The 144,179-nt window shown below is 41.9% G+C and overlaps 1 protein-coding gene across 1 annotated transcript; it reads right to left on the bottom strand.

The window, feature by feature from the left end:
- Nucleotides 1–34,027: 34,027 nt before the first annotated feature.
- On the bottom strand, nt 34,028–125,547 carry LOC124746738. Its single transcript, XM_047248947.1, has 29 exons — nt 125,428–125,547; nt 119,838–120,066; nt 119,368–119,487; nt 110,176–110,363; nt 109,858–110,086; nt 106,600–106,695; nt 103,775–103,962; nt 103,457–103,685; nt 100,200–100,295; nt 97,375–97,562; nt 97,057–97,285; nt 93,800–93,895; nt 90,975–91,162; nt 90,657–90,885; nt 87,400–87,495; nt 84,575–84,762; nt 84,257–84,485; nt 81,000–81,095; nt 78,174–78,361; nt 77,856–78,084; nt 74,599–74,694; nt 71,770–71,957; nt 71,452–71,680; nt 59,196–59,383; nt 58,878–59,106; nt 58,384–58,479; nt 51,495–51,682; nt 51,177–51,405; nt 34,028–34,260 (listed from the first exon to the last, which is right to left on the bottom strand). The coding sequence occupies exons 1-29, from the start codon at nt 125,545–125,547 to the stop codon at nt 34,028–34,030; spliced, it is 5,127 nt and encodes a 1,708-aa protein (XP_047104903.1).
- Between the last annotated feature and the right edge of the window lie 18,632 nt (nt 125,548–144,179).

Genomic DNA, 144,179 nt, shown 5'->3' with positions numbered 1-144,179 from the left:
AGTGGTCGAATCTTTTCTTGAACAATTCATCGAGCGCCTACAGATTTTGGTCGGCACACAGTTCCATTCAACACGCTGTAGCTTGTAAAATACTTTCACAATCAAAACATTCTTTCGCAGACATAATTTACATACATCAGTGAAACACATTATGGAGAAAATACATGTTTTCATAGGTGTGGAACAGAATCTTCCCTTAATATATCATCACACTATTAGGAACTGGAGAGATACTGGAACGTCATTACATACCAGACACAAAGACGATATGATGCACTTGTTATCTAGAAAACGACAGTGAATGCTGACTGAACTGAAGGTGGTAGTTAAGGAAAAGATTTAGTTAAGAGTAAGTAGAGTGGAGACAAAAATCTTTTATGGTCGACATCACCATTTATTTGAATTCATAAAATGTCTTATGAAAGGGGAGAATCATTTGGTTGCAGTTTGATGGACAAGATCGGTGATATCAAACAAAAATTAATCTTACGGAAAAATCAGCTTTAAAGTTAGTGACATGGAACATCTCCTGGAACTCAAAGCAGTAATTTGTGGACCTAACATGACTGATTACGTTTCAGTAAATGAAGTATTTCATCATGATTTCTCAAAGAGATACCAAGAAATTGTACAACTGATGTACCGCATTATTTTCAACTTGAGTTGAAAGACGTACAATTTAACATCTGAGGTCATCAGTCCCCTAGAACTTAGAACTACTTAAACCTAACTACCCTAAGGACATCACACACATCCATGCCCGAGGCAGGATTCGAACCTGCGGCCGTAGCAGGCGCGCAGTTCCGGACTGAAGCGCCTAGAATCACTCGGCCACAGCGACCGGATATTCCAGTCAACGTTGTCAAAATCTTTCTCCAAGTAGGTTAATGTAGGTTTGTCTTTCCTCTATCTTCTAAAATAAGTCGTAGGGTCAGTATTGCCTTGCGTTCAAAAAATGGCTCTGAGCACTATGGGACTCAACATCTTAGGTCATAAGTCCCATAGAACTTAGAACTACTTAAACCTAACTAACCTAAGGACACCACACACACCCATGCCCGAGGCAGGATTCGAACCTGCGACCGTAGCAGTCCCGCGGTTCCGGACTGCAGCGCCAGAATTGCCTTGCGTATTCCAACATTTCTACGAAATCCAAACTGATCTTCCCAGAGTTCGGCTTCTACCAGTTTTTCCATTCGTCTGTAAAGAATTCGTGTCAGTATTTTGCAGCCATGACTTGTTAAAATGATAGTTCGGTAATTTTCACACCTGTCGACACCTGCGTTCTTTGGGATTGGAATTATTGTATTATTCTTGAAGTCTGAGGGTAGAATCTATGAGACTGGAAACAGACTATGAGACTTCCAGAAAAAATATTATCCGTACAATCCCGAAGATACAAGCTGGTGACAATAAGCGTATGCAAAAGAATGGAGACAGAAGTTGAGGATCTATCAGATGACGATCATTTTGGCGTCAGGAAAGGTGAAGGGACAAGAGAGGTAGGCTTGACAATGGACGCAAGGCTTAAGAAAATTCAAGACGCGTTCATAGGATTTGTCGACCTAGAAAAAATTCGTCAATTTAAAATAATGCAAAATGTACGAAATTCTCCGGAAAGTAAATGTAAACTACAGAGAAAAAGGATAATATACGATATGCACAAAAACTGTGAGGGAAAATGAGACACCAAGAAAGAGGTACTCTGATTATAGAAAGAAATGTTCAGAAGAGATATTAAAATTTAGGATGAAGGAATGTCAATGATGAAATTCGTTAATGATGTTGCTATCCTCATTGAAAGTGACGAAGCACTACAGGACCTGTTGAATGGAATGAACAGTCTAATGAGAACAGAGTGTGGACTGAGAGTAAACCGAAGAAAGATGAAATCAATACCAGTAGCAGAAATGAGTGATAAACTTAACATTAAAATTGGGTAAGACAAAGTACACGTAGTGGTGGAATTCTGATACTTTGAAAGCAAAATAAGATATGATGGATGAAGTAAGAATAACATGAAAAGAAAGCTAACACACATAAAACGACATTCCTGGCCGCAAGCTATTTATTAGTATTAAACATCGCTCTTAAATCGATGGAGAAATTTTTGAGAATGTACTTTTGAAGCGAATCATTTTTTGGAAGTGTATCGTGTAAAGCGGAAAACCGAAAAAGAAGGGAACCGAAGCTCTTATGATGTGGAACTATAGAACAATGCTGAAAGTAAATTAGATTGATAAATTAAGAAGTCTCGTGAGGAGGTTATGTGTTGATGATACGACGAAGTGTCGCGGAAAGTTGTTCAATGAGGGCCGGCCGGTGTGGTCGAGCGGTTCTAGGCGCTTCAGTCTGGAATCACGCGACTGCTACGGTCGCAGGTTCGAATACTGCCTCGGGCATGGATGTGTGTGATGCCCTTAGGTTAGTTAGGTTTAAGTAGTTCTAAGTTCTAGGGGACTGATGACCTCAGATGTTAAGTCCCATAGTGCTCAGGGCCATATGAACCTTTTGTTCAATGAGGTGCTTCCCCCAACGACAACGCCTAAGTTGATCGTCCTCATTACACAGTCAAACATGATGATCTTCTCGGCTATCAACTGTAACTTAGCTTCTATTCTTGGGTATTTTACCCGATGACTTTCTCCTCTTTCCTTCGATAAAGAAACAATTGCTTGGCAGGCGTTTCCAGAACACGACAAGGTAATATCCGTAGTGGAACATTTCCTGAACGGCCATTATTCACGTTTCTACAAACACGGTCTCTGCCAAGTCATCCATCGCCAGGAGAAATGTGTCACAATGAAGCACGGATATTGCGACGTGACAGAATAAAATACGTTTATGTTGCTAACTCTTGTTGATCTCGGAAGAGACCAACCTTATTCGTCTCTACAGAAAATAACACGAGAGTGAAAGAGAAACCAAAAATTGTTACATTCGCAAAATAGCTGTTCAACAAATTCCTAGCTCCAAATCCAGCTGATCTAGATAGTGGTTTCCACATAAAGTCACTATTTACTGTCCATTTGATATATGATGCAAGTTCTGCACCTGCACTAAAATGCCATCTAGAGAGCATCTTTTATATTGTTACGAATGAGCTTACCAACGTAAAGGCTACTGGCGTCATTTTTTAAAATTTGTTTGTTACACTTTTGCAGCTATCATATAATCTACTTACGCATTGTAGAATATACACAAATAACCTCTCTCTTGCATCTTGGAAATATACGAGTAGTAAGCCAACTCCCACTAATTTCTTAATCAGAAACTTCCCGCAAAAGTCTAGAAGGTTTTTTCCTGTTCACCGCTTTCTCTCAAATCAGAATATTTCCAGGTGACAAACATAAACTTATTTTTTCACGAGGACCTGCATTGTCTGAGACTTTCCCGCTGGAAAATTTCAGACGCGAAGGAACAATATCGTAAAAACACGCTTCGCAATTCTTACGGCTATTGGCGAAAAATATTTACGCTGTAATGCTTCAGTTGCTGCCTTGTCGAGCGTAATTTAATTAGAGGCTTACGTCTTCGTAGGGTGTTAAAGCGACAACGGTAGCTCACGTCGACGTGAGTGGGGCACTCAGCTAATTGAAAAAACGTTGCCCGCTCAGGAAACTAGGCTGACAGGCTGTTGCGACACCTACTCAATCAACAGACGTGCCGATAAAAACCTCTGCCGTTGTCCTACATAACAGCGGACACGTGGATAGAACGAGCATGTAGACGCTAAGGCTATAACTACTTTTACTTACAAGGGAAGAGTCCTTACAAGCGAACAATGTTAATGAAACTTGGCGGGTGCGAAGAGGGAGCAAAAGAATGCAATACGTATTTTTTGTTTGTGCCTTATCTCAGTTTCAAGGCGTGAAACACGCCCCGAAACGTAATTTGGCATGTTAGGTTTGGAGTGTATATCTTCGAAACGATGATATATGAAAAAGTTTCTCATATAAAAGTTGATACGTAATTAACGTTCTTGAAAACTGTGTAATTTTTGCATTGAATTTTTTTTATTTACTGTTTCACATATATGTATTTTGTTAATTGAAAATAATAAGTAACTCATAATTGTTATACAACATCCTTAGAAAAATGACAGTCTGTCAATAAATGCTTAAAACATAACGTTTTCTTACATCATGCCAATAAAATGAACGAATTTTTTCCACATAATGTACAGAACAAAGAACACAATATGAAACGTAATTCAGCAAGCTTTTAGATTGTCATGAATGGTCCTCGAAATATCTTGATTTGTATCAGGCATATTTCAGTACGTTGGTACACCATTAGGAAAAGAATTGATTATATATTTATGACAGCAGCTTAATTGTATTGTTTCTCAAGAGGAGATTGACACCAAGATCAACAGAACTAGGGCCGGCCGGGGTGACCGAGCGGTTCTAGGTGCTACAATCTGGAATCGCGGGACCACTACGGTCGCGGGTTAGAATCCTGCCTCGGGCATGGATGTGTGTGATGTCCTTAGGTTAGTTAGGTTTAAGTAGTTCTAGGGGACTGATAACCTCAGAAGTTAAGTCCCATAGTGCTCAGAGCCATTTGAACCAACCATCAACAGAACTATATCTGAAAATCTTCTCACAAAGTTCGTCCAACATCGAAAGCCGTATATATAACACGTGTGTACCTTTACCATTGAGTCCTCTGGGATCACCAGATCAACAATTTCTTACCCCCAGGTGTGGTGACCAAAACGATATTTCTACACTAATAATCCACATTTTCGTTATTTTGAATAAACTGATGGTAGTTGTGTACCGAGAATGCAAGAATCTCATTTTGAAGACCCAAATGTCCTTGTGACAGCATCGAAATCTGGTAAACAAATGTCCGACCAGGTCAAAATACATGTGAAAGATGGTTTCTTTCCCAGTGGTGGAGAAAAATCAGTGTTATTGTTACGTTGTTATGGTTGTCAATGTGAAAGAACCATATATCATTATTGTAATTATTTAGTGTCATAATAATGAGTTACTTACCATTTTCAGCTAAGAAAACACGCGTGTGTAAAATAGTAAACTTAAAAAAATTGAAAAATGTAAAATAATAATTTAAAACATAAAACAAATATAAGTAAAATAAATAACTATCCTATCAATGAATGTTTAGAAATTTTAATTAGGCATGTTGAAAATATTCTGACAGCGTATTTTCTGAAAATGGTATTTCGGAAACACGCTTTATTACAAATGGTTTCATGTACACTCCTGGAAATGGAAAAAAGAACACATTGACACCGGTGTGTCAGACCCACCATACTTGCTCCGGACACTGCGAGAGGGCTGTACAAGCAATGATCACACGCACGGCACAGCGGACACACCAGGAACCGCGGTGTTGGCCGTCGAATGGCGCTAGCTGCGCAGCATTTGTGCACCGCCGCCGTCAGTGTCAGCCAGTTTGCCGTGGCATACGGAGCTCCATCGCAGTCTTTAACACTGGTAGCATGCCGCGACAGCGTGGACGTGAACCGTATGTGCAGTTGACGGACTTTGAGCGAGGGCGTATAGTGGGCATGCGGGAGGCCGGGTGGACGTACCGCCGAATTGCTCAACACGTGGGGCGTGAGGTCTCCACAGTACATCGATGTTGTCACCAGTGGTCGGCGGAAGGTGCACGTGCCCATCGACCTGGGACCGGACCGCAGCGACGCACGGATGCACGCCAAGACCGTAGGATCCTACGCAGTGCCGTAAGGGACCGCACCGCCACTTCCCAGCAAATTAGGGACACTGTTGCTCCTGGGGTATCGGCGAGGACCATTCGCAACCGTCTCCAGGAAGCTGGGCTACGGTCCCGCACACCGTTAGGCCGTCTTCCGCTCACGCCCCAACATCGTGCAGCCCGCCTCCAGTGGTGTCGCGACAGGCGTGAATGGAGGGACGAATGGAGACGTGTCGTCTTCAGCGATGAGAGTCGCTTCTGCCTTGGTGCCAATGATGGTCGTATGCGTGTTTGGCGCCGTGCAGGTGAGCGCCACAATCAGGACTGCATACGACCGAGGCACACAGGGCCAACACCCGGCATCATGGTGTGGGGAGCGATCTCCTACACTGGCCGTACACCACCGGTGATCGTCGAGGGGACACTGAATAGTGCACGGTACATCCAAACCGTCATCGAACCCATCGTTCTACCATTCCTAGACCGGCAAGGGAACTTGCTGTTCCAACAGGACAATGCACGTCCGCATGTATCCCGTGCCACCCAACGTGCTCTAGAAGGTGTAAGTCAACTACCCTGGCCAGCAAGATCTCCGGATCTGTCCCCCATTGAGCATGTTTGGGACTGGATGAAGCGTCGTCTCACGCGGTCTGCACGTCCAGCACGAACGCTGGTCCAACTGAGGCGCCAGGTGGAAATGGCATGGCAAGCCGTTCCACAGGACTACATCCAGCATCTCTACGATCGTCTCCATGGGAGAATAGCAGCCTGCATTGCTGCGAAAGGTGGATATACACTGCACTAGTGCCGACATTGTGCATGCTCTGTTGCCTGTGTCTATGTGCCTGTGGTTCTGTCAGTGTGATCATGTGATGTATCTGACCCCAGGAATGTGTCAATAAAGTTTCCCCTTCCTGGGACAATGAATTCACGGTGTTCTTATTTCAATTTCCAGGAGTGTAGTTTGAAAGCTTCTCTAATTTATGTTGTAGCAAAAGTTGTCATTTTTCAAAATTAGTTGATGGTGATGGAGTATTTTGCAAACTTTCAGTGCACTCCGTCTTCAGGCCACAAGTGGCCCATCGGGACCATCCGACCGCCGTATCATCCTCAGTTGAGGATGCGGATAGGAGGGGTGTGTGGTCAGCACACCGCTCTCCCGGTCGGTATGATGGTTTTCTTTGACCGGAGCCGCTACTATTCGGTCGAGTAGCTCCTCAGTTGGCATCACGAGGCTCAAAATTTCAAGCTATTAAAAAATTCTGTTACGCAGTTTTCAAGAACGTTAATCATATATCAACTTTTATACGTGAAGCATTTTATGTATTTCATCGTTTCGAAGATATTGCCTCCAAACCTAATATGCTAAATTACCTTTCAGGGTGTGTTTTACCCCTTGAAAGTGAAATTTGGCCCTAACAAATAAATACGTAGGTACTGCATTATTTTGCAACCTCTATACACTCGCGAAATTTCATTAAGAACGTTTACTGGAACTTGAGAATGTTCGCTTGTTAGTAAAACACTGTGTCTCGCAATACTTCTGGTAACACTGAAAACCCTAACCTTTCGGCTCAAAGTTATGCATTTGGTTTAGAATCCTAAACTTAGTACTATAGCATGAGGAATTAATGGTTGGAAATGAATGTTTAGTTTTCTTATATTGACTCAGTTACGTTGCACCTTATATCAACGACTTTAGCTTATAGAAGCTATTCAAATTGACGAGTGCCTCTCTCAGTGCATAAGTTACGTTATCATTCATTGATAGAACTAAATTCTGGCTTCATACTCATTCGCCCCCTTTTCTTGCACATGATGTTTATGATAGGGGTGTTACTACTACAGCTCTGCCAGCAATCTCCACATTACGCTATCTGATCAAAAGTATCCGGACAGCTACTAGTGAACATTAATGGACACGTATTGGCTTCTGCTGAGGACACATTCAATGAGGTGTCTGAATTTCTTGTGGAGGAATAGCAGCTATTCTTCCTTACGAGTCGAAACCAGAAGGTAGTAGTGTTGAACGCTAGGATTTGGAGCAAAGTCGACGTTCCAACCCATCCCAAAAGCGTTCCCTTGGATTCCGGCGGAATTCTGGGCACACCAGACCATATTCGCTGCTTTATGTCATGCTAATACAGTCATCGTCTCCGTTTTGTTCTTCTACTGTGCATAGAACACAATGCTGTCAAATGTGTCCATATCCTTTCGTATTTGGCGTTTCTTCCTAGTCACGAAGAACTCCCCATACCATAACACCATCTCCTCTGTACGCCACGGTTGGCACTACACATGAGTGCAGGTAATTTTATCCAAGTATTCACCAAACACAAACCCTTCCGCAGAACTGCCACAGGATATAGGTCACTTTATCACTTCAAATCACACATTTCCAGTCATCCACGGTCCAGAGGCCTCGATCTTTACACCAACTCAGGCGTCGCTCAGCACTGACTATTTGAGACGTGTGGCCTATGAGGACCGGCTCGACCATTTCGCCCCATTCTTTAGAATTCGCTACCCATCGTCATTGCGCTGGCTGGTCTGTTGGTAGCACTTTTTAACCACGAGTGATTCCTCTCACTGATTTCGTGCTACATTTTACAATTACCCTCCGCTATGCTCGACGGACCCTGTCCATCAGTACATCAGGTCTGTCCAGTCTTGGTTTAACTGTGGTTGAACCCTCGCGTTTCCACTTCACAGTCGCATCACCACCGGGCGACTTGGACAGCCTCAAATGGTTCAAATGGCTCTGAGCACCATAGGACTTAACATCTGAGATCATCAGCCCCCTAGAACTTAGAACTACTTAAACCTAACTAACCTAAGGACATCACACACATCTACGCCCGAGGCAGGATTCGAACCTGCGACCGTAGCGGTCTCGCGGTTCCAGACTGACGTGCCTAGAATCACTCGGCCACAACGGCCGGCGGGCAGCCTTAGAAAGGCTGAAATACTCCTGATGGATTAGTTACTGAGGTAGCATCCAGTGAATACTCCACGTTGGGAACGAGCGAGGTGGCGCAGTAGTGAAAACTCTGGACTCGCATTCGGGAGAACGACTGTTCAATCCCGCGTCCGGCCATCCTGATTTGTGTTTTCCGTGATTTCCCTAAATCGCTTCAGGCAAATGCTGGGATGGTTCCTTTGAAAGGGCACGGCTGACTTCCATCCCCATCCTTCCCAAATCCGAACAGACCGATGACCTCGCTGTTTGGTCTCTTCCCCAGACTCAACCCAACCAACCCTCCACGTTGGGGATAACTCAGCTCTACTGACCGTTCTATTTCGCTCCACTGCTATTTCTTCTGTACAGACAATACAAAACTCCCCTGCCCCTCCTTTAATCTGGGGCAGTTTCGCATTACCAAAGTGTGTCTAACAGTTTTGGTGGAATAGTGTACATGTTCAGAAGTGTCCATCCATTAGGACGTATTCCTTTCTTTTCTTTTCTTTTTTTTTACCCATTCAGCCACTTACGATGATACAAATGTAAGGACAGCCCAACAACATTCTCCGTCAGGAGAAAATATCCGACTTAGCCGCAAATGGAACTCAGGCCCCTTTGGTTAGAAGTCCGCCACGCTGACATAGGCAAGTTGACGGGTGCGTATAGAGGAGTTTTCGCCCACATGACACAACGGCATGTACTCAACTTCCCCCCTGAGGACTGTTTCATCGAGAATCTTGGGCTGTGCTCTCTGTGGCTTGAATGACCCTGTTTCTTGAAACTTCCAATCAATGGCGGTAAACTTCTTATTGTTAGGACCTTCTGAGAAAATTTTCTATGTATAAATGTTCAGCTCTCCAATCACTACATCGGGCTTCACTGTACTTAAATTACATGTCTTAAAATATCCTTAAAGAGTAATCCTAAATCTTCGATAACTGGTCATAAACGGGGCTTCAAGCATCCTTGGTCGGAACAATGGGATCGATGAGATTGTCAAAAAGTTCAGTACGCGTCACATGACGTAATGTCAGAGGACTTCCACACTGGGTACATGGTTGAGTAGAAAGCGCTTTTATGGTACAGGTGTATGCAGTCACCAACGCATGTCGAATGATTGACAATCTTCGCCATTCAGATTCACTATGCAATTCTTTGAAAAGTGTTCAACTCATTTCGCACCTGAACTGATTTCACTTCCAGATTTTCTGCAGTTTTATGATAATCTACAATTTTTAAACCCACATCACGTGATTACGTGCGTGATTTCACTCGCTTTTTCTAATACGCTACTGAGTATGAATCTTCACTTCATGCAGTTGTCGAAAAAGGACAACAAACGCGAATGTGTTTGATTAATTTGACTCGCCTCCACCCCATGAACCATGGACCTTGCCGTTGGTGAGGAGGCTTGCGTGCCTCAGCGATGCAGATAGCCGTACCGTAGGTGCAACCACAACGGAGGGGTATCTGTTGAGAGGCCAGACAAACGTGTGGTTCCTGAAGAGGGGCAGCAGCCTTTTCAGTAGTTGCAAGGGCAACAGTCTGGATGATTGACTGATCTGGCCTTGTAACAATAACCAAAACGGCCTTGCTGTGCTGGTACTGCGAACGGCTGAAAGCAAGGGGAAACTACAGCCGTAATTTTTCCCGAGGGCATGCAGCTTTACTGTATGATTACATGATGATGGCGTCCTCTTGGGTTAAATATTCCGGAGGTAAAATAGTCCCCCATTCGGATCTCCGGGCGGGGACTACTCAAGAGGATGTCGTTATCAGGAGAAAGAAAACTGGCGTTCTACGGATCGGAGCGTGGAATGTCAGATCCCTTAATCGGGCAGGTAGGTTAGAAAATTTAAAAAGGGAAATGGATAGGTTGAAGTTAGATATAGTGGGAATTAGTGAAGTTCGGTGGCAGGAGGAACAAGACTTCTGGTCAGGTGACTACAGGGTTATAAACACAAAATCAAATAGGGGTAATGCAGGAGTAGGTTTAATAATGAATAGGAAAATAGGAATGCGGGTAAGCTACTACAAACAGCATAGTGAACGCATTATTGTGGCCAAGATAGATACGAAGCCCACGCCTACTACAGTAGTACAAGTTTATATGCCAACTAGCTCTGCAGATGACGAAGAAATTGAAGAAATGTATGATGAAATAAAAGAAATTATTCAGATTGTGAAGGGAGACGAAAATTTAATAGTCATGGGTGACTGGAATTCGAGTGTAGGAAAAGGGAGAGAAGGAAACATAGTAGGTGAATATGGATTGGGGGACAGAAATGAAAGAGGAAGCCGCCTGGTAGAATTTTGCACAGAGCACAACATAATCATAACTAACACTTGGTTTAAGAATCATGAAAGAAGGTTGTATACATGGAAGAACCCTGGAGATACTAAAAGGTATCAGATAGATTATATAATGGTAAGACAGAGATTTAGGAACCAGGTTTTAAATTGTAAGACATTTCCAGGGGCAGATGTGGACTCTGACCACAATCTATTGGTTATGACCTGTAGATTAAAACTGAAGAAACTGCAAAAAGGTGGGAATTTAAGGAGATGGGACCTGGATAAACTAAAAGAACCAGAGGTTGTACAGAGATTCAAGGGAGAGCATAAGGGAGCAATTGACAGGAATGAATGGGGGAAATAAATACAGTAGAAGAAGAATGGGTAGCTTTGAGGGATGAAGTAGTGAAGGCAGCAGAGGATCAAGTAGGTAAAAAGACGAGGGCTAGTAGAAATCCTTGGGTAACAGAAGAAATATTGAATTTAATTGATGAAAGGAGAAAATATAAAAATGCAGTAAGTGAAACAGGCAAAAAGGAATACAAACGTCTCAAAAATGAGATCGACAGGAAGTGCAAAATGGCTAAGCAGGGATGGCTAGAGGACAAATGTAAGGATGTAGAGGCCTATCTCACTAGGGGTAAGATAGATACCGCCTACAGGAAAATTAAAGAGACCTTTGGAGATAAGAGAACGACTTGTATGAATATCAAGAGCTCAGATGGAAACCCAGTTCTAAGCAAAGAAGGGAAAGCAGAAAGGTGGAAGGAGTATATAGAGGTTCTATACAAGGGCGATGTACTTGAGGACAATATTATGGAAATGGAAGAGGATGTAGATGAAGATGAAATGGGAGATATGATACTGCGTGAAGAGTTTGACAGAGCACTGAAAGACCTGAGTCGAAACAAGGCTCCCGGAGTAGACAATATTCCATTGGAACTACTGACGGCCGTGGGAGAGCCAGTCCTGACAAAACTCTACCATCTGGTGAGCAAGATGTATGAAACAGGCGAAATACCCTCAGACTTCAAGAAGAATATAATAATTCCAATCCCAAAGAAAGCAGGTGTTGACAGATGTGAAAATTACCGAACTATCAGCTTAATAAGTCACAGCTGCAAAATAGTAACACGAATTCTTTACAGACGAATGGAAAAACTAGTAGAAGCCGACCTCGGGGAAGATCAGTTTGGATTCCGTAGAAACACTGGAACACGTGAGGCAATACTGACCTTACGACTTATCTTAGAAGAAAGATTAAGGAAAGGCAAACCTACGTTTCTAGCATTTGCAGACTTAGAGAAAGCTTTTGACAATGTTGACTGGAATACTCTCTTTCAAATTCTGAAGGTGGCAGGGGTAAACTACAGGGAGCGAAAGGCTATTTACAATTTGTACAGAAACCAGATGGCAGTTATAAGAGTCGAGGGACATGAAAGGGAAGCAGTGGTTGGGAAGGGAGTAAGACAGGGTTGTAGCCTCTCCCCGATGTTGTTCAATCTGTATATTGAGCAAGCAGTAAAGGAAACAAAAGAAAAATTCGGAGTAGGTATTAAAATTCATGGAGAAGAAATAAAAACTTTGAGGTTCGCCGATGACATTGTAATTCTGTCAGAGACAGCAAAGGACTTGGAAGAGCAGTTGAATGGAATGGACAGTGTCTTGAAAGGAGGATATAAGATGAACATCAACAAAAGCAAAACAAGGATAATGGAATGTAGTCTAATTAATTCGGGTGATGCTGAGGGAATTAGATTAGGAAATGAGGCACTTAAAGTAGTAAAGGAGTTTTGCTATTTGGGGAGCAAAATAACTGATGATGGTCGAAGTAGAGAGGATATAAAATGTAGGCTGGCAATGGCAAGGAAAGCGTTTCTGAAGAAGAGAAATTTGTTAACATCCAGTATAGATTTAAGTGTCAGGAAGTCATTTCTGAAAGTATTCGTATGGAGTGTAGCCATGTATGGAAGTGAAACATGGACGATAAATAGTTTGGACAAGAAGAGAATAGAAGCTTTCGAAATGTGGTGCTACAGAAGAATGCTGAAGATTAGATGGGTAGATCACATAACTAATGAGGAAGTATTGAATAGGATTGGGGAGAAGAGAAGTTTGTGGCACAACTTGACCAGAAGAAGGGATCGGTTGGTAGGACATGTTCTGAGGCATCAAGGGATCACCAATTTAGTATTGGAGGGCAGCGTGGAGGGTAAAAATCGTAGAGGGAGACCAAGAGATGAATACACTAAGCAGATTCAGAATGATGTAGGTTGCAGTAAGTACTGGGAGATGAAAAAGCTTGCACAGGATAGAGTAGCATGGAGAGCTGCATCAAACCAGTCTCAGGACTGAAGACCACAACAACAACAACAACAATTTGACCCGTCAGCTAATGACTGCATGTGCTTGAATTTTGTTATATACATTTTAGTTGGATTTCCCAGTATGTCCATAATTTTCTTTGAATATACACACATCAAAAAATGTTTTGCGTCACGCCGGTTCCCCGAACTCTTGGTTATACGTTGACTGTGGGTATTGTATCGCAGACACCGTCCCTTTGGCTCCTCAGAGATGTCACGAAACCCGCCCAATGATGTAAACACCATGCATGAGCAGGGCATATTAGACGGAGGGGATCCGACAGCCGATCAGTTCCAGTCATTCCACCAGGACGGAGGTACACGGCTCGTGTTGTCTGTAGTTCAACCATGCCTAGACGGTCAATTCCGCGGTTCGATCGCGTCCGCATTGTTACTTTGTGCCAGGAAGGGATCTCACCAAGGGAAGTGTCGAGGCGTCTCGGAGTGAACCAGAGCAATGTTGTACGGATATGGAGGAGATAGAGAGAGACAGGAACTGTCGATGACATGCCTCGCTCAGGCCGCCCAAGGGGGGCTACTACTGCAGAGGATGACCGCTACCTACTGATTATGGCTCGAAGAAACCCTGACAGTAACGCCATCATGTTGAATAGTACTTTCCGTGCAGCCACAGGGCGTCGTGTTACGACTCAAATTGTGTGCAATAGGCTGCATGTTGCTCAACTTCGCTCCCGACGTCCATGGGGACGTCCATCTTTCCAACCACGACACCATGCAGCGCAGTACAGATGCACCCAACAACATGCCCAACGGACCGCACAGGACTGCCATCAAGTTCTCTTCACCGATAATTGTCGCATACGCCTTCAACCAGATAATTGTCGGAGACGTGGTTGGAGGCACACCGGTCAAGCTGAACGCCTTAGAGACACTGTGCAGCGAGTTTCAGCGAGGTGGAGTTTCCCTGCCGTTCTGGGATGCCATTATGTGGGGCTGACATACGCCGCTGGTGGTCATGGAAGGCGCCGTAACGGCTGTACGATACGTGAATGCCATCCTCTGATCAATAGTGCAACCATATGTGCAGCATATTGGCGAGGCATTCGTCTTCATTGACGACAATTTGCTCCTCCATCGTCCACATCTTGTGAATGACTTATTTCAGGTCAACGATATCGCTCGACTAGAGTGGCCAGCATGTTCTCCAGACATGAACCTTATCAGACATGCCTGGGATAGATTTCAAAAGGGCTGTTTACGGATAACGTGACCCACCAACCACTCTAAGGGAGCTACGCCGAATCACCGTTGAGGAGTGGGACAATCTGTACCAACAGTGCCTTGATGAACTGGTGGATAGTACGCTACGACGAATACAGGCGCGCACCAATGCAAGAGGACGTGCTACTGGGTATTAGAGGGGCCGGTGTGTACAGCAGTCTGTACCACCACTTCTGAAGGTCTCGCTGTACATGTAATGTATGGTTTTCATGAGCAATAAAAAGGGCAGAAATGATATTTATGTTGATCTCTGTTCCAATCTTCTGTACAGGTTGCAGAACTGTCGGAAGCTGGGTGATGTAAAACTTCTATTGTTGTGTTTGCTTTTACAGCGTTAGCCACATATTACTGTTTCCCTATTTTTCTTATTTCATCACCTTTTTTTCATTTGAAGATCTATCTTCAGTTATCAGGTAGGTAAATCACAACATGGTGATGCAGCTATCGCTGAACAGAGTCGAAGATAGACTTGTTGGGCAACCATTTGATTTAATGTAATCAAAACAATACCTCATTCACATGAATTTCCCTCAGATGAAACAACAAGTTTATTGTTACGAGCCACTTAACAGTCATAATATCCTGGTTGTTTCATTGGATAAAATGAATTTTTCTATTAGATTATTGGACAGAACCAACATTTTAGTTGGGCAGAAAATAACTTTCAGGTTTGTATAAAATGTGTCCATACTAAAAGGGAGATGCTAGACTCAACTGATCTCTAAGGCATATATATTTGATTTATTACAGTTTACTATTGGCTTTCACCCCTTATTCATAGGAATGATTTTGATTATACAGAATGGTGTGAGTGAACCAGAAAACACGATAAAGTGTATACATACACGTTGCATGTGATAGTGAGCTCAGATCTGAGTACACACATGCACCGTGCACATGATCAACTGGTTACTGGTAGAAGAAGGAAGAAAAGAAGGAACAGACAAATTTCAACGCGTAAGAAAAGAGTTTGTCTGAAGACGCAAAATGCAAAGCCATAGAGAAGGAAAAGAAGATACTGCATGCAGGAAAATGAGAGGAACCATCGGAGAAAAGAGAAGCGCTCAGATGGCACGCCACGATAAATGAAAAGACAAGAGGAAGTGGATGAAGATGAGATGAAGGCAGCTATACGGCAAGGATAATTGGTAGTACACTGAGAGATCCCAATCGATGACATTTTCTCATTACTGTAATCATCCTTGAGAACTAAGCATGACCAGACTGTTCCTCCTCGTAGCGAGATATTCAAGACCCACATGGCTCTTCGTATGTAATGTGGAATCTGTCTCTCAAAGCACAACAATTTTCCTTCCAGTTGGCAAGTGTTCCATATTGTCTTGTGGTTGAAGCTCTCTTTCTGTCCATGTTGCTACCAAAGATACAGTGTGCTTGACTAATGTGGATACAAACGAAATGGGAGAGTAGAAGGCAATGAAACAATCATCCTAATAAACTTTGGTGCGGGAACCACTGATTTTCCCGACAAGACGTATTACGATTGGGAATATGAATATCTTGGATCCAAACTGTAGGTATGCACTAGAGGACAAAAACATTACAACAAGAGTTCCTCATGGCGTGCGAAGGCAGGCTTCAGTATGCCTCCTCATTGATGCGTGTACTCGTTCAAAAATCCCAGGCGTGTTTGAACTGCATTGACAACCACCCATAATGCATCCAGGAGTTCATCGACCTATCAACCGGGTTGGAACACACTAAAGCTTTTAAATATCGCTACACAAGAAAATAACAAAGGTTTCAAGTCGGGGGACCCCATACGCCTCGGTGTTGGCGAGGCACGACCGATGCGCCTGTTGTCGAAATACGGTTTTCCAGTGCTTAGGAACTCGGAATGACGATAAAATCAAACGAAGACAGTGTATCACTTTGTAAATTATTCCTCATTTCTCGTGTTTTGGAGTAAACATCGCCTTATACCTTAAGAATATTGTAACATTGGAATGCCTGCATTTTTGCGTACGTCCTATTGGGGAAACCATTGGTTTCCGGACCTGTGTTCGTTATCGTCAATCAAACTGCTTTTTATTCAGCAGTGAATATTTGGGGCAAACTGGCGGTGTTGCATGCTAGTCCTCTCTCCCATCAGCATAATTTTTTATGGAAGACTTTGAGGACATGGTGCTATATCGGCAGAACTTAAACCAAAAGTCTTTTGGCGATATGTACATCATACTTCTGTCGGGTGGCCTCACTGTGAAAAAGAATTGTCATGATGTTTTACGGAATCTGAATTCAGTCCGTTAAAACATGTAACTTGCGAGAAGGGCGGCTGCTTGTCGTATCTCGACGTCCAGGTCAGTCGGAAAGTGGATGGATCATTGAAGCATTACGTTTACCATAATCCCACCCATATGGACCCAGATTTTCTGCTGTCACCCCCCTTCACAAGCTATGGACGTACTTCGAACTCTGGCAGAATGTCACTTCTTGAGTCTGATAGAGACAACCCCGCAAAAGATCTGGAACTCCTACTGCCTGTGTTCAAAGACAATGGACGTTCTCCGCGTCAAATTAGTATAACTTTAAGGAGTAAGGAACGTGACCACTTACAAGATCAAGAGGAGAAGCAGCTGTTCAAGTACAATGTGTTCCTTCCATACATCGGCAATATTTCGTCGAAATTATGCACAATCCCAAGTAAACATTATCTTAAAGTTGTCTTCTGCCCATCTAGAAAGACTTGTGCTCTTTTCGCTTCGGTAAAGGACGATCTGGTATTGCGGAAGGCTGGAGTCTCCAGAATATCTCGCCAGTGTGTGCCCGCATCTCGTGGTCGTGCGGTAGCGTTCTCGCTTCCCACGCCCGGGTTCCCGGGTTCGATTCCCGGCGGGGTCAGGGATTTTCTCTGCCTCGTGATGGCTGGGTGTTGTGTGATGTCCTTAGGTTAGTTAGGTTTAAGTAGTTCTAAGTTCTAGGGGACTGATGATCATAGATGTTAAGTCCCATAGTGCTCAGAGCCATTTGACCCATTTCGCCAGTGTGGCGGAGTCTGCATTGGTTAGACAACACACACAGTACGTGAAACGTGCGTTGAACATGATTGCCACACTCGCCTTTCGTAGCCCGTAAGTCAGCCACAGCCGAGCATTATATCTCCACATGACATCTTGTGATTAGTCTGTCACGGAAATCTTGGCTCCATGAGATCCTTCTTGGATTGAGCTATTAAGGAACTGTGGAAATACATTTAGCGGATGACCTTCTTCATCGCGAGGACGGCTTTTGAAATGGATAAGGCGAGGAAGTCGGTGATTTCTTTAATTCATACTAATATTTTAAATGCGAAAGTAACTCTGTCTGTTCTCTGTTAGGCCTTCATGACTAAACAGCTGTTCCGATTTTGATGAAATGTGGTATGGTGATAGCCTGAACGATGAAAAAGAACTGAGGCTACTTTAGAAAGTGTGTAGTATAACATATTTATTGATTGAAGAAAATAACTTGATCTTTGAAAAAGCTGTTTGCTCGTTGACTCTTAAACTTATTTGAGAAAATACTTTATTGTTTGATATGTTCTACATAATACGATTCAGCGTAATGGATACAATGGTTATACTATCCTCAGCATGTTTAGTCCACACTTTCATACTAGTATCAGTCATTGGCCCGTCTCATTTTAGCCACTGAGCGCTACGCGTCTGTTATAGCTTCTGAAACGCTTGAAGACTCACAGCAACGGCGTCATTTAAATGCTGTACTACGACGGGATGGAACTCAGCTAATTTCCAAAAAGCGTTGGGATAAATTCTAGTCTCCGTTTACGCTTGTCAGTTTTGGGCAATGACGACGTACCAAAGGCAAGGACGCTCATAGGGGCAGTCTTTGAAAGCTGTGGATAATATTCCTAACCAAATGAAGGTAGCATATGATAAAATTAGAAACACAATTCATGCAATTATTTATTTTGACACGAATTATATCGAAACAAATTGAGGATAACTCAAATAAATAAGAACAATATAATAGTGAAGTACCCCCGTGTGAAACAAATTATCGTCGTAATTTATGCGAGTAAAAAAAGCACAGACAACCATTGAATTCCGAAACAGTATAGCGTGTGGTAAAATCGAAAGATTATAAAAAAGCGTTAATCTATACTAATTATTATTGAATCTAACGGAAATACCGCAGGGATGTGTGGGGTCGGGATGGGAAGAAACTAAAATGTAACACAATAACGAAAAAGTGAAATAAGTAATAATCTATATGAAATAGTAACATGAAATATGGATAACCCAACACAGAAATCCTAAAAAAAGCTACTGCACAAATAACAAACATTCACAGAAAGTAACAAATATTGCAATCGACAACTAGGACTGGTGTATATAATTTAGTTCTAGTTACCGATTCCAATATTCGTTACTTTTCGCAACCGTTCAGAGAACAATTAGAAGTGCAGCAATCCTATTACATTTCAATGCACACACATGTTGCAATAACAATCTAAATAATGAACCATGGAATAGTTTGATCCCCCGCTTTCCCGTGGTGGGTCAGGTACATTCAATAATTATAATAAAAAAATTAACGCTATTTCGCAATATTATGACTTCATCATGCGCTATGCTGTAATGGATTTAAAAGTTCCCTGCGCTTTTCTTATTCGCATAAATTACGATAGTAATTTCTTTCAGACATATACATTTCTCTTTTTCTGTTTTTATTTGTTTTCGTTACTGTCAGTTCTTTTTGATATAGTTCGTGCCTAAGTAATAAATCACGTGGACTGTGACTAGAACTTTATCGTATGCTGCATTCGTTTGTTTACGAGTATGTCATTGTTTAGAGCCGACGCGTGGAATCGGACAGTAGACTTGCCCCCGCAAGCATTACATACAGAAGCCACGGGCTGCCTCCAACCGATATACATCGAACGCGCGACATTCGAGACGGCAAATCTGGATATTGCTTTCTACGCTGACAACGGAACGTCGTATAACGTTGTCTATAGTGAAAACTCACTCCGGTGTAGTATCGAGTTCAAATAATCTCACGTGGCAGAAGTTAATCCTGCGATTGTGTAGTTTATACAATTGTTTGCATGTTTGTTGGGAGTATGGGTTGTTGCTAAACCACGATATGAGGAACTGCTTCAGTTGTTATCGGAAGACGTGTGTGACGTTCTCTATAAAGTCAGCCGATGTAGATAGTATTGCACAAAATTCGAGCAAAGGACTTCCATCAGGAAGAACGCATGGTTTGATATCTCCAAACCGAACATCGAGAAGAGTGTCATTATAGTGTTGTGCTGAGGAAAAGAACACACGTTAGAAGCATCTTCGTCGTAAACTTACACGTGTCGGTGAATACTATTGGAAGCTGCTACGGTTTCTGTCGTGAGATGTGCTACATTATCGTCACGAATAGAAGCGTCGCTGTCGGTGGTGGGAACAAGCTTGTAGAAGCTGGTGAAACTCATATCGCTAGTCGCAAATACGGGAGAGGTCATCTTTTAAAAAACGAAACAGAACATATATGGGTTTTTTGGAAGCACTGAAACGGACACTTACGGGAAAAGAAAACATTAGTGCCTCTTATAAAGCACTCCATTTTTCCAAGCAAGAAAATTGTAACAGACGTCTGGAGTCTCATAAAACTTTGAAAAAAGAAGGAAACATCACGAATTTTGAAGCATTCCGTTGAATTTGTGCCTTCCGACGACCCATCGGTCAACACCCGGAATACTGAGTGGCCGTGGACATCTTTGAAATCCTCAACTAACAGAAGGGGACTACCAAAAGATCGAGACGAAGTACATATTCTCCAGTATCTTTACTGCCACAATTTACGGTTGTCTGGCGAAACGGTTCATTGTGAGGCACTGCCGTTATTTGTGAGAGACATATCAAGAGTATATCCTGGCAATGGAAAAAAAAATAATTGCTTCCGGCTGCCTATACCACCCGCGGAATTGTCCATCCTAAAGATGTGGCTGACGAGTAAAGTAGTGTTTACTTACAAGTTTCCTCCATAAACAACTTTAAGTTACAAAAGGCTCGTCATAAGTCGTTCTCTTGTTAACGCTGTGAACAGTATCCATATTTGCCGCCTCGAAAGTGGCACGTTCGATGTATATCGTTCGGAAGCAGGCCGCGATTTCGATATACAACGCTTCTTGGAAATTACCGGAACTCCTACTGGGACTTCCGGTAGGTGACACGACCTTGGTTCGCTGCCATTCCACTAGCAGCGCTGCAAGTTTATCAATTCTTCATCATCTCAGTTTCTTATTGGGTGATTTAAAGTCTTCCATATCTCTTTTGGTTTTCTTCAAAACAGAATCTGGTTTCATAGCATTGTCTCCCTAATTACGATTTGGTGTGTGTGTTTTGCACTTCTTGATTTGCATTGTACTTATATTCCTCGAAACTGCTTGTTTTTTTACTTCATCCGTAATGTTGTGTCGAATAAACGATCCCGTATTTGTTACTGTTTCATATAAAACAGAAGCTGGTTTCATAGCATAGTATTCTGTGGACATTTTTTCCCACCTATGAACCCAAGTATGAACTGCCCGATTTAAATGCGTAGTATGTATATTGTCTGTATTCTACTTTATTTTGGCTCGCATCCGTTTGTCGTACTTTCTCTCAGTTAATGAAGTACTACTTTTTAGAATAATTGGGATTTAGATTTATTGTACACATCAAAAGAAGTTTTCCATCACCTCTGTTCCGAGAGTCCCGCAACCTGTACAAAAAATTGGAACAGAGATCAACATAAACATCATTTCCGCTCTTTTTATTGCTCATGAAAACCACACATTACATGTTGTACCACCATACAGCGAGACCTTCAGAGGTGGTGGTACAGATTGCTGTACACACCAGCACATCTAATACCCAGTAGCACGTCCTCTTGCATGGATACATGCCTATATTTGTCGTGGCATACTACCCACAAGTTCATCAAGGCACTGTTTGTCCAGATTGTCCCACTCCTCAACGGCGATTCGGCGTAGTGGTTGGTGGATCATGTCGTCCATAAAGAGCCCTTTTCCATCTGTCCCAGGCATATTCAATAGGGCCCGTGTCTAGAGAACATGTTGTTATCGCCAATCTGCTGCCCATATGGTTGCACTGACGGTCAGAGGATGGCATTCACGTATCGCACAGCCGTGAAGGCGCCTTCCACGACCATAAGCTGCGTACGTCGGCCCCACATAACGCCACCCCAACACTGCAGGGAACATCCACCTCACTGCATTCACTGGACAGTGCAGCCTGACCGGGTTGCCTCCAAACACATTTCCGACGATTGTCTGGTTGAAGGCATATGCGACTCACATCGGTGAAGAAAATGTGACACCAATCCTGAGAGGTCCTTCCTGCATGTTGTTGAGTCGAAGATGGACCTCGCCATGGACGTCGGGAGTTAAGTTGCGCATAATGCAGCTTATTGCGCACAGTTCGAGCCGTAACACGACGTCCTGTGGCTGCAAGATAAGCATTATTCGAGATGGTGGCGTTGCCGTAAGGGTTTCTCCGAGCCATAATCTGCAGGTAGTGGTCATCCACTGCAGTAGTAGCCCTCGGGAGGCCTGAGCGAGGCATGTCATCGACAGTTCCTGTCCCTCTGTATCTCCTCCATGTCCGAACATCGCTTTAGTTCACTCCGAGACGCCTGGACACATCACTTGTTGAGAGCCCTTCCTCCTGGCACAAAATAACAATGCGGACGCGATCGAACCGCGGTATTAACCGACTAGGCATGGTTGAAATACAGACAACACGAGCCGTGTACCTCCTTCCTGGTGGGATGACTAGAATTGATCGGCTGTCGGACCCCCTCCGTCTAGTAGGCGCTGCTCATGCATGGTTGTTTACATCTTTGGGCGGGTTTAGTGACATCTCTGAACAGTCAAAGGGACTATGTCTGTGATACAATATCCGCAGTCAACGTTTATTTTCAGGAGTTCCTAGAACTGGGGTGATGCAAAACTTTTTATGATGTGTGTACATGTTGTTACGGAATAAGTATGTATTTCTGAGATGAATGGTGCTGCTTCTTGCCAATGAGGATGCTTTGTAATATTGGTGACAGAATACGTAATTATTGTGCCAGGTATTACCCTGCATCATACTTTTTTACACTGAAATTTATATTTAGACATGAGATCGTGTGGTTTAGTGTGATTGTTGTTCTACCGTACTTAGTGCTACTGCGTTTAGTAAACTCTTGTTATACATAATTCATTAGTAGAGCCAATGATGTAAGCATGAGGACGTGTAGTATTTGCTTTCAAATTTTGATTGAAGTGGTAGACAATTGTAGAAAACTGATTTCTGCTAAAATATGTTGTTTGCAGTACTTCTTAATAAGGTATGAACACATTTGTCTAACTACTGTGACAGTTTTAGAATTTGCAAGCAATAAAGCCTTAATTACTAAGGCTACGGAGCATACTCAGTAGCAAGGAGCAACACCATTCAAAGCAGAAATATATACTCATTTCACCCCAAGATGAAATAAAGTTGAATATAAATTCTGTCAAAATCTGCTAACATCTTCATCAAGTGAGAGAAACTACGAATGACGGAAGTGAAATAAAATAAAGTAGAATGCGAATAATATACTTAGAACACATTTAAACTGAGTAGCTCACACACGGATTCGTAGGCAGGAAAGAATGTCCGCAAAACGTTATGTGACGAAACCAGCTTCTGTCTTATACGAAACAAAAACAAATATGGAATCTTTGCTCCAGACAATACTAAAGATGCATGCAAAAATAAAGGAGAGTACAAACAACGTATTGACCCTACAATTCAAAGAGTGTAATAGACACAAGAACTCATTATGAAGAACACAGTTCGATGAAACCAACTTCCGTGATATGTCTTGTTATATGATTTTTATGTTTTGACACGTCCAAAGGGGCAATATGCCCGCATTATAATGACCACACAATCGAAATTGCAATGTTAGTTTTTGCAATACAGTCAAAAGGTGACCACGATATCATTCACAGAATTTTACATGACCGTGAACCCCAGGTGCTAGAAGTTAATCTCTGTTTTTGATTAACATTTCTCGAATACATTATTTTTGAAGGTCACAAAAACGTTTTCAAGAGCACATCTGCCTGCAGACAGCGAAGCCCATCCATGAAGTACAAAGGAAAAATGTTATCCTCTAATACTTATATTTCGCAAAACAAGAGTATGGATTTTCGCGCCAAATTTTTCCTGTATTCGAACTTCACTGCCAGGCCAGTAGGAGCGCTACTGTCATTCTTTGTTTTCGCTATCGTAACACAGGCCTTGCGCTTCTTATAATCTGGTGTTCTGCCCGTCGTGCTTTTCATGTAGAACATGAGAGGCTTTTAGTGTGGCCGCATTTGATTATGATATGCGAGTGCAGTCGCAAGTACCAGCTGACCTTGTGGCACGTACAAATATCATAAAATTTGCACTGCAACGAAATACAAATTATTTGTTTACTTTCATCGCTCGTTTAGAGTTTTTAAAATAATTTTAGAAAGTCTACATTTTATTTTCGTACCGTCACCATCACTCATCATAAGAAAAGTACCGATATGCTTCAACAACCCGCTGCCATGTTGTTAGCGATGCTGACCCTCAATGACCAGGGCCTGGGTTTGATTCCCAGCTTGATTGGACCTGGGAGTGTGTATTGGTCTCATCATCATTTTATCATTATCGCCACTAACGTCGCCGAAGTGATGTCAAACAACAAGTTTGCACCAAGTGACCGAACATCCCAAACAGCGTCTCTTAGCCAATAAAGCCATAGGCACATTTCATTTCATGCTACTGATCTGTGAAGGAAGCTGTGGGTAACGGTAGCATACAGTGGTTATACAATCCTCAACGTGTTGAATCCATACTTCCATACTATATCACTGAATGCGGAAGTAACATTGTAGATTACAATTTTACGACTAAACCGCTGAACCGATTCCGAAGGTGGTTCGATGAAGCCTCTGCCAGGCACTTAAATGTGATTTTCAGAGTATCCATGCAGATGTGGATGTAGATGATGAAATGTGGTATGAAAATCAATCGTAAGGAAGAACACAGTCCACTTCAGGAAAAGGAAACATCTTTTTTTTTTACATCATCGAACATAAACCATGACAAAAATTATTGTATTTGCATGAGTGAAGGCTAATATGATCATTCACTGCAGAGCACTTTTCGCCCGACTTTGCGCGAGACTTCGCTTGATGCGACGAGCAAAAAGAGTAACAAGGCTAGGGGACGCTACATTGGTTGTGTGCGGCAGATGGGAATTTGGACTGAGGGTGTGGCATGCCTGGGTAGGCCTTGCAGTTGTGTCTGACGACTGTGCCATGGTAGTGTAGATGGTTAACGCGTCTGCCTAGTAATCAGGAGAGCCCAGTTTGAATGCTGGCCTTGGTACAAATCTTCATTTGTCGTCAATGAATTCTTTCACTTTCCGAATGTAGAAGAGATCGGAATTTCTTTCTGAACACATATTTCTTGCCTAATGTATATGTTCTGTAATATATAAATGCCCACTCCCCTCTGCACGAACTGTTCAGTAATAACGATGCGCATGCTGTATTGTCGTACATTGAGGCAGCTGGGGGCGGGGCACACATCGTCACTTATCTTCAACTTTTGTAGTCCTGTCTTCCTCAGTTGCGTGTAATATTACGGTATATCGATAATTTTTACTTATGGACCGTCTGACAGCAACTGAATAAAATACAATTTTAGAGCCATACGCGTTTCGCCTTTCTTTCCTGCAAGGCATCGTCAGTGGCCTGGAATATGTACATATGTTAGCTACTTAATTTACATTTTTGTCACTGTGCCTATAGGTTATAAACAGTTCTGGTGGTTGGTATTTCCTATTAAGTAGTAATGTTTTGAACTGTACTTACAGGTTGCGTGCACAGTTTCTTACATATTACACTCCAGTTGCATTTTGGTGTTGTTCTTCTTCTTATGAACGCCAATTTGCGGTTTTTTCTCCACATTCCACAGCACTATGAACTGAACGCTCGTTTTAATGCAATGTTTGGGTTTCTGTTGCTGACTGTCAAATGTTTTTGCCAAAGATCGAATGTTATTGGCAAACTTATGACTGTAATTATTGAAGTATCTGTGATCTGTTCGTGTAAGCATTTGTGTGTGCATTTGTGTATTTGGTGTGATATTAGTTTTTTTGTGCTGTGTGTGAGTGTGTGTGTGTGTGTGTGTGTGTGTGTGTGTGTGTGTGTGTGCGTCCAGATGGTGTGGGGAAGAGTTTTTATGTTTTATGTTATCATTTACTTTATTAAGTGTAGTAGGGAGCTTGTGCTGATGTGTGTTTGTTCATTTATCATATGTTTGTTTTCTGCTATGGCTTTCTGGATGTGGAAGTTTTCTTGCGTTTGTATAAGATGTTTGTCATGGTTGCTTATTCTCATTATTTTTATTTCTTGTTCCATGTTCGTAGGATGATGGTTATAGTGTTTTAAATGCTTTGCAAATGTGGAATGGTTTGTTTCATACTTCCAACATCTGATATGTTCTTTGTATCTTGTTTCAAAATTCCTGCATGTCATGCCTATGTATACTGCATCACAACTTTGACATTCAAGTTTATATATTCCTGACTGTTGGAATTTGTCCCTCTTGGTAGCTGGCTGGCTTAGGTGTGATCAGAGGGTTTGCCCTGTCTCATTGGGATGTTTGCAACTCTGTGTGTTAGTTTATGTGTGTAGGTCATGGTGTACCATCTGGTTCTTTTCTGTGTGGTGTTGTCATTGTGTGTGTTTGTTGAGTGTGTTTGTAAGTTTTCAGCTTCTGAGTTCTTTTGTATTCTGGAAATGTTGTGTTTGTTTTGTATTTGTGTTTTTATTTTTTGATTGAGCCTGTGTACCACATGTGTGTCATACCCGTTGTTCCTAGCTATTTGTATGATTGTAGTCATTTCTTGTTAATAGTTTCTCTTGCTGAGTGGGATGCTGTTTAATCTATGTAACATGTGTCTTAGTGCTGCAAGTTTCTGGCTGTGGGGGTGGTTGGATGTGGTATGTATTATTGTGTCTGTGGCTGTTGGATTTCTAAAGATGTTAAATGCATGTTTGCCATTTTCTTTTTTAATTGTAATGTCAAGAAACTTTATTTGATTTTCTTTTTCTCTTCAAGTGTGAATTTTATGTTCTGATGACCTTTGTTTATATCTGAATGGAGTTCATCTGTTTTTTCACTTGGCTCATCTACCAGACAAATAATGTCATCCACGTATCTGTACCAATATATGATTTTGAAACTTTCATTTGTGGTTATCTTTTCAAATATCTGATTTTCGGAAAGGAAATATAGGCGAAACGCGTATGGCACTAAAATTGTGTTTTATTCCGTTGCTGTCAGACGGTCCAATATCGTCACTTATGCTTATCCGAACAGGCAAACACCTGAGCGCAACTGATCTTATTGCACATACGATAGCTTACTTACTCCCCATCAGTCATCATAACGAAACTGCAGACACATGAGTGCAGCTTTGGGTACAACTAGTATTTTCAGAAAGATAACGTTTAATGCTTCATAAAGCGTCTAACGAGAATTAACTTCATTAATTTGAGATATGAATTTTCACTCCAGGGGCTGGAATTCCGCCACAGAGATAACATGAAGTATCACGATTACACAAGCGTCTGCGCGCCATAGATGGAGCAATATTCGAAGATGGCGCTAAAGTTGATAGGGCGTTCGTATAGCGCATGTGTCGACGCGACTATTTTTAGTATAACCTCACCAATGTCCACCAGCAAACCCCAGCGTACACCTACCTCTACATCTACATCTACATCAATACTGCGCAAGCCACCTACCGGTGTGTCGCGGAGGGTACATTGAGTACGTTTATCGGTTCTCCCTTTTATTCCAGTCTCGTATTGTTCGTGGAAAGAAAGATTGTCGGTATGCCTCTGTGTGGGCTCTAATCTCTCTGATTTTATCCTCATGGTCTCTTCACGAGATATACGTAGGAAGGAGCAATATACTGCTTGACTCCTCGGTGAAGGTAGGTTCTCGAAACTTCAACAAAAGCCCGTACCGAGCTACTGAGCGTCTCTCCTGCAGAAACTTCCACTGGAGTTTATCATCTCTGTAACGCTTTCGCGATTACTAAATGGTCTTGCAACGAAGCGCACTGCTCTCCGTTGGATCTTCTCTATCTCTTCTATCAACCCTATCTGGTACGGATCCCACACTGGTGAGCAGTATTCAAGCAGTGGGCGAACAAGTGTACTGTAACCTACTTCCTTTGTTTTCGGACCCCATTTTGTGAGGATTCTTCCAATGAATCTGTCTGGCATCTGCTTTACCGACGATTAATTTTATATGGTCAGTCCATTTTAAATCACTCGTAATGCCTACTCCCAGGTAATTTATGGAATTAACTGCTTCCATCTGCTGTCCTGCTATATCGTAGCTAAATGATAAAGGATCTTTCTTTCTGTGTATTCGCAGCACATTACACTTGTCTACATTGAGATTCAATTGCCATGCCCTGCACCATGCGTCAATTCGTTGCAGATCCTCCTGCATTTCAGTATAATTTTCCATTGTTACAATCTCTTGATGTACTACAGCATCATCATCATACGCAAAAAGTCTCAGTGAACTTCCGATGTTATCCACAAGGTCATATATATATATATATATATATATATATATATATATATATATATATATATATATTGTGAATAGCAACGGTCCTACGACACTCCCCTGCGGCACACCTGAAATCACTCTTACTTCGGAAGACTTCTCTCCACTGAGAATGACGTGCTGCGTTCTGTTATCTAGGAACTCTTCAATCCAATCACACAATTGGTCTGATAGTCCATATGCTCTTACTTTTTTCGTTAAACGACTGTGGGGAACTGTATCGAACGCCTTGCGGAAGTCAAGAAACACGGCGTCTACCTGGGAACCCGTGTCTATGGCCCTCCGAGTCTCGTGGACGAATAGCGAGAACTGTGTTTCACACAATCGTCTTTTTCGAAACCCATGCTGATTGCTACAGAGTAGATTTAGATTTCTAACGTCATTATACTCGAACATAATACGTATTCCAAAATTCTGCAACTGATCTACATTACAGATATAGGTCTATAGTTCTGCACATCTATTCGACGTCCCTTCTTGAAAACGGGAATAACCTGTGCCCTTTTCAAGTCTTTTGGAACGCTACGCTCTTCTAGAGACCTACGGTACACCGCTGCAAGAAAGGGGGGGGGGGGGTGGGGGCAAGTTCCTTCGCATACTCTGTGCATATAAATACTCCGCAAGCCACCATATGGTACATGGCGGAAGGTATCTTGTACCACAACCTGAGTGGTCGTCACGAAGGGTACACCAGCTGCCTTTCGTTCTCATGCGCGAAGCACTGTGATTTGCCCGTCTCAAAGCTTTGTTGCCACATACATACTGTTAACAGTGCAGTAAGCCAACGCCAGCTGAATGTTCAGAGTTTCCATGTGATATCGTGTTATCGTGTGTTTTGAGTCTTCTGTGGAACGGTGCATTGACGTGTGTTTGGTAGTGAGTGAAATGCAGAAACGAGGGCCTACATATATTGCTACTCCAGATGGTGTACATGAAGGACGAAAAGACAATCTAAAACAATCCAAATTTGTCGTACCGAATGTGCTGAAGCTTTTTACTCCTTTGGCCAACAGTGGAGAAGCCACGAACAATACAAATTTTGTGCAAGTTCGTAAAACGACAACAACGCCTTGCGGTATTTCCGAATCGACCGTGTTCCGTATTAACAGCGCAGTAACATCGCCAGAATCTCTAGACGTGAGCACGTATTTTGATTCTCCAAGAAAACAATATGAATGAAAACAGAAACCTATGGAATTTGACGATTTTGCCAAGAAGTTAGTGCATAGAACTGTACTTAGTTACTGCGATAGAGAAGAGTATCTGATGGCTAGATAAACGCAGGGTGATCTCCGTTAACCAATTAATTATTCTGGCTCACAGACTTCCCTTCTTTGTCTTCTCCATGTACTGTTTCTTGATTCAGAAAGTGTAATGACTGATGAAAATTTTTAATGAATTAGGAGACATTGCAACAGCAAGAACAAAGTTCTGTATGCAATGCACTTACTGCTTGCCGAGGACAATATTATTGCAATATATTCATATAAAACTTAGATTTCGCAAAACCATACGCACAAATACATTTTGCTCGACTTCAGCGCAAATATTGGCCTGATTTTGGTGGTGAGTACAGTGACGAAAAGTCAGCAAAAACTGCTAATAAAAATTATAGAGAAGTAGGGAACATCATCGCTCGTGTTATGGGGAGCCGTCGCGGTGGCATGCAAGTACTCGCGCTCTGTCGTGCATGGAGTCTCTCGTAAATAAAATGCATTCATATCTGACACGATACAGTAATGATGTCTCACATGTTACCAAAACTAATTTTCTAGTTTTCTTAACAACTTTCTTGCTTGACGTTTCTACAATATCCAGCAGAATAAAAATTCACCAGTGACATTTTTCGTCACGCAATCGGAATAGTTTGACACCTCTTACGATAGTGTTTTTATCTCGGATTACTTTTATGTTTCCACAACAAAATTTATATCACATGCTACCATACACCTTGAAAATGTTCGTAGATTCATTTTAGTCAAAATATGTCGGAGGTTTTGTTTTTTCCACAGTTCAAAGTAAAAAAAAAATGTTTTCCTTCGAAATTTCTTCTTATGTTATTTTTTTCATAACAGCTGACAAGAGTTTTCTTTTGGAAAGTACGCCATCAAATTCTAAACTAAAAATACAGATGACTAATATTTTTTGCTGAATTTTTACTAATATTCGAAATTTTCAACAACTGGCAATGCTGTAAGATAGTGAGATGACCTTGAGGCGCCTATTTTCGTGACAGCCGCTATAGTCATTTCTTTTCCAATTCCATTCGCAAATGGGGCGACGGAAAAACGACTGTATATATGACTCCGTATGAGTCCTAATTCCTCTGTTTTACCTTCGTCGGCCTTATGCGAGATGTACGTAGGAGGCAGCATAATCTTTTTGCAGTCAGCTTCAAATTCTGGTTCCGTAATGTTTTTCAGTAGTGTTTCGTGAAAGAAATGTCGCTTCTGGCCAGAAATTCCCATATGAGTTCACGTATTATCTCCACAGTACTTAAGTGTTGATCGAACTTGACGGTAACAAATATAGCAGCCCGCTTCAAGATTGCTGTGATTTCTTCCTTTAGCCCGACCTGTTGGGGACCCTAAAAAATCGAGCAGTACTCAAGAATAGCTCACACTGGTGTTCTACAACTGGACTCCTTTATGGATGAGCTACACTTTCCTAAAATTCTCCAGATAAAATGAAACTGAACATTCGCTTTCACCACCAGTGCCCTTATGTGCTAGTTCCGTTTCAAACTGCTTAGTAACACTACACCCAAATATTTAATTGAAGTCACTCTGTCAAGGAGTGCACTACAAGTGCTGTATTCTAACATTATGGGATTGATTTTCCTACACATCTGCATTAACTTACATTTCTCTACATTTAGGGGAAACTGCCACTCGTCTCACCTACTAGAAATTTTGTCTAAATCATGTATTCTCCTACAATCACTCAACGATGACATCTTCCTGTACGCCGCAGCATTGTCAGCAAACAACTGTAGACTGATATTCACCCTGTTCTTTCGGATCATTTATGTCTGTAGAAAATAACAGCATTCCCTGGGGCACACTTGAAGCTACCTTTATCTCTGACGTACACTCATTGTTGAGGACAACGTACTGGGTCGTCTTTGAGCCATTCATATATCTGGGATCCTAATACGTATTCTCGGACCTTCACTGTCTGAAGTGGGATACTATGTCAAACGCTTTCTGGAAATCTAGGAGTATGGAAGCTGCCTGTTGCTCTTCACTGTGGTTTGCAGGATATAGTTTGAAAAAAGGGCAACCCGAGTTTCGCACGAGCAATGCTTTCTACATCCGTGCTGATTTGTAGACTGAAGCTTGACTGTCTTAAGTGAAATCTTTCAAATAAAGACGGGTGAATGATTGTCGGCGACATCCGGCTTCAATCCCGAAACTTCATGGAATACTCACACTGCCAGGAATGCATCAGGAATCACAAGTCCAGTTTTTTCCGAAAAAGGGAAATATGTCAACATCGTGTACAAGATGCAGCGAGGAACTTTATAATGAGGTCAGAACAGGGTGTGGGATGACAAATCTAGTAAAATTTTTCAGGTAATCATAGGTCGGAAATGCACCGTTGTGGATAGCCTATGAGAGACAAATGTGAAGGAGAATGTGCATTTAAAATATTTGATCTCAGTCTGTAACTGTTATGCTAAACAGCGCAGTTACTAATCATATTATCTGAAGATAATGGTTCAGCTCAAGAGTCAGGAGTAGGCTTGTTACATTAGACGAGAATTGTATTAGATGTTTACTGGGTAAGAGGTGACTGTTGAACAAGCCATGCTAAAAGTACCGTAATGCCATTGATTTGACAAGATGTTAAGCTGTACTGCATGAAGAAAACTGCAGTAAGATAGTCGAAACGTGGTACAGAAAGGTGCAATGTCATTAATAGTAAAATATAAAGGCCACATTTTCTACCCTGTTTGGTGCAGATAGAACACAGTTTATGTTCATTCGGACTAACGATGACACGGAGACTGGTGGAACAAACAGGATGTTCCTGTTTCGACGATGTCGAATTTTACAAAGTGGAGGGCTCGCCAGAAGCAAAATCCAGCTCGTAGCGAAAGTCGACGTAAGTGTGCACAAACAGTCCAGGGAGCGATCCGAATCGAAAAAAGGAAACAGATCCAAGATCAGTCACTCTACTATCAGTGGCGTGTGTTGAGGCTTAAGAGAATAGCGAAATCTGCGGGTATGAGGTCTAAGTAACTCTCATCTTTCCTTCATATGGATACTTGAGCTGGGCTGGGAATCCGAACCTCTGTGAGATCCTAAACATAAGTTTCAATGTATGCTAATATGCAGAAAGCATGAAAAAACATTATTGTAACAAGTATAGTAGATGATAGTAGACTCAGACAAGATCAAAAAGAAAACATAAATTAAATTTCAGACACTCTTTTTTTTTTTGTCGAATCACGTTTTCCATGTTACATGCTCGAAATTCCTGGCACCAATATCACTACAAAGTTGAGATCGTCGAATAATTAATTGGTGTACCTTCTCTAACACGACAGCAGTCTAATTGGACACAGCTACACTGCTACACACATCCAAAAGCGATCGCTGAGCGGACAGACTTTCACCCACTCGTCTCTGATTGGCTATCGTTTCATGGCCATAGCTCAACGATGGCGAGTTCCTGAACATGATCTGACCGTATTACACGGCTGTTTTTCTCCTCCCTGAATACGTATTAGTGATGGTTACTCTTTTCTGAAAGTTCCCATGTGTAGTGTATGTAACCTTATGAGGAAATGCGGATTAGCCGAGCCGTCTAAGGCGCTGCAGTCATGGACTGTGCAGCTGGTCCTGGCGGAGGTTCGAGTCCTCCCTCGGGCATGGGTGTGTCTGTTTGTCCATAGGATAATATAGCTTAAGTAATGTGTAAGCTTAGGGACTGATGACCTTAGCAGTTAAGTCCCATAAGATTTCACACACATTTGAACATAAGGAAATGAAACATGAGCCGAAAACGGCGCAGAGTACAATTGAAAAGAAACGCTCGAAATGTGATATTACAGATGAACCTTGAAGGTTAGATGTGTAGACTGAGTAATTTATGTTTATGAACTGGAGCGAATTGGGGAGATAATACTTTAATGGCGGATCATGACTAAATGTAGGGATAAACTGAGAGTACATATCCCAAAATATAAAGAAGTAGTAGAGAGAAATCAAGACCAGAGTACAGGAAGCAGGTTCACGCAGTTGCAACGTGCCGTAATTGTAACAGATATGGAAAGACTTACGCTGGCCGGGGTGGCCGAGCGGTTCTAGGCGCTACAGTCTGCAACCGCGTGACCGCTACGGTCGCAGGTTCGAATCCTGCCCCGGGCATGGGTGTGTGTGATGTCCTTAGGTTAGTTAAGTTTAAGTAGTTCTAAGTTCTAGGGGACTGATGACCTCAGAAGTTACGCCCCATAGTGCTCAGAGCCATTTGAACCTTTGAAAAGAGTTACACAGCATACACAGTAACAGTGTGAAGAGTAACGTGGAACTGGTCTGCGTACTTACGAGCGCAACAGGTGCAATAAAGCTTCACAAATATTATTCAAAATTTATATATACAAAACATCTGTACAAGTTAATAAAGGAATATTTTCATTGTATCTTAAATAAATAGTGAATGAGAATAACGGAGCCGACCACCATTGGTCCATGGTGTGTGGAACGATCTAACAAATGAGAAGTTGGCTCGTTCTGCGCCGGGCGCACAGTGTGTTGGCGAGAGCAGTCCGCCAGCAGTGGTCATCACAGGGAGAAGAGCAGTGCGATGGCGGCGGCCAACATGAGTGCGATCGCAGGCCCCAGCGCAGCGGCGCCACCGTCGCCGTTGCTGCCGTTGTCGACTTTGCAGCCCGCAGGGTCCTGAGGCGTGTCTGTGTACCTGCTGCGGGGCAGGCCCAGTTCCTCCAGCTTGGCGTTCACCTGCTGCACCAGCTCCTCGGACATCTCGCTTGTCCGTGAGAGCACCCACGAGGTCTCTGCAAAAGCGAACACGGCAGTGTCACTACAATAAGTTTAAAAATGTTGCTCATCTGATGTATATAATTCACAGTGGTAGAGTCGTGGCTTAACTGTGCTACCTATGGACAGAGAAGCGTAGTTCCCTTATGCCAACCATGCAGAGAATGGTGTGTATTGTCTATATATCTCACAAGGAGACGGCACGACCGTGGGGTCGGGGATTTTTCCGAAATTGTGTGTGGTGAAAGAGGACCCCTAACACCTCAAGTGGTTAAAATATTAGGACACTACTTGGAAAATACTGGGAACAATCGATCCAACGTTTCTTAGGTGCCTTAAGAGTATAAAATGTTAATGCATTGTCGACCCGTCGTCTGGCCTACATGGTTAGCGCTTGTATCCTTACGTCAGAGGTCTTGGGTTCGATTTCTCCTGCGGCACTGTTTTTTTCTTCTGTTGCTTGCAAAATTGCAGCGCATTGTTACAGAAGAATCGTGAAATTAATTCCCGGGAAGACTGTATAAAAATTCATTCTATAATTCACCGTCAATTATTGTCACCAATATTACGAGACATGATTCAATATTCCTGGTTTGCCTCAAAATTATCAAAAACTCAAAACATTTTCGTAAATGTTAATGGGGCATGTTTTTGTACAGATTTATTGAAAACGCCCTGTGATTGAAAAATATCCGCCTTTATATGTTGCGCAGGATGTCGCAAAAATTATAGGTTTGTTTGTTTTTACGATAATTACCACTGTGGTTCTTGTTTTAATTATTATATGTATAAAAACTAAATGTTTCCCAGTCGACTTTGTTATTCTGATTAAAAACCCAATGTTTCCGCTCATATAATTTACAATTAAAAATGGAAAACCCACCGCCATGAATTGTGTTGTTGGACAAAAAGAAAATAATTTTTATTCAATAATGTAACTAATTTGTCAAAGATAATGTAGGTATGCAAAACTTTCTGAATCATTGGTGGAATATCAAAAGAAAATGAAAGAGATGAAAAAAAAGTGCCAGAGGAGGAATCGAACCCGAGACCTCTGGCGTAAGACTCCGAGGCCTAAACATCTACGTCAGACGGCGCTCGGCAATGGAGTAACATTTTATACTCATAAGGCACCTAAGAAACTTTGGATCGATTTTTCCCGGGATTTTCCGGGTAGTGCGTCCTAATATTTTCACCACGTGAGGTGTTAGGGGTCCTCTTTCACCACACACAATTTCGGACAAATCCCCGACCCCCCACGGTCGTGCCGTCATCTTGTCAGTGACAAACACACAATGGAGAATTGGGGTACCCTTATGGAGCGAGTGGTATGTACTATATAAAAAGCCCATAGAGTAGAAATATCTCTGGAGTGAGCATTGCGTCCTGCGCATGTTGTCAACATTAAACTGGAATTGTCACGTGATCTAGGGACATAACACCAAAACATTCTACAATACCTTTCGAATGGAGGCATTCGCACAGGTCGTCAACGGAACGTCACGTCATTTCACGGTACGTCAAGGTTTCTCGGGAAGAAAATTTTAACGGTACCAGTCTGTTAATATCTTAAGTTAACCTATTTCCGCCGCGCTCATTCTCCTTATAATAGCGTATTTTGTACTGTTGTATCTTCATAAATGTTTATTTTATAATAGCGCTTTGTTTTAGTGACAAATTGGAGATGTTACATGACGACTGGGATATTTTTTCCACTTTCTTACACAACCGAGGTTGTATATCTCAAGGCGAAAAGTTATTTAGGTTTTACGATGACACAACGGCGCTGACGCCCACAATGTATATGTATAAGAACATAAGTGAAATGGAAATGAAGCCCCATGCTTCTTTACAGAACGTAGGGGAACGATGCGGGAGACCCGCACCGCCTTACTAGGCAAGGGTCTAATGGAGGTGGTTTGCCGTTGCCTTCCTCCGACCGTAATGGGAATGATTGATGATGATGAAGACGACACAACAACACCCAGCCATCTCGAGGCAGGAAAAATTCCTGACCCCGCCGGGAATCGAGCCCGGGACCCTGTGCTCGGGAAGCGAGAACGCTACCGCGAGACCACGAGGGGCGGACAATAACATAAGTAGTCGAAGCAAATTCCACCATATGACATTTTAAGCAAAAAAGTCAGCTTTAATGAAGGAGTAAAACACAGTTGTTTATGACGATATTAATTACGTAAGAAAAAACATAATGGATAAGTTTAACAGGCTTCATTAATTTGTTTGAAGCTTTCTTTGATGTGTACGAATGTACATATTTTCCCTAGCAAATAATTGTCGATGTTTTGAAACGTTGTCTCACTTCTCAGTAATTTACCAAACATAATTGATCAAGAACATAGGTTATAAAGTTTGCTTCGGCCATTGACAAATTTTGTCGTTGTTAGCTCCTCAGTTCTGATACATACTCTAACATTTTATGCATATTAGGGATGGTGACTCAAAACCCCAATTTCGCCGTTCAGTACTGTGTTAAGCGACTTGACGAGATGTGACATGAACGAAATTCTAAACACATGCTGACGTGAAGCTTCTGTGACGTCATGCTCGTTCATTTTTCTCTTCAAAGCTAAGAGTCCAATTTATTTCAAATATCAGACGTAAACTGCTATAGTGCCTGCAGAACGTCTATACTAAATCCACAGCACTTACGAAGGTAATCTGTCTTTACTAGCGATATGACAACATTCAAAATTTATAGGACAGATGTCGGACAAATCTACGACGTCCCGAGATCACGTGACCATTGTGGCAACGTATGTTGACAACACAAAATCAATTCTGCGCTTCTGAATGCTCACTCCAGAGATATTTCTACTCTATGAAAAAGCCCAGTGAATCACGGCATGTAAACATTGGTAAGTACAGTGTATATGGTCAGTAAGGCACATTAGAGAGAGAGCTGTGAGGATCCTCAAACATAATGAAAGTAGTATGTTGAGGGTAAGCTCACTAAGTCACACAAGATGGAGCAGTAGAGGACCTCTGCCACGGGTGGTCTATGAATCTGTGTAAGGCGTGGCAGTTAGTAAAATGGGAGCCCCACACTGACAGTGGCATGAACAATCTGTAAATATCTCTAAGGGCACACCAGTTGGAGTAATGGGGAACCCCCATCCCAAAAGTGGTAAGTACAGCCAGTGCCCCATAAAGGTACACCAGTTAATGAAGCAGAATGACATACTGATAGTGGAATGTATAGATTATAAACCTCATTAAGGCACACTAGATGGAGCAATGGGGAACCTCCATGCTGAGAGTTGTATGCACAGTCTACAAACGTCATTAAGATACACCAGATAATAGAAAGATGGGTGGGGAGAGAGGTGAATGGCAGCACATACTAAGACTGATATGTAAAAACTACAAACCTCATTAAGACTCACCAATAGGGTACCCTATGCCGAGAGTGGTACCCGTAACTCACAGTATAAGCTCAAAAATACATATGAGATGGTGCAAGGGGGGAGCCCATAGTGATAGTGGTACATACCGTCTATAAACCTCAGCAGGACAAACGAGATGGAGAAACTGATGACATCTATGCCGAGAGCGGCACTACATTCTGTAAAAATCACTAAGGCATGTCAGTTGATGAAGCAGGGCCCACAAACTGAGAGTAATATGTACAGTACACATACTCAATAAGACACATGGATGAATAAATGGGGCACCCTCATTCCTAGAGTGGTATGTATTATCTACAAGACTTGGTATGGCACATTAGAGTGACTACTTAGTTAGAGACTGAAAGAAATTGTCACTGCTATTACTTGAGCATATGCAATTTTCTCTCGCCAGTCGAGCTTGTCACTACATTTCGTCTGACCTGATATTACGTTTTGACGTTATTTTTTGGTCTGCATGTCTATCGTAAGCCGTTATCTACATCACAGAGTAATTCTGAAGGTCTCTTAAGCAGTTCGCTGCGCTTCTAGGCTCCTCCACAGGAGTATGACTCCCTTTTTATTATTTATAGACAGTGATCTGCTGTGGAGCTACAGATAATCCATCAGTTGTAGCCTATTGTAAGCTCCGGCAGAAGAGATTTCTCTTAAAGTGTAGTGCAGTGTGCTTTATCTGACGTCGTACTGAACGAGGTTTTGGGTTCCAACGTTTACTATTTCATATTGGACAATCTACCACACTGTTGTAAGTCGACAGCGTTTCAGATGGTTGTATTCTGTCCTGCAACTTTTTCTATCGTGATCTAATCATTCTGTCTTTACATAACTGTTACACCAAACATCGTCTGCAAGATGTATTGCATATTCTGCCCTTTGGTCGCCTCTACTGTTTTTCTCTTCCAGTGCTCCTTCAGAGCCAAATTAATTATTCCCAAACGCCGACCCAAGTAGACCACTAACATATCCCTTTTACTATTAAGCATCTTCCATACTATATTTCACGATATATTCTGTTCATTGCTTCCTCATTCCGTACTGTAGCCTATCTACCGACTTAATGTTCAAGGTTCTTCGATAGCCTTGTATCTCAAAAGCTTCCAGATTCTTAATCTCCATTTAATTTCCATACAATGCGCTGATCCATATATACACCCAGGTATTTCTTCACTTGATGTCAGCAGAGTTTTTTTAACTGAAGAACATTTTCTTCGCCGATCATCCCTTGTAATCCTGCTTCCTAAACCTGTCAGTTCTTTCACTCCCTCCATTATTGTTCCATTTTCAATTTTGATGTTAAGTAAATCGGTATTCTCTTTGCTCTTATTTTTCATCACATTCATTCCCGTTCTGTTATCTTTATGGTGTATTGTGTGCCAAGTATACTATCCATTTCTTTCAACAAGTCTTCTTTACACCAGACCGGAAAGGTTATGTCGCTCGCGAATCTTAGCATTGGTTTTCTTCTGCCTCAATGATGCATTGCGATTTTTTTAACCATCCACCAATATTCCCTTTTTCTTTAGGGATATTCTGTAGCAGTTGTTTCGGAATACGTTCATCGCCCATTCTTTCTGTATATTCTAATCATTCTTTTCTGTATTCCATAATCTTTTCATTGAAGTTGTAACTGCCTACGTTCTTCCGCATGCTGTCATTTTATTATCTGTCTCTCCTTGTTACTCCCTCAACTGTCCTCAAAAATCTCATCTCGGCTGTTTGGAGTCTATTATGTGATCTGCAATTCATAATTCAATTTACACTTCCATGTAGTCCGCAGGGAATTGCCATAACTTTATAAAATTTTATCATTGTGCCCTTACGTGTGTTTCCACAGGGCGTTGTTTTAATGGTGCCACATATCATTTTGAATCTTTCAGTCTGTTTTTCAATATCAACTTCGCCAAGATATGGTATGCACAGCTCAAGTATCTGAAGGCATTAACTTGTTGAGTAGTTTTGTTTTCCGGTCTGAGTTTATAGCTTAAAGCTTGTGGGACTTGGAATACCATGGACTTACGTAACCTTACCTTCGGTATTTCCCTGTACATCAAAAGGAATTGACTGCATTAGTGACTACTGCAGTAAAAAGAAACTGAGCAAACTTTCTTCAGCCGGCCGCTGTGGCCGAGCGATTCTAGGCGCTTCAGTCTGGAACTGCGCTGCTGCTACGGTCGCATATTCGAATCCTGCCACGGGCATGGATGTGTGTGATGTCCTTAGGTTAGTTAGGTTTAAGTAGTTCTAAGTCTAGGGGACTGATGACCTCAGATGTTAAGTCGCATAGTGCTTAGAGCCATTTTTTTAAAGTTTCTTCTTGATTATTTATTTGTTTCGTTTCGACCCTTTACAACCACTAGCGACTTGTTCAAAATGTCTTTCGTCTTCCCAATATCTTTTCATTCAATCGCTCGGTGTGGTTCTCTCTACTTCTGTCATCTCAATTTAGATCCTGGAATTAGTCATGACCTTCCAACATATTCACATACCTGGACCTACCCTGCACTGCTGAGTACTCAATTTTTTGCCTTATTCCAATTGTTTTCAAATCATCCCTGACTTCCTGAATCCCATTGTTTCCTGTTAAGCAAGTTGTGTTCCATACTTTCTTCGTCAATATGTTGTCGTCCACCCTCGTGATCTGCCAGACAAATCTCACTCTTTTCTCCGTGTCATATTTGACACTGGTACTATACCCTTATAAAATTCCTAACTTGCTCCAGACTTCACCTTGCTTTATCGTGCCTGATGTCTCTCTAAATATTTGCTTCCCCCGCCTCACCGTCTCATACCGAAGGCAGCCGTCTCCGGTGCACACAACGAAGTGTTTGTGATCTGGCGTTCTTGGATCCATAGTTTGTCTTTGCAACATACCGTAGTTTTTGCAGCATTTGCAACTTGCCTGTCACATTCTTCTTTGTCGTAACTTACCTACTACGTTCTCACTCAGATTCTGGCTCGTTGTTCAACCATCCAATAGGTCTTTGCGGTCAAAAGCTTAGCGCTGCTGAAAGTTACCTTGGGGCGCCCTTTCTCCTTGTTAGCAGTGGGATTCACTACCTCAATTACCTGCATTAACACTGCTCCCACTACAGTGGCAACTCAGTTAAATTTTCGGCTTGGGAAGTAAACACAGAGCACACGATAATCAGTTATTTCTCCCTTACGAGGTTGAATTTCCAAAAACACTGAAAGAGATATTTTTTTGTTATTTTTAACCGAGAGGAAAATTAACAATTTTCATACACGTAGTTTTAAAAATGCTTTAGTTGTTCTTTAATAATGATCTATTTTCAAAAAAATTTCAGCCACTATCTTACCCCCATAGTTGTTGAATTTGCAAAAAAGCTGAAACACGGACTTTTTTTATTTATGACAGAAACCAAACACCAATTTTCGTAGGTTCATCTCAAAAATTATCTTAATAGCGATACATTTTTAAAAAACCTTTCATCTCCTATCTAACCTCCTTATGGATGGAATTCCAAAAAATCAAATTTCACGTTTCTTTCCTTGGTGGTTTGGGCTGGGCAATGGTGCGTCATTGATTCAATCGGTCACTCAATCGGGACACTGCCTTCTACGTATAATGATATTGCTCATTTCTTATGGAGAGCCAGCGCTTTTAGTCCTGTTCCTGACCACATTTCCGCTGCTAGTTCTGTTAAATCCTTGCCTTACCACTGCGCTGGCAGGTTCTCGGTGTCGGCCTGGTCTTTCTTGCGATGCCTAAACAGGCCCGTTGCTGCAAGCGGCATACCAACATCCCATTCCGCCGGCTGCCTGTGATTTCTGCAGTGCTGTACTGCCATGTTTCCAAAAAATCACCGAGAAATAGCGGCAGTGCTTCATAACTCGGACGCTGTCCACTCAATTTCAGAAAGATTAAACGCTGTTATTGAGAAACGTTACCGTAATATCAGCAAAACCGTAACCTGTACAATTGTGACGTAATTTCTGATGTCTATATTATATTTTAAATAAGTGACTAATTGTGTAGATAGAGGTACTCTGTTAACACCCGTTTTGATTAGTGAGCGCAGTGTTATATCTACCAAATTTTTATAGTTGAGCCCCAAAACACGCTTACTGACACAATGATTGAATATTGGTCTTTCCCATCGACCAACTTATGCAGGATGATCGCAATTCGTTCCTAGAGTTGCTACAGAGAAGTTCCCTCCTGAAGCTCTCACAAGGCTGGTACACTACTCGGTGAAGAGTGGTGTAAGTATTTAAGCAAACTATAGACACTTTTCTATGTGACAATTCCCTGCTCTAATAACTCACCCCCACAAACCTACGAACAAACTGTCTGATCCTTGATAGAAGAATTAGTAATGCATTTTGTTCCAAAGTCGAACAGACAAGCTGTTAAGCAGGTGGTCATAATGTTTTCGCTCGTCAGTGTAAGAAGCGGCAGAATTAATTTTATCTTGTCGAATTGTTTCGCTACAACCGTTTGAGAAAGATCTCAGACCGGCTGGCGGGCGCGCGATGTTCTCGTTGGTCTCGAAGATTAACTGATGTCTGAGAGTTCCCGCCTTGTAGCCTGTGTCGGCAGACGCCAAACAGGACTCTCGACTGGTGAGCGCTGGTGGCATTCATCGTGCCTTACCAGGCCTCACAAGGAAAATATCACCGGAGGTACCGCGGGAAACGTGCACATCTCCCTGCAGGACAGGCGGCTAGCAGAAAAGAAAGCCCGCAAGGTAGCCGCCACAGGAGCCGGCAAGTAAACTTGCAGCGAATCTTACTCCGGGAGAGGCGGGCTTAAGACTGTCCCCCAGTGGCACTGGCAACGTTCGTCAAACTTCTCGCCAGAGGTCGCGCGATTACATCGATCGGCAGCTTCGTCGCGGTGCGTCCGACCCCATTCGTCAGTTTTTGACGGGTTCGAGAAGGTTTTGTTAGATTAATTTAGAATCTATATTCGAAGTAGCCTAAATTTTAGCCTGCAATTGTGGTATGGATACCCTGACGCCTCTGTGCTTGGAGATGAGCGCTGCAGTGGGACATTTGCTGTTAAATAGACGCCTAATACAAGTAAATGAGCTACGTCTTAAAAGGTTTCATAATTCTTTTTTACCAAATTTGTATTCTCATAACTGATAATGTAACGACGTGTAAACCACAAGAAAACTATGTGTTACAAAAAGGTACGGCCAAACTTTCAGGAAACATTCCTCACACTCAAATAAAGAAAAGATGTTATGTGGACATGTGTCCGGAAACGCTTAATTTCCATGTTAGAGCTCATTTTAGTTTCGTCAGTATGTTTCAGGAAAGATTCACCGCCAGTTGGCCCAATTGAAGGAAGGTAATGTTGACTTCGGTGCTTGTGTTGACATGCGACTCACTGCTCTACAGTACTAGCATCAAGCACATCGGTACGTAGCATCAACAGGTTAGTGTTCATCACGAACGTGGTTTTGCAGTCAGTGCAATGTTTACAAATGCGGAGTTGGCAGATGGTTGGTTGGTTGGCTTTGAGGAAGGAGACCAGACAGCGAGGTCATCGGTCTCATCCGGTTAGGGAAGGACGGGGAAGGAACTCGGCCGTGCCCTTTGAAAGGAACCATCCCGGCATTTGCCTGGAGCGATTTAGGTAAATCACGGAAAACCTAAATCAGGATGGCCGGACGGGGGTTGAACCGTCGTCCTCCCGAATGCGAGTCCAGTGTCTAACCACTGCGCCACCTCGCTCGGTAGTTGGCAGATGCCCATTTCATGTATGGATTAGCACGGGGCAACAGCCGTGGCGCGGTACCTTTGTATCGAGACATATTTCCAGAACGAAGGTGTCCCGACAGGAAGACGTTCGAAGCAATTGATCGGCGTCTTAGGGAGCACGGAACATTCCAGCCTATGACTCACTACTGGGGAAGACCTAGAACGACGAGGACACCTGCAATGGACGAGGCAATTCTTCGTGCAGTTGACGATAACCCTAATGTCAGCGTCAGAGAAATTGCTGCTGTACAAGGTAACGTTGAACACGTCACTGTATGGAGAGTGCTACGGGAGAACCAGTTGTTTCCGTACCATGTACAGTGTGTGCAGGCACTATCAGAGGCTGATTGGCCTCCACGGGTACACTTCTGATAATAGTTCATCCAACAATGTGTCAATCCTCATTTCAGTGCAAATGTTCTCTTTACGGATGAGGCTTCATTCCAACGTGATCAAATTGTAAATTTTCACAATCAACATGTGTGGGCTGACGAGAATCCGCACGCAATTGTGCAATCAATCATCAACACAGATTTTCTGTTAACTTTTGGGCAGGCATTGTTGGTGATGTCTTGATTGGGCCCCATGTTCTTCCACCTACGCTCAATGGAGCACGTTATCATGATTTCATACGGGATACTCTACCTGTGCTGCTAGAACATGTGCCTTTACAAGTACGACACAACATGTGGTTCATGCACGATGGAGCTTCTGCACATTTCATTCGAAGTGTTCGTACGTTTCTCAACAGCAGATTTGGTGAGCGATGGATTGGTAGAGGCGGACCAATTCCATGGCCTCCACGCTCTCCTGACCTCAACCCTCTTGACTTTCATTTATGGGGACATTTGAAAGCTCTTGTCTACGCCACCCCGGTACCAAATGTAGAGACTCTTCGTGGTCGTTTTGTGGGCGGCTGTGATACAATACGCCATTCTCCAGGGCTGCATCATCGCATCAGGGATTCCATGCGACGGAGGGTGGATGCATGTATCCTCGCTAACGGAGGACATTTTGAACATTTCCTGTAAGGAAGTGTTTGAAGTCACGCTGGTACGTTCTGTTGCTGTGTGTTTCTATTCCATGATTAATGTGATTTGAAGAGAAGTAATAAAATGAGCTCTAACATGGAAAGTAAGCGTTTCCGGACACATGTCCACATAACATATTTTCTTTCTTTGTGTGTGAGGAATGTTTCCTGAAAGTTTGGCCGTACCTTTTTTTAACACCCTGTATATTCAAAGATTGCATTTAACATGACGAAATTTCCAAAAGTTTTAAAAGTGGCGAATGCAAAGCCACTGAAAATATTTGAAAGAGCGCTGTTCTTTTATCTTCTTCTGTTAGTGTCAACTTTTCTCGTGTGGAGCTTGAGCTGACAGGATCTAAGTGTCATAGTTGTAACAACATTTGTTCGATAAAGGTTGTTTGAATCTACCCGTTTCGGCGGCTCCCTTATTAATTCAAGCCATTGCGTTGTGTTTTAATCATTTATGATGTTTTCTTCACATGCTACAGCAAAAATAGGCGAGGTAGGCGGCTGATTGTCCGGACACGAACGATCGGACATAATTAGTGTCCTTTCGTTATTTTTCAATAAAGGGCCAGAATCCACCTGAGATATTTATTTAGATCAGTTCTCGGTGGTACGTAATAATTTGCAATTAAAGCTGCGCGGGTCTGACCGCTTCTCGTTTCCGAACAGTGAAGTCTGCCAACCTACTCAATGGCCTAATACCACTCATATCTGCAAATAAAAATCAAGAGGGTGGAGTGATTTGTATGGTGCACCAATCCACTCTTTAGTAAAATTACCCACCCTCAATGAAGGTTCCGTCCATGTCGCGACTGTTCTATTGTTCTAAATTGCTCCATTTGTACACCATTAAATTCTTTCGGCCCCTTTCAGTAACGCCTCATCTGGCTCTCATCTAGATACTGGGGGGAAATGTTTCATTCTGTCTTTAAAAGAGCGTGGCGAGTACTGCACACACGGTCTTCAGTTACTGGAATTACGAGACAAGCTTTACGAATATCTCAGGAAAAAAAGCCATGCCTCAAAAGTTAAAAACGCTTTAACTTTGTGACACCACTTTCCTTCTCTCTCCGCCGATCAGCGTCAGAAGGCGACGCCACCTTTGAAACCAACACGCTTTAACTGATGGTTTACTTATTTATAAGTGTGTATCGCGAAAATATATAGTTTCAGTTATACAGATCTCCAAAACACGTTATTCAGGGCATGGATTGTTATGCTGCAATGGCAGGACGAGCATAAAAGTTTTCCAATGAAGTTATGAGTACATTATGGTTAATTAACACGGTGAAAGTAGGTGTTTTATTAATAAGTCAGATTTTTGGTTTTACAGCAACTCACATTATTCAACAAATTTTGAAAGTTAATGAAATACAGGTAATATATTCGGATAATCAGGTTCTACTACTGTACTACTGGAAACTACATTTCTCTTTAAACACTTCCCAATGGATTTCAGAAAGGAAGTAACAAGATTTCTGGCAGCATTATTATTTCAGACTGAGTGCAGCTTTTACAGCATTTGCACAAAGCATAGTTCCACAATTCAGAATAGAATAAATTAGAAATTTCGTAGTATTTGTAAGTAAGAGTGAAAGTATTCGCTTTTAACTTAGTTTTTAGGGCACCGTTAATATCATCCAACATATCACACAAAAACTTTGAAACTATACTTTTCAGAAAGTGATACAGGCCTAATTATGGGAAATATGTAATCGTCAGATGTCCAATATCAAATCTTCACTTCCAGTTTTACTTAGCCAGAACTGCATCTTTAATGTATCGGATTTTTAATGGAGATCGAATCACATCTCTACAAGTGTTCGAAGTTGTGCATACATACATCGAGTAACATTCAGTGACTATCATTGAACACACGTGTGAAAGACGAACATAAAGTTTGGAACAAGATACTCTGAATACCTAAAGCAATGAAAAGTGGGTACAGCTACGTACACCATACTTGCAAACCACATTATGTAACAGAAACACCACCCTACTGGCATAAAAACACCAGTGAGCATTAATAATAATTTGTAGACAGGTAATGTCCATCTACCACAACCGTAAACGATCCACTACAGTAACTTTAAGCATAAGATGTGCCATCCTTGTCACTTGAACATATTAGTTTTCGAGGTTATAATCTACACCTTGATAGAGATTTCGCTTACTTGTGGTTTCCAATAAAGATGGGATTTTAGTCTATAGATTCCGAACTCACTTTTCGTTATGGAGGTCATCTCCTCCAGCTATTCTGTTTTTATATCATCAATGGTGTCAAAACGTCGTCCTTTCATGGTTCTCTTCAGCCTCGGGGATGGAAGAAGTGGCTGAGGCAACAAAATGGTTTTGTTTTTTGCCAAAAAATCACGTACTAGCACGAGTAGTTTTGCCACAATTCTGGTCGTTTTCTTGGGATTGCTCCATGCAGACGGTGCATAACTTCGCAACTCATGATGCACCATCCCACATTAATCGAAGAAAACAGTAAGAAGAACTGCCAGGAAGTTTCATATGGGCGCACACTCCGCTGCAGAGTGAAAATCTCATTCTAGTAAGAAGAAACGTTACATTTGATCGAACTTGATCTTTTTTTGGTAGTTTTCATTGGGACGATTGGGCCTTATTTTCGACGTCTTACCCGTGTACTTGTGTTCCGTCACCTCTTCTAACTTTCTTTGTCGGCCTCATTCAGTAATTCGTGAGCAATTTTGTACTCGACATCGATTTTGGGTGAAGTTCAACAATTTCGGAAAAGACTTTGTTGCTACATGTTTCATGCCCAAAACTTCCCCAGAAAAGAATCAGCAACCTCTCTGATGGTGATCCGGCGATGTTCCAGAACCAGTTTCTTTCCTTCTTTCACATTGTCCTCAGTAAGCGATGTACTAGGGGTTCCAGTTGGTCATCCTCATCAACATCTTCTCGAGCCTTTTTTAAACGTTTATACTACTCGTAAACTCTTTTCTTACTCATAATAGATTCACTAAAGGCCACAATCAACATTTAGAATGCAATGCTGCATTTTATTCCATTTTTTCGAACAAAATATAATGCATACTCTTTGATCTATCTTTTTCGAAAGTGAAAATTCGCCGAGCCCTCGAAAACACGTTTGACCTTTTCGATTGTAAATAATACGCTACATATTCAAAACAGCCGTAAATTCAAACATGCATCAGGAACGATTGTACAAACAAGATATAAAAAATTAAAATCGTATGTATAAAACATGCGATATTAAAATATTACCGTTACTTTTTGGCACACCTCGTATATCCCGATTGTGATATTTTCATCCTCAGGGTGCCACAAACTCCTCCTTTGACTAAACTCATCAGTTTCTCACAGTGCTTGTTTGTGTCGTGTCGGCCATTATGACCGAAAAAAATGTATGTGAATTTCACCGATTGTCTTCCGAAATCAGTACTTTCGGGCCTACTGATTTCAAAACGTCGGTCTTCATCGGCCGCTGTCGGAAGTTGGCGGAATCGACCGATACTGCTGCCACTGTGACCGCAGGCTAACTGGGAGGCATGCCAATGACCGAATGCGACCGTCAGCGCTCTGGGATGCACACGTCAAGCCCTGCCAGTCGAAACCAGCACACGGAATTGGCATGGCCGCCACGTCTCTGAATCTGAGTGTAGCTTCATGAGTTGCGGTAAAGTGAGCGTCTTTTTGGTACTGTTTTAAGCGGTGCATCCTAGCCACGACCCAAGGGAACCAATACCTGGAGCAACCCCTCCCCCCCCCCCCTGCTAGCTTTCAGGGAAAGGAAAAAAATGTAGTGAAATCAGGTGTTCTTCTTTCAAAAAATGATTGAAAAGTCGTTATTGTGCAGGTTTCTAGCAGGGTGCGAACCGGAACTTTGTTATGGCTACTTACAAGTCGCCTTTGTTATGGCTACTTACAAGTCGCTTTTCGACTTCCAAAATATTAAAAATACTTCATACCCCACCTCCACCACCACTCGGTTTGGCCACCAACCCCCCCCCCCTCACCCCCTACAGACTATCGTATGGGCGCTCTTGCCGACCTTTCGCTGCCGCCAAATCCCGAGCAGAAATCGCCCGCCACCTCCAGGTCAGTTTCAGTTAATGAATATCTAGAGAAGAGTTTTGTATCTCCGAGATGGAAACAGAGTATCCATATCGCACTGGAGTGGATTGTATAGAATTCTTGTACTATACCACAAAGGAGGCCCATTGGAATAATTTTTTTAATTATTCTTCTGTAGGGTATCATCGGCGCCGAGAATGAATATTCCAGATTAGACATCGAAGTACTGTACCACAAGTGTAAGTGATATTTACAAAAAATCATACGTTTTGTTGGAAAGAAAATTTCATTTTACCATTGTATTTAGAAGTCTCAAAAAACCTAAAATTTGTAAGCAATTACTAATAACTTTAATCTAATTGAAACAATAGTGAATTGAATCGCTTAAAAGGTAAAATTGAGAGACTAAGTCACAAGCTAAGCAACTAGTATTGAAATTAATTCTCCCCACGAGCGACCACTGAGCTAAAGGAAACACCAAAAGAAGAAAGCTCAATTTTAAAATCAGAAAACTATGTTAATTAGGTGTGTGACATAATTTCGTAATCGATTACTCATTACCGAATCAAAGTCGACCGCAGCACCTAACACTAAACACTGTCACTTTAAGAAAAATTTGTGTCTCAGTAAATTGCACTTTTTTTTCCTATACGTAACACATATTTATGACAACAGCACAACACCGTTGATTGCTTGCTGATTCCATTAATAACTTAGAATCATTCTGAAAATGTGTATTAGGATTCTTATAAGATATCCGCATTCCATATATTGGAGGCACTTTAACGCGTTATTCAACATTTCGAAACCATGAGTTGAAGGTCGATAAGGAGTGTAGACCATAGTGTGACAGAAATTTTCAAGAGGATCCAGCTCATTCGTATAATTCTGTAAATGTATCCCATATTACGAAAGGAATATGTTGCGTAACATCCAGACTCAATTAAAAGACTCTTCTGAACTCAGTGGACTGGAGAAGAAAAGTGCAAGCCATCTAGAACTGGCAAAAAGGGTACCCGTGGCCTAGAGAAGTCTCCTGGTATCAAACATAGGGCTTAATTTGAGGAAGGAATTTCTGAGAATGTACGTTTGGAGCACACCATTGTTAGTTTTCCCACATGGACTGTGGGAAATCCGGAACAGAAGAGAATCGAAACATTTGAGATGTGGTGCTACAGAAGAAAGTTGAAAATTAGGTTGAATAATAACGTAAGAAACTAGGAGGTTCACTGCAGAAACGGTGAGCAAAGGAATATACAGAAAGCACTAACAAGAAGACATGGCAGGATGATAGGACATGTGTTAAGACATCAGGGATTAGCTTCCTTGGTACTAGGGAGCTGTAGAGCGTAAAAATTATAGAGGAGGCAGAGATTGGGATATATCAAATAAATAATGGAAGACGTAGATTGCAGTTGCTACTCTGAGACGGAAGCGTTGGCACATGTGTAAGTCAGATATAAATAAAAAGACCTAACAGCGCTATCTATTGGTTCTTTAGTGTACTTCGTAGTTGTGATTAGACATCTGAACTACAATTTTAATCACGATATCTTTTTTTTTGTGTTCCGCTGTCCCAAGCTACGCTTAAGTTATATGTGAAAATCACGAAAATTCTACTAGTAGTCTTGGAGGTTAGCATGTTAAAACAAGCAGACGGACTTGAAGGCTTCAGATAAAATTTTAAATCACGATAATTTTTTCTTCCGTCAGCCGATTTCGATGAAATCTAGCCTATACCTTCCCCCAAGCTACACTCAAGTTAACTTTAAAAATCCCATGAGAATTAATCTAGCAGTTTTGGAGAACAGCGTGTATAAACAGATAAGCAGACAGACGCAAAACAGTATTACAATTTTGTTATTAGTATGCATATAGATTTAGATCTCCTGGAAGTATGCTTGCTACCTCAACATCAATCTACATCAAAACCGAGAGGTGAATCAGGGGACATATTAGAGGTAGGTTCAGCCTTTTCACTTTACTATTCGTAAGAATTCTGTCCATTCACCTAACACACTAAAAAACATTGGACTACCCCATCACCATAAAATAAACACATGTCTCTTTCTAGTAAGCACTTAACAAAAGCTCATAGTAGAATAAAATGCATAAAATTAATAAATCGTTTCCACATGTGGGTTACGCCCCAACATCTGCCTCCATGTATATTTACAACCATATATGTACAAGAACAATATGTAAAATTTGTGTACATACCGGTAATGTTAGAGGTTTCGTCTGTAGGCTCTCTGCACGCCCAGACGATTGAGTAGCTCTTGTAGTCTGTGTCCAGGACCCAGTAGGGTGCTTCCACTACCAACAAAAACAAACGAAACTTTGTGAACACCGAAACACATATGGAGTTTCACGGCTAACACTAATTTCTAAACCTAATTTCTTTGGTGTCTATAGAAAGTGTGGGCATCTTTTTTACCGTCTATTTTCGCTACCTGTTTCTCTTACAGGGCTAGCTAAAGATCATGTAGCCCAAGAATGCAATAATTGTTGCACTAAAAGAAACTATAGTAACTTTTTTTAAATGAAATGTCTGTCACAAGAGAGGTACTGCGTCCAGTTAATTACTTCATATACTTGATAATGTCTAGCTGCAGCAGGCTAATTGCCCTACTAGTGAAGCGAATATTAACCATTGTATGAAATTCTCCATACTGACCTGGTACGTCTGGGAAGTGCACTGTAAGTTTGGCCTCTCCGGAGTTGGGGTCATCAAACTCGGCCCAGCCGATGATGTCGTCGAAGGCCCCTGCAGACGTGTTGTACATCCTGTTGTGTACGGTCACGTTGTTGTCTCCAGCCAGTGAGTACTCCGCCGTGACACACTGGGCGCCTGCCTCGAAGGGAGCCAGTCCGAACCTGGCGATCTCGTACCACACGCCCAGGTACTGCACACAGACAGGATACACGATGGTCAGCAGCTGGTCAAAAGTCACAAGTTCGCTGTTGAAATGGAGTTAACTACGTTGAGTGTTACCTCAGAGGCGTTAAACTGGGAGACTGCAGGCTTGTCGCACGTGCTGACTCTGACAGTGCACTGTTGTGGGTCCTGTGGGGTGTCTGTGTAGCGGCTCCTCGGCAGACCCAGGGCCTCCAGCTTGTCATTCACCTGCTGCTCCTGCTCTGCTGTCAGCTCGGAATTCCGTGACAGGATCCATGAGGTCTCTGAAAAAGCACCATATGGCTCTGTTAGCACAAGTCCTAATGCTGATTTCTATTAACTAATTCAGAATTCTAAACAATCACTATTATTTACTCTTTCTGGAGGAATGTCTTACAACTGATGAGATTATGGAATGATCAGGGTACAGAACAATACGTTGAGACGACTTTGTCACTATGTAACGTTAAGTATGTGTGGTGCTTGTATTGTTCTTTCGCACACCTGTAATGATGGTACGCAACTGGGTCCTTTGGTTACCTATACTGTATTTTCTCAATGTATATTTACTACCTCAATAATTCTGTTCGCCGCCTTTCTCTGCATGTAACAGTTTCCCCTCAGGAAAGAGTCTCAACACCTATCCATCGTACCACTCTACACTCTGCGCCACTTGCTATACACTATTCTGCTCTGAAATATCATACCACATCATCGTGCTACAATAATCTTAATACGTTTACATCCAATGTTACTTACATAATTCGTCGGTCATCTGCCTTTGAATACAACTCGGAACTCCGCCCTCTGTTACAGTGAAACATTACACATATTTGTGGATGCAAGCACGTCATGTCAGCAAAATTTCTACCTATGTATATAACAAGTGTAGCTCTTCCAGGCGTATGGCCTTTGCCGAAATTCGTGCTCTTCGTTTTCTCAGTCGTGCATGATGTTCAATAATGGAAAACGCAAGGACTCAATACATGCAAGATAGAACCAGTTGCTCAAATCGTTTCAGTCCTGTTATCATAGAATAACTATGGTCAAATTCGAGACCTTGCATATGACACTCAACAAAGGGTTTCACTTTCACAGCTTTCGGTCTCGATGGCTTACAAATTAATTTCAGTTATTTGGAAGCGTCTAAAGCAGCCAATCTGAGGGGATACAGAAATTATAGAGACACTGTTTTGACAGTAATTTACTGTCCGACACGATAACACTAGTTTCAAACTAAACTGAAAACAAATTTTGCAAATAAAGTCATTTTCTGTTTTTCTTTTGATCCTCCTAGTTCCCATGTGGCACTAAGGGTCTCTTTCAAGTAAAACTTTTCCTCTGCGTTTTATTAATATTTGTAAATCGACACAAAATATTATAAAATGTTAAAAAACTACGTGATTTAAGCGAATTATTCGGAGATATTTCGCTAAGGGAATAAATGTGTTGGCTCCTTTTATCGTTTTGAAAGGAACAGCTGTCGTAGAAACAGTGGGTCATGGAATGTAGGTCATTCAATGCCAGTGAATATACATATACACTAAATCTGGCACTAAAAGCAGTAGGAAAAAATGGCGTTAGGTAATCGAACAGTAGAAACCTAATAGGGTTATAACGTGCGTGCAAAAATCAGAGAGGAGTGTTAGCTTTTAGTGATAAAGGTTGGCGGGACTGATGTGAAGAAAAAGCAGTCAGAGTAATAAGTGAAAGCAGAATCTAATTCATTCGTGTGTAACAGTCAGACTGCGGAAGAAGTGAATAAAACAAACTCTGGAGCATAGATCTAAACATTCCTACTTTGATTGCAGTACAGTGACTAAAATGTAACAGTTCTGCTAAATATCTGTGGTTGCGTTTTCCTTATAATTCTTTATGTAGTATAATCATTGGCTTTTGCATCTATAGTTCACATTAGTTTACTGGACCACATAACTTATTTCTATCAGACAATGCTCCTGTTTTATAACCATTGACCATACAAAGTTCCGTATCACCATTCTACATACAGTTTTATCACAAGTATCGGTCACATTTCGTCTCATTTTTCTACTCTACACCACTTATATGCCCCAGCCACCAGTCCTCAGCAATTAGTTGTAATATGCCTGCGACGCTGCTTTCTATTCAATCTATCAAACTACCCAGCTTCTCAATTACATATTCAAATTCACTTCATCTCCTGCACAAACCACTGGTACACCAAAAGCAATCCATATAAACTCCAGGCGGTAATAGTAAGACATATTACCCGTCAGTTCCGCTCTTGTACTTGCAGCTTACCGTCGACGAATACTCTGTCTATTTACATAACTCATTAAAAGACAGTGGATTTGTCCCTTGACCACAAAATAAGAAGGACTTAAGTACCTCGTCTCCTACCTTCCAAACTTCACAGAAGCTCTCCTGCTAACCTTTCAGAACTAGCACTCCTGGAAGAAAGGATATTGCGGAGACTTGGCTTAGCCACAACCTGGGGTATGTTTCCAGAATGAGATTTTTCACTCTTCAGTGGATAGTGCGCTGATATGAAACTTCCTGGCAGATGTAAACTGTGTGGCAGGCCGAGTCTCGAACTCGGGGCATGAGTCGTGCTTGGGTAGCTCCGATGGTAGAGCACATGTCCGCGAGTTCGAGTCTCGGTCCGGCAACAAGTTTTAATCTGCCAGGAAGTTTCATATCAGCCATCACTCCACTGCAGAGTGAAAATCTCATTCTGGAAACATCGCTCAGGCTGTGGCTAAGCCATCTCTCCGCAACATCCTTTCTTCCAGGAGTGCTGGCTCTGCAAGGTTCGCTGGTGAGCTTCTGTGAAGTTGGAAGGTAGGAGACGAGATACTGGCAAAAGTAAAGCTGTGAGGGCGAGACGTGGGTCCTACTTAGGTAGCTCAGATGGTAGAGCACTTGCCCACGAGAGGCAAAGGTCCCGAGTTCGAGTCTTGGTCCGGCAACAAGTTTTAATCTGCCAGGAAGTTTCATATCAGATCACACTCCGCTGCAGAGTGAAAATCTCATTACAAGGACTTACAAATTATTCATAGTAGATGAAAATTTCGAAAATAAAAAGTGGGCTTAGGACTACATCCTTTACCATCCTTCACACCAACTCAACCGTAACGTGACCCACACTCGCCATTTCCAGCACTGCTGAATGTTCACACTCCAGAAGTTCCCACTCGGTACTATTTTAGAATCTTCATACAGTTTCATTCTGCCTTTCCTCTCTCGCTACACCACAATATGCACGTCCTATGCCAGCTAATAAAATGCGCCGTTTAGTTAAAAGCCTTAGGCATATCTGCAAATCATGTATACCCCATAATCACAATGATGTAATTCCCTTTAACCCAACGATCCTCTGCCATGGTATGTCCCACATTTGCTCATCTTCCACACTATAGAAACCTATCTGATCCCAAGAAACGTGCAACAGGCACCATGAACCCAAAATAAGTCCTGCTCCATATCTATCGTATCAGCTAGAGCCTAAGCGTCCGCCACTTCTCCTTAGATCAAAGCTGCAGTGTCTCTCTCAGTATCATGAACTTCCCTCAATCTACCCTGATCCAGCTTCTACTTATACTCACACTTCGACTTATATAATTACACTGCCAACACATTCAAGCATAACGACAACAGAAATAACAAGGCATCATCAACAGCGCTACTCGTACAGATGTCATCTGTATTTTCATAGACATCATTAGACAAATGATTTGTATGGCACTTTAATCTCTTAATAGCACAAATCTGCGTGTCTGTTAATATCCTTTTGTAACATTTGGTTGAAAGTGTAAATATGACTGTTGTCAGTTTACAATCCCTAGGAAGTGAGGGAATTGAATGAACAACAAAGAAGATAATCTGCGTTTAAATTCCAACAATCTACTGAATGCTTTACCGAGAACGCCATTGTTTCAATAGCAGTGGGATTAGTATCATGCTGTATCAGCTGATCAATTCAGTGGTTATTTGGCACAGTAGTGGTTTCTGCACACGCAATGTAAGCTGATAGAGACAGGTGACTAACACCACTCAGCACTCGGTAAGCAAATGACGTCTAAGTAGTCAATACTTCCACCACTCAGATGCCCAAAATGTTATTGTTCCTGATGCAATATACCAATGATGAACTGAAACATGGCTACTCAGCGTACGTTACTCGAATTAATTGCTCCATTTCTATGCAGCATTAGAATGTTCAACTGATTTCAGAATAATTCGCAGCATTTGTTACAGTAATTCCTGGGTATCTGTAATGAACAACAGGTGAACAAATAACTGCTAACTCTATATTGAACGCATATACAATATGTGATCAAAAGTATCCGGACACCCCCAAAAACATATGTTTCTCATATTAGGTCCATTGTGCTGCCACCTACTGCCAGATACTCCATGTCAACGACCTCAGTAGTCATTAGACATCGTGAGAGAGGAGAATGGGGCACTTAACGCAACTAGTGGACTTCGAACGTTGCCAGGTGATTCGGTGTCACTTAAGACACACGTCTGAAAGCAACATTTCCACACTCCTAAACACTCCCAGGTCCACTGTTTCCGATGTGATATTGAAGTGGAAACGTGAAGGGACACGTACAGTACAAAAGGATACAGGCCGGTCTGTTGACTGACAGAGACCGCTGACAGTTCAAATGGTGGCTCTGAGCACTATGGGACTCAACTGCTAAGGTCATTAGTCCCCTAGAACTTAGAACTAGTTAAACCTAACTAACCTAAGGACATCACAAACATCCATGCCCGAGGCAGGATTCGAACCTGCGACCGCAGCGGTCTTGCGGTTCCAGACTGCAGCGCCTTTAACCGCACGGCAACTTCGGCCGGCTCCGCTGACAGTTGAAGAGGGTCGTAATGTGTAATAGACAGACATCTACCCAGACCATCATACAGGAATTCCAAACTGCATCATGATCCCCTGCAAGTACTGCGACAGTTAGGCGGGAGGTGAGAAAACATGGATTTCATGGGCAAGCGGCTGCTCATAAGCCACACATTACGCCAGTAAATACCGAATGTCGCCTAGCTTGGTGTAAGGAGCGTAACCACTGGACGATTGAGCAGTGGAAAAACGTTGTGTGAAGTGACGAATCACGGTACACAATGTGGCAATCCCGTGGCAGGATGTGGCTATGGCGAATGCCTGGAGAATGTCATCTGTCAGCGTGTGTAGTGCCAACAGTAAAATTCAAAGCCGGTGGTGTTATGGTGTGGTCGTGTTTATCATGAGGGGGCTTGCACCCCTTGTCTTTTTGTGCGTGGCACTATCACAGCACAGGCCCACACTGATGTTTTAAGCACCTTCTTGCTTCCCACTGTTGGAGAGAAATTCGGGGATGGTGACTGCGTCCTGCAACCCGATCGATCACTTGTTAATAATGACCGGCCAGTGGGGGCTGGTTACACGACAATAACGTCCTTGTAATGGATTAACATGCTCAGTCCTGACCTGAATTCTATAGAAAACCTTTGGGATGTTTTGAAACGCCGACTTTATGCCAGACCTCACCTACCGACATCGATGCCTACCCTCAGTGCAGCACCCCGTGAAGAATGGGTTGCAATTCCCAAAGAAAGCTTCCAGCACCTGATTAAACGTAGGTTATGCCTGCGAGAGTGGAAGCTGTCATCAAGGCTAAGGGTGGGACAACACCATATTGAATTCCAGCATTACCGATGGTAGCGCCACGAACTTGTAAGTCGCTTTCAGCCAGGTGTCCAGATACTTTTGATCACACAGTGTATATACTTCTTACAAAATCAAAAAGTGGTTACATTTTATTGCAGTGGTCCAAATTATAAGTCAGACGAAACAGTTTGAGTAATATCACCGTTCTGAATGAAAGGTGAACAAGGAGTTTTGTACGTTGGTGCTGATACAATGGTAGAAACGTGTGGAGTGACAGACACAAAGCAACGAAGACACGAGCCCCATGGGCTCACTTAATTAAAACCCACCAATCCTTTTTCAATATTTGGTGATTGTAACCCTTCTTAATTTTGGTAACTGCGTCTTGTGTTGAAGTAATGGACCATTGATTATGTAAAGATCCTTATAAGAAATTAGTACTGTGCCCAACTGCGCCAAGTTCTTTTAAATTACTCGGTAGTGCCAGTAACAATTTATTTATTTTTTACCGTTATTGAAACATGTCAGATTCCAGTCAGACTCCCTTCACGGGTATTTCATTGCCATTGTGTAGAATAAAACAGAACTTCAGCATTTGAAATCTGATTCATTCCTTCCAATGTTTAAACTGTATTAGGCGTAATTACTTGAGTGCCCCTATGAGTGAACGTACAGCAGATTCATGTATGTACAGCACACAGCAATTGACGCTAAATCTGAAATAAAATGAAAGCTGTACGAGGGCTGCCGAGATCAGGACGTACACCAAAACTCTCACCCACTACAAATATCTCATCAAATGTTGCCAAGAACAGGCACGCAACCGCTCACAGGCGATAATGACTAATGAATTCTCACACACACAGTTGAAGCAATATTTAATGACATAAACTCATCAATCATCAGATCCCAGTTCATCTCTGTCACAGGTGGGAGTCTTTGTTGTGATCTGAGTTGGTAGCTAGCTACATATTAAATATCACACACCCCTTTGTACCCAAAAAATCCTCAAGAAAATGTTTCAAATGGCTCTAAACACTATGGGACTTAACACCTGAGGTCATCAGTCCCCTAGACTTAGAACTACTTAAACCTAACTAACCTAAGGACTTCAGACACAAACATCACCAAGGCAGGATTCGAATGTGCGGCCGTAGCAGCAGCGCGGTTCCGGACTTTAGCGCCTAGAACCGTTCGGCCACAACGGCCGGTAAAAAAATAATCCTAAAATTTAATCGTTTATTTCTACTATTATATTCTATATGACCAATAATAAAAATTTCCATTCTTCTGTTCCTTGGCTGGTGTTGCAATGTTTATGGTGAGGAGTGTACATACCAGTAATGTTAGATGTTTCACTTGTAGGCTCCCTGCACGCCCACACGATTGAGTAGCTCTTGTAGTCTGTGTCCAGGACCCAGTAGGGTGCTGCCACTGTCAACACAAAGAAATAAAATTTTGTGAACACCGAAACACATATGCAGTTTTACTGCTACTACTAATTTTTAAAATTAATTTCTTTGGTGTCTATAGAAAGTGTGGGCTTCTTGTTTACTGTCTATTGGAGCTACATGTTTGTCTTATATGGCTACCTAAAGGTCATGTAGTCCAAGAGTGCAATCAATATTACATTCCAAAGGTCAATACCGAACATGGCTATTGTTGCACTAAAAGTTTCAACACAGTCACATTCTAAAATGAAATGTCTGTCACAAGAGAGGTACTGCGTCCAGTTAATTACTTCATATACTTGATAATGTCTAGCTGCAGCAGGCTAATTGCCCTACTAGTGAAGCGAATATTAACCATTGTATGAAATTCTCCATACTGACCTGGTACGTCTGGGAAGTGCACTGTAAGTTTGGCCTCTCCGGAGTTGGGGTCATCAAACTCGGCCCAGCCGATGATGTCGTCGAAGGCCCCTGCAGACGTGTTGTACATCCTGTTGTGTACGGTCACGTTGTTGTCTCCAGCCAGTGAGTACTCCGCTGTTACGCACTGGGCGCCTGCCTCGAAGGGAGCCAGTCCGAACCTGGCGATCTCGTACCACACGCCCAGGTACTGCACACAGACAGGATACACGATGGTCAGCAGCTGGTCAAAAGTCACAAGTTCGCTGTTGAAATGGAGTTTACTACGTTGAGTGTTACCTCAGAGGCGTTAAACTGGGAGACTGCAGGCTTGTCGCACGTGCTGACTCTGACAGTGCACTGTTGTGGGTCCTGTGGGGTGTCTGTGTAGCGGCTCCGAGGCAGACCCAGGGCCTCCAGCTTGTCATTCACCTGCTGCTCCTGCTCTGCTGTCAGCTCGGAATTCCTTGATAGGATCCATGAGGTCTCTGAAAAAGCGCCATATGTCTCTGTTAATACGAGTCCTGCTGCTAATTTCTATTAGCTAATTCGGAATTCTCAACAATTATTATTATTTATTCCTTCTGCGGGAATGTCTTACAACTGAAGAGATGATGGAATGCTCTGGGTAGAGAACAATAGCATTAGATGTCTTTGTAACTACGTATCGTTCAGTATGTGAGGTGCTTGTATTGTTCTTTCCCGCGCCTGTAATGATGGTATGCAGCTGGGTCCTTTGGTTACCTATACTGTATTTTCTCAAAGGATATTTCCTACCTCAGCATTGTCGTTCACCACCTTTTTCTGGAAGTAATAGTTTCATCTCAGAAAATAGGCACAATACCTGTCCATACCACTCTACACTCTGCACCACACGCTACACATTACTCTGCTGTGAAAAGTGTAGGCGACATATCATCAGACCATATCGTCGTGCTACAATATCCTTAATACGATTACGTCCAGTGTTACTTCCATAACTCGTCAATCATCTTCTGTGGCGGTATGCCACATAATGTCAAAAAATAATATTGAAGAATTGCGCAAATTTAACAAAACTGATGTCGTAACGAAATAAATATTATAGCAGAAAAATCGAAAAGACTATTATTCAATTAATATGATCTTTGATTGTTATTGTAATCTCTGTTCCTTTTGATAAAGGATCGCACATATGTCCCTTTTGATTCTGGATTGTGTAAGAAGTCATTTTGAGATGAAGCACGAAAACGTGTAAGTTTCATGTGACATTTAGTCTAAATATAATCAAATATTACTTAAAAGTGTTGCTAATGTTTTACTGTAACTCATGAAGTGAGTGACTTAAATAATTTATTCAGATTTTATAGGCGAACACCACTGCAGAGTTCAACGCCATTGTTCTAAATGATAACGGACCAGAGTCGTAATAAATATTTTAATATTTGCTAGTTTTGACAAATCATAAAAATAAATCTAAATGTAGGAGTTTTCTCTTGATTGGCAGTACTTTTGAAGCAGCTATACTAGTCAATTTTTCTAATATTGAACTATATTCATATAAAGTAATTTCAGTAAATTTGTTTGATCTCCACTCAATAGAAATTGCAAGAATATCCTCAACATTGCAATTTCACAATAATAAAACCATTAATTAATTACTCAGCCGTATATCTGGTATAATTCACGTTGGTTGTGTCTTTTAACATAAAAACAGCGTGTCGGGAAAACTAACTGCGAGAATTACCACAACTGAGCCACTGACGTAAATAATTTTCCAGTTGTGAAGCAGCCAGAATAATACGAGGGTTATCCAAAAAGTAAGTGCCTATCGGCCGCGAAATGGACACCACAGTGAAAACCCGATGAAGCTTTGCAGAGATGTGTTAGGTAGTGTTTCTAGTATGGCCGTCGATCGCATCAAGACGTTCTTTTCAGTCGTGAGCGCACTGTGAGCGAGTAAAGGTGCCGCCAATTGGGAGGGCCCGATGTTTAAGTCGAAGCGGCGACTACTTAGAGAAGTGTCTGGAAAATGTAGCTGACTCTTGCAAATAAAATGTTTCTGATTTTCACTGTGGTTTCCATTTAGTGACAAAAAGCAGATTACAGAGTACCTGACGGCTCAACACAAAAGTTTTGTCTCAAGTACAGATAGCGTTGAGGATCAGTGGACAAAGTTCAAAACCATCGTACAATGTGCGTTAGATGAGTATGTGCCAAGCAAAATCGTAAGAGATGGAAAAGAGCCACCGTGGTACAACAACCGAGTTGGAAAACTGCTGCGGAAGCAAAGGGAACTTCACAGCAAACATAAACATAGCCAAAGCCTTGCAGACAAACAAAAATTACGCGAAGCGAAATGTAGTGTGAGAAGGGCTATGCGAGAGGCGTTCAATGAATTCGAAAGTAAAGTTCTATGTACTGACTTGGCAGAAAACCCTAAGAAATTTTGGTCTTATGTCAAAGCGGTAGGTGAATCAAAACAAAATGTCCAGACACTCTGTGACCAAAATGGTACTGAAACAGAGGATGACAGACTAAAGGCCGAAATACTAAATGTCTTTTTCCAAAGCTGTTTCACAGAGGAAGACTGCACTGTAGTTCCTTCTCTAGATTGTCGCACAGATGACAAAGTGGTAGATATCGAAATAGATGACAGAGGGATAGAGAAACAATTAAAATCGCTCAAAAGAGGAATCGCCGCTGGACCTGATGGGATACCAGTTCGATTTTACACAGAGTACGTGAAGAAACTTTCCCCCCTTCTTGCAGCGGTGTACCGTAGGTCTCTAGAAGAGCGTAGCGTTCCAAAGGATTGGAAAAGGGCACAGGTCATCCCCGTTTTCAAGAAGGGACGTCGAACAGATGTGCAGAACTATAGACCTATATCTCTAACGTCGATCAGTTGTAGAATTTTGGAACACGTATTATGTTCGAGTATAATTACTTTTCTGGAGACTAGAAATCTACTCTGTAGGAATCAGCATGGGTTTCGAAAAAGACGGTCGTGTGAAACCCAGCTCGCGCTATTCGTCCACGAGACTCAGAGGGCCATAGACACGGGTTCCTAGGTAGATGCCGTGTTTCTTGACCTCCGCAAGGCGTTCGATACAGTTACCCACAGTCGTTTAATGAACAAAGTAAGAGCATATGGACTATCAGAACAATTGTGTTATTGGATTGAGGAGTTCCTAGATAACAGAACGCAGCATGTCATTCTCAATGGAGAGAAGTCTTCCGAAGTAAGAGTGATTTCAGGTGTGCCGCAGGGGAGTGTCATAGGACCGTTGTTATTCACAATATAGATTAATGACCTGGTGGATGACATCGGAAGTTCACTGAGGCTTTTTGCAGATGATGCTGTGGTGTATCGAGAGGTTGTAACAATGGAAAATTGTACTGAAATGCAGGAGGATCTGCAGCGAATTGACGCATGGTGCAGGGAATGGCAATTGAATCTCAATGTACAGAAGTGTAATGTGCTGCGAATACACAGAAAGATAGATCCCTTATCATTTAGCTACAAAATAGCAGGTCAGCAACTGGAAGCAGTTAATTCCATAATTTATCTGGGAGTACGCATTAGGAGTGATTTAAAATGGAATGGTCATATAAAGTTGATCGTCGGTAAAGCAGATGCCAGACTGAGATTCATTGGAAGAATCCTAAGGAAATGCAATCCGAAAACAAAGGAAGTAGGCTACAGTACGCTTGTTCGCCCACTGCTTGAATACTGCTCACCAGTGTGGGATCCGTACCAGATAGGGTTGATAGAAGAGACAGAGAAGATCCAACGGAGAGCAGCGCGCTTCGTTACAGGATCATTTAGTAATCGCGAAAGCGTTACGGAGATGATAGATAAACTCCAGTGGAAGACTCTGCAGGAGAGACGCTCAGTAGCTCGGTACGGGCTTTTGTTAAAGTTTCGAGAACATACCTTCACCGAAGACTTAAGCAGTATAATTCTCCCTCCTACGTATATCTCGCGAAGAGACCATGAAGATAAAATCAGAGAGATTAGAGCCCACACAGAAGCATACCGACAATCCTTCTTTCCACGAGCAATACGAGACTGGAATAGAAGGGAGAACCGATGGAGGTACTCAGGGTACCCTCCGCCACACACCGTCAGGTGGCTTGCGGAGTATGGATGTGGATGTAGATGTAGATGTAGATGTAGCGACCAATCGGAACTTACTTTCTTGACAACACTAGTACTAACTCAATTCATAAGAAAGTAGTGCCAACAATACACATACATAAAGAGAAAGAACCACCACAATGCCTTTGAATACAACTCTGTACTTTGCCCTGTGTTGCACTGCCACATCACCCATGTTTATGGATGACAGCACATCATCTCACCTAGAGCAAAACTTTTACTCATGTACATAAAAAGTGTAACCCTCCACCCCTATGACCTTTGCCGAAGTTTGTACTCTTCGTTTTCTCAGTTCAGAGTGAGGTTTAAATAAGGAGAACGCAAGGATTCAATGCACGCAAGATAGAATCGTTTCAGTCCTGCCATCACAGAATAACTATGGTCGAATTTGAGGCCTTCCGTATGAAACTTAACAAAAGATTTCATTTTCAAAAATTTATGTCTCGATGGCTTACAAGTAAGTTTCAATTACTTGGAAGCCTGTAAAGCAAACAGTTTGCAAAGCTATAGAAATTGTAGAGATTGTCCGACATGAACACACTAATTTCAAACGAAATTAAAAACAAATTTTTTAGTAAATTCATTTTGTCTGCCTTTTTTATCCCCCTAGTTCCCATCTGGTGCTAAAACGCTCTTCAAATAGAAACTTTTCCTCTACATTTTAATAACATTTGTAAATCGACACAAAATCATATAAAAATGTGTTTGTTTCTTTGACCGTTTTGAAAGGAACAGCTGGCGTAGAGCAGGTGAATCACGAAAATTGCGTTATCCAATGTGAATGAATGTACATACACACTGAAACTGGCACAACAAGCAGTAGGAAAGGATGGCGGTAGGCAACCGAACAGAAGAGACTTAATAGGGTTATAAGGTGCATGCAAAAATCAGAGAGTAAAGGATAGTTTCCTTTTAGGGATAAATGTTTCCAGCACTGATGTGGGGGAAAAGCAGTCAGTCAGAGTAGTAAGTGAAAGCAGGATCTATTTCATTTCTGTGTAACAATGACACAGCTGAAAAAGTGAATAAGACAAACTCTGGAGCAATGTTCATAGCATTCTTTCTTTGATTCGAGTACAGTGACTAAAATGTAACAATTTTGCTAAATATCTGAGGTTATTTATTGTCATAATTCGTTACATAGTAATATCCTTGGCCCGTTCTATTATTACATCTATCACACATTTTCTGGGTCGATACATCTGATGTCCAGTTGTTTCTGCTAACACCAGTCCGAAAATATTTAAACAACTGTAGTTGTGTATAACATTTTCCGTTTTTCACATTATATGTAATCATTTTGTTATTTGTAACAAAAGGAATGACCTTTTAACCTTTATCACTATTCTGAAACCACTGCAATGTCGGAACCGAACATAATACTTTATATTCGCGAGGGATCAGAGAAAGGGCTTGTCGTTTTGGACAGTGACCATTGTTTGAAATAATCCATGCAGCACGGAGCACGAATCGCAATGATAGGAGTATTAATCACTCCTTGAACTCTGAAGTCCGCTTGCGTGCCAATATAGTTACCCCTCTACTCGATCCTAGAATTTGATACTTCAGCAAAAATGAACACACCAACTGGAGCGGAAGAGACTACAATAACTCTCCTCAGAAAACTAAATACAGCGCCTGATCGTTACACCAAGACCTTTCGCCGCCGCCGGCCGAGGTGGCCGAGCGGTTCAAGGCGCTGCAGTCTGGAACCGCGCGACCGCTACGGTCGCAGGTTCGAATCCTGCCTCGGGCATGGATGTGTGTGATGACCTTAGGTTAGTTAGGTTTAAGTAGTTCTAAGTTCTAGGGGACTGATGACCTTAGAAGTTGAGTCCCATAGTGCTCAGAGTCATTTGAACCTTTCGCCGCCCTAGTGAAAGATTTTTCTCCTTCCTACATGCCCTAGCAGCTCTACAGAAGGCTTCCAACATACTTCTACTCCTCACCCTCACAAACCCTCCAGTGAAATCTAATCCTGCCATCACATTGAACTATAGCTAGGTATATGGGGTGGACATGGTCCATAAGGATAGATACATAGTTGTGTTGGTCCATTGTACCTACTGGAAGGGCGAGATCACGCAAAGAAAGGTCTCTGGCGTGGACACTACCGACAACTGTTGCAGCGTTTTTGTTTTCAGAAGTTCCACTGAGTACACGGGGACACCCATCCATCCAATGGAGCAAGTGAGTCATTTGAAACGTCCACAAGTCGCACCTCAGTGGATGTCCAGCCTTCGTCGCCAATGAAGAGCAGTCAGGGTGAGTGCATGAAATAGGCACCTGCTGCGGAGACCCTTACGCAGCAATGTTCGCTGAACAGTCTCTGAGGAGACACTATTTGTACACTCCTGGTTCTTTTGAGTGGTCACTTGCTCAATAATGGCACATGTCCTCTCACGAACACTCCTCTGCAGCGGTCATACACATATGTCCTGTATGGCCCATGCAGCACCATAGTTCTCTCCGTGCCGGGTTTTTGGATTTGCCGTCTGTGGTATATTTTAAATATGGCAACACGTGAACAGTTAACGAACTTTGGCGTTTCGGAAATGCTTCCACCCTTGGCCCAAAATCTAACAATCATGCCATTTTGAACATCAGGTAAATTGCTCCATTTCTGTCTTACAACAACAGCTACTAAATATTGAAAACAGCCATAAATGCAAGCATGCAACAGGAACAGGTGTGCGAACAAGATAAAAAATTACAATTGTATGTATAAAACCTGCGAAATTTAAAATATTCCCGTTACTTTTTGTTCACACTTCGTATATCCCGATTGTGGTATTTTTCATCCTCAGGTTGCCATAAACTCCTCCTTTGGCTGAACTTAGCAGTTTCTCAAAGTGCATGTTTGTGTCGTGTCGTGCAGGCCATTATGAAAAGAAGTGATGTCATTTTCACCGACTGTCGTCCGAAATAAGTTCGTTAGGGCTATGAGATCGGCTACATCCTGACCACACACGTAGTGGCGTACTGATTTGAAGAGGTCGGCGTTCATCGGCCGCTGTCGGAGGTCGGCGGAGTAGACGGATACTGGTGCCAGTATGACCGTAGGCTAACTGGGAGGCATGCCACTGCCAGACTGCAACCTTCAGGGATGCACACGTCAAGCCCTGCCAGGTCGAAACCAGCACACGTGATGGGCATGGCCGCCACGTCGCTGAATCTGAGCGTAGTTTCAGGAGTTGCAGCAGAGCGAGCTTCTTTTTGGTACTGGTACAAGTCACCTTAGATCTTCCATAATACTTCATACCCCCCACCCCACCCGGTATGGCCACCAACACACACACACCTCGCCCACTACAATCTATTGTATGTGAGCTCTTGCACGATCCTCCACTGCCGCCAAATTCCGAGCAAAAATTTTCCACCACCTCCAAGTCAACTTCAGTTAATGAATTTGTAGAGGAGAGTTTTGTAGCTCCAAGATGGGGACAGAGTAGCAAGATCGCGCTTGAGTGCAATATATAGAATTTTTGTACTATACTACACAGGAAACTCACTGGCATAATTTTTTTAATTATTCGTTTGTAGGATGTCATCGGAACAGAGGATGTGGGTAATTATATTGCAGTTTAGGAATCGAAGTACTATACCACAGGTGGAAGCAGGTGGAAGCAATATTTACATTTTGTTAGAAAGAAAATTTCATTCTACCATTGTTTTTAGAAGTCTCAAAAAACATGTCCCAAAAAATATAAAATTTGTGAGCAACTAACGATAACATTAGCCTAATTGAAAGAACAGTGAACTGAGTGGCTTAAAATGTAAAATTGAGAGACAAAGTCACAAGCTAAACAAATTAAATTTAAATTAACTCTCCCCGTGAACGACCACCTCACCTTTAAATTCAGAAAACGATGATAATTAAATGTGTGACATAATTTCGTAATCTATTTTTGATTATCGATTCAAAATCGATTGCACCGCCTAACACCAAACTCTCTGACTCTAACGTAACTTTGTATCCCAGTAAGTTCCATTTTTTTTGTCATACGTAACACATATCTGTAACAACAGCATAACACCGCTGATTGCTTGCTGATTCCATTAATAACATAGAATCCTTCTGAAAATGTGTATTAGGATTCCTATAAGAAATCCACATTCCATATGTTGAAAGCACTTTTACGCGTTATTCAACATTTCGAAACCATGATTTGAAGATATGTAAATAGACCTTAGTGTGATAATATTTTCCATGAGGATCCAGTTCACCTGTATAATTCTATCGCATATTACGAAAGTAATGGATTGCGCAACATTCAGTATCAATTAAAAAACCCTTCGGAGAATTATCATATATTCAGTAGACGCAGGAGAAGAAAAGTTCAAGCCGTCTAGAACCGGAAAACTGGTCACTCCAGGCCAAGAGAAGTCTACTAGTGTCGAACATAGGACTTAATTTGAGGAAATAATCTCTGAGAAACTGCGCTTAGAGAACACCAGTGTATAGTAGCGAAACATGGACTGTGGGAAAACCGGAATACTCGAGAATCGAAGCATTTCAGATGTGGTACTACAGAAGAAAGTTGAAAGTTAGGTTGAATCATAAGGTAAGAAACGAAGAGGTTCGCCGAAGAATCAGCGACGAAAGGAATATACAGAGAGCGCTAACAAGAAGAAAGGTCAGTATGACAGGACATCTGTTAAGACATCAGGGATTAGCTTCCATGGTACTTGAGGGAGCTGTAGAGCGTAAAAATTGTAGAAGAAGACAAAGATTGGAATATATCAAGCAAATAATTGATGACATAGTTCGCAGTTGTTACTCTGAGACGGAATCGTTTGCACATCTGTTACTGAGATATAACAAAACGCTACCAGCACCATCTATTGGTTCTTTGGTGTAATATGTAATGCTAATAAGATATCTGAAGTACTGCGCTGAAAAAATGATTATAGATACAATTTCAATTACGATATCTTTTTTTTCGTGATCTGATTTGATGAAGTAAGGCCGATACGTTGCCCCAACCTACGCTTAAGTTATATGTGAAAATCACATGAAAATTCTACTAGTAATATTGGAGATTAGCTTGTTCAAACTAACAGACGGACGTGATGGCTTCAGATAAAATTTTAAATCACGATAATTTTCTCTTCCGCTATCCGATTTCCATGAAATATAGCCTATTCGTTCCCTCAAGCTACGCTCAAGTTACCTGCAAAAATCCCAAGAGATTCATCTGGTAGTTATGGAGAATTGCGTGTATATGTTACTGGCCAAATACGATTTTAGGATGAACTAGTTTCGCCTAGGTCAAACTCGTCCATCCAGTTTCCTATACGATAATGTCGAATCGTTTTATCCTAGTTTGAATTTATATGCTTCAGGGTAAACTGGTACGTCCTAGTCTGAACTACTTTCACCTACTTTCTATCTTCTATAACCTTTGCAAAGTAAACTGAATAAAGGAATAGAAATAAAATAGTCAGTCTGATTCATTAATTATTTTTGAACTAATCAGTAATTTCACATCTATCACTAGATGATGGCTCTGAGCACTATGGGACTTAACAGCTGTGGTCATCAGTCCCTATCACTAGATCAACTCACATATATCCGTCCACAGAAATCAATTTATCTACAGTTTGCTTATTTACTTATTTTTGCAAGGTTTTCTTTGGTGGCACTTAAAATTGCATAGTACTTCGTTTTTCTTACAGTTGCATTTGTTTGTTGTACAGTTTTTCATGCAACTGCATTTCACGAAACCTTGCCCTAATCCAACAGAATGTCTTGTGACTGCAGTTCTTTCAAATATTTCAATTTCCTGGTTAATATCTCCCACATCAAAAAACATCTGAATGCAGTCGTCGAAATCAGTTCTAAAAAATAAAAAAGAATTTAAAACAAATATTTTTCAGTATTTTATTACAAGAAATTATGGAAAATTTTAATAAAATTATACCTGCAATAATGTTTTTGAAGTACGCCATGTTTGGTGCGAACTTTGTAAAGGCCCTCATCAGTCTTTTGAAGTATTACTCCGACTATGTTTCGAAGGTCACCTCTGCCTTTATCTACATCTCGAATAGGTATGGTTACGCTGTCTCCGATATCAGCTGGTGGATGGGATTTGTCGGAGGAAGCTTTCGTACTTATAGCTCGTTTTTTAACAATTTTCTTTCGCAATATTTGTAGCATTTTTAATGTCGTTTGTGTAAATTTTCACAGTGTTATTATCATCACTGTCTTCGTACTTTTCAGTATCGCTGTCATCTTAGTTTGCCTTCTTTAGGTCATTTTCATCCTGAATATCATTTATGATTTTTTGAGGCAACGAGGAAATGGAAAGTCCTACTCTAGGTTCGATTCCGAATAGTGCTTCGTAAGGTGATTGTTTTATGCCAGAGTGCTAAGCTCAATTTTTCATGAATTGGACGTACCTCAATCCTTCCGACCACGTCGTCGAATTGTTCTTAAACCAAAAACTTATCACATTTTCAATGTCTTGGTTGGCACGTTCAACAGAACCCTGACTTTGGCTGTGCCTTTGTTTTCCATGCACAATTTTCAGTTCTGGAAAAAGATTTGCGAGTTCACTTATAACATTACTGACAAATTCTCTGCCATTATCAGATTGAAGAATGCACGGCGCCCCTACAGTTGGGAATATGTCATTCAAATGACTTGCCACTTCTTCAGCCCTCTTTGATGTTAACGCACGAAGGAGAACAAATTTTGTGAGCTGGTCTTGGTAAATTTTAATGAATTTTAAATTCCCGTCTGGTTGTGTTTGGAAATTTATCAAATCAACTTGAAATCTGTTATTCGCTTCCGAATGGAGAACTGGCTTTGAAACTAGCCCGACTTTTTTTTTTCGGCTAACATCCTATCGCGACCACCATGACCCACAGCTACATGAGATCCGTCAATCACATCATAAAATTCACCAGCTAGAACAAAGTATTTTATATTCCCTTCACACCGTACAATGAGATTATTCACATCACCAATTTTCAAAACAGCAAATCGTTTCAGTCTTCTTTTTTTGTAATGATGTTCTTTTTTCCAACTTTTCCGCGTATTCTACATGTTTAACTCAATCCGCATATTTGTCTACTGATAACACATTATAATGAGAAGACTTTTTGTTGTCACTATGCAAAATTTCCTCCACAAACTTTTCTCTCCACAGCTTTTGATTGGCTTGTCTAATACACGAAGGCTCTCATCCATGAGCAAATGCCTCACAATAATTATACTAGCATTATAATAAAATCTTTTAAACGCAACCAGCAACTTAACACCCTCACTCGTCGATGCAAAATACCGTTCAAAACAAAGAACAGTGCGCGCGAAGAGCGGTTGAAAGGCGCGAGGGACGAGCCAGAGAGGATTCGGGGATTCCCCGTTCGTACTGTTAGCGACATGCGCTCCGACTACGCAAAATTAGTTCCGAACTAGGACGTACCAGATTCGACCTAGACTAAACTGTTTTATCCTATAGGTAACAGGTGAAACTAGTTCATCCTAAAATAGGGTTTGGCCGGTAACTTACATACAGACAAGCAGACAGACGCAAAACAGTATTACAGTTCTGTTATTAGTATGAATATTGAATTAGATCTCATGGAAGTACCCTTGGTACCTCAAAATCAACCTACATAAAAACCGAGAGGATAATCAGAGGACATATTACCAGTAGGTTTGGCCGCTTCCACTTCACCTTACCATTCGTAAGCATTCTCTCCATCCACCTAACACACTAAAGAACACTGGACTAAAAGATGACCACAAAATAGCCAGATGTTCCCATCTAGTAAGCACTTAAAAAAAACTCACAGTAGAATAGAATGCATAAAATTAATAAATCGTTTCTCCGTGTGGGTTACGGCCATCATTCATTCTCCATGTATATTTCTAAGCATATATGTAAAAGAACAATATGTAAAATTTGTGTACGTACCGGTAATGTTAGAGGTTTCGTCTGTAGGCTCCCTGCATGCCCAGACGATTGAGTAGCTCTCGTAGTCTGTGTCCAGGACCCAGTATGGTGCTTCCACTACCAACACAAACAAACGAAACTGTGTGAACACCGAAACACATATGCAGATTTACTGCTACTTCAAATATTTAAACATAATTCTTTGGTGTCAATAGAGAGTGTGGGATTCTTGCTTATTGTCTATTGTAGCTACATTTTTGTCTTGTATGGCTAGCTAAATATCATATAGTTCAATAGTGGAATCAATATTACATTGCTAAGGTCAATACCGAACATGGCTATTGTTCCACTAAAAGTTTCAACACAGTGACATTCTAAAATGAAATGTCTTTCACAAAAGGAGTAATGCGTCCAGTTAATTACTTCATATAATTGCTATTGTCTAGCTGCAGCAGGATAACTGCGATACTATTTAAGCGAATAGTAACCATTGCATGAAATTCATACTGACCTGGTACGCCTGGGAAGTGCACTGTAAGTTTGGCCTCTCCAGAGTTGGGGTCATCAAACTCAGCCCAGCCGATGATGTCGTTGAAGGCCCCTGCAGACGTGTTGTACATCCTGTTGTGTACGGTCACGTTGTTGTCTCCAGCCAGTGAGTACTCCGCCGTGACACACTGGGCTCCTGCCTCGAAGGGAGCCAGTCCGAACCTGGCGATCTCGTACCACACGCCCAGGTACTGCACACAGACAGGATACACGATGGTCAGCAGCTGGTCAAAAGTCACAAGTTCGCTGTTGAAATGGAGTTTACTACGTTGAGTGTTACCTCAGAGGCGTTAAACTGGGAGACTGCAGGCTTGTCGCACGTGCTGACTCTGACAGTGCACTGTTGTGGGTCCTGTGGGGTGTCTGTGTAGCGGCTCCGAGGCAGACCCAGGGCCTCCAGCTTGTCATTCACCTGCTGCTCCTGCTCTGCTGTCAGCTCGGAATTCCGTGACAGGATCCATGAAGTCTCTGCGAAGATACGATATCTCTTCTTCAATGCGAATCACTACTGCTGATTTCTATTTTAGCCCTCTCGTACATTGCCAAATCATGTATGTTTATTTACACCAGCACATCATCTCACTGAGAACAAAAATTCTGCTTCCATAGATAACTAGTGTAGCAGCTGCAGGCTTTGGGTCTTAGCCGAAATACGACCTCTTTGTTTCCTACCTTCAGAGTGCAGTTTAACAAATAAGAACACATCTGTAAAATACGTGTAAGATATAATCTGATTGCTCATATCATTCCATGTGTCTCGTCAAAGAATAAATATGGATTAATCACAGGACAAGTGTATGATACTTAACAACAGGTTTCACATTCCCTGCTTTCAGTTTGGGTGGTTCATACATAGGTTTCTCTTACATGGAAGCCACTAAAACAAATTATACTGAACAGATTTAGGAGCTACATCGATCTTTTGTTTTGGAAAAAAAAAATTATAGTCCGGCGCTATCGTACGGATTTAAAATGAAATTAACAAGATTTACAATTATTTCCTTTTCTTTACAATGCTTTCACCCTCCTAGCTCCTATACGTGGCAAATGGGCTCTTAGCAGTAGAGATAATTCGCTCTTCGCTGTAATACCTTTTATTACACAAAAATCGGCACAAAATAACATAAAAGGTGAAACATTTATACGATATAAGCGAGTGACTTTAAGATAAATAATAACTGTAGGTTTCATTCACCGTTATTTAAGTCATATCTAGCGTAGAAATAGTGATTCATGAAATTTACGGCTTCCCAATTTCTGTGATTACATTCAGATACACTGAAAGTGATGTTACGTGCATTGGGAATAGATGGACTTAGGTGATGGAAGAGTACAAACTTTCTGCGGTTATTGAGTAATGTGTGTGTAAAACTCGGAGGGGAGAGAATTTCTGGTGTATTGAGGAAGATTGCCAGGAGTGGTGAGGGGGAGTCAGAGTAGTCAACATAAGTAGAAATGATTTGTTTGTAAGTTATAGTCCGACAGTAGAAACAGTAAATCAGGGAAACTCTGTAGCAATGTTTTAATAATATTCCTTAAGTGGCTTTAAGACAGTAACGAAACTGCAACGATGGTGCTAAACAATTGTGATTATTTTTTCCTTTTAATTCCTTATATAGTGCTATCCTCAGTCTGTATTAGTTTTCTGTGCCGATGTATCTCACGTCCAGTTATTGCTCACTCCTACAAAAAAATGTGCAATTTACTTGCAGTTTTTATATGATGTGTAGTCTTTTTCGCACTTGAAACCAAAGCAACGCCTTTTTAACCTGAATTGTTATTCACAACCCATTACAAAGTCGAAACACAAATTTCATGCCCCGTTACTGCAAATTCCTGTAAGAAAATATGTAAACAATTTGTAATTTTGAAATAAAATGTAATCATATTGGTACTTGTGTCAAAAGTAATGATTTTTTTTGACCTTACTCGTTATACAGAATCCAAAATAAAGACGGAACAGAGAGTGGCGATTTATACACACGAGGATTTAGAGTAGGACAGTGACTGTTAGAAATTAGGCCAAAGTTTGAAATGAAACAGACGCCAATGAGCGCACATCTCAACGGTACAGACTTTCAATCGTTCTTTGTACCTACGTGCCAATACAATTATCCCACTACTTGCTCCTGGTTTTTGCTACCTACTCGAAAATTAACTGCCCAATAAAACACGCCTATTATAGCAGACGACACTACAACTAAGCTGTTCATGAAACTCAAATACATGCATGGACATTGCACCATGACCTTTCCGAACCCTAATGAAACTTTCGTCTTCTTCCTAAGAACCCTAGCAACACAGAACTTTCTCATCTAACGCGCTAGCTTCTATGCCCGTTCACGGGAGACATCCGAAATAATCTAGCCCCTAAAAACAACTCAGTGAAACCTAATCTGCCAATAGATTTAATTTCGGCTAGGTACTAGAATTCAACCCAGCTCAACACATCTACAAACATTTACAACAGTACATACCCACTGCAAATAAACAGAACACTTTCTGTCCGAGACTTGTGGTGCCAACTCCCTCCAGCGACCTACCAAGGCCTCATTGCTTCCATGCCTGGTCGTGTCGCCGCCTCATCCGTGCTCAAGGTGGACATACCGGCTATTTAACAGGTGGTCACAATGTTCTGGCTGCTCAGTGTATATGCCCAGCCACCTGGCCCCACCCACCAGCCCTAATATATCGGTGACACTGCTTTCCACGGACTCCTCCCACGCACCAAGCTCCTCCATTACATGTTCGGATATACTGCAATCTCTTCGACTAATGTTGTAACCTATGATATCTATTAACTTATGATAACTAAAATCTCACAACCTTACCATCCACAAATATTCTATCATTTCACCTAACACAGTAAAAAAACATTGGACTAACCCTCAATCACAAAATAAGCAGGCGCCTTCATCTCCTAAATATTCAAAGAAAGTCCACAGCAGAGTAAACTTACTTGAAATAAAAGTCGATTTCACATGTGAATTACATCCTTCCACCATCCTTCATATACACTTATTACTATACTGTGTTTTACCAGTAACTAAAATTTATTTTATTGCTACCTTGGCTGGTGATGCTATATTATCGGCTGCAGCGTACATACCCGTAATGTTGGAAGTTTCATCTGTAGGTTCCCTGCAGGCCCAGACAATTGAGTAGCTCTTGTAGTCTGTGTCCAAGACCCAGTACGGAGCTGCCACTGTCAACACAAAGGAACAGAACTGAGTGAGCTTCTAGAGATATACGCAGCTTAGCTGCTACTTGTAGTTTTAAAAGTTATTTCTTTGGTATGTACGAAAACTGATGGCTTCTTATTGACCGTCTGTCACAGTTCTTTTGACTTAAAAGTGTCATGGTGATCTATCTAATGATAGAAAACTGCCGATTATTCTAACGTTCAGAACTCCAGGAAGAGACTGCCAAGGAGCAGCGATCGAAAGAAAAATATTGAACGAAAGTGCAACGTTCTACGTATCGGGACGGGAAGTTTCAGAATTTAAAATGTGTTAGAAAAGCGGGGAAATCGGAAAATGAAAATGATAAGGATCAGTCTAAATATAGTGGGAGTCAGTGAGGTGACATGGAAGGCAGACAAGAGTTCATTGTCATACGAGTACGGGGTAATATCAACAGCAACAGAAAATTGTATAATGAGATATGATTCGTAATGAATGGGAGGGTAAGATAGAGATCGAGCCACTGTGATAAGTGCAGCGCTTTAGTTGTTCTGATAAAAATCGATAGCAGACTAACACCGACAACAATAGTTCAGGTTTACATGCAAACAACGCAAGCAAAAGATAAAGAGAAAGTATATTATGATGTTGAATGAGTAATTCATTACGTAAAGGGGGTTGAAATGTTATTGTCATTGGGGACCGGAATGCAGTTAAGGAGAGGGGTACAGGAGAATATGAGATTGGTAGAAGGAATGACAAGGAGAAACACTCAATGAATTTCAGCTAGTAATACTGAAAACTATGTTCAAGAATCACAAGAGGAGGAGGTATACTAGGAGAAGTCCGGGAGATACACGAAGAGTCCAGTTAGAGTGCATCTTCTTCAGGCAAAGATCCTGAAAACAGATATTGGATTATAAGGCGTTCCCAGCAGCATATACAGAATCAGATCATAATTTAGTAATGTCCAAGAGTAGGCTGAAGTTTAAGAGACTGGTCAGGAACATCAATGCACAAAGAATTGAGACACGTAGATACTAAGTAGTGAAGAGATAAACTTGACGTCATGGAGGCTATAGATACTCTGACAATGAATGTGTTAGTAGGCAGTTCAGCTGAAGTGCAATTAATCTTTAAAAAAGGCAATCACTGAAGTTGGAGAGAAAAAGATACGTACAAGGAAGGTAACGGCGAAGAGCCTATGAGTAACAGGATCAAAAACCTCAGTTGATCCACTGTTCAGGGAGATTCTGGAAAACAGAGATACAAGTCATTTACGAAAAAATAGAGAGGAAGTGTAGGGAAGTTAAGGTGAAAATTGCTGCATCACAAATATGAAGAAATTGAAAACGATATGATTTTCAAAAGGATTGACTCAGCATACAGAAAAGTAAAAACAACCTTCAGCAGAATTCCAAGCAAGGGTGGTAAATTAAGAATGCAATGGGAATTCCACTGTTAAACGCAAAGAACACAGCAGATAGCTGGAAACACCACAACGAACGCTTCTATCAGAAGAGGACTTCCCTGATGTCGTGATGGAATAACGAACAGGTGTCGACACCTAACAGATAGGGAAGTCAGCATTAGGAAAAAAGAGACATGAGATGAGAGGTACACCAACAGACTTTCGGAAGAAGCATCAACCCTACAATTCCCAAGATCACAAGTGCCGACAAGTCTGCGAGTTCTCACACAGTCAGCTTAATAGCTCATGCATACAGATTGGTGACAAGAGTAATACATAGAAGAATGGGGAAGAATATTAAGGATGTGTTAGATGGCGCTCAGTTTGACTGCAGAAAAGGTAAAGACACCAGAGAGGAAGTTCTGACGTTGCTGTTGAAAATGCAGCCAACTGTAAAGAAAAATCAAGATACATTCATAAATTTGTCGAACTGGAAAAAGCGTCCGACAGTGTAAAATGGTGTAAGACGTTCGAAATTCTAAGGGAAATACGTGTAAGCCTTTGGAAAAGACGGGTAATATACAATACTTTCGGGAACCAAGGCGCATCAGTTTGACCACAAGACGAAGAAAGTGCTCGGTTTAAAAAGGGAAATCGACATGGATGTAGTCTTTTCCTCTACTCTTCAATCACTATATCGAAGAAGCAACGAAGGGAAACGAAAGTAAGTTTCACTAGTGGGATTAAAATTAAAGGTGAAAGGATATCTGTGTCATGATTCGTTGATGACATTGCTATGCTGAGCGGAAGTGAAGCATATTTCATGCATCTGCTGAATAGAAAGGACAGTTAGAGAGTGCAAAATGTGGACTGAGAGTAAGGTGGGGAATGCCGAAAGTGAGGGGAAGTAGTAAAAAGAGAACACACTTAACATTGAAACCGGGGTTCAGGAAGTAGACGAAGATAAGGAACTCGGCAACCTAGGTAACTAAATAAGCTATAATGGACGGATCCAGGAGGACATGAAAAGTAGACTAGCAGTTGCAAAATGGGCATTCCTGGCCACGAGAAGTCTACTCGTATCAAACATTGGCCAAAATGTGAAGAAAAAATTTCTGAGAGTGGACGTATAGAGCAGACCATGTTTGGTAGTGAAAGGTTGACTGTGGGAAAACCGGAACAGGCGAGAATCGAAGCATTTGAGATGTCGTACTATGGAGGACTGTTGAAGATCAGATGTCCTGAATAGGTAAGAAATGAAGAGTTACTCACTGGACTCGGCACAGAAAGAAATCAGGCTGTAGGGACAAGATCGTAGGATATCTATTTAGCAATCAGAGAATAACTTGCATATCACTAGAGGGAGTTGTAGAGGATAAGAAATGTAGAGGGAAGCAGAGACTGGAATACATATGGCAGATAACTGAGGGTATAGACTACAACTGCTACCCTGAGATGAAAAGATTGCCACAGGAGAGGAATTCTTGGTGGCCCCCATAATACAATCAGAAGACTGATGACATACATTGCACGCCAAGGTCAAATAGTCTAAGCCAGCAATCAGTATTAACATTATTAAGGTCACCACTAAACATGTCTCTTACAACTCTGAAAGAAGCTACATAATCACATTTTAAAATAAAATCCCGTCCCTAGAAGGAGTACTACATCGTGTTTACTACTTCATTTACTTGATCTAGTCTAGTTGCAGCAGGCTAACTGACATACCAGTTAAGAAAATAAAAATCCTTGCATGAACTTCTCCTTACTGACCTGGTACGTTTGGGAAGTGCACTGTAAGTTTGGCCTCTCCAGAGTTGGGGTCATCAAACTCGGCCCAGCCAGTGATGTCGTTGAAGGCCCCTGCAGACGTGTTGTACATCCTGTTGTGTACGGTCACGTTGTTGTCTCCAGCCAGTGAGTACTCCGCCGTGACACACTGGGCTCCTGCCTCGAAGGGAGCCAGTCCGAACCTGGCGATCTCGTACCACACGCCCAGGTACTGCACACAGACAGGATACACGATGGTCAGCAGCTGGTCAAAAGTCACAAGTTCGCTGTTGAAATGGAGTTTACTACGTTGAGTGTTACCTCAGAGGCGTTAAACTGGGAGACTGCAGGCTTGTCGCACGTGCTGACTCTGACAGTGCACTGTTGTGGGTCCTGTGGGGTGTCTGTGTAGCGGCTCCGAGGCAGACCCAGGGCCTCCAGCTTGTCATTCACCTGCTGCTCCTGCTCTGCTGTCAGCTCGGAATTCCGTGACAGGATCCATGAGGTCTCTGCGAAGATACGATATCTCTTCCTCAATGCGAATCACTACTGCTGATTTCTATTTTAGCCCTCTCGTACATTGCCAAATCATGTATGTTTATTTACACCAGCACATCATCTCACTGAGAACAAAAATTCTGCTTCCATAGATAACTAGTGTAGCAGCTGCAGGCTTTGGGTCTTAGCCGAAATACGACCTCTTTGTTTCCTACCTTCAGAGTGCAGTTTAACAAATAAGAACACATCTGTAAAATACGTGTAAGATATAATCTGATTGCTCATATCATTCCATGTGTCTCGTCAAAGAATAAATAGGGATTAATCACAGGACAAGTGTATGATACTTAACAACAGGTTTCACATTCCCTGCTTTCAGTTTGGGTGGCTCATACATAAGTTTCTCTTACATGGAAGCCACTAAAACAAATTATACTGAACAGATTTCGGAGCTACATTGATCCTTTGTTTTGAAAAAAAATTATAGTCCGGCGCTATCACACGGATTTAAAATGAAATTAACAAGATTTACAATTATTTCCTTTTCTTTACAATGCCTTCACCCTCCCAACTCCTATACGTGGCAAATGGGGTCTTAGCAGTAGAGATAATTCGCTCTTCGCATTAATATCTTTTATTACACAAAAATCGGCACAAAATAACATAAAAGGTGAAACATTTATACGATATAAGCGAGTGACTTTAAGATAAATAATAACTGTAGGTTTCATTCACCGCTATTTAAGTCATATCTAGCGTAGAAATGGTGATTCATGAAATTTACGGCTTCCCAATTTCTGTGATTACATTCAGATACACTGAAAGTGATGTTACGTGCATTGGGAATAGATGGACTTAGGTGATGGAAGAGTACAAACTTTCTGCGGTTATTGAGTAATGTGTGTGTAAAACTCGGAGGGGAGAGAATTTCTGGTGTATTGAGGAAGATTGCCAGGAGTGGTGAGGGGGAGTCAGAGTAGTCAACATAAGTAGAAATGATTTGTTTGTAAGTTATAGTCCGACAGTAGAAACAGTAAATCAGGGAAACTCTGTAGCAATGTTTTAATAATATTCCTTAAGTGGCTTTAAGACAGTAACGAAACTGCAACGATGGTGCTAAATAATTGTGATTATTTTTTCCTTTTAATTCCTTATATAGTGCTATCCTCAGTCTGTATTAGTTTTCTGTGCCGATGTATCTCACGTCCAGTTATTGCTCACTCCTACAAAAAAACGTGCAATTTACTTGCAGTTTTTATATGATGTGTAGTCTTTTTCGCACTTGAAACCAAAGCAACGCCTTTTTAACCTGAATTGTTATTCACAACCCATTACAAAGTCGAAACACAAATTTCATGCCCAGTTACTGCAAATTCCTGTAAGAAAATATGTAAACAATTTGTAATTTTGAAATAAAATGTAATCATATTGGTACTTGTGTCAAAAGTAATGATTTTTTTTGACCTTACTCGTTATACAGAATCCAAAATAAAGACGGAACAGAGAGTGGCGATTTATACACACGAGGATTTAGAGTAGGACAGTGACTGTTAGAAATTAGGCCAAAGTTTGAAATGAAACAGACGCCAATGAGCGCACATCTCAACGGTACAGACTTTCAATCGTTCTTTGTACCTACGTGCCAATACAATTATCCCACTACTTGCTCCTGGTTTTTGCTACCTACTCGAAAATTAACTGCCCAATAAAACACGCCTATTATAGCAGACGACACTACAACTAAGCTGTTCATGAAACTCAAATACATGCATGGACATTGCACCATGACCTTTCCGAACCCTAATGAAACTTTCGTCTTCTTCCTAAGAACCCTAGCAACACAGAACTTTCTCATCTAACGCGCTAGCTTCTATGCCCGTTCACGGGAGACATCCGAAATAATCTAGCCCCTAAAAACAACTCAGTGAAACCTAATCTGCCAATAGATTTAATTTCGGCTAGGTACTAGAATTCAACCCAGCTCAACACATCTACAAACATTTACAACAGTACATACCCACTGCAAATAAACAGAACACTTTCTGTCCGAGACTTGTGGTGCCAACTCCCTCCAGCGACCTACCAAGGCCTCATTGCTTCCATGCCTGGTCGTGTCGCCGCCTCATCCGTGCTAAAGGTGGACATACCGGCTATTTAACAGGTGGTCACAATGTTCTGGCTGCTCAGTGTATATGCCCAGCCACCTGGCCCCACCCACCAGCCCTAATATATCGGTGACACTGCTTTCCACGGACTCCTCCCACGCACCAAGCTCCTCCATTACATGTTCGGATATACTGCAATCTCTTCGACTAATGTTGTAACCTATGATATCTATTAACTTATGATAACTAAAATCTCACAACCTTACCATCCACAAATATTCTATCATTTCACCTAACACAGTAAAAAAACATTGGACTAACCCTCAATCACAAAATAAGCAGGCGCCTTCATCTCCTAAATATTCAAAGAAAGTCCACAGCAGAGTAAACTTACTTGAAATAAAAGTCGATTTCACATGTGAATTACATCCTTCCACCATCCTTCATATACACTTATTACTATACTGTGTTTTACCAGTAACTAAAATTTATTTTATTGCTACCTTGGCTGGTGATGCTATATTATCGGCTGCAGCGTACATACCCGTAATGTTGGAAGTTTCATCTGTAGGTTCCCTGCAGGCCCAGACAATTGAGTAGCTCTTGTAGTCTGTGTCCAAGACCCAGTACGGAGCTGCCACTGTCAACACAAAGGAACAGAACTGAGTGAGCTTCTAGAGATATACGCAGCTTAGCTGCTACTTGTAGTTTTAAAAGTTATTTCTTTGGTATGTACGAAAACTGATGGCTTCTTATTGACCGTCTGTCACAGTTCTTTTGACTTAAAAGTGTCATGGTGATCAATCTAATGATAGAAAACTGCCGATTATTCTAACGTTCAGAACTCCAGGAAGAGACTGCCAAGGAGCAGCGATCGAAAGAAAAATATTGAACGAAAGTGCAACGTTCTACGTATCGGGACGGGAAGTTTCAGAATTTAAAATGTGTTAGAAAAGCGGGGAAATCGGAAAATGAAAATGATAAGGATCAGTCTAAATATAGTGGGAGTCAGTGAGGTGACATGGAAGGCAGACAAGAGTTCATTGTCATACGAGTACGGGGTAATATCAACAGCAACAGAAAATTGTATAATGAGATATGATTCGTAATGAATGGGAGGGTAAGATAGAGATCGAGCCACTGTGATAAGTGCAGCGCTTTAGTTGTTCTGATAAAAATCGATAGCAGACTAACACCGACAACAATAGTTCAGGTTTACATGCAAACAACGCAAGCAAAAGATAAAGAGAAAGTATATTATGATGTTGAATGAGTAATTCATTACGTAAAGGGGGTTGAAATGTTATTGTCATTGGGGACCGGAATGCAGTTAAGGAGAGGGGTACAGGAGAATATGAGATTGGTAGAAGGAATGACAAGGAGAAACACTCAATGAATTTCAGCTAGTAATACTGAAAACTATGTTCAAGAATCACAAGAGGAGGAGGTATACTAGGAGAAGTCCGGGAGATACACGAAGAGTCCAGTTAGAGTGCATCTTCTTCAGGCAAAGATCCTGAAAACAGATATTGGATTATAAGGCGTTCCCAGCAGCGTATACAGAATCAGATCATAATTTAGTAATGTCCAAGAGTAGGCTGAAGTTTAAGAGACTGGTCAGGAACATCAATGCACAAAGAATTGAGACACGTAGATACTAAGTAGTGAAGAGATAAACTTGACGTCATGGAGGCTATAGATACTCTGACAATGAATGTGTTAGTAGGCAGTTCAGCTGAAGTGCAATTAATCTTTAAAAAAGGCAATCACTGAAGTTGGAGAGAAAAAGATACGTACAAGGAAGGTAACGGCGAAGAGCCTATGAGTAACAGGATCAAAAACCTCAGTTGATCCACTGTTCAGGGAGATTCTGGAAAACAGAGATACAAGTCATTTACGAAAAAATAGAGAGGAAGTGTAGGGAAGTTAAGGTGAAAATTGCTGCATCACAAATATGAAGAAATTGAAAACGATATGATTTTCAAAAGGATTGACTCAGCATACAGAAAAGTAAAAACAACCTTCAGCAGAATTCCAAGCAAGGGTGGTAAATTAAGAATGCAATGGGAATTCCACTGTTAAACGCAAAGAACACAGCAGATAGCTGGAAACACCACAACGAACGCTTCTATCAGAAGAGGACTTCCCTGATGTCGTGATGGAATAACGAACAGGTGTCGACACCTAACAGATAGGGAAGTCAGCATTAGGAAAAAAGAGACATGAGACGAGAGGTACACCAACAGACTTTCGGAAGAAGCATCAACCCTACAATTCCCAAGATCACAAGTGCCGACAAGTCTGCGAGTTCTCACACAGTCAGCTTAATAGCTCATGCATACAGATTGGTGACAAGAGTAATACATAGAAGAATGGGGAAGAATATTAAGGATGTGTTAGATGGCGCTCAGTTTGACTGCAGAAAAGGTAAAGACACCAGAGAGGAAGTTCTGACGTTGCTGTTGAAAATGCAGCCAACTGTAAAGAAAAATCAAGATACATTCATAAATTTGTCGAACTGGAAAAAGCGTCCGACAGTGTAAAATGGTGTAAGACGTTCGAAATTCTAAGGGAAATACGTGTAAGCCTTTGGAAAAGACGGGTAATATACAATACTTTCGGGAACCAAGGCGCATCAGTTTGACCACAAGACGAAGAAAGTGCTCGGTTTAAAAAGGGAAATCGACATGGATGTAGTCTTTTCCTCTACTCTTCAATCACTATATCGAAGAAGCAACGAAGGGAAACGAAAGTAAGTTTCACTAGTGGGATTAAAATTAAAGGTGAAAGGATATCTGTGTCATGATTCGTTGATGACATTGCTATGCTGAGCGGAAGTGAAGCATATTTCATGCATCTGCTGAATAGAAAGGACAGTTAGAGAGTGCAAAATGTGGACTGAGAGTAAGGTGGGGAATGCCGAAAGTGAGGGGAAGTAGTAAAAAGAGAACACACTTAACATTGAAACCGGGGTTCAGGAAGTAGACGAAGATAAGGAACTCGGCAACCTAGGTAACTAAATAAGCTATAATGGACGGATCCAGGAGGACATGAAAAGTAGACTAGCAGTTGCAAAATGGGCATTCCTGGCCACGAGAAGTCTACTCGTATCAAACATTGGCCAAAATGTGAAGAAAAAATTTCTGAGAGTGGACGTATAGAGCAGACCATGTTTGGTAGTGAAAGGTTGACTGTGGGAAAACCGGAACAGGCGAGAATCGAAGCATTTGAGATGTCGTACTATGGAGGACTGTTGAAGATCAGATGTCCTGAATAGGTAAGAAATGAAGAGTTACTCACTGGACTCGGCACAGAAAGAAATCAGGCTGTAGGGACAAGATCGTAGGATATCTATTTAGCAATCAGAGAATAACTTGCATATCACTAGAGGGAGTTGTAGAGGATAAGAAATGTAGAGGGAAGCAGAGACTGGAATACATATGGCAGATAACTGAGGGTATAGACTACAACTGCTACCCTGAGATGAAAAGATTGCCACAGGAGAGGAATTCTTGGTGGCCCCCATAATACAATCAGAAGACTGATGACATACATTGCACGCCAAGGTCAAATAGTCTAAGCCAGCAATCAGTATTAACATTATTAAGGTCACCACTAAACATGTCTCTTACAACTCTGAAAGAAGCTACATAATCACGTTTTAAAATAAAATCCCGTCCCTAGAAGGAGTACTACATCGTGTTTACTACTTCATTTACTTGATGTAGTCTAGTTGCAGCAGGCTAACTGACATACTAGTTAAGAAAATAAAAATCCTTGCATGAACTTCTCCTTACTGACCTGGTACGTTTGGGAAGTGCACTGTAAGTTTGGCCTCTCCAGAGTTGGGGTCATCAAACTCGGCCCAGCCAGTGATGTCGTTGAAGGCCCCTGCAGACGTGTTGTACATCCTGTTGTGTACGGTCACGTTGTTGTCTCCAGCCAGTGAGTACTCCGCCGTGACACACTGGGCTCCTGCCTCGAAGGGAGCCAGTCCGAACCTGGCGATCTCGTACCACACGCCCAGGTACTGCACACAGACAGGATACACGATGGTCAGCAGCTGGTCAAAAGTCACAAGTTCGCTGTTGAAATGGAGTTTACTACGTTGAGTGTTACCTCAGAGGCGTTAAACTGGGAGACTGCAGGCTTGTCGCACGTGCTGACTCTGACAGTGCACTGTTGTGGGTCCTGTGGGGTGTCTGTGTAGCGGCTCCGAGGCAGACCCAGGGCCTCCAGCTTGTCATTCACCTGCTGCTCCTGCTCTGCTGTCAGCTCGGAATTCCGTGACAGGATCCATGAGGTCTCTGCGAAGATACGATATCTCTTCCTCAATGCGAATCACTACTGCTGATTTCTATTTTAGCCCTCTCGTACATTGCCAAATCATGTATGTTTATTTACACCAGCACATCATCTCACTGAGAACAAAAATTCTGCTTCCATAGATAACTAGTGTAGCAGCTGCAGGCTTTGGGTCTTAGCCGAAATACGACCTCTTTGTTTCCTACCTTCAGAGTGCAGTTTAACAAATAAGAACACATCTGTAAAATACGTGTAAGATATAATCTGATTGCTCATATCATTCCATGTGTCTCGTCAAAGAATAAATAGGGATTAATCACAGGACAAGTGTATGATACTTAACAACAGGTTTCACATTCCCTGCTTTCAGTTTGGGTGGCTCATACATAAGTTTCTCTTACATGGAAGCCACTAAAACAAATTATACTGAACAGATTTCGGAGCTACATTGATCCTTTGTTTTGAAAAAAAATTATAGTCCGGCGCTATCACACGGATTTAAAATGAAATTAACAAGATTTACAATTATTTCCTTTTCTTTACAATGCCTTCACCCTCCCAACTCCTATACGTGGCAAATGGGGTCTTAGCAGTAGAGATAATTCGCTCTTCGCATTAATATCTTTTATTACACAAAAATCGGCACAAAATAACATAAAAGGTGAAACATTTATACGATATAAGCGAGTGACTTTAAGATAAATAATAACTGTAGGTTTCATCACCGCTATTTAAGTCTTATCTAGCGTAGAAATGGTGATTCATGAAATTTACGGCTTCCCAATTTCTGTGATTACATTCAGATACACTGAAAGTGATGTTACGTGCATTGGGAATAGATGGACTTAGGTGATGGAAGAGTACAAACTTTCTGCGGTTATTGAGTAATGTGTGTGTAAAACTCGGAGGGGAGAGAATTTCTGGTGTATTGAGGAAGATTGCCAGGAGTGGTGAGGGGGGGTCAGAGTAGTCAACATAAGTAGAAATGATTTGTTTGTAAGTTATAGTCCGACAGTAGAAACAGTAAATCAGGGAAACTCTGTAGCAATGTTTTAATAATATTCCTTAAGTGGCTTTAAGACAGTAACGAAACTGCAACGATGGTGCTAAACAATTGTGATTATTTTTTCCTTTTAATTCCTTATATAGTGCTATCCTCAGTCTGTATTAGTTTTCTGTGCCGATGTATCTCACGTCCAGTTATTGCTCACTCCTACAAAAAAACGTGCAATTTACTTGCAGTTTTTATATGATGTGTAGTCTTTTTCGCACTTGAAACCAAAGCAACGCCTTTTTAACCTGAATTGTTATTCACAACCCATTACAAAGTCGAAACACAAATTTCATGCCCAGTTACTGCAAATTCCTGTAAGAAAATATGTAAACAATTTGTAATTTTGAAATAAAATGTAATCATATTGGTACTTGTGTCAAAAGTAATGATTTTTTTTGACCTTACTCGTTATACAGAATCCAAAATAAAGACGGAACAGAGAGTGGCGATTTATACACACGAGGATTTAGAGTAGGACAGTGACTGTTAGAAATTAGGCCAAAGTTTGAAATGAAACAGACGCCAATGAGCGCACATCTCAACGGTACAGACTTTCAATCGTTCTTTGTACCTACGTGCCAATACAATTATCCCACTACTTGCTCCTGGTTTTTGCTACCTACTCGAAAATTAACTGCCCAATAAAACACGCCTATTATAGCAGACGACACTACAACTAAGCTGTTCATGAAACTCAAATACATGCATGGACATTGCACCATGACCTTTCCGAACCCTAATGAAACTTTCGTCTTCTTCCTAAGAACCCTAGCAACACAGAACTTTCTCATCTAACGCGCTAGCTTCTATGCCCGTTCACGGGAGACATCCGAAATAATCTAGCCCCTAAAAACAACTCAGTGAAACCTAATCTGCCAATAGATTTAATTTCGGCTAGGTACTAGAATTCAACCCAGCTCAACACATCTACAAACATTTACAACAGTACATACCCACTGCAAATAAACAGAACACTTTCTGTCCGAGACTTGTGGTGCCAACTCCCTCCAGCGACCTACCAAGGCCTCATTGCTTCCATGCCTGGTCGTGTCGCCGCCTCATCCGTGCTAAAGGTGGACATACCGGCTATTTAACAGGTGGTCACAATGTTCTGGCTGCTCAGTGTATATGCCCAGCCACCTGGCCCCACCCACCAGCCCTAATATATCGGTGACACTGCTTTCCACGGACTCCTCCCACGCACCAAGCTCCTCCATTACATGTTCGGATATACTGCAATCTCTTCGACTAATGTTGTAACCTATGATATCTATTAACTTATGATAACTAAAATCTCACAACCTTACCATCCACAAATATTCTATCATTTCACCTAACACAGTAAAAAAACATTGGACTAACCCTCAATCACAAAATAAGCAGGCGCCTTCATCTCCTAAATATTCAAAGAAAGTCCACAGCAGAGTAAACTTACTTGAAATAAAAGTCGATTTCACATGTGAATTACATCCTTCCACCATCCTTCATATACACTTATTACTATACTGTGTTTTACCAGTAACTAAAATTTATTTTATTGCTACCTTGGCTGGTGATGCTATATTATCGGCTGCAGCGTACATACCCGTAATGTTGGAAGTTTCATCTGTAGGTTCCCTGCAGGCCCAGACAATTGAGTAGCTCTTGTAGTCTGTGTCCAAGACCCAGTACGGAGCTGCCACTGTCAACACAAAGGAACAGAACTGAGTGAGCTTCTAGAGATATACGCAGCTTAGCTGCTACTTGTAGTTTTAAAAGTTATTTCTTTGGTATGTACGAAAACTGATGGCTTCTTATTGACCGTCTGTCACAGTTCTTTTGACTTAAAAGTGTCATGGTGATCTATCTAATGATAGAAAACTGCCGATTATTCTAACGTTCAGAACTCCAGGAAGAGACTGCCAAGGAGCAGCGATCGAAAGAAAAATATTGAACGAAAGTGCAACGTTCTACGTATCGGGACGGGAAGTTTCAGAATTTAAAATGTGTTAGAAAAGCGGGGAAATCGGAAAATGAAAATGATAAGGATCAGTCTAAATATAGTGGGAGTCAGTGAGGTGACATGGAAGGCAGACAAGAGTTCATTGTCATACGAGTACGGGGTAATATCAACAGCAACAGAAAATTGTATAATGAGATATGATTCGTAATGAATGGGAGGGTAAGATAGAGATCGAGCCACTGTGATAAGTGCAGCGCTTTAGTTGTTCTGATAAAAATCGATAGCAGACTAACACCGACAACAATAGTTCAGGTTTACATGCAAACAACGCAAGCAAAAGATAAAGAGAAAGTATATTATGATGTTGAATGAGTAATTCATTACGTAAAGGGGGTTGAAATGTTATTGTCATTGGGGACCGGAATGCAGTTAAGGAGAGGGGTACAGGAGAATATGAGATTGGTAGAAGGAATGACAAGGAGAAACACTCAATGAATTTCAGCTAGTAATACTGAAAACTATGTTCAAGAATCACAAGAGGAGGAGGTATACTAGGAGAAGTCCGGGAGATACACGAAGAGTCCAGTTAGAGTGCATCTTCTTCAGGCAAAGATCCTGAAAACAGATATTGGATTATAAGGCGTTCCCAGCAGCGTATACAGAATCAGATCATAATTTAGTAATGTCCAAGAGTAGGCTGAAGTTTAAGAGACTGGTCAGGAACATCAATGCACAAAGAATTGAGACACGTAGATACTAAGTAGTGAAGAGATAAACTTGACGTCATGGAGGCTATAGATACTCTGACAATGAATGTGTTAGTAGGCAGTTCAGCTGAAGTGCAATTAATCTTTAAAAAAGGCAATCACTGAAGTTGGAGAGAAAAAGATACGTACAAGGAAGGTAACGGCGAAGAGCCTATGAGTAACAGGATCAAAAACCTCAGTTGATCCACTGTTCAGGGAGATTCTGGAAAACAGAGATACAAGTCATTTACGAAAAAATAGAGAGGAAGTGTAGGGAAGTTAAGGTGAAAATTGCTGCATCACAAATATGAAGAAATTGAAAACGATATGATTTTCAAAAGGATTGACTCAGCATACAGAAAAGTAAAAACAACCTTCAGCAGAATTCCAAGCAAGGGTGGTAAATTAAGAATGCAATGGGAATTCCACTGTTAAACGCAAAGAACACAGCAGATAGCTGGAAACACCACAACGAACGCTTCTATCAGAAGAGGACTTCCCTGATGTCGTGATGGAATAACGAACAGGTGTCGACACCTAACAGATAGGGAAGTCAGCATTAGGAAAAAAGAGACATGAGACGAGAGGTACACCAACAGACTTTCGGAAGAAGCATCAACCCTACAATTCCCAAGATCACAAGTGCCGACAAGTCTGCGAGTTCTCACACAGTCAGCTTAATAGCTCATGCATACAGATTGGTGACAAGAGTAATACATAGAAGAATGGGGAAGAATATTAAGGATGTGTTAGATGGCGCTCAGTTTGACTGCAGAAAAGGTAAAGACACCAGAGAGGAAGTTCTGACGTTGCTGTTGAAAATGCAGCCAACTGTAAAGAAAAATCAAGATACATTCATAAATTTGTCGAACTGGAAAAAGCGTCCGACAGTGTAAAATGGTGTAAGACGTTCGAAATTCTAAGGGAAATACGTGTAAGCCTTTGGAAAAGACGGGTAATATACAATACTTTCGGGAACCAAGGCGCATCAGTTTGACCACAAGACGAAGAAAGTGCTCGGTTTAAAAAGGGAAATCGACATGGATGTAGTCTTTTCCTCTACTCTTCAATCACTATATCGAAGAAGCAACGAAGGGAAACGAAAGTAAGTTTCACTAGTGGGATTAAAATTAAAGGTGAAAGGATATCTGTGTCATGATTCGTTGATGACATTGCTATGCTGAGCGGAAGTGAAGCATATTTCATGCATCTGCTGAATAGAAAGGACAGTTAGAGAGTGCAAAATGTGGACTGAGAGTAAGGTGGGGAATGCCGAAAGTGAGGGGAAGTAGTAAAAAGAGAACACACTTAACATTGAAACCGGGGTTCAGGAAGTAGACGAAGATAAGGAACTCGGCAACCTAGGTAACTAAATAAGCTATAATGGACGGATCCAGGAGGACATGAAAAGTAGACTAGCAGTTGCAAAATGGGCATTCCTGGCCACGAGAAGTCTACTCGTATCAAACATTGGCCAAAATGTGAAGAAAAAATTTCTGAGAGTGGACGTATAGAGCAGACCATGTTTGGTAGTGAAAGGTTGACTGTGGGAAAACCGGAACAGGCGAGAATCGAAGCATTTGAGATGTCGTACTATGGAGGACTGTTGAAGATCAGATGTCCTGAATAGGTAAGAAATGAAGAGTTACTCACTGGACTCGGCACAGAAAGAAATCAGGCTGTAGGGACAAGATCGTAGGATATCTATTTAGCAATCAGAGAATAACTTGCATATCACTAGAGGGAGTTGTAGAGGATAAGAAATGTAGAGGGAAGCAGAGACTGGAATACATATGGCAGATAACTGAGGGTATAGACTACAACTGCTACCCTGAGATGAAAAGATTGCCACAGGAGAGGAATTCTTGGTGGCCCCCATAATACAATCAGAAGACTGATGACATACATTGCACGCCAAGGTCAAATAGTCTAAGCCAGCAATCAGTATTAACATTATTAAGGTCACCACTAAACATGTCTCTTACAACTCTGAAAGAAGCTACATAATCACATTTTAAAATAAAATCCCGTCCCTAGAAGGAGTACTACATCGTGTTTACTACTTCATTTACTTGATCTAGTCTAGTTGCAGCAGGCTAACTGACATACCAGTTAAGAAAATAAAAATCCTTGCATGAACTTCTCCTTACTGACCTGGTACGTTTGGGAAGTGCACTGTAAGTTTGGCCTCTCCAGAGTTGGGGTCATCAAACTCGGCCCAGCCAGTGATGTCGTTGAAGGCCCCTGCAGACGTGTTGTACATCCTGTTGTGTATGGTCACGTTGTTGTCTCCAGCCAGTGAGTACTCCGCCGTGACACACTGGGCTCCTGCCTCGAAGGGAGCCAGTCCGAACCTGGCGATCTCGTACCACACGCCCAGGTACTGCACACAGACAGGATACACGATGGTCAGCAGCTGGTCAAAAGTCACAAGTTCGCTGTTGAAATGGAGTTTACTACGTTGAGTGTTACCTCAGAGGCGTTAAACTGGGAGACTGCAGGCTTGTCGCACGTGCTGACTCTGACAGTGCACTGTTGTGGGTCCTGTGGGGTGTCTGTGTAGCGGCTCCGAGGCAGACCCAGGGCCTCCAGCTTGTCATTCACCTGCTGCTCCTGCTCTGCTGTCAGCTCGGAATTCCGTGACAGGATCCATGAAGTCTCTGCGAAGATACGATATCTCTTCCTCAATGCGAATCACTACTGCTGATTTCTATTTTAGCCCTCTCGTACATTGCCAAATCATGTATGTTTATTTACACCAGCACATCATCTCACTGAGAACAAAAATTCTGCTTCCATAGATAACTAGTGTAGCAGCTGCAGGCTTTGGGTCTTAGCCGAAATACGACCTCTTTGTTTCCTACCTTCAGAGTGCAGTTTAACAAATAAGAACACATCTGTAAAATACGTGTAAGATATAATCTGATTGCTCATATCATTCCATGTGTCTCGTCAAAGAATAAATAGGGATTAATCACAGGACAAGTGTATGATACTTAACAACAGGTTTCACATTCCCTGCTTTCAGTTTGGGTGGCTCATACATAAGTTTCTCTTACATGGAAGCCACTAAAACAAATTATACTGAACAGATTTCGGAGCTACATTGATCCTTTGTTTTGAAAAAAAATTATAGTCCGGCGCTATCACACGGATTTAAAATGAAATTAACAAGATTTACAATTATTTCCTTTTCTTTACAATGCCTTCACCCTCCCAACTCCTATACGTGGCAAATGGGGTCTTAGCAGTAGAGATAATTCGCTCTTCGCATTAATATCTTTTATTACACAAAAATCGGCACAAAATAACATAAAAGGTGAAACATTTATACGATATAAGCGAGTGACTTTAAGATAAATAATAACTGTAGGTTTCATCACCGCTATTTAAGTCTTATCTAGCGTAGAAATGGTGATTCATGAAATTTACGGCTTCCCAATTTCTGTGATTACATTCAGATACACTGAAAGTGATGTTACGTGCATTGGGAATAGATGGACTTAGGTGATGGAAGAGTACAAACTTTCTGCGGTTATTGAGTAATGTGTGTGTAAAACTCGGAGGGGAGAGAATTTCTGGTGTATTGAGGAAGATTGCCAGGAGTGGTGAGGGGGAGTCAGAGTAGTCAACATAAGTAGAAATGATTTGTTTGTAAGTTATAGTCCGACAGTAGAAACAGTAAATCAGGGAAACTCTGTAGCAATGTTTTAATAATATTCCTTAAGTGGCTTTAAGACAGTAACGAAACTGCAACGATGGTGCTAAACAATTGTGATTATTTTTTCCTTTTAATTCCTTATATAGTGCTATCCTCAGTCTGTATTAGTTTTCTGTGCCGATGTATCTCACGTCCAGTTATTGCTCACTCCTACAAAAAAACGTGCAATTTACTTGCAGTTTTTATATGATGTGTAGTCTTTTTCGCACTTGAAACCAAAGCAACGCCTTTTTAACCTGAATTGTTATTCACAACCCATTACAAAGTCGAAACACAAATTTCATGCCCCGTTACTGCAAATTCCTGTAAGAAAATATGTAAACAATTTGTAATTTTGAAATAAAATGTAATCATATTGGTACTTGTGTCAAAAGTAATGATTTTTTTTGACCTTACTCGTTATACAGAATCCAAAATAAAGACGGAACAGAGAGTGGCGATTTATACACACGAGGATTTAGAGTAGGACAGTGACTGTTAGAAATTAGGCCAAAGTTTGAAATGAAACAGACGCCAATGAGCGCACATCTCAACGGTACAGACTTTCAATCGTTCTTTGTACCTACGTGCCAATACAATTATCCCACTACTTGCTCCTGGTTTTTGCTACCTACTCGAAAATTAACTGCCCAATAAAACACGCCTATTATAGCAGACGACACTACAACTAAGCTGTTCATGAAACTCAAATACATGCATGGACATTGCACCATGACCTTTCCGAACCCTAATGAAACTTTCGTCTTCTTCCTAAGAACCCTAGCAACACAGAACTTTCTCATCTAACGCGCTAGCTTCTATGCCCGTTCACGGGAGACATCCGAAATAATCTAGCCCCTAAAAACAACTCAGTGAAACCTAATCTGCCAATAGATTTAATTTCGGCTAGGTACTAGAATTCAACCCAGCTCAACACATCTACAAACATTTACAACAGTACATACCCACTGCAAATAAACAGAACACTTTCTGTCCGAGACTTGTGGTGCCAACTCCCTCCAGCGACCTACCAAGGCCTCATTGCTTCCATGCCTGGTCGTGTCGCCGCCTCATCCGTGCTCAAGGTGGACATACCGGCTATTTAACAGGTGGTCACAATGTTCTGGCTGCTCAGTGTATATGCCCAGCCACCTGGCCCCACCCACCAGCCCTAATATATCGGTGACACTGCTTTCCACGGACTCCTCCCACGCACCAAGCTCCTCCATTACATGTTCGGATATACTGCAATCTCTTCGACTAATGTTGTAACCTATGATATCTATTAACTTATGATAACTAAAATCTCACAACCTTACCATCCACAAATATTCTATCATTTCACCTAACACAGTAAAAAAACATTGGACTAACCCTCAATCACAAAATAAGCAGGCGCCTTCATCTCCTAAATATTCAAAGAAAGTCCACAGCAGAGTAAACTTACTTGAAATAAAAGTCGATTTCACATGTGAATTACATCCTTCCACCATCCTTCATATACACTTATTACTATACTGTGTTTTACCAGTAACTAAAATTTATTTTATTGCTACCTTGGCTGGTGATGCTATATTATCGGCTGCAGCGTACATACCCGTAATGTTGGAAGTTTCATCTGTAGGTTCCCTGCAGGCCCAGACAATTGAGTAGCTCTTGTAGTCTGTGTCCAAGACCCAGTACGGAGCTGCCACTGTCAACACAAAGGAACAGAACTGAGTGAGCTTCTAGAGATATACGCAGCTTAGCTGCTACTTGTAGTTTTAAAAGTTATTTCTTTGGTATGTACGAAAACTGATGGCTTCTTATTGACCGTCTGTCACAGTTCTTTTGACTTAAAAGTGTCATGGTGATCAATCTAATGATAGAAAACTGCCGATTATTCTAACGTTCAGAACTCCAGGAAGAGACTGCCAAGGAGCAGCGATCGAAAGAAAAATATTGAACGAAAGTGCAACGTTCTACGTATCGGGACGGGAAGTTTCAGAATTTAAAATGTGTTAGAAAAGCGGGGAAATCGGAAAATGAAAATGATAAGGATCAGTCTAAATATAGTGGGAGTCAGTGAGGTGACATGGAAGGCAGACAAGAGTTCATTGTCATACGAGTACGGGGTAATATCAACAGCAACAGAAAATTGTATAATGAGATATGATTCGTAATGAATGGGAGGGTAAGATAGAGATCGAGCCACTGTGATAAGTGCAGCGCTTTAGTTGTTCTGATAAAAATCGATAGCAGACTAACACCGACAACAATAGTTCAGGTTTACATGCAAACAACGCAAGCAAAAGATAAAGAGAAAGTATATTATGATGTTGAATGAGTAATTCATTACGTAAAGGGGGTTGAAATGTTATTGTCATTGGGGACCGGAATGCAGTTAAGGAGAGGGGTACAGGAGAATATGAGATTGGTAGAAGGAATGACAAGGAGAAACACTCAATGAATTTCAGCTAGTAATACTGAAAACTATGTTCAAGAATCACAAGAGGAGGAGGTATACTAGGAGAAGTCCGGGAGATACACGAAGAGTCCAGTTAGAGTGCATCTTCTTCAGGCAAAGATCCTGAAAACAGATATTGGATTATAAGGCGTTCCCAGCAGCGTATACAGAATCAGATCATAATTTAGTAATGTCCAAGAGTAGGCTGAAGTTTAAGAGACTGGTCAGGAACATCAATGCACAAAGAATTGAGACACGTAGATACTAAGTAGTGAAGAGATAAACTTGACGTCATGGAGGCTATAGATACTCTGACAATGAATGTGTTAGTAGGCAGTTCAGCTGAAGTGCAATTAATCTTTAAAAAAGGCAATCACTGAAGTTGGAGAGAAAAAGATACGTACAAGGAAGGTAACGGCGAAGAGCCTATGAGTAACAGGATCAAAAACCTCAGTTGATCCACTGTTCAGGGAGATTCTGGAAAACAGAGATACAAGTCATTTACGAAAAAATAGAGAGGAAGTGTAGGGAAGTTAAGGTGAAAATTGCTGCATCACAAATATGAAGAAATTGAAAACGATATGATTTTCAAAAGGATTGACTCAGCATACAGAAAAGTAAAAACAACCTTCAGCAGAATTCCAAGCAAGGGTGGTAAATTAAGAATGCAATGGGAATTCCACTGTTAAACGCAAAGAACACAGCAGATAGCTGGAAACACCACAACGAACGCTTCTATCAGAAGAGGACTTCCCTGATGTCGTGATGGAATAACGAACAGGTGTCGACACCTAACAGATAGGGAAGTCAGCATTAGGAAAAAAGAGACATGAGACGAGAGGTACACCAACAGACTTTCGGAAGAAGCATCAACCCTACAATTCCCAAGATCACAAGTGCCGACAAGTCTGCGAGTTCTCACACAGTCAGCTTAATAGCTCATGCATACAGATTGGTGACAAGAGTAATACATAGAAGAATGGGGAAGAATATTAAGGATGTGTTAGATGGCGCTCAGTTTGACTGCAGAAAAGGTAAAGACACCAGAGAGGAAGTTCTGACGTTGCTGTTGAAAATGCAGCCAACTGTAAAGAAAAATCAAGATACATTCATAAATTTGTCGAACTGGAAAAAGCGTCCGACAGTGTAAAATGGTGTAAGACGTTCGAAATTCTAAGGGAAATACGTGTAAGCCTTTGGAAAAGACGGGTAATATACAATACTTTCGGGAACCAAGGCGCATCAGTTTGACCACAAGACGAAGAAAGTGCTCGGTTTAAAAAGGGAAATCGACATGGATGTAGTCTTTTCCTCTACTCTTCAATCACTATATCGAAGAAGCAACGAAGGGAAACGAAAGTAAGTTTCACTAGTGGGATTAAAATTAAAGGTGAAAGGATATCTGTGTCATGATTCGTTGATGACATTGCTATGCTGAGCGGAAGTGAAGCATATTTCATGCATCTGCTGAATAGAAAGGACAGTTAGAGAGTGCAAAATGTGGACTGAGAGTAAGGTGGGGAATGCCGAAAGTGAGGGGAAGTAGTAAAAAGAGAACACACTTAACATTGAAACCGGGGTTCAGGAAGTAGACGAAGATAAGGAACTCGGCAACCTAGGTAACTAAATAAGCTATAATGGACGGATCCAGGAGGACATGAAAAGTAGACTAGCAGTTGCAAAATGGGCATTCCTGGCCACGAGAAGTCTACTCGTATCAAACATTGGCCAAAATGTGAAGAAAAAATTTCTGAGAGTGGACGTATAGAGCAGACCATGTTTGGTAGTGAAAGGTTGACTGTGGGAAAACCGGAACAGGCGAGAATCGAAGCATTTGAGATGTCGTACTATGGAGGACTGTTGAAGATCAGATGTCCTGAATAGGTAAGAAATGAAGAGTTACTCACTGGACTCGGCACAGAAAGAAATCAGGCTGTAGGGACAAGATCGTAGGATATCTATTTAGCAATCAGAGAATAACTTGCATATCACTAGAGGGAGTTGTAGAGGATAAGAAATGTAGAGGGAAGCAGAGACTGGAATACATATGGCAGATAACTGAGGGTATAGACTACAACTGCTACCCTGAGATGAAAAGATTGCCACAGGAGAGGAATTCTTGGTGGCCCCCATAATACAATCAGAAGACTGATGACATACATTGCACGCCAAGGTCAAATAGTCTAAGCCAGCAATCAGTATTAACATTATTAAGGTCACCACTAAACATATCTCTTACAACTCTGAAAGAAGCTACATAATCACATTTTAAAATAAAATCCCGTCCCTAGAAGGAGTACTACATCGTGTTTACTACTTCATTTACTTGATGTAGTCTAGTTGCAGCAGGCTAACTGACATACTAGTTAAGAAAATAAAAATCCTTGCATGAACTTCTCCTTACTGACCTGGTACGTTTGGGAAGTGCACTGTAAGTTTGGCCTCTCCAGAGTTGGGGTCATCAAACTCGGCCCAGCCAGTGATGTCGTTGAAGGCCCCTGCAGACGTGTTGTACATCCTGTTGTGTACGGTCACGTTGTTGTCTCCAGCCAGTGAGTACTCCGCCGTGACACACTGGGCTCCTGCCTCGAAGGGAGCCAGTCCGAACCTGGCGATCTCGTACCACACGCCCAGGTACTGCACACAGACAGGATACACGATGGTCAGCAGCTGGTCAAAAGTCACAAGTTCGCTGTTGAAATGGAGTTTACTACGTTGAGTGTTACCTCAGAGGCGTTAAACTGGGAGACTGCAGGCTTGTCGCACGTGCTGACTCTGACAGTGCACTGTTGTGGGTCCTGTGGGGTGTCTGTGTAGCGGCTCCGAGGCAGACCCAGGGCCTCCAGCTTGTCATTCACCTGCTGCTCCTGCTCTGCTGTCAGCTCGGAATTCCGTGACAGGATCCATGAGGTCTCTGCGAAGATACGATATCTCTTCCTCAATGCGAATCACTACTGCTGATTTCTATTTTAGCCCTCTCGTACATTGCCAAATCATGTATGTTTATTTACACCAGCACATCATCTCACTGAGAACAAAAATTCTGCTTCCATAGATAACTAGTGTAGCAGCTGCAGGCTTTGGGTCTTAGCCGAAATACGACCTCTTTGTTTCCTACCTTCAGAGTGCAGTTTAACAAATAAGAACACATCTGTAAAATACGTGTAAGATATAATCTGATTGCTCATATCATTCCATGTGTCTCGTCAAAGAATAAATAGGGATTAATCACAGGACAAGTGTATGATACTTAACAACAGGTTTCACATTCCCTGCTTTCAGTTTGGGTGGCTCATACATAAGTTTCTCTTACATGGAAGCCACTAAAACAAATTATACTGAACAGATTTCGGAGCTACATTGATCCTTTGTTTTGAAAAAAAATTATAGTCCGGCGCTATCACACGGATTTAAAATGAAATTAACAAGATTTACAATTATTTCCTTTTCTTTACAATGCCTTCACCCTCCCAACTCCTATACGTGGCAAATGGGGTCTTAGCAGTAGAGATAATTCGCTCTTCGCATTAATATCTTTTATTACACAAAAATCGGCACAAAATAACATAAAAGGTGAAACATTTATACGATATAAGCGAGTGACTTTAAGATAAATAATAACTGTAGGTTTCATCACCGCTATTTAAGTCTTATCTAGCGTAGAAATGGTGATTCATGAAATTTACGGCTTCCCAATTTCTGTGATTACATTCAGATACACTGAAAGTGATGTTACGTGCATTGGGAATAGATGGACTTAGGTGATGGAAGAGTACAAACTTTCTGCGGTTATTGAGTAATGTGTGTGTAAAACTCGGAGGGGAGAGAATTTCTGGTGTATTGAGGAAGATTGCCAGGAGTGGTGAGGGGGGGTCAGAGTAGTCAACATAAGTAGAAATGATTTGTTTGTAAGTTATAGTCCGACAGTAGAAACAGTAAATCAGGGAAACTCTGTAGCAATGTTTTAATAATATTCCTTAAGTGGCTTTAAGACAGTAACGAAACTGCAACGATGGTGCTAAACAATTGTGATTATTTTTTCCTTTTAATTCCTTATATAGTGCTATCCTCAGTCTGTATTAGTTTTCTGTGCCGATGTATCTCACGTCCAGTTATTGCTCACTCCTACAAAAAAACGTGCAATTTACTTGCAGTTTTTATATGATGTGTAGTCTTTTTCGCACTTGAAACCAAAGCAACGCCTTTTTAACCTGAATTGTTATTCACAACCCATTACAAAGTCGAAACACAAATTTCATGCCCAGTTACTGCAAATTCCTGTAAGAAAATATGTAAACAATTTGTAATTTTGAAATAAAATGTAATCATATTGGTACTTGTGTCAAAAGTAATGATTTTTTTTGACCTTACTCGTTATACAGAATCCAAAATAAAGACGGAACAGAGAGTGGCGATTTATACACACGAGGATTTAGAGTAGGACAGTGACTGTTAGAAATTAGGCCAAAGTTTGAAATGAAACAGACGCCAATGAGCGCACATCTCAACGGTACAGACTTTCAATCGTTCTTTGTACCTACGTGCCAATACAATTATCCCACTACTTGCTCCTGGTTTTTGCTACCTACTCGAAAATTAACTGCCCAATAAAACACGCCTATTATAGCAGACGACACTACAACTAAGCTGTTCATGAAACTCAAATACATGCATGGACATTGCACCATGACCTTTCCGAACCCTAATGAAACTTTCGTCTTCTTCCTAAGAACCCTAGCAACACAGAACTTTCTCATCTAACGCGCTAGCTTCTATGCCCGTTCACGGGAGACATCCGAAATAATCTAGCCCCTAAAAACAACTCAGTGAAACCTAATCTGCCAATAGATTTAATTTCGGCTAGGTACTAGAATTCAACCCAGCTCAACACATCTACAAACATTTACAACAGTACATACCCACTGCAAATAAACAGAACACTTTCTGTCCGAGACTTGTGGTGCCAACTCCCTCCAGCGACCTACCAAGGCCTCATTGCTTCCATGCCTGGTCGTGTCGCCGCCTCATCCGTGCTAAAGGTGGACATACCGGCTATTTAACAGGTGGTCACAATGTTCTGGCTGCTCAGTGTATATGCCCAGCCACCTGGCCCCACCCACCAGCCCTAATATATCGGTGACACTGCTTTCCACGGACTCCTCCCACGCACCAAGCTCCTCCATTACATGTTCGGATATACTGCAATCTCTTCGACTAATGTTGTAACCTATGATATCTATTAACTTATGATAACTAAAATCTCACAACCTTACCATCCACAAATATTCTATCATTTCACCTAACACAGTAAAAAAACATTGGACTAACCCTCAATCACAAAATAAGCAGGCGCCTTCATCTCCTAAATATTCAAAGAAAGTCCACAGCAGAGTAAACTTACTTGAAATAAAAGTCGATTTCACATGTGAATTACATCCTTCCACCATCCTTCATATACACTTATTACTATACTGTGTTTTACCAGTAACTAAAATTTATTTTATTGCTACCTTGGCTGGTGATGCTATATTATCGGCTGCAGCGTACATACCCGTAATGTTGGAAGTTTCATCTGTAGGTTCCCTGCAGGCCCAGACAATTGAGTAGCTCTTGTAGTCTGTGTCCAAGACCCAGTACGGAGCTGCCACTGTCAACACAAAGGAACAGAACTGAGTGAGCTTCTAGAGATATACGCAGCTTAGCTGCTACTTGTAGTTTTAAAAGTTATTTCTTTGGTATGTACGAAAACTGATGGCTTCTTATTGACCGTCTGTCACAGTTCTTTTGACTTAAAAGTGTCATGGTGATCTATCTAATGATAGAAAACTGCCGATTATTCTAACGTTCAGAACTCCAGGAAGAGACTGCCAAGGAGCAGCGATCGAAAGAAAAATATTGAACGAAAGTGCAACGTTCTACGTATCGGGACGGGAAGTTTCAGAATTTAAAATGTGTTAGAAAAGCGGGGAAATCGGAAAATGAAAATGATAAGGATCAGTCTAAATATAGTGGGAGTCAGTGAGGTGACATGGAAGGCAGACAAGAGTTCATTGTCATACGAGTACGGGGTAATATCAACAGCAACAGAAAATTGTATAATGAGATATGATTCGTAATGAATGGGAGGGTAAGATAGAGATCGAGCCACTGTGATAAGTGCAGCGCTTTAGTTGTTCTGATAAAAATCGATAGCAGACTAACACCGACAACAATAGTTCAGGTTTACATGCAAACAACGCAAGCAAAAGATAAAGAGAAAGTATATTATGATGTTGAATGAGTAATTCATTACGTAAAGGGGGTTGAAATGTTATTGTCATTGGGGACCGGAATGCAGTTAAGGAGAGGGGTACAGGAGAATATGAGATTGGTAGAAGGAATGACAAGGAGAAACACTCAATGAATTTCAGCTAGTAATACTGAAAACTATGTTCAAGAATCACAAGAGGAGGAGGTATACTAGGAGAAGTCCGGGAGATACACGAAGAGTCCAGTTAGAGTGCATCTTCTTCAGGCAAAGATCCTGAAAACAGATATTGGATTATAAGGCGTTCCCAGCAGCGTATACAGAATCAGATCATAATTTAGTAATGTCCAAGAGTAGGCTGAAGTTTAAGAGACTGGTCAGGAACATCAATGCACAAAGAATTGAGACACGTAGATACTAAGTAGTGAAGAGATAAACTTGACGTCATGGAGGCTATAGATACTCTGACAATGAATGTGTTAGTAGGCAGTTCAGCTGAAGTGCAATTAATCTTTAAAAAAGGCAATCACTGAAGTTGGAGAGAAAAAGATACGTACAAGGAAGGTAACGGCGAAGAGCCTATGAGTAACAGGATCAAAAACCTCAGTTGATCCACTGTTCAGGGAGATTCTGGAAAACAGAGATACAAGTCATTTACGAAAAAATAGAGAGGAAGTGTAGGGAAGTTAAGGTGAAAATTGCTGCATCACAAATATGAAGAAATTGAAAACGATATGATTTTCAAAAGGATTGACTCAGCATACAGAAAAGTAAAAACAACCTTCAGCAGAATTCCAAGCAAGGGTGGTAAATTAAGAATGCAATGGGAATTCCACTGTTAAACGCAAAGAACACAGCAGATAGCTGGAAACACCACAACGAACGCTTCTATCAGAAGAGGACTTCCCTGATGTCGTGATGGAATAACGAACAGGTGTCGACACCTAACAGATAGGGAAGTCAGCATTAGGAAAAAAGAGACATGAGACGAGAGGTACACCAACAGACTTTCGGAAGAAGCATCAACCCTACAATTCCCAAGATCACAAGTGCCGACAAGTCTGCGAGTTCTCACACAGTCAGCTTAATAGCTCATGCATACAGATTGGTGACAAGAGTAATACATAGAAGAATGGGGAAGAATATTAAGGATGTGTTAGATGGCGCTCAGTTTGACTGCAGAAAAGGTAAAGACACCAGAGAGGAAGTTCTGACGTTGCTGTTGAAAATGCAGCCAACTGTAAAGAAAAATCAAGATACATTCATAAATTTGTCGAACTGGAAAAAGCGTCCGACAGTGTAAAATGGTGTAAGACGTTCGAAATTCTAAGGGAAATACGTGTAAGCCTTTGGAAAAGACGGGTAATATACAATACTTTCGGGAACCAAGGCGCATCAGTTTGACCACAAGACGAAGAAAGTGCTCGGTTTAAAAAGGGAAATCGACATGGATGTAGTCTTTTCCTCTACTCTTCAATCACTATATCGAAGAAGCAACGAAGGGAAACGAAAGTAAGTTTCACTAGTGGGATTAAAATTAAAGGTGAAAGGATATCTGTGTCATGATTCGTTGATGACATTGCTATGCTGAGCGGAAGTGAAGCATATTTCATGCATCTGCTGAATAGAAAGGACAGTTAGAGAGTGCAAAATGTGGACTGAGAGTAAGGTGGGGAATGCCGAAAGTGAGGGGAAGTAGTAAAAAGAGAACACACTTAACATTGAAACCGGGGTTCAGGAAGTAGACGAAGATAAGGAACTCGGCAACCTAGGTAACTAAATAAGCTATAATGGACGGATCCAGGAGGACATGAAAAGTAGACTAGCAGTTGCAAAATGGGCATTCCTGGCCACGAGAAGTCTACTCGTATCAAACATTGGCCAAAATGTGAAGAAAAAATTTCTGAGAGTGGACGTATAGAGCAGACCATGTTTGGTAGTGAAAGGTTGACTGTGGGAAAACCGGAACAGGCGAGAATCGAAGCATTTGAGATGTCGTACTATGGAGGACTGTTGAAGATCAGATGTCCTGAATAGGTAAGAAATGAAGAGTTACTCACTGGACTCGGCACAGAAAGAAATCAGGCTGTAGGGACAAGATCGTAGGATATCTATTTAGCAATCAGAGAATAACTTGCATATCACTAGAGGGAGTTGTAGAGGATAAGAAATGTAGAGGGAAGCAGAGACTGGAATACATATGGCAGATAACTGAGGGTATAGACTACAACTGCTACCCTGAGATGAAAAGATTGCCACAGGAGAGGAATTCTTGGTGGCCCCCATAATACAATCAGAAGACTGATGACATACATTGCACGCCAAGGTCAAATAGTCTAAGCCAGCAATCAGTATTAACATTATTAAGGTCACCACTAAACATGTCTCTTACAACTCTGAAAGAAGCTACATAATCACATTTTAAAATAAAATCCCGTCCCTAGAAGGAGTACTACATCGTGTTTACTACTTCATTTACTTGATGTAGTCTAGTTGCAGCAGGCTAACTGACATACTAGTTAAGAAAATAAAAATCCTTGCATGAACTTCTCCTTACTGACCTGGTACGTTTGGGAAGTGCACTGTAAGTTTGGCCTCTCCAGAGTTGGGGTCATCAAACTCGGCCCAGCCAGTGATGTCGTTGAAGGCCCCTGCAGACGTGTTGTACATCCTGTTGTGTACGGTCACGTTGTTGTCTCCAGCCAGTGAGTACTCCGCCGTGACACACTGGGCTCCTGCCTCGAAGGGAGCCAGTCCGAACCTGGCGATCTCGTACCACACGCCCAGGTACTGCACACAGACAGGATACACGATGGTCAGCAGCTGGTCAAAAGTCACAAGTTCGCTGTTGAAATGGAGTTTACTACGTTGAGTGTTACCTCAGAGGCGTTAAACTGGGAGACTGCAGGCTTGTCGCACGTGCTGACTCTGACAGTGCACTGTTGTGGGTCCTGTGGGGTGTCTGTGTAGCGGCTCCGAGGCAGACCCAGGGCCTCCAGCTTGTCATTCACCTGCTGCTCCTGCTCTGCTGTCAGCTCGGAATTCCGTGACAGGATCCATGAGGTCTCTGCGAAGATACGATATCTCTTCCTCAATGCGAATCACTACTGCTGATTTCTATTTTAGCCCTCTCGTACATTGCCAAATCATGTATGTTTATTTACACCAGCACATCATCTCACTGAGAACAAAAATTCTGCTTCCATAGATAACTAGTGTAGCAGCTGCAGGCTTTGGGTCTTAGCCGAAATACGACCTCTTTGTTTCCTACCTTCAGAGTGCAGTTTAACAAATAAGAACACATCTGTAAAATACGTGTAAGATATAATCTGATTGCTCATATCATTCCATGTGTCTCGTCAAAGAATAAATAGGGATTAATCACAGGACAAGTGTATGATACTTAACAACAGGTTTCACATTCCCTGCTTTCAGTTTGGGTGGCTCATACATAAGTTTCTCTTACATGGAAGCCACTAAAACAAATTATACTGAACAGATTTCGGAGCTACATTGATCCTTTGTTTTGAAAAAAAATTATAGTCCGGCGCTATCACACGGATTTAAAATGAAATTAACAAGATTTACAATTATTTCCTTTTCTTTACAATGCCTTCACCCTCCCAACTCCTATACGTGGCAAATGGGGTCTTAGCAGTAGAGATAATTCGCTCTTCGCATTAATATCTTTTATTACACAAAAATCGGCACAAAATAACATAAAAGGTGAAACATTTATACGATATAAGCGAGTGACTTTAAGATAAATAATAACTGTAGGTTTCATCACCGCTATTTAAGTCATATCTAGCGTAGAAATGGTGATTCATGAAATTTACGGCTTCCCAATTTCTGTGATTACATTCAGATACACTGAAAGTGATGTTACGTGCATTGGGAATAGATGGACTTAGGTGATGGAAGAGTACAAACTTTCTGCGGTTATTGAGTAATGTGTGTGTAAAACTCGGAGGGGAGAGAATTTCTGGTGTATTGAGGAAGATTGCCAGGAGTGGTGAGGGGGAGTCAGAGTAGTCAACATAAGTAGAAATGATTTGTTTGTAAGTTATAGTCCGACAGTAGAAACAGTAAATCAGGGAAACTCTGTAGCAATGTTTTAATAATATTCCTTAAGTGGCTTTAAGACAGTAACGAAACTGCAACGATGGTGCTAAACAATTGTGATTATTTTTTCCTTTTAATTCCTTATATAGTGCTATCCTCAGTCTGTATTAGTTTTCTGTGCCGATGTATCTCACGTCCAGTTATTGCTCACTCCTACAAAAAAACGTGCAATTTACTTGCAGTTTTTATATGATGTGTAGTCTTTTTCGCACTTGAAACCAAAGCAACGCCTTTTTAACCTGAATTGTTATTCACAACCCATTACAAAGTCGAAACACAAATTTCATGCCCAGTTACTGCAAATTCCTGTAAGAAAATATGTAAACAATTTGTAATTTTGAAATAAAATGTAATCATATTGGTACTTGTGTCAAAAGTAATGATTTTTTTTGACCTTACTCGTTATACAGAATCCAAAATAAAGACGGAACAGAGAGTGGCGATTTATACACACGAGGATTTAGAGTAGGACAGTGACTGTTAGAAATTAGGCCAAAGTTTGAAATGAAACAGACGCCAATGAGCGCACATCTCAACGGTACAGACTTTCAATCGTTCTTTGTACCTACGTGCCAATACAATTATCCCACTACTTGCTCCTGGTTTTTGCTACCTACTCGAAAATTAACTGCCCAATAAAACACGCCTATTATAGCAGACGACACTACAACTAAGCTGTTCATGAAACTCAAATACATGCATGGACATTGCACCATGACCTTTCCGAACCCTAATGAAACTTTCGTCTTCTTCCTAAGAACCCTAGCAACACAGAACTTTCTCATCTAACGCGCTAGCTTCTATGCCCGTTCACGGGAGACATCCGAAATAATCTAGCCCCTAAAAACAACTCAGTGAAACCTAATCTGCCAATAGATTTAATTTCGGCTAGGTACTAGAATTCAACCCAGCTCAACACATCTACAAACATTTACAACAGTACATACCCACTGCAAATAAACAGAACACTTTCTGTCCGAGACTTGTGGTGCCAACTCCCTCCAGCGACCTACCAAGGCCTCATTGCTTCCATGCCTGGTCGTGTCGCCGCCTCATCCGTGCTCAAGGTGGACATACCGGCTATTTAACAGGTGGTCACAATGTTCTGGCTGCTCAGTGTATATGCCCAGCCACCTGGCCCCACCCACCAGCCCTAATATATCGGTGACACTGCTTTCCACGGACTCCTCCCACGCACCAAGCTCCTCCATTACATGTTCGGATATACTGCAATCTCTTCGACTAATGTTGTAACCTATGATATCTATTAACTTATGATAACTAAAATCTCACAACCTTACCATCCACAAATATTCTATCATTTCACCTAACACAGTAAAAAAACATTGGACTAACCCTCAATCACAAAATAAGCAGGCGCCTTCATCTCCTAAATATTCAAAGAAAGTCCACAGCAGAGTAAACTTACTTGAAATAAAAGTCGATTTCACATGTGAATTACATCCTTCCACCATCCTTCATATACACTTATTACTATACTGTGTTTTACCAGTAACTAAAATTTATTTTATTGCTACCTTGGCTGGTGATGCTATATTATCGGCTGCAGCGTACATACCCGTAATGTTGGAAGTTTCATCTGTAGGTTCCCTGCAGGCCCAGACAATTGAGTAGCTCTTGTAGTCTGTGTCCAAGACCCAGTACGGAGCTGCCACTGTCAACACAAAGGAACAGAACTGAGTGAGCTTCTAGAGATATACGCAGCTTAGCTGCTACTTGTAGTTTTAAAAGTTATTTCTTTGGTATGTACGAAAACTGATGGCTTCTTATTGACCGTCTGTCACAGTTCTTTTGACTTAAAAGTGTCATGGTGATCAATCTAATGATAGAAAACTGCCGATTATTCTAACGTTCAGAACTCCAGGAAGAGACTGCCAAGGAGCAGCGATCGAAAGAAAAATATTGAACGAAAGTGCAACGTTCTACGTATCGGGACGGGAAGTTTCAGAATTTAAAATGTGTTAGAAAAGCGGGGAAATCGGAAAATGAAAATGATAAGGATCAGTCTAAATATAGTGGGAGTCAGTGAGGTGACATGGAAGGCAGACAAGAGTTCATTGTCATACGAGTACGGGGTAATATCAACAGCAACAGAAAATTGTATAATGAGATATGATTCGTAATGAATGGGAGGGTAAGATAGAGATCGAGCCACTGTGATAAGTGCAGCGCTTTAGTTGTTCTGATAAAAATCGATAGCAGACTAACACCGACAACAATAGTTCAGGTTTACATGCAAACAACGCAAGCAAAAGATAAAGAGAAAGTATATTATGATGTTGAATGAGTAATTCATTACGTAAAGGGGGTTGAAATGTTATTGTCATTGGGGACCGGAATGCAGTTAAGGAGAGGGGTACAGGAGAATATGAGATTGGTAGAAGGAATGACAAGGAGAAACACTCAATGAATTTCAGCTAGTAATACTGAAAACTATGTTCAAGAATCACAAGAGGAGGAGGTATACTAGGAGAAGTCCGGGAGATACACGAAGAGTCCAGTTAGAGTGCATCTTCTTCAGGCAAAGATCCTGAAAACAGATATTGGATTATAAGGCGTTCCCAGCAGCGTATACAGAATCAGATCATAATTTAGTAATGTCCAAGAGTAGGCTGAAGTTTAAGAGACTGGTCAGGAACATCAATGCACAAAGAATTGAGACACGTAGATACTAAGTAGTGAAGAGATAAACTTGACGTCATGGAGGCTATAGATACTCTGACAATGAATGTGTTAGTAGGCAGTTCAGCTGAAGTGCAATTAATCTTTAAAAAAGGCAATCACTGAAGTTGGAGAGAAAAAGATACGTACAAGGAAGGTAACGGCGAAGAGCCTATGAGTAACAGGATCAAAAACCTCAGTTGATCCACTGTTCAGGGAGATTCTGGAAAACAGAGATACAAGTCATTTACGAAAAAATAGAGAGGAAGTGTAGGGAAGTTAAGGTGAAAATTGCTGCATCACAAATATGAAGAAATTGAAAACGATATGATTTTTCAAAAGGATTGACTCAGCATACAGAAAAGTAAAAACAACCTTCAGCAGAATTCCAAGCAAGGGTGGTAAATTAAGAATGCAATGGGAATTCCACTGTTAAACGCAAAGAACACAGCAGATAGCTGGAAACACCACAACGAACGCTTCTATCAGAAGAGGACTTCCCTGATGTCGTGATGGAATAACGAACAGGTGTCGACACCTAACAGATAGGGAAGTCAGCATTAGGAAAAAAGAGACATGAGACGAGAGGTACACCAACAGACTTTCGGAAGAAGCATCAACCCTACAATTCCCAAGATCACAAGTGCCGACAAGTCTGCGAGTTCTCACACAGTCAGCTTAATAGCTCATGCATACAGATTGGTGACAAGAGTAATACATAGAAGAATGGGGAAGAATATTAAGGATGTGTTAGATGGCGCTCAGTTTGACTGCAGAAAAGGTAAAGACACCAGAGAGGAAGTTCTGACGTTGCTGTTGAAAATGCAGCCAACTGTAAAGAAAAATCAAGATACATTCATAAATTTGTCGAACTGGAAAAAGCGTCCGACAGTGTAAAATGGTGTAAGACGTTCGAAATTCTAAGGGAAATACGTGTAAGCCTTTGGAAAAGACGGGTAATATACAATACTTTCGGGAACCAAGGCGCATCAGTTTGACCACAAGACGAAGAAAGTGCTCGGTTTAAAAAGGGAAATCGACATGGATGTAGTCTTTTCCTCTACTCTTCAATCACTATATCGAAGAAGCAACGAAGGGAAACGAAAGTAAGTTTCACTAGTGGGATTAAAATTAAAGGTGAAAGGATATCTGTGTCATGATTCGTTGATGACATTGCTATGCTGAGCGGAAGTGAAGCATATTTCATGCATCTGCTGAATAGAAAGGACAGTTAGAGAGTGCAAAATGTGGACTGAGAGTAAGGTGGGGAATGCCGAAAGTGAGGGGAAGTAGTAAAAAGAGAACACACTTAACATTGAAACCGGGGTTCAGGAAGTAGACGAAGATAAGGAACTCGGCAACCTAGGTAACTAAATAAGCTATAATGGACGGATCCAGGAGGACATGAAAAGTAGACTAGCAGTTGCAAAATGGGCATTCCTGGCCACGAGAAGTCTACTCGTATCAAACATTGGCCAAAATGTGAAGAAAAAATTTCTGAGAGTGGACGTATAGAGCAGACCATGTTTGGTAGTGAAAGGTTGACTGTGGGAAAACCGGAACAGGCGAGAATCGAAGCATTTGAGATGTCGTACTATGGAGGACTGTTGAAGATCAGATGTCCTGAATAGGTAAGAAATGAAGAGTTACTCACTGGACTCGGCACAGAAAGAAATCAGGCTGTAGGGACAAGATCGTAGGATATCTATTTAGCAATCAGAGAATAACTTGCATATCACTAGAGGGAGTTGTAGAGGATAAGAAATGTAGAGGGAAGCAGAGACTGGAATACATATGGCAGATAACTGAGGGTATAGACTACAACTGCTACCCTGAGATGAAAAGATTGCCACAGGAGAGGAATTCTTGGTGGCCCCCATAATACAATCAGAAGACTGATGACATACATTGCACGCCAAGGTCAAATAGTCTAAGCCAGCAATCAGTATTAACATTATTAAGGTCACCACTAAACATGTCTCTTACAACTCTGAAAGAAGCTACATAATCACGTTTTAAAATAAAATCCCGTCCCTAGAAGGAGTACTACATCCTGTTTACTACTTCATTTACTTGATGTAGTCTAGTTGCAGCAGACTAACTGACATACTAGTTAAGGAAATAAAAATCCTTGCATGAACTTCTCCTTACTGACCTGGTACGTTTGGGAAGTGCACTGTAAGTTTGGCCTCTCCAGAGTTGGGGTCATCAAACTCGGCCCAGCCAGTGATGTCGTTGAAGGCCCCTGCAGACGTGTTGTACATCCTGTTGTGTACGGTCACGTTGTTGTCTCCAGCCAGTGAGTACTCCGCCGTGACACACTGGGCTCCTGCCTCGAAGGGAGCCAGTCCGAACCTGGCGATCTCGTACCACACGCCCAGGTACTGCACACAGACAGGATACACGATGGTCAGCAGCTGGTCAAAAGTCACAAGTTCGCTGTTGAAATGGAGTTTACTACGTTGAGTGTTACCTCAGAGGCGTTAAACTGGGAGACTGCAGGCTTGTCGCACGTGCTGACTCTGACAGTGCACTGTTGTAGGTCCTGTGGGGTGTCTGTGTAGCGGCTCCTCGGCAGACCCAGGGCCTCCAGCTTGCCATTCACCTGCTCCTCCTGCTCTGCTGTCAGCTGGGCACTCCGTGACAGGATCCATGAGGTCTCTGAAAATGCACCATATGGCTCTGTTAGCAAAATCCTAATGATGATTTCTATTAACGAATTCGGAACTGTCGAGAGATACTATTATTTATTCCTTCTTGAGGAGTTTCTTACAAGTAACGAAATGTCAGAATGATCAGCGGTATAGAACAATAGGATTAGAAGTCCATGTATTGCTTGGTATGTGCAGTGCTTGTATTGTTCCTTCCCACGTCCGTAGTGATGGTATGTTGCTGGGTCCTTCGGTTACTTATGCTGTATTTTCTCAAATTATATTTCCTACCTCAACATATTCGTTCACCACCTTTCTCTGGATGTAAAAGTTTCACCTCAGAAAATAGGGACAATACCTATCCAGCGTACCACTCAACACTCTGCACCGTATGCTACACTTTATTCTGCCTTGAGAAAGGTAGAATAGACAATATCAGCCTCTCATCATAAGATGTTCTCATGCTACGATTACCTTAAGATAGTTAAGTCAAATGTTATTTCAACTATTAGTCGATCATTTGCCTTTGAGTACAACTGTGAACTGCGCCATGTATTACACTGCCACATCTTGTGAACTTATGGATGATAGCACATCATCGCACCTAGAGCAAAATTTTTATCCGTGTACATAACAAGTGAAGCTCATCCAGACCTATGGCCTTTTCCCGAAATTCGTACTCTTCGTTTTCTCAGTTTAGAATGAGGTTTAACAAAGGAGAACAGATGGATAGAATCTGTTGCCCATATAGCTTCAGTCCTGCTGTCATAGCATAACCATGGTCAAATTTGACACCTTTCATTTTCGCAACTTTCGGTCTCGATGGCGTACAAGTAAGTTTCAATTACGTGCAAGTCTCCATGCAACCAGTTTGGAAAAATATATAAGTTATAGAGACACATTGTTTTGAAAATAATTTATTGTCCGACACGATCACAACAGTTTCAAATGAAATTAAAAACAAGTTTTGGAAATAAATTCATTTTCTGTTTTTCTTTTGATCCTCCGTGTTCGCATGTGATACTAACGGGCTCTTTCAAATAGAAACTTATCCTCTACATCTCAATAACATTTGTAAATCGACACAAAATAACATAAAAGTTTTAACAATTATATGGTTTAAGCGAATTATTCGGAGATATTTTGCGAAGGAAAAAAGAGTTACTTTCTCTGGTCGTTTACAAAGAATTAGCCGGCGTAAAAAGAGTGGATCATGAAATGTGTGTCATCCATTGTCAGTGAATATACATATACACTGAATCTGGCACTAAAACCAGTAGGAAAAGATGACGTTAGGTAATAGAACAGTAGAAACCTAATAGGGTTATAAGGCGCGTGCAAAAATCAGAGAGGAGGGTTAGCTTTTAGTGATAAAGGTTGCAAGGACTGATGTGGAGAAAATCAGTCAGAGTAATAAGTGAAAGCATAATCTAATTCTTTCCTGTGTAACAGTCAGACTGCGGAAGAAGTGAATAAAAAAAACTCTGGAGCAAAGATTAAAACATTCCTTCTTTGATTCCAGTACAGTGACTAAAATGTAACAATTCTGCTAAATATCTGTGGTTGCGTTTTTCTTATAATTCGTTACATAGTATAATCATTGGGCTTTGCTGTTATTACATCTATAGGACATTTTCTGGATCGATATGCCTGATGTCCAGTTATTGCCGCTACCTCCTGTCTGAAAATATGCAGACGATTGCCGTTGTGTATAATATTTTCCGTTTTTCACAATATAAGTAATCATCTTGGTACCTGTTGCAAAAGCAATGATTTTTTTAACCTTAACCATTATTTCTAAACCACTGCGCAGTCGGAACCGGACATAATACTTTATATTCGCGTGCATACATACAAAGAGCTTGTCATTAAGAAAAGTGGCCATTGTTTGAAACGAACCATGTAGCACAGGGCGCGAATCTCAGTGATACGAATATCAGTCACCCTTGTCCTCCGAAGTCATCCTGCTTACCAATATCTTTATCCAAATGCACGCTGCTAGATTTTGACACTTCATCAAAAATGAATACACCAACTGGTGCAGAAGACACTATAATAACACTCCCCAGAAAACTAAATACAGCGTCCAGTGGTGAAACCAAGTCCTGTCGCCACCCTAGTGAAAGACTTTTCTCCTTTCTAAAAGCCCTAGCAGCTGTGTTTATTGCCGTCCCCCACACCAGTTACTAACTATCTATCGAAGGCTTCCAACATACTTCCACAGGTTGGATTAATAGAAGAGATAGACATGATCCAGCGAAAAGCAGCGCGATTCGTCATGGGGACATTTAGTCAGCGCGAGAGCGTTACGGAGATGCTGAACAAGCTCCAGTGGCGGACACTTCAAGAAAGGCGTTACGCAATACGGAGAGGTTTATTATCGAAATTACGAGAGAGCACATTCCGGGAAGAGATGGGCAACATATTACTACCGCCCACATATATCTCGCGTAATGATCACAACGAAAAGATCCGAGAAATTAGAGCAAATACGGAGACTTACAAGCAGTCGTTCTTCCCACGCACAATTCGTGAATGGAACAGGGAAGGGGGGATCAGATAGTGGTACAATAAGTACCCTCCGCCACACACCGTAAGGTGTCTCGCGGAGTATAGATGTAGATGTAGACTACCCACCCTCACAAACCATCCAGGGAAATCTAATCCTTCCACCAAATTTAACTATGGCTAGCAACTTGGGGTGGACATGGTACATAAGATTAGATACATAGTTCTGTTGGTCCATTGTTCCTACTGGAAGGAAGAAATCACCCAGGGAATGATCTCTGGCGTGGACACTACCGAAAACTGTGTCAGCGTGTTTGTTTCAGGAGTTCCACCGAGTACACGCAGACAACCACCTGTCCAAGAGCGTAAAACGTGAGTCCTTTGAAACGTCCACCTGTTGCATCTCAGTGGCTGTGTAGTTGTTGTACTGACATGGAAATTCCAGCCTTCTTCGCCAATGAACAGCAATTAGAATGGCTGCATGAAACAAGTACCTGCTCTGGAGACCCACAGGCAACAATATTCGCTGAACAGTCGTTGAGGAGACACCATTGGTAGCCTTTTGGTTCATTTGAGCTGTCAGTCGCTCAATAATTGCACTTTCTTCACACGAACCCTTCTCTGCAGCGATCATACACACATGTAGTGTAAAGCCCGTGCAGCACCGCAGTTCTCTCGGTGCCGGTTTTTGGATTTCCATGCATGGTATATGTAAATATGGCAACATGTGAACGGTTCACGAAACTTGGCGTTTCGGAAATGCTTCCACCCTTGGTCCAAAATCTAAAGATCATGACCTTTTGAACATCAGGTTAATCGCTCTAATTCTGCCTTACACTAGACATGGCCTGCACCTCAACAGGTATGGGAAGGGGAGGTTGGCAGAGGTTATAGGTGACAGCATAGGTGCGGGTGGTGGGATCACTCAAGGGAAAATTCCTGTAGTAGTGTGTGTTAGAGCTGTACCTTTTTTTAGATTGAAGTCAGCTGATAGGTATTCCTGCTTAAGGGAAGTCTCTCTAACAAGGGAACCACTTTCGACAAAGCCTAGGTATCCGATTAATGAGGGAATTAGTATATTTCATCAAAATATACAAGGTAGTGAACTGCTTATAGATGTCGACTCTGAAATTATTGATATATCTGAACACTTCTTAAAGAAGGAGATAATTCAGAGGCTTCGTTTACCAGGATACAGGTTGGCTGGCAGCTTTTCTAGGAGCTCTTTGCGGTGTGGGGGAGTAGCCATGTATGTGAAAAACGGTATCCCATTTCAGTCAATTGATGTTTCAAAGTACTGCACTGAAAAGGTGTTTGAATGTTGTGCAGGTGCGGTTAAATGTAGTGGAGCTAAACTTCTAATTGTTGTTATTTATAGATCCCCAGACACCGATTTCACAACATTTTTGCTAAAGGTAGAGGATGTTCTTGGTTCACTTTATAGGAAATACAAAAAGTCAGTATTAATTGTATAAGTGATTGTGCAAGAAAAAGGATGCTGGTAGACCTCCTTAATTCATATAATCTTATGCAAACCGTATTCTTTCCAACGAGAGTGCAAGGGAACAGTAGAACAACCATAGACAACATTTTTGTTCATTCCTCATTCCTAGAAAGGCATTCCGTTTGCAAGAAGGTGAATGGCCTTTCAGATCATGATGCACAAATTTTAACTCTAAAAGATTTTTGTGCTGCAACACATGTTAAGTATAGTTATCAACTTTTTAGGAAAGCTGATCCAGTTGCTGTAGAGACCGTTGTAAACCTTATCAAGGATCAAGAGTGGCAAGATGTTCATGGTTCTGATACAGTAGACGATAAATATAATGCTTTCCTCAAGACTTTTCTCGTGCTCTTTGAAAGCTGCTTTCCGTTAGAACGTTCAAAATAGGGTACTAGAACAAACAGGCAGCCTGGGTGGCTAACTAGAGGGATAAGAATATCCTGTAGAACAAAGTGGAAATTGTATCAAAACGTGAGAAACAGTCAAAATCTAAATGCAGCAGCCCATTACAAACAGTACTGTAAGGTGCTTAAAAAAGTTATTAGGAAGGCAAAATGTGTGTGGTATGCAGATAGAATAGCTAAGTCTCAGGATAAAATTAAAACCATATGGTCAGTCGTAAAGGAAGTGGCTGGTCTGCAGAGACAGGTCGAGGATATAGAATCAGTACGTAGTGGGAATGTCCATAGTACTGATAAGTCGCATATCTGTACAGTATTTAATAATCATTTTCTGAATGTAGCAGGTGAACTAAATAGAAACCTAGTCCCAACAGGGAATCATAGCGCTCGTAGAAGAAAGTGTTCCGAGACTGTTACCTGAAATGCTCCTCCATGATACTTACAAGAGGGAGATTGAGTTAATAATTAAATCACTAAAGACCAAGAACTCTCATGGATATGACGGGGTATCCAGCAGAATACTGAAGTACTGTTCTATGTATGTTAGTTTGGTTTTAGAAATGGTTTAACAACTGAAAATGCTATATTCTCTTTTCTCTGTGAGGTTTTGGACGGATTAAATAAAAGGTTGCGTACGCTAGGTGTTTTCTTTGATTTAACGACGGCTTTTGACTGTGTTGACCACAAAATACTACTGCAGAGGTTGGACCATTATGGAGTAAGGGAGGTAGCTTACAATTGGTTCGCCTCTTACTTTAAGAACAGAAAGCAGAAGGTAATTCTCCGCAATATTGAGAGTGGTAGTGATGTTCAGTCCCAATGGGGCACTGTTAAATGGGGTGTTCCCCAAGGGTCGGTGCTGGGTCCACTGCTGTTTCTTATTTATATAAATGATATGCCTTCTAGTATTACACGTGATTCAAAAATACTTCTGTTTGCTGATGACACCAGCTTGGTAGTGAAGGATGTTGTGTGTAATATTGAAGCAGTATTAAATAATGTAGTTCATGAAATAAGTTCATGGCTTGTGGAAAATAATTTCATGCTAAATCACAGTAAGACTCAGTTTTTACAGTTTCTAACTCACAATTCAACAAAAACTGATATTTTGATCAGACAGAATGGGCATATTATAAATGAGACGGAACAGTTCAAGTTCCTAGGCGTTCGGATAGATAGTAAGCTGTTGTGGAAAGCCCATTATCAGGATCATGTTCAGAAACTAAATGCTGTTTTGTTTACCATTAGAACAGTATCTGAAATAAGTGACAGTTCAACACGAAAAGTAGTCTACTTCGCATATTTTCATACGCTTATGTCATATGGTATTATTTTTTGGGGTAGGTCTTCTGATTAAAAAAGGGTATTTTTGGCTCAAAAACGGGCTGTTCGAGCTATGTGTGGTGTAAGTTCGAGAACCTCTTGTCGACCCCTATTCAATAGTCTGGGAATTCTGACATTGCCCTCACAGTATATATTTTCTTTAATGTCGTTTGTTGTTAGCAATATTTGCTTATTCCCAAGAGTTAGCAGCTTTCACCAGTTAATACTAGGCAGAAATCAAATCTGCATGTGGAATGCACTTCCTTGACTCTTGTGCAGAAAGGAGTGCAGTATTCTGCTGTATCCATTTTCAATAAGATATCATAAGAACTCAAAAATCTTAACAGTAGCCCAAACACTTTTAAGTCTAAACTGAAGAGTTTTCTCATGGCTCACTCATTCTATTCTTTCGAGCCAGCCTTAGTGGCCGTGCGGTTATAGGCGCTACAGTCTGGAGCCGAGCGACCGCTACGGTCGCAGGTTCGAATCCTGCCTCGGGCATGTATGTGTGTGATGTTCTTAGGTTAGTTAGATTTAATTAGTTCTAAGTTCTAGGCAACTGATGACCTCAGAAGTAAAGTCGCATATTGCTCAGGGCCATTTGAACCAAGCCATTCTGTCGAGGAGCTCCAGGAACAGCTGAAAAATTAAGCAAATTCCAGTGTTACATTGTTGATTATCTTTATTTAAACTTACGAATTGTCGCCTGAATATGTTTCTTATATTTCATTTTATCTGTTTCTACTATCGTGTTATAATTTCTTGTATTGACTCGTTCCATGACCATGGAGACTTCTCCTTAATTTGGTCCCACGGAACAATAAATAAATACAACAATAACTTCAATGTTTTTCGTGTACCCCAACCAGCTTGATGTAGCATACACTGCTAGAGCTTCCTCCTTCCCTATCTGAGTGATTACTGCGCGTGACGTCGAACATAGGCGGTTGTCACATTAGTGTGTGTGGACCGCGTAAATCCATTTTTATCGGACATCCCTCCTGTTTTATAACCATCGACCATACTCTGTCCCATATCACTCAGATACATACAGTATTATCATAAGTTTCCATCACATTCCTTCTCTTTTACCTACGCTACGTCGCTTATGTGCCCCACCCACCAGTCCTCAGCAATTAGTTGTAATATGTAATATGTCTACGACACTGCTTCCCATGCCATCCATAAACCCTCTCAGCTTCTCAAATACAGATTCAAATCACTTCATCTCCTGTACAAACCAGTGGTACCTCAAAATCAATCCACATAGGCGATAATCATAAGACATATTACTAGTCAGTTCCATCTCTAATACTTGCAATTTACCATCGACAAATGTTCTGTCTATACACGTAATTCATTAAAAGTCATTAGACTATCCGTCGATCACCACGCAATCAGATGTCCATCACTAACAAGCATGTACAAATTATTCATAGTAGATGAAAAATTTCCAAAACGAGAAATGTGCTCTACATGTGAATTACATCCTATTACCTTGCTTCACACCTGCTAAGGCGTAATGGGACCCTTACTAGCCATTGCCAGCATTGCCTGAATGTCCACAAGCTCCCACTCGTTACTAGTCTTACTATCCTCATACCCCCCCCCCCCCCATCGAGTTTTCCCACTCCAACTGCACGACCATATCGACGTCCTATATCTGCAAATCATATATATATCCCATAATCAGAATGATGTAATTCGCTTTGTCCCAAAGACCCTCTGCCACGATGTGCCCACTTTTCCTCATCCTCCGCACGAGTCTCGTTACAAATTCTACCTAGCGGATGGAGATAACCTCATGAATCCGTTGACCATGCATGTCAGCACGGGATTGTCCAAACTGGTGGAGGCTATGTAATGGTGTGGAGCGTGAGAAGTCGGAGTGATATGGGACCTCTGATACGTCTAGATACGACTCCGACAGGTGACACGTACGTAGGCATCCTGACTGATCACCTGCATTCATTCATGTTCATTGAGCATTCCGGCGGACTTGAGCAATTCCAGCAGGACAGTGTGACCCCCCACACGTCCAGAATTGCTGCAGAGTGGCTCCAGGAGCACGCTTCTGAGTTGAAACACTTCCGCTGGCCACCCAACTCCCCAGACACGAACATTATGGAACGTATCTGGGATGCCTTGCAATGTTCTGTTCAGAAGAGATCTCCACCCCCCTCGTACTCTTACGCATTTATGGACACCTCTGCAAGATTCATGGTGTGAATTCCCTCCATCTCTACTTCTGACAGTAGTCGGCTCGATGACACGTCACGTTGCGGCACTACTGCGTGATCGCGTGGGCTCTACATGATATTAGACAGGTGTACCAGATTCTTTGGCTCTTCAGTGTATATTTCGTAAAAAATCAAAAGATAGGCCACATTATACTGCAGTTACCGAAATTGTAAGTATAAATCAACGAAAATGTTTGATGAATGTCATTTTTTTGCATGAACGGTGAAACCTTGTATGTTGGTGTTGACACGATGGCAGGAACAGTGGAGTGACAGCAACGATGACATGAGGATGATGGGCTGACTTATTAATGACTCAACGATACTTTTTTTAAATTTTGTGAATGTAACTATTCCTTATTTTGATAATTGTGTCTCGTGGTGAAATAATGGGCCAATGTATCTGTAAAAATTCTTATTAGAAATTGATGCTGTGACTAACTTCTCCAAGTTCTTTCAAATTCCTGAAATGTGCCAGTAACAACTTATGCTATTGAAACGCGTCAGTTTCCAGTCACAATTCCTTCATAGGTTCTTCATTGCCATTCCCCAGAATGAAACGGAACTTCAGTATCTACAGTTTGGGTTATTTCTTCTACCGGTTAAACTATATTAGGTGTAATTACTTGAGTGGACCTATCAATGACGCACACCAGTTTTGTGTATGTACAGCATACAGCTATTCACACTAAATCTGAAATAATATGAACACTGTATGAGTACTGCCGAGATCAGCACGTTCACCGTTATTTGTCGATAATGGTTTATGATTCACAAAAACAGTTGAAGCAATATTTAATGACATTAACTCATCAATCATCAGAGCCCAGTTCAACCCTATCACAGGCAGGAGTCTTTGTTGCGACCTAAGCTGGTAACTAGCTACACATTAAATTTCAGACACCCATTCGTACCCAAAATATCCACAAATTTAATCGTTTGTTTCTACTAATGTTTTCTATGTGACCAATAACAAAAATTTCCATTCCTTGGTTTCTTGGCTGGCGTTGCAATATTTATGGTGAGCAGTGCACATACCTGTAATGTTGGAGGTTTCGTTTGCAGGCTCCCTGCACGCCCAGACGATTGCGTAGCTCTTGTAGTCTGTGTCCAGGACCCAGTAGGGAGCTGTCACTGTCAACATAAACAAACCAAACTCTGTGAACACCGAAACGCGGAAGTAGCCTTGTCACTACTCATAATTTTGAATGTTATTTCTCTGGTGAAAAGAAAAAATATGGGCTGTCTATTTACTGTCAGTTACAGTTATTTGTTTGTCTCACTGTAAGAGTGAAATCAATGACATATTTTTAACGTCACTACTCAACGTATCTCTTACAGCACTGAAAAGAACCTACAAAATCACGTTTTAAAACAAAATCTCATCCGTAAAAGGAGTACTGCATCGTGTATAGTACTTCATTTACTTGATGTTGTGTAGTTGCATCAGACTAAGCAACTACATTAAAAGCGAATACTTTCTGTTGTGCCAAATTCTCCATACTCACCTGGTACACCTGGGAAGTGCACCGTGAGTTTGGCCTCTCCGGAATTAGGGTCATCAAACTCGGCCCAGCCGATGATGTCGTTGAAGGCCCCCGCAGACGTGTTGTACATCCTGTTGTGTACAGTCACGTTGTTGTCTCCAGCCAGTGAGTACTCCGCCGTGACACACTGGGCGCCTGCCTCGAAGGGAGCCAGTCCCAACCTGGCGATCTCGTACCACACGCCCAGGTACTGCACACAGACAGGATACACGATGGTCAGTAGCAGTTCGGCAGCCACAAGCTTACAGCTGAAACTACTTTAACTACATCAAGAGTTAACCTAGAAGCTTAAAATACAGACTGCCACAACGCCCTGTTTTTTTTTTTTTTTTTTTTTTTTTTTTTTTTTTTTTTTTTTCGTGCGGTGTGTCTTTGTGTTATGTAGCCTTCGTTGAACAGCATTGCTTTAGTCTAATAAATAAATGGCAATTCAAAATGAAACAGGGACATACCTAGATGTTCTTTCATTGGCAATTGAGACTGATAAATGTATCATTCTGAGGTAAGGGTCCCCAGCCTTTTAACTACCGAGTCGAAAGGTATAAACGAAAATCTTCTCACGTTCCATTTTAGGCTCGCGCAGCTCTCACACTATGGTTCCCAGCTTCCGAAACCTTATCATGACGTATGTAATTCCCGCTCAATACTCTCCAACACCCTCCGCTAATTCCCCTGTTGGCGGACTAGTAGCAGCGCACTTAATTTGACATTATACAGATCGAAAATCCTAAGTCAATGGGACAGTAGTAATGAATTCCATTTACCTTGTTCAAAATTCGCAAGCTCCTACATCTGCAACAGTTGTTCAAAACAGTATTCCCCGGCCTAACTGCAGATATGGCACCCTAGCACAAAGTTCTGTCGCATCCTTTCTAATAACCCCAGTGTCGTTTGAACAGAGTTGCAGGCAACGGGAATTCTTGCCAGAAGATTCTCTTCAGTCTCTACAGGCGTCTCGTACACAAGACTTTTCACACAGCCCTACAAGAAGTAATCAAGATGAATAAGATAACGTTACTCTGATGGCCACGAAAGAGAACCTCCTCTGTCTATCCACTTTTCATGAAATCTCTTATCCAGGCATTCACGAACCCTCAGTTTAAAGTTACGTGGGGGTCCATCGCGTTGGAAGCACATCCGTTGACGATTAACAACTGGGATGCGTTCAAGAAACTTAGTCTTAACAACAACAGTACCGGTATATACATTCCACTGCCAGAGGTATTAGAACGAATTCCGTTTATAACTTTCGACTCGGCCGTTTCGGGACCAGAGTCGCTTAACTCGAATTGATACACTTACACCTGTCCACCATCTCTGAAAGTTCGTAACATCATCACAGGTCAACATTATACAGAATTTTAAATGCTGTATTTAATCCGTAGCGATCAATCGATAAGTATTGTAGAGAATATAAAAGAAAGTTCAAAATTTCAATCGTTTCGTAGGCTTAGTGTATCGGAAGCTCAATTGTGCTATTGCAATGATGGAAGCGACAGAGCAAGAAACATTTACTACACGTCGCATTTTTCACGATGACCCAACCTCCAACATAAGTGACAAGGTTATCCGGCACAGCATAGGATCATAGGATACCGAAAAACCCTAGTAAGTAATTGCATATCAACAAAACTCGTCGACAGTTAATGCGTTCTGTGCGATTTCAGCACAAAAACTGTACAGTGGATTTTTATTGATTGAGCAAAGTGTTGGCATGCTTGATGCCTCAGGTGCATACCGATTATAGCTCCCAGCGAGATGGGTCTCCTGTACAATAAGGCATGGGCGTTCGTACATTTTTAAATCAAGATCTTCCAAACTGTTCGCTCGGTCGTAGTGAACATAACGACATTGTCTTCTGCTTTTGTCTACCTACATCCCGTGGATTTCTTTTTATGAGGTCAGGTGAAAGACATTATGTATTACCTCTTTTGCCAAAAACAATTCAAGATTTGAAAATGCGCCTTTTTGATAGCTCTCGCTGTGCCTCTATATCTGCTTCACATTGTATGGTCTGAAATGGATTATTGCTGATACGTCGTCCGTTGTGACTAAGCGGAGTGATACAGAACTCCTGAAAAGTACATAAAAATTTTTACACTCTCTGTTATTCTTATCGGTGTATCACTACGCATTAAATAGTTACAGCCATTTGTAATCGCTATATTGATTTTAAACTAGCCTGGACATTGCTAGATGCTGCAGCACTATGAGCGACACGGAATAGTGTTTTGCTGGCTGATGCATCCTCCCCACCTCTACAATACACAGAATGGATACTAAGTAATACTCATCTTGGACATATGTCTCCTAAATATAGAGTGACAAGGTTTTATAGATTTATTTAAATTGGTTGTCATCTGACGTCTGAGGTCGAATGTCGCAGCGCTGTCGCGGCAAATACTGTCTACAGGCAATCGCACCAGTGTTCTGCTCTCTGCAGCGGTGAAAAATCGCCTTCAAGTATCGCATGAAAGAAAACTTGAAGTTCACTTATGGTATCCACCTACGTACGCTGAAATTTTGTTCTTAGTTTTAATTAGGGCTAGAGTTACGTTAATTTTTTGAACCGGGTGAAATTTTCTCGGTCACAAACTTATTACGCGATATCGCGTAAGCAACTGAACTCACTGAAACAATTTCTTTTGTTTTGATTACCAAACTGCGGCACTCGATAACTGAGCTTTCCAAAGTTGTGGAACACTTTAGATTTGCTGTGTATAAACTTCGAAAAACAGCTTTTTTCACTATTTTCTTAATAATTAACATTTAAAAAATATGAAGTTTTAAGTCTCTACATCCTACAAAAATCATGTAAAAATCTATGAAATTCGCATGTTATATACATCTCACTAGTGTCTCTAAGCATGTCAGGAAACTAATCTTGATTTAATAGTTTTCTTTCTTGAAATAAGCACAATTTCCGCGACCGGAAATATTTCATTCTTACGAAATCACTGGCAAAATGTTTTACACAGTAGAAGTGGCGACACAGTGGGCGCAAACAAAGCCGGGCTGTCTGGTGCATCTCTGGAGGGGTTAGTCGGACAGTAGCTGTTCAGAAAGGGCTCTCAACGCTATGGGCCTTAACATCTAAGGTCATCAGTCCCCTAGAACTTAGAACTACTTAAATCTAACTAACCCAAGGACACCACACACATCCATGCCCGACGCAGGATTCGAACCTGCGATCGTAGCGGTCGCGCTGTTCCACACTGAAGCGCCTAGAACCTCTCGGCCACACAAGCCGTCACAGTGGTCCTGCGAGAAAGTCTGTGATTTTCTCTCCGTACCTAATCTAACTCGGGTAGCTCGACAACATAGCTAGACGCTGTTTATCCATCGATACAGCACATTATACAGGTCCTTAGCTGTCAGAGACAACGCATCCGCACCACGCATTTTTTCGTTTTTTAAATATTAATTGTTAATATTTTTAAACTGAATATAATAACACTGTTTGGGATTATGTGCGCATTATCGCGCAGTATTTTTAAAGCACTGAAAATAACAGATCACATGGAAATGTGTGTAGTTTCGAACGTTTCAAGACTATATTCGACGTAATTATACACTGATAACCCAAAACATTATGGCCACTGCCCTCCGCGAAGTTGGATACCGATTGGTGACGCGCTATGAAAAGTATGTGAGCGCAGCGGTGAAATCCATTGAGATAAGCAACTTTGTCAGAGGACAGATTATTATTACGCAAAACCTGTGAACGAGTATCTCGAAAACACGAAGCTGGTCGAATGCTCACGTGCTACTGTCGTGAGCATCTGCAGAAAGAGGTGGAAGAACAATGAAACTAACACCGTTAAATGGTTGGACGTCCACGACTCTTTACAGGATGTGGGGTTCAGAGGCTTGTCTTCTTCGAAAAGTAGGATAGATGGTGTTCTTTGGCATCTCTGCCGAAAGAGCACAATGCTGGCGCACGACCAAGTATTTCGGAGCACACCGTTCAGTACACATATCTGAACATGTAGCTCCGCAGCAGACCACCCGTACATGTTCACACGTTCACCCAACGACATGGTCAGTTACGATTGCAGTGGGCACGGGATCATCAGCATTCGACCGTCCATGAATGGAAACGTTTCGGTTCTTCGGGTGAAGCACATTTTTGGTACACTAGGTCAATGGTCGTCTCCACAAACGCTGTCACTGAGGTGAACGGAATTCGAAACGTGCAGCGCGACACGGACGCAGGCTGCTGGGAGCAGTATTATACTACGGAAGATATTCTCCTGCTCTTGCATGAGACCTGTGGTAGTAATCGAAGATACGCTGACAGCTGTGAACCACCAGCGTCCCTACATGCTTGATGTCTTATCCAACAGCGATGTCTTTCAGCAGTATAGTTCTCCCTGTCTCGGAGCCAGAACCGTGCTACACTAATCTGAGGAGCGTTATACCGAACTCACGTCGATGTCTTGGCGACCAAATTCGCCTGATCTAAATCCCGTGGAACCGATCTGGGACACTATCGGGTGCCATCACCGCGTACACAAATCAACGAGTCGTTATTTACGCAAATTAAATGACTGTGCATTGACAAATGGCTCTGAGCACTATGGGCCTTAACTTCTAAGGTCATCAGTCCCCTAGAACTTAGAACTACTTAAACCTAACTAACCTAAGGACATCACACACAACCCATGCCCGAGGCAGGATTCGAACCTGCGACCGTAGCGGTCGCGAGGTTCCAGACTGTGCATTGACATCTAACGCTACATACTGCCACAAGCCAACAGAGGTGAATTAACCACAGTGTCAGAGTGGTTCAGTGGTTGCCGGCACGGTAGCTCAGCATGTACAGTCGCAGGGTTAGCTGCCCTCCGTGATTAAAAAAATTAAAAATAAATAAAAACCTGAGTGAATGGATCACCGATGAACTAGTATGGGCGTCATGAGACGTCCGCCCCGAACAAATGCAACGAACAATAACGATCAAAATATATTATTTTTTTAAGTGGCTAGCGCATCTGCCTACTTGGCATAAAACGCAGGTTCGAATCCTGTCATTCCTACACATTTTAATTCATTGTTTCAGCCTATATTCATTATCATGGATAAATTTGAGACTTAATATGTCTCTGGAACATGTGATTTCATGTGATTAATTTATCACCTGCTCCTAAGGTGCAGGCAGAATTATCCCCATTTCGTTCAATGCTAAGGTGATTTTTCAGTGTTGGAGAGCCTCTGTAGTATTGGTACGAGTTAAGAATGGGAACAGTAAGATGGTCGGAGTCGTGTTAGGGTAATCTTATGATGGCGTTGTAAGCAGGTAACCAGCTAACGAAATAAATTCATATTGTAGGGCATCTCCAATTTTGTAATTTTTTATTTGTTATTATTATTTTCAATTCAGAACTGTGAACGGTTAATTGTTGTCGATCCTGAGAGTATGACTGTCAGTTTAATTTCGTTGCTCACAGCCTATTTTAAACTTACACAACTGTTGTTAATACCTGATTACTGTATGTTTGTGTAGGACAAAGTAACATGCGTACAAAATAATAGCCAAGGTCGACACATGTACCTCAGAAGCGTTGAAAGACTTTACAGCTGCTTTGTCGCATCCAGCAGCGTCGCCGTCACCAACCAAGAGGACTACGCCGGCCACCGCTAGGAGCAGCAGCGTCGGCCCTGAAAGTCGCATGGTGGCGATGAACCGGTCGGTCGTTCCTGTAACAGTACGTGTCATGCGTTACACTGAAGCCACCTAGCTGCCTCTTTGTTTATATCTTTCTTGTTCGCTTCTCGTTACACATTTCACATGCACTTCTGTCTCTTGCAAATAGTAACAAGTTTGGCAGTTGTATCATCACTCCAATGAGCCATGTGCAAATCTACAAGAATCAGAACCGACTGATAAGAGTGTGTGTGTGTGTGTGTGCGTGTGTGTGTGAGATCGCATTTTGACAGTGAACTACTCATGATACCCACAACACAGACGGTTTGTTAGACGTTGTTCTGTGGGGCGCGACTGTTTATCGAGTGGGTTAGGGGACCCATTTAATATCCCCTTCGACTGATCAACTTCTGTAAATAATTTTAGTAACTCTTCAGCTAAAAAAATTTGTTCAACCACGTGTAATCACCAAATCAGCCGCAATTGATTCAAATGGTTCAAATGGCTCTGAGCACTATGCGGCTTAACATCTAAGGTCATCAGTCCCCTAGAACTTAGAACTACTTAAATCTAACTAACCTAAGGACATCACACACATCCATACCCGAGGCAGAATTCGAACCTGCGATCGTAGTGGTCGCTCGGTTCCAGACTGTAGCGCCTAGAATCGCACGGCCACTCCGGCCAGCCAGCCGCGATTCGATTAAATTATTGGACTAGCGTGAATCAACCTACACTGTTGGAATGTACCTGGTATTGGCTGCCAGAATGATTGTATTAAATTTCTGTGACAAGTGGTAACGTCCCTTGACAAATACACCAGGGAATACCTCCTTTGAATGCTTCACCTTTTATTTCGTAATTTTCCTACAACGTTATAAGCAAGAAGTGTTACAGAAATTACAACAATGCAGTGGTCTCATGGGAGCAACATTCTTAACGTAAGAATCTGCGCTCTGAAGCTAGTCCATCAACACCAAAGTACTTATTCCTGCCACCGTGAAGTGATTGCTTTCGAGCTACGAATCATGATCAAATTCGAACTTTTCTTTATTTTCTTATATTGTACATTACCTTGTCAGACTGTAATCAAGGCCATTATATCATCATTCTAAATGCTGTGATAGTATCCCGACTTTTTGTGAGGTATTTTCTCTGCCCGCAAGCCACCCCCTGTTCAGAAAATAACGTCATCAAGAATAAACAACGAATATTCTGAATTCTGCTGACCATCTCTATTAGCTAAGTTTCTTTATGACCTGACAAGCAACTCATTAGTTCAAGAGCGCCCATAACCGGGTGCAAGTAGGGACTCTTCCCTTTGCTCTTAGGGAAAGGAAAATATTTACCGTAGTCAGGCACTTTTCTTTCAAGAAAATGATTTAAAAATCGTTACACGTAGGATTATAACAGGATCGGGATGGAGCTTTTTATGGCTACTTACAAGTCGACATTCGTCTTTCAGAATACTAAAAATTTTACGTACCCTCTGATCATGCCTCTCCCCTTCCCCCCGCCCCCTTACAAACCATCGTATGGACTCTCTTGGATTAGTGTCCAGCTTTACCTTAATGATGCACTTGACAGGACTGGACTTTTATTGCTTTTTGCGCAAGAATGAACTACTATGATCTCGTAATGCTTATTTAACCATTATTGACCATATAGTCTTTCATTGGTGTGTTACTGGTTGTGGGAAGCGCTACTGGGAAAACAGGCAATGGATGGATACTTCGAAACAAACTGTTAACAGTTTGGTGCTTCTACTTTCCAGCGACAAGATACCAGAAGAGTAGCTGAGTCATTTCAGCAATTTTTCGAGATATAGGTGCCATTACCAAGGAAACGAACAGATGTGCTTTATCTATCACCCTATCCCTTGTCTGAGTAAATCATATGTTTGTTAGTAGTTCTAGTCCTTAGTGGGTATAATTAATTGCTAACAAAGAGAATGAATTGGGGTCATCGAGTGCAGGCATAATAAGTTAGTGTATAATGCAATGAGTAGAAATAGACTTTAAATGATCCTTTGGTTAAGTATTGTTACGGTAATGATGACTTCGATGCAAACAATTATTCATCACCAATGACAAAAGCTGCTACAGTTATAAAAATTCTTTATTTCTAAAGCGGAAAGCCAACCAGGTTTTACGAATTTATAATTTTAGAAAGCCTTGTATCAATGGAGCTTAAACAGTGATGGGTATAAAATGTCCTGAAACCAGTTAAAATTCAATAAAGCAGTCTCCATCGCCACAGAAACTCATTTAGATTTGCGTCCCGTTCGGTCTATAATTTAGTAATAGTGATAACATGTGGAAAATTCTCCCTGTTCTTTTTTATCGTAACAGAAATTTTGAAAATATTTTGATCTGAAAAAAATTGTCCTGCGATGAAAGCAGGGAGGCATTGCCTGGAACAATTTTTTCGAGTAAGCCAGTCCGCGTCCGATGCAAAGGTCTGATCACTGAATGCACCTTGAGGTTACCCAGTGGACATTGAAAGGCCATTAAATTGTTCAGGGTCCCAAGAAAGAGAAGGTTTACGGCAAAGTAACTGTACCTCTCATAAAACTGACTGAAGATCTAACTCTAAAACCGAAGTGATAAATTTCGCGTTTAAGAAATCGTTCACGCAGGACAACTGTGCAAGCTTACCGTAGTTTGACCTCCCACAGAGTCCCGTATAGACAACGTAGTAATAAGTACCCCTAGCGTGGAGAAACAACTGAAACAGTTGAACAAGTCGCCAAGTTCGGATGGAATCCCAACTCGGTTTTTCAAAGAGTGCTAGCGCATTTCCCCCTTACATAGCTAGCATTTATCGCGAAACTCTCGCCCAGCGCAAGTTCCCAACGACTGGAAAAAAGCGCATGTCAATCCTGCATATGAGAAGGGCAAAAGAATGCTCCCACAAAATTACAGACCAGTATCCTTAACATCTCTTTCCTTCAGGATTCTAGAACATACTCTGAATTTTTCTATGCAGGGTGTTACAAAAAGTTACGGCCAAACTTACATTCCTCACACACAAAGAAAGAAAATATGTTATGTGGACATGTGTCCGGAAACGCTTACTTTCCATGTTAGAGCTCATTTTATTACTTCTCTTCAAATCACATTAATCATGGAATGGAAACACACAGCAACAGAACGTACCAGCGTGACTTCAACACTTTGTTACAGGAAATGTTCAAAATGTTCTCCGTTAGCGAGGATACATGCATCCACCCTCCGTCGCATGGAATCCCTGATGCGCAGATGCAGCCCTGGAGAATGGCGTATTGTAACACAGCCGACCATAATACGAGCACGAAGAGTCTCTACATTTGGTACCGGGGTTGCGTAGACAAGAGCTTTCAAATGCCCCCATAAATGAAAGTCAAGAGGGTTGAGGTCAGGAGAGCGTGGAGGCCATGGAATTGGTCCGCCTCTACCAATCCATCGGTCACCGAATCTGTTGTTGAGAAGCGTACGAACACTTCGACTGAAATGTGCAGGAACTCCATCGTGCATGAACCACATGTTGTGTCGTACTTGTAACGGCACATGTTCTAGCAGCACAGGTAGAGTATCCCGTATGAAATCATGATAACGTGCTCCAATGAGCTTAGGTGGAAGAACATGGGGCCCAATCAAGACATCACCAACAATGCCTGCCCAAACGTTCCCAGAAAATCTGTGTTGATGATTGATTGCACAATTGCGTGCGGATTCTTGTCAGCCCACACATGTTGATTGTGAAAAGTTACAATTTGATCACGTTGGAATGAAGGCTCATCCGTAAAGAGAACATTTGCACTGAAATGAGGATTGACACATTGTTGGATGAACCATTCGCAGAAGTGTACCCGTGGAGGCCAATCAGCTGCTGATAGTGCCTGCACACGCTGTACATGGTACGGAAACAACTGGTTCTCCCGTAGCACTCTCCATACAGTGACGTGGTCAACGTTACCTTCTACAGCAGCAATTTCTCTGACGCTGACATTAGGGTTATCATCAAGTGCACGAAGAATTGCCTCGTCCATTGCAGGTGTCCTCGTCGTTCTAGGTCTTCCCCAGTCGCGAGTCATAGGCTGGAATGTTCCGTGCTCCCTAAGACGCCGATCAATTGCTTCGAACGTCTTCCTGTCGGGACACCTACGTTCTGGAAATCAGTCTCGATGCAAACGTACACGGCCCCGGCTATTGCACCGTGCTAATCCATACATCAAATGGGCATCTGCCAACTCCGCATTTGTAAACATTGCACTTACTGTAAAACCACGTTCGTGATGAACACTAACCTGTTGATGCTACGTACTGATGTGCTTGATGCTAGTAGTGTAGAGCAATGAGTCGCATGTCAACACAAGCACCGAAGTCAACATTACCTTCCTTCAATTGGGACATCTGGCGGTGAATCGAGGAAGTGCAGTACATACTGACGAAACTAAAATGAGCTCTAACATGGATATTAAGCCTTTCCGGACACATGTCCACATAACGTCTTTTATTTTCGTAACACCCTGTATATATAAATGATCTGGCGGACAGGGTGCGCAACAGTCTGCGGTTGTCTGCTGATGATGCTTTGGTATACGGGAAAGTGTCGCCCTTGAGTGACTGTAGGATGTCGGTGTGATTAATGGCAGCTGGTTGTAAATGCAGAAAAATATAACTTAATGCGGATGAGTAGGGAAAAAAAACCCGTAACGTTCGGATACACCATTAGTAGTGTGCTGCTTGGCACAGTCACGCCATTTATATATCTGGACGTAACGTTGCGAAGCGATACGAGATGGAACGGACATGTGAGGATTGTGGTAGGGAAGGCGAATGGTTGACTTCGGTTTATTGGGAGAATTTTAGTAAAGTGTGGTTCATCTGTAAAGGAGACCGCAAATAGAACACTAGTAATCGACCTATGTTCAAGTTCTGCTCAAGTGTCTGGATCCGCACCAGTTCGGATTAAAGAAAGACATCGAAGCAATGCAGAAGGGGCGGTTAGATTTATTACCGGTAGGTTCGATCAACACGCAAGTGATACTGGGGTGCTTCTTGAACTCGAATGGGAATCCCTAGAGGGAAGGCGACGTTCTTTTCGAGGAATACTATTGAGAAAATTCAGAGAACCGGCATTTGAAGCTGAACACTACGATCGTACTGCCGCCAACATAAATTTCTCTCAAGGGCCGCGAAGAAAAGATACGACAAAGCAGGGCTCATACGGAGGTATATAGACATGCTATTCTTCCCTCGCTCGGGAACAGGAAAGCAAATGATTAGTAGCGGTACAGCTGACCCTCCGCCATGCACCGTACGGTCGCTTGCGGAGTATGTAGGTAGATGCAGATGCACTCCATAAATGAAATCGCTTCCATTTCACTTCTATTTTGAGAAATTGTTTACAAGTTTTAATTTCCTAATTTTTCTGAGAGATAAGATTTTGTAGAAAATTGTATCCCCGAAAGTTGTTCTTTGCCGAGAAAGAAGGAATTCTTACATACAAAAACAAACCTGTTTGTTTCTGTGAAAATGGCATCCAGCTCCGTTGTTTCTACAGCACAAAACACAACTGGTGTGAATCCGGTAGCTGGTGTTAAAAGATATTCTCAGCAGTCAAGGAAACACACTGAAGTCCTCGACTCTCCATCCTAACAGTATGCAACAAGTACTTGAGTAGGACTGATCGAAAGAATCAACATGAGAATCAACACAGGGTAAAAGTCCATAATTTGAAATGGTACTGCTCTCTGTACAGTTGTTTCCTAACGCAAAAATTGGAATACAATCTCGCATGCAGATTTTCAAAGAGAAACTGTGCAGGTGTACTTGAGGAGGAATGCGACGCCACCGAATGGACCTGGACAAACCCTCTGTAATATCACATTTTATTACGGGAATAACGATATCACATATTGTGCTGTGTGTAGGAACCAAAGATGTTAGTCCTAGCATAAGAAGAGCGTACATTATCATTGCATTATCTCTGATTTTTATTATCTCTGTTGTTGAATGTAATGTTAATGACTCCGATTTCGTTCTTGCTATGATAAAGACGAAGGGAGCTTATAATTGTGAATATTACATATTACAGCTCGATAGTAAGAGCAAAAGTTGTATTCAAAGAAGAAATAAACGAGTGATCATCTCTGATATATAATTAGACGACACTCGAACGTAAGTATTACTCTTTCTAGTCATCCTAATTACTATAGAAGGTTTCAGCTACACTACGTCGACGTGGAGTTAAAGAGACGCTGGAGAGATTGGCGAACGAACCTGCGAATAAACACGGCGGCTTTTAACTGACTCAAGAGCACGCAGCAAGAAATCTGTTACAGCTCTTTACCAACTTATTACCACACGACAAAACACATGCACATAAGGTGAGTTTAGTTTCAATGTACATTTCAGTACACCGTTTGAAAACCAAGAATACACCCTAATTTCGTCTATAAAACTATAAAATACAGTAAAAATAACAATATACCAGCATTCCAGTATTGTATCAGTTGAACTCCGGTTTGAAGGAATGAAGCACCTGATTCTGGAAATGCCGGAACTCAAAAGAAGACGTTGTGCTTGAATAAACTGTTAAGACATCAGCAATTACCAAGCGCGAGAAATGTTATGTGCGGCTATGAGTTGAATGATTAGCTATTTATGATACTAATTAATTTGGTGTTTCCGTTTTTGATTTGGAATTTCCTGTGTATTCTGTGGTGTCACCGCCAGACACCACACTTGCTAGGTGGTAGCCTTTAAATCGGCCGCGGTCCGTTAGTATACGTCGGACCCGCGTGTCGCCACTGTCAGTGATTGCAGACCGAGCGCCGCCACACGGCAGGTCTAGAGAGACTTCCTAGCACTCGCCCCAGTTGTACAGCCGACTTTGCTAGCGATGGTTCACTGACAAATTACGCTCTCATTTGCCGAGACGATAGTTAGCATAGCCTTCAGCTACGTCATTTGCTACGACCTAGCAAGGCGCCATTATCATTTGCTATTTATCTTGTGATGCATGTACCGTCAGACCGATGTTCACCAATTATGGATTAAAGTTAAGTATCCCAACAGCTACGTACTTTATTTGCAAGACTCAAATCCTTCAACTGTTCCAGACCTCACGCCAGCCTGCGTGAGCTTAAACGCGTGCCTTTCGGCTATCTCCTAGTGGCTTGGCTGTCTTGCCAAGTCACAACATATTCTTTCCATGTTTATTTATGTTTTTATCTCAACAGTGCTTAATGTTACATATGTGGTGTGGTATATTAAAAATGGAAAGGTAAAAATTGCTTTTTGATTTAAATGTTTCTTTTTGAATGTAACAAACGAGCAAAAGGCAATACATGTAAAAAAAATTAACAATACATTGCTTCGGGTACTAATCGGTTAACAGTAACCGCAGGCTTTTCGCAAATGATATGATGAAAAACTGCACAAATTCAGTCAGGTCTTCTAAAATTTCAAACTGGCGCGAAGATAGTAACTTGCTTTAGATGTTCAGGAATGTTAAACTGTATCCTTCCCTGTTCCAATCACGAATGGCACATGGGAAGGCTCCGTATGACGCCTAATTCCTCGTACCGGTCATTTTGTGAGGCGTTCTTAGAAGAAAGTAATATGGTTCACGACTCTTCTTGGAACGCACGCTCTCGAAATGTCAACTTTAACTCCACAACGCCTGTCTCGTAGTGTCTGCCACTGGAGCTTAAACTGATTGATGGATGCAAACGTCCCACAGACAGATTACTCATACGGTTTCAAGAGTTTACCGAGCGAGATGGCCCAGTGATGAGCACACTGCACTCGTATTCGGCCATCCTAATTTAGGTTTTCCGTGATTTCCCTAAATCGCTGCAGGCAAATGCGGGGATGGTTCCTTTGAAAGGGCACGGCCGATTTCTTTCCCCATGCTTCCCTAAGCTGATGGGACCCATGACCTAGCTGTTTGGTCCGCTTCCTCTAATCAGCCAACGAACCAACAGCCAGTTTTAAGTGAGCAGTCTAGTAATATACTACAGCCCTGTATGTATTGCTTCACTAGTGATCGCGGGGCCAAATTTATATTACAGCGCACACGGAGACGTTTACTCCGTCAACGTTAACTGCTCATCTTACTATGTTCCCATGTTTTACATCAGTATGGAAGCTACAAGTCGGTTTTCTACTACCACCAGAATTCAAATTAAAACTCGTCCGAATCTAGAGTCGCAAAAACAGTGTGCTTTACCGGCCTTGCTACATGAACCATACTGAATATAGACACAAAGGTACACTGGTGTGCAAAACTTAGGGACGAAAGTAACTTTTGCACGATATATCACTGCCAAGTAACATAGCTCGATGAAACGTGGACGGTATGGTTCGTAGAAACAACTGCTACAGTGTAGTACAGAAGGGAACTGACAGAACTACGCTATGGGGCGAACAGAAATGACACTTCACATTACCCGTGATAAAATGGACCGTTTACCAATTGCGGTAAAAGTCGATATCGTGTTGATGTATGGCTATTGTGATCAAAATGCCCAACGGGTGTGTGCTATGTATGCTGCTCGGTATCCTGGACGACAGCATTCAAGTGTCCGGATCGTTCGCCGGATAGTTAACGTTGTTTAAGGAAACAGGAAGTGTTCAGCGACACGTGCAACGTCAACCACGACATGCAACAAATGATGGTGCCCAAGTAGGTGTTTTAGCTGCTGTCGCGGCTAATCCGCACATCAGTAGCAGACAAATTGCGCGAGAATCGGGAGTCTCCAAAACGTCGGTGTCAAGAATGCTACATCAACATCGATTGCACCCGTACCATATTTCTATGCACCAGGAATTGCATGGCGACGACTTTGAACGTCGTGTACAGTTCTGACACTGGGCACAAGAGAAACTACGGGACGATGACAGATATTTTGCACGCGTTCTATTTAGCGACGAAGCGTAATTCACCAACAGCGGTAACGTAGACCGGCATAATATACACTATTGGGCAACCGAAAATCCACGATGGCTGCGACAAGTGGAACATCAGCGACCTTGGAGGGTTAATGTATGGTGCGGCGTTATGGGAAGAAGGATAATTGGCCCCCATTTTATCGATGGCAATCTAAATGGTGCAATGTATGCTGATTTCCTACGTAATGTTCTACCGATGTTACTACAAGATGTTTCACTGCATGACAGAATGGCGATGTACTCCCAACATGATGGATGTCCGGCACATAGCTCGCGTGCGGTTGAAGCGGTATTGGTTCAAATGGCTCTGAGCACTATGGGACTCAACTGCTGAGGTCATTAGTCCCCTAGAACTTAGAACTAGTTAAACCTAACTAACCTAAGGACATCACAAACATCCATGCCCGAGGCAGGATTCGAACCTGCGACCGTAGCGGTCTTGCGGTTCCAGACTGCAGCGCCTTTAACCGCACGGCCACTTCGGCCGGCAGAAGCGGTATTGAATAGTATATTTCATGACAGGTGGATTGGTCGTCGAAGCACCATACCATGGCCCTCACGTTCACCGGATCTGAGGTCCTTGGATTTTTTTCTGTGGGGAAAGTTGAAGGATATTTGCTATCGTGATCCACCGACAACGCCTGACAACATGCATCAGCGCACTGTCAATGCATGTGCGAACATTACGGAAGGCGAACTACTCGCTGTTGAGAGGAATGTCGTTACACGTATTGCCAAATGCATTGGGGTTGACAGACATCATCTGAGCATTTATTGCATTAATGTGGGTATTACAGGTAATCACACTAACAGCATGCGTTCTCAGAAATGATAAGTTCACAAAGGTACATGTATGACATTGGAACAACCGAAATAAAGTGTTCAAACGTACCTACGTTCTGTATTTTAATTTAAAAAACCTACCTGTTACCAACTGTTCGCCTAAAATTGTGAGTCATATGTTTGTGATATTACATTGCGATCTACCACAAAGCGAAAAAAGTGGTCCAACTAATACATTCATATTTCTTTACGTACTACACGAATATGTAATATAAAATCGGGGTTCCTATTTTAAAAAACGCAGTTGATATCCGTTTGACCGATAGCAGCGCCATGTAGTGGGCCAACCATAGCGCCATCTGGTTTCCCCGTTCAAGCTAGGCAAGTTTCGTTCTTTGTAGTTTTTTCATTTGACGCTTATTTCGTGAGATATTTGGCCCGGTCACGATCAATGGATCACCCTGTATATGCTCCCCTGGACATTACAAAATACGGAAAACGGTTCTTAATAGGCTATGTGATGACCACCAATGGCAATGCATGGTCTGAAACGCGCACCCGTGTTGGTAAGGAGTCTTTGTGGTGGGGCGTTTGATTGCTCCTCCAGTGCGGTTGATAACTGGTGGATTGTCGTTGTGCATGTGGACGTGCTGCAGTACGTCTTCCCAACGCGCCCCACACGTGCTCGATGGGATTTAAATCGGGAGAACGGACAGGCCAGGCGATTCGCCGATTATCTTCTCGTTCCAAGAGCACCTCCACTTGGCGCTGCTCGGTGCGGTCGCTCATTGTCATATGCGAAGTCAGTGCTGAATGCACTCCTGAAAAGAAGTGCGTGGTGAAGGAGTACAGTGTCACAAAAACGTTGACAGGTAACTGTACCGTATTCAAAGATTCAGAGGCCAGTACACCCATGCAACGTTATGCCTCCTCACACCACAACACCTGAGCCATCAAAACGATCACGTTCGACAGTGATCCTGGGCGTATTATGTGTTCGCACCTCTAGTCATACGACAGTACGTCCTGAATCTCTACTCAGACTGAATCTAATATCATCCGACCCTATCCTCTTGGCATCATCGCAAACGGTTCTGCCTCCATGTCCCGGTGTGAAAGGAACACAGCGACATACTGATCCTCACACAAAGAGACCACTCCCGCTCCATTGTGGAGGGTGAGATTGCTAGTCTTGCAATTCTGTCACATGTGGTTGCAACTGCATCCGCTGTTTGACGGGGGACCCTTCTTGCCTGTTGCACAATGTAGCGGTGATCTGCTACTGCAGTTGACCGTGGTCGACCGCATCCTCTCCTTCAGGCAGCAATGCCTGTGATATGGGACGCTCCCAATGCACGTAAAACAATGCTGTGAGTAATACCGAACTCCTGGGCTACAGTCGTCACACCTCGTCCTTGCAGTGTGCTGACGAATCTTTCCGTTGTGAAGTCACTCATATTTTGTCTCCGGGCCGTGTTTTAATTACGAACAAGCCGGCCGATGTGGCCGAGCGGTTCTAGGCGCTTCAGTCTGGAACCGCACGACCGCCACGGTGGCAGGATCGAATCCTGCCTCGGGCATGGACGTGTGTGATGTCCTTAGTTAGTTAGGTTAAGTAGTTCTAAGTTCTAGAGGACTGATGACCTCAGATAATAATTCCCATCCAACTTTCTGTGCACGACTGGGAAACCTGTGGCAGCATACTCCCGCTTTTACGTTCATTTCCACCGAGTAGTTAACATGTTATGATACTCTACCTATCTCGTCTATGTCGTGCTTGACTTTTGAGTCTTGTCCTGTGAGCTAATGCCCCAAAATAGCTCTGAAACACATCAGCAGAATTTCGTGAAATGAGGGTGTGTGGAACTGTTGAAAGTGCGTGGTTTACGTAATGTGTGTTGTGTAACAGGAAATGGTATCACCGCCGATCACGCTGAACGATCGAATCCCAGCGATAAGACGTACGTCTGAAGTTTTGATCTTATCGGAAAACGTGTGATAGCGAAGGGCTCTGCATCCCCGTGAACTGATGGATAGTTAAACGGCCGTTTTAATCACGAGTGCCGCTTAGCAACACCTGAGATACTCTGCCGAAGACAATGGCAGCTTTTCCCTCTAGTTTTCACGGATCTGACGTACTTTCCTGGAGCTTAGTATACATCCGAATGCGTTTAACTACGCCAGAAAATTCACGATACCGTTAAGGTATGTAGCTGTGGACATTTCCTAAACGCCAGACTATGTGCTAATGCCTCAAAATAGCTCTGAAACATTTCAATACAACTTCATGGAATGAGTGTATGTGAAACTGTTGAAAGTGGTTATATACAGCTTTAGAGGACGTTAACCCTAGTGGCTTATGTCTGGGGATGTCCTAGTTGCTACTGTACGTTTTACCTGAATGCCGAGTTTTCCAATGTGTAAGGTCAAATGCAGCCGATTCGCTGTGACACTTTCTGAAAATGGCAGGTACGCCCCTCCACGGCGGCGAAGAGAATGCACATGAACATTCCAGTGAAGTTTACTGGGGTATTTTGAACTTCCCCCAGTGATGAACTCATAGTCATAATCAGACTTTGTCCCCTGGATTTGCTGATCAGGAAAAATGTCGCATGGTACTGGCTGCTTGTGGGTATCATCTTTGATTTCCCTATCTTTCATGGACCATAACGACTACAGCGCTTGCTCTAGAGAGTCGGATACAGCACACGGACAGTTCACGTGGTAATGTGTGACCATCTAGTTCGGACACTGTGACCCTAGCAAATGAAGATTACTGCAAATATGATCGAGCCCATAGTGTTTTAACTTGAACGTGAATTGGTGTCGGTTTATTTCTGAGTCTACTTTCAAAATGACGCCACTTCCTGGCACAAAGGTTTCTGTTGCGTTCATTCGGTAAGGTGCGCTCTTGCTTGTCAATACGAGTGACTGTGAGCTCTACTGATACGAATAATTAAGTATTTATTAGTCCTCATGAGTCAGTCTTTGAGGTTTGAGCTCTTGTGATAACCCATATAGTCCGACCACAGTGTCCTTACAATCACTGGTTTCGAGTTTCTGTAATTTTTGTTATACCTATAAGGCAAAATAAAGTAGAAAAATAAAAAAAAATACTAATATTTTCCTTTTACATTAGCTTGGGTACAGTTTTTTCACTACCCCTATCAACATATAGAGAAACATAAAAAAGAAACTTTCGTAAAAAAAAACGAGAAATGTAATATTCATTGCGACACAATAATTTTGAACACACGGAGTGCATTCTCGACAAGATGCGAGGGAGCATCAGGCTACGTAATTTTTGAGAGCCAGCATTACCTGCTCGTGTATGAGTACCCACAACTGGCAGGATGTTAAAGGAAACTGATGAAGACTCTTCACCGGCACAACGGTCGGTAGAGCGGTGGCCTGGTGCCACGCCCCTGCATACTAATTCTTGATGAGGCTGTCTTGTCGGCTGAGAACGACACTTGCTCTGGCCGACCTGAATGGCACGTCTCTGGCCAGAACGGTTGTGTTACTACGTCCATGAGCTTGACACCTCTTTCTGTAGCACCATTTTCAACTTTCAGTTTATTCACTAGTTCTACCGAGCGAAGTGGTGCAGTGGTTAGACACTGGACTCGCATTCGGGTGGACGACGGTTCAATCCCGCGTCCGGCCATCCTGATTTAGGTTTTCCGTGATTTACCTAAATCGCTCCAGGCAAATGCCGGGATGGTTCCTTTGAAAGGGCACGGCCGAATTCCTTCCCCATCCTTCCCTAATCCAATGAGACCGATGACCTCGCTGTCTGGTCTCCTTCCCCAAACGACCCACCCAACCCACTAGTTCTAGACCGTTGATGAAATTTTCTGTTCATGCTACTGTGCAGGATCTGTCTTAAAGACAAGGATTGACCATTGTATTAGGATGTTTTTACAGACCATCAGCATTCGCAACAAACGTCGCAGAACGTTTCAGGGAAAGTCTTGAGTACATAGGAAATAAATATCCAAATTATCCATTAGTTATAGGTGGAGACTTTAATCTGACATCCATTGACACGTTTATCACAGGGGGCAGAAGCTAAGATTCGTATGAAGTTATTCTACGAGCGCTCTCAACATACAACCTTCAGCAATTGGTTAGAAAACCAACTCGAGATGGGAACACATTAGATATCTTGGCGACAAACAGACGTGATCATAAAAAAAATGAATATCTTCATATTCAGCTCCAAGCACTCACCGCGGGACACAGAGATACTGAGCATCTTTGGTCGTAATTTAAAGGTATTGTCCACTATGTGCAAGAGACGTTTGTGCCTAGCAAAAATATAGGGGAGGGAGGGGATCCACCTTGGTACAACAAACATATTAGGAAGTTGCTGAGAAAGCAGAGAATTTTGCACAGTCGTTTTAGACGTAGTCACTGCCCCGCTGACAAACAGAAATTATGCGAAATTAAAGCAGCTGTCAGAAGGACAATGAGAGAGTCTTTCAACGAATTTGAAAGCAATGTTTTATCTGCAGATTCTAAAAATAACCCCAAAAAATTTTGGTCGTACGTAAAATCTATGAACGCTACAAATAATTCAATACATTCTCTTGGTAACCGTACGGGTAATGTAACTGGTGATGATAAACAGAAGGCCGAAATTCTAAACCTAGCTTTCAAGAACCCGTTTACGGCAGAGGTCTGCAGCACCATTCCCCCTTTCAACTATCGAACAAAGGCAAGGATGGCTGACATAATGTTTAGTGTATCTCGGATGGTAAATCAGTTAAGATCCTTAGACGCTAGGAAGGCATCTGGCCCAGACGGTACCCCGTAAGATTATATGTTGACTATGCTACAAACATGGCACCATTCTTATCCATCATTTATCAGAGATCATTGGAGCAGCTGAAAGTTCCATGGGACTGGAAGAACGCCCAGGTCATAGCGAGGCAAGGCGAATTCTAGATTGCGGTTTATTGGTAGAATCCTGAAGCGATGCAGTCCTTCAACAAATGAAAGAGCTTACAGTACGTTAGTTCGTCCAGTCTTGGAATATTGTTCATCTGTGTGGGACTCTTGCCAGTTGAGAAGGTCCAAAGAAGAGCGGCAAGGTTCGTGACTGGTACATTTAGCCATCGAGAGAGCGTTACAGATCTCATAGGAAGTTTGAAGTGGGACACACTTGCAGATAGACGGCGCCCTAAACGGAAGGGGCTGCTCACTACATTCCGAAATCCGATCTTCGCCGAGGATGTAGAGCATATATTATTACCACCAACTTTCAAATCGCGCAATGATCACCATTCAAAGATAAGGGAAATTAGAGCTCGTACTGAGGCGTTCAGAGAGTCGTTTTCCCTCGCGCGATCCGCTAGTGGAGCAGAGGGGAGGGGGGAATATGACTGTGGCGCGAATTGTGCCCACCGCCACACAATCCTTGGTGGCTAGCGGAGTATATACAGGGTGTTTCAAAAATGACCGGTATATTTGAAACGGCAATGAAAACGAAACGAGCAGCGATAGAAATACACCGTTTGTTGCAATATGCTTGGGACAACAGTACATTTTCAGGCGGACAAACGTTCGAAATTACAGTAGCTACAATTTTCAACAACAGATGGCGCTGCAAGTGATGTGAAAGATATAGACGACAACGCAGTCTGTGGGTGCGCCATTCTGTACGTCGTCTTTCTGCTGTAAGCGTGTGCTGTTCACAACGTGCAAGTGTGCTGTGGACAACGTGGTTTATTCCTTAGAACAGAGGATTTTTCTGGTGTTGGAATTCCACCGCCTAGAACACAGTGTTGTTGCAACAAGACGAAGTTTCCAACGGAGGTTTAATGTAACCAAAGGACCGAAAAGCGATACAATAAAGGATCTGTTTGAAAAATTTCAACGGACTGGGAACGTGACGGATGAACGTGCTGGAAAGGTAGGGCGACCGCGTACAGCAACCACAGAGGGCAACACGCAGCTAGTGCAGCAGGTGATCCAACAGCGGTCTCGGGTTTCCGTTCGCCGTGTTGCAGCTGCGGTCCCAATGACGCCAACGTCCACGTATCGTCTCATGCGCCGGAGTTTACACCTCTATCCATACAAAATTCAAACGCGGCAACCCCTCAGCGCCGCTACCATTGCTGCACGAGAGACATTCGCTAACGATATAGTGCACAGGATTGATGACGGCGATATGCACGTGGGCAGCATTTGGTTTACTGACGAAGCTTATTTTTACCTGGACGGCTTGGTCAATAAACAGAACTGGCGCATATGGGGAACCAAAAAGCCCCATGTTGCAGTCCCATCGTCCCTGCATCCTCAAAAAGTACTGGTCTGGGCCGCCATTTCTTCCAGAGGAATCACTGGCCCGTTTTTCAGATCCGAAGCGATTACTGCATCACGCTATCTGGACATTCTTCGTGAATTTTTGGCGGTACAAACTGCCTTAGACGACACTGCGAACACCTCGTGGTTTATGCAAGATGGTGCCCGGCCACATCGCACGGCCGACGTCTTTAATTTCCTGAATGAATATTTCGATGATCGTGTGATGCTTTGGGCTATCCGAAACATACAGGAGGCGGCGTGGATTGGCCTCCCTATTCGCCAGACATGAACCCCTGTGACTTCTTTCTGTGGGGACACTTGAAAGACCAGGTGTACCGCCAGAATCCAGAAACAATTGAACAGCTGAAGCAGTACATCTCATCTGCATGTGAAGCCATTCCGCCAGACACGTTGTCAAAGGTTTCGGGTAATTTCATTCAGAGACTACGCCATATTATTGCTACGCATGGTGGATATGTGGAAAATATCGTACTATAGAGTTTCCCAGACCGCAGCGCCATCTGTTGTTGAAAATTGTAACTACTGTAATTTCGAAAGTTTGTCTGCCTGAAAATGTACTGTTGTCCCAAGCATATTGCAACAAACGGTGTATTTCTATCGCTGCTCGTTTAGTTTGTATTGCCGTTTCAAATATACCGGTCATTTTTGAAACACCCTGTATGTAGATGCAGATGTAGAAAGAATATGGCACTCAAGTCTGATCTGGTAAAAAATAGTTTTCTTTAGTTCGAAACGAACTACTCAACCCCATTAATGAGGATTGCTGGGATTTGACACATATCTGCCTGAAACCGTTTAATGTTTCCATCCCTTGCTTCCACTTTATGATTAAGTACACTGAGAATTTCCATTTTCGAATCAGAAGACATATGAGGATCAAAAAATTCAAACGACACGTGTACCATACGTGATTTTTCATTTTGGGTAAAATGAGAAATATCACATCGACAACCTAATATTTATAAAGCTTCGAAATAATGCTGAACTCTACACTGACGGAGAAAAACTCGCAACACCAAAGAAAAATTAATGTAGAGTAACGAAATTTCTGGAATATGTCTGTTTAGGTAACATATTTAACTGCTTAACATTGCAAGATCATAGGTTAATATAAGCGCAAGATAAGCCATTGCAAATTTGAAATGCTAGAACATTAATAACCTGTATAACTGCCAGAATGTTGACTGCAAGCATGGAAACGTGCATGCATTGCGTTGTAGAGATACCGCATGATGTTTGTGGAGTTCCATACAGGGACGATTAGTAGCAGACTGTGGATCATGCTGGAGTTATCGTCCGATGATCTCCCGTATGTGCTATATTGACGACAGATCTGGTGATGGAACAGGCCATGGCAACATGTTGATACTCTGCTGACCATGTTGCGTTACAACAGCGGTATGTGGGCGAGAGTTATCCTGTTGGAAAACACCCCTGGAATGCTGTTCATGAATAGCAGACCAACAGACCGAATCATCAGACTGACGTGCAAACTTGCAGTCAGCGTGCGTAGGAAAACCTCTAGAGCGCTCATTCTATCGTACAAAATCACACCCCAGACCATAACTCCAGGCCCAATTTGTCTAGCACGCAGAAAGGTTGGTTGATGGCTCTCAACTAACCTCCTTCTAAGCAACACACGGCCATCACTGGCACCGAGGCAGATTCAGCTTTCATAGGAAAACACAACAAACCTCCACCCTGCCCTCCAATGAGCTGGTTCTACTGGCTCTGAGCACTATGGGACTTAACATCTGAGGTCATCAGTCCCCTGAACTTAGAACTACTTAAACCTAACTAACCTAAAGACATCACACACACCCATGCCCGAGGCAGGATTCGAACCTGCGACCGTAGCGGTCACGCGGTTCCAGACTGAAGCGCCTAGAACCGCTCAGCCACACCAACCGGCTTCAATGAGCTCTCACTTGACATTACTGACATGGCAAATGATTGTGATTTGGAGTCACTGAAATGCACGGTACGGGACGTCTGGCTCGGAGCTGTTCCTAAATTGACGGATTTGTAACACTTCTTCGTGTCACTGTGGTGCCAACTGCTACTCAAGTTGTGTTGCAAATGGAGTACGATGCGTCAGAGCCATGCCCCAAAAACGATGGTCTTCCCTCTCGGTAGTGCCACGCGGCAATCCGGAGCACGGTCTCCTTGCGACCGTACATTCCCGTGAGCTCCGCTCCCAGCCGTCATGTGCAGTGGCTACATTCCTGCCAAGTCTCTGCAGTATCACAGAAGGATCACCCAGCTTCTCGTAGAACTATTGCACAACCTCGTTCAAACTCAGTGAGGTGTTGATAATGGCGTCTTCGTTGCCTTAAAGGCATTCTTGACTAACATCAGCTCACTGCGTCCAGTCTCAAATATAACTAACTCTCACGACTGTTACAGAATGTATTTAAAGCAAACCTGATTTGAATCCTCATAGTGGCGCTACCACCGCCACTGTTATGTAACTGGCGCGAAATTTGAATAGACGTCATCTTTCAGATGTATGAGCATGCCTACCAACTTTCGTTTACGCCCGACAACTACTTGGTGTTGCGATTTTTTCCCGTCCTTGTACATCAGGTGCTTCGGCTATAG

Source organism: Schistocerca piceifrons, chromosome 1 (assembly GCF_021461385.2).
Source record: "Schistocerca piceifrons isolate TAMUIC-IGC-003096 chromosome 1, iqSchPice1.1, whole genome shotgun sequence".
Lineage (NCBI taxonomy): Eukaryota > Metazoa > Arthropoda > Insecta > Orthoptera > Acrididae > Schistocerca > Schistocerca piceifrons.
This window is presented reverse-complemented; position numbering and strand designations above follow the sequence as displayed.

What these genes read in the sequence shown, in the direction of transcription:
- LOC124746738 (XM_047248947.1), bottom strand. Translation starts at nt 125,547, where the DNA reads ATGCGACTTTCAGGGCCGACGCTGCTGCTCCTAGCGGTGGCCGGCGTA. An exon ending in TGAAACTTCCAACATTACGG is followed by an intron (nt 97,563 to 100,199) that starts GTATGTACGCTG and finishes GTATCTTCGCAG; the next exon opens with AGACCTCATGGATCCTGTCA. An exon ending in TGAAACATCTAACATTACTG is followed by an intron (nt 51,683 to 58,383) that starts GTATGTACACTC and finishes GTGCTTTTTCAG; the next exon opens with AGACCTCATGGATCCTGTCA.